Raw genomic sequence first — 132220 nt, forward strand, 5'->3', positions numbered from 1 at the left:
GCTGACCACAGGGCGATATTAGCTGACCACAGGGCGATATTAGCTGACCACAGGGCGATATTAGCAACATCTGTTGCTATTCTTTTCTGTAAATTTATAATTATTTATTTCTTGATGATTTACCCGGAGGTTCCCGGGGCTACCCAAGCTCGTGTGTTAGTATGTATCTTGTTAGTCGGCATATGAAATGTGTGTCAGTATGTATCATGTGTATCAGGACGTATCACTTATTAGTAGATGTCTAAGAATGTATAACGTGTGTCATTATGAATAACAAGTGAATATGTAACACTTGTTAGTATATATCACCTATCACTTTACATCCTCTATCATCGTATATCACAATTCAGTATGTGTCATATATCACGTGTGTGTATCATATATACAAGTCAAAATGTATCAAGTTAAATTATATAGCCCATCTCAGTTTTGTTATCATGTGTTCGCATGTGTCACATGTGTCAGTATGTCTCACGTGTTCGCATGCATCCTGTTTTTTCAGTACATATCATGAGTCTAAAGAGAAGCTACACGGTATAATTATGTAAATATACAACACATAAAACATCACAGTGAGCAATTTGCAGGATCTGCTCAGTCTGTGTGAAGGGAGGATGGTGGGTGAAGAATATTTAAGAATATTCAAGAATATTCAAGATTATTCAAGAATATTCAGAAGGGTAGGAGGGGGCTCGGGGTCCAGGAATCACGGCAGTCTTGATATCATCAAAAGTTACATTATGCAAATTGATTTTCGCTGCTATGGGCCGAGTATGATGAGCAGAAAATTTATGCTAATTTTCCCGAGATTAGTGCATGATGTTTTACAATATTTAAAGAATTAAAATACTTTCGAACTTTTGGATTTTATATTGTGGGGCTCGTTGCCAGCCAGAAGACATTGATCAATGTGTGGTTTAGTATGTGACCATGCCATGCTATTATTATTATTAATATCTTTATTCGTAAAATTAATTACTATTTTTGCCTAATCTGAGGATTTCAATTAAGACTTATTTAAGTGGGGATAATGCTGGTATTCACTGTCACGCAGGACAGAGGGTCATATACAAGACAATAGGTCTAAACTGTAGGCGGGAACAGACACACACACACACACATATATATATATATATATATATATATCATAATTACAATCATTTTTAATGTATGAATATGTAAAAACAACTTTCTATTGTGCACTGCCACACAAGGGCAGGGATGGGTTCATAAGTGATGCAGCTTAGAAGTAATATAAATAAAATTGTTCTTTATTCTTTAAAATGGACAAACAAATTTTGGATAAATTGTTAAGATGTCGTCCAGTACACCTGATTCAATGAAATAGTTACACAGTTGGTGGTAATAGGCCAGGAGGTCTAAAATACTTTACGATTCACATTCAACAATAGTGTTCTAATGAATGCCTGAAAGGTTTATCACTGAGTACTTTTGAATGGTGTAGACCCTAACCCAACCTCATTGGGTTAGGGTTGTTTCTGTTGAATTCCAGAAGTCACTCTCCCCCCCCCCCCCAAAAAAAAAAAAATCATATCATCATCACTGTCTTTCATCAACTTGTGTATCAGAGCAGCATGTCCCGTGGCAGTTAAGAGCAATTTGAACTATATCAGTCTTGCATAACAGACCTATTGAGGAGTAGGGTTGAACAGGAGTGGGTCCACCAATACTCCTGAACCACACTAAGACTAACAATGCTGTAATTTATTTATCAGCGTTGCATACCAAGACTGTAGCTCACGGTAACTTATAATTCTTTGAAATCTTTTCTCCACTTCAGCCTGGGAACCTTTCTGCCTATACTAAGTTGCATGGAGCCCTGAATGTCTGGAGTTCCAATCCAGCAGGGGTGAGGAGTTTATATATATATATGTATATATATATATATATATATATATATATATATATATATATATATATATATATATATATATATATATATATATATATATATATATATATATATATATTCACCTTTATCTTTGCACCTAGCTTTATCAGGCCACGCGTTGCTGTGGCTCAGCAATGCATGTGCGTTGCTGAGCAAGAGCAACCTTCCCCTTTCTCCCAGTCCTCCCTACTATTCCCCCCTCCTCCGTCCCCTCGTCATCCCAACCATTCGTCACTCCACCATTTCCTCGTCCTCCAAACCATTCCCCCTCTCCTCCGTCCCCTCGTCCTCCAACCCGGTCTCGCACTTGCCTTCAGTCAATTTTGGCTTATTTAAAAGTGCATATGTGACATACTGACTGAGTGTAAATATTTTAGTTTACCTTGAAAAGCTTCACAGAAAACACCGACCTTACCTAACCTTCTTAGTATGTTAAGATAAGCATCTTATTGCTTCTTAATTACAATTATTACTTATCCTATACCGTTGATTGGTTAAGTAATAATTGTAAATATGAAGCAATAAGATGCTTATCTTAACATACTAAGAAGGTTAGGTAAGGTCGGTGTTTTCTATGAAGATTTTCAAGGTAAACTAAAATATTCACAATCAATTAGTATGTCACATATGCACTTATTAAATAAGCCAATATTGACTGTAAGCAAGTGCGAGAACGGGTTGCGTCCTCCCCACCATTTGGCCCTTTCCTCGTCCTTTTGTCTTCTCCACCATGCCCCACTCCACCGTCCCCTCATCCTCCTAACCATTGCCCACTCCACCGTCCCCTTGTCCTCCCCACCTTCTCCCACTTCCCTGTCCCTTCGTCCTCCCTATCATTTCTCCCTCCCCCACCCCTTCTTCCACCCTACCATCCCCCACTTCCTTGTTTCCTTGTCCTCCCCACCATTCTTCATTCCTCTGTCCCCTCGTCCCCACCATCCCCATCTCCCCCGTCCCCTAATCCTCTCCACCATCACCCCATCCTCTGTCCCTTCGTCCTCCCCACCATCCCCCACTCACGTGCCCTCGTCCTCCCAACTATTCCGCACTCCATCATCTGATGCATTTCCAAATGATCTGATGTTCCCAATAAAAAATTGGGAACATCAAATGATCTGATGTTCCCAACAGAGAATTGGGAACATCAAATGATCTGATGTTCCCAACAGAAAATTGGGAACATCAAATGATCTGATGTTCCCATCACTGAAATATAGGACAAACACCTAAAAAACGAAATGAAAAAAAAATAAAAAATAAACTATACTCACAAAATGAATCGTATGGTAAACAACACAGCACAATTCCAATGCAATGTCACACAAAATAATTAAATCAAAATGAAAATAAATCGAAATCTATGAAAATTCAATTTATCAATGCAACCAGAAACATTGAAATGGAATCATAACATAATTAGTATAGCATTTGTTGCTATTACGTGCAACAGATGGCGCTGTTTAAAAAAAAAGTTTTTACCTGTTATAGGTGTGGCATCTATATTGCAGGTATATACGAACACGTGTGTATTTTAATGGATCGTTGATTCGAAATTTGAAAGCGATCGATAAAGAACTTTTTGAGATTACAGTGTGGGTTGCTCTTACGTCCAAATGATAATGTTTTTTTTTTAAATCATGTTTTTTTCCCATCACAGGTGAGGCATGTATATAGTAGGTACATGAAAACATGGCCTATTCGCATGGAACGTCGCGTCAAAATTTCAAAGAGGTTTCGAAATATTTCACTCACGTGAAATACACATGAAAAACACAGTTTTTCAAAGAAGCATATTTTTTTCCATCACAGACGTGACATCTATATAGTACGTATAAATCCCGCTCGGATGTGAATTGAACGTTGTGTGAAAAATTCAAAGCAATCGGTGAAGAGCTTTCGGAGATTAGCGATTTTGAACAAACGAACATTTACATTTATATATATATATATATATATATATATATATATATATATATATATATATATATATATATATATATATATATATATATATATATATATATAATACAGGTACAAGAGGAGTGTTGTCAACGCTTACATCGACCGTGCTCTCAGCCACAGCTCAGGATGGAAGCAAGTCGATGAAGAACTCTGTAGGGTAAGGCAGGTCCTAGTTATCAATGGCTTCTCTAATGGTTTTGTTGAAGACATCATAAAAAAATGGTAAAACGCGATGCAACCTCTGAAGAGTCAACTAACACAACACATGTACCCCCCTATTAGACTATTTTTCAGGAACTTCTTTTTGACAGCGCATAAAACAGAGGAAAGGGTCCTGAAAGATATTGTTGATAGGAACGTTATCCCTAAAGACAAAAAAACAGAAAATACAATTGACAATTTACTATAAAACCAAAAAAACGGCCAACCTACTCATGAAAATCTCTCCAGACACAAAGCAGAATACCTTGAAGGAAATCAGCGTTGTCTATGCCTTCAAATGCCCACTTGGGGACTGTAAGCCCCAAAGAACTCAGTACATAGGCAACACAGCAACGTCTCTTTCCAGGCGATTAACAATGCATTAACATCTGGGCTCCTTAAAGGAACATATAATCTCCTCTCACAACCAGACCATCCCCAGAGAAATCTTAACGAACAACACAGAAATCATCAATAGGTACAGCAATAGCAGGCGGCTCGATATCTGCGAGGCACTACACATCAAAAAATCAACACCAGCAATCAACAACCCATTAACACACAATTACATTCTACCCACCTCAAGATTCCGAACCAACACAGAAGCAGGAAGAGAAAATACGCAATATACCCATTGATTCGTGTTTTGACTATGTAAAATTATGCACAACTATATTCTACCCACTTCAAGACTCCGAACCAATATAGAAGCATCAAGAGGAAGTATGGGCCAATAGGCCCTCTTCAGTTACTTCCAATTAATGCTCTCATATGCAATTTCGTGTTCTGTCTTGTATTTGTCACAAGTTTGTTCACCTCATCCAAAACTGTTGCACCATATCACCTCATCCAAATGCGAGTATAAGTATGACGGATTAGCTGACTCTGTTTAGTGTTTTCAGGTTACAGTTGTGTGTGTAAACTAAAGTCTTTGAGAATGTAGTAAATTATTACAAGACGCGTTCAAGCTGCCCTTTCTAGATGTAACAATCATGGAAAAGAGCGGAGGTTTCCACACTGCAGTCTACACTAAGGAAACGAACATAGGAATGTGCCTAAATGCCAACAGCGACTGTCCAGACAGGTACAAGAGGAGTGTTGTTAACGCTTATGTCGACCGTGCTCTCGGCCACAGCTCAGAATGGAAGCAAGTCGACGAAGAACTCTGTAGAGTAAGGCAGGTCCTAGTCAACAACGGCTTCTCCAATGGTTTCGTTCAAGACATCATAAGAAGGAAAGTGAAACGCCATGCAACCTCTGAAGAGACAACCAACACAACACCTATACTCCCTATTAGACTATTTTACAGGAACTTCTTTTCAACAGCTCATAAAACGGAGGAAAGGGTCCTGAAAGATATTGTTAATAGAAACGTTATCCTTACAGACAAAAATCAGAGGATACAACTGATGATTTACTATAAAACCAGAAAAACGGCCAGCCTACTCATGAGAAACTCTCCAGACTCAAAACAGAACGCTTTAAAAGAGACCAACGTCGTCTATGCCTTCAAATGCCCTCTTGGGGACTGTAAGCTCCAAAAAAAAACAGTATATAGGCAAGACAACAACATCTCTTTCTAGGAGTTTAACGATGCATAAGCAACAAGGCTCCATTAAGGAACATATAATCTCTTCCCACAACCAAACCATCGCCAGAGAAATCCTAGTAAACAACACAGAAATCATCGATAGATACAGCGATAGCAGGCGGCTTGACGTCTGCGAGGCTCTACACATCAAGAAGTCAACACTAGCAATCAACAGCCAATTAATGCACAACTATATTCTACCCACCTCAAGACTCCGCTCCAATATAGAAGCATCAAGAAATATGGACCAATAGGCTTTCTACAAATCACTTCCATTCAATACCCATTGTTTCGTGTTCTGTCTTGTGTTTAGGAATTTAATACCCTATTAATACCACCTCACTAAAATGTAGATATAAACAAATCGAAGATGTGTAAGTTCTATTCAGTTGTGTATGTGTAAGGTAAAGTCTTTGAAAATGTAATAAGTTTTACGAAACGCACTCAAGTGTCGCGTCAGACTAGAAAAAAAAATGAATTTTGGAGAATTGATTTTTGAATTACCACCAACAGTGAAAAGAAACGTACGAAAGATCGAGAAAATTCGTGTTAGAATTATTAATCTTACTTTTTCGGTCATATTTAATAATATATGTCTACAGGAAAGACTGCTACCAAAATATACTAATATATATATATATATATATATATATATATATATATATATATATATATATATATATATATATATATATATATATATATATATATATATATGTCGTACCTAGTAGCCAGAACGCACTTCTCGGCCTACTATGCAAGGCCCGATTTGCCTAATAAGCCAAGTTTTCCTGAAATAATATATTTTCTGTAATTTTTTTCTTATGAAATGATAAAGCTACCCATTTCATTATGTATGAGGTCATTTTTTTTTATTGGAGTTAAAATTAAGGTAGATATATGACCGAACCTAACCAACCCTACCTAACCTAACCTATATATATATATATATATATATATATATATATATATATATATATATATATATATATATATATATATATATATATATATATATATATATAAAGGCAAGGTTCCAGAGCCTCACGCTGACAAAACTGCTTTAATTAGAGCCCCATTAACAAATATTTGTATCCTGTTCATCACGCTAAGATGCTTCCTATTAATTGGCACAGTCTTTCCATTCTGTCTTCTACGTTACTGAATACGACGACGCCTTTAAAGTCTAATATTATGTGTATTCCAAAGAATGAACAAAGCTCTATTACATTTCAGATTATGGATTTACATTGCTTCACAGCTAGTATTATGACATGAAATCTGGACGTGGGATTTACATGTAACTTGAACTGTAGCTGTCATAAGAAACTTAGAAACTAGTAAGTACTGGTTGAAGGTAAATAAATAAATAATATTAAAGCTAAATCGAACTTCCTTATCCAGGGGAATTAAGGTAACAATGCAGTAGGGAAATGCTCACAGTATCAATGCTTCTTAGCTGTCATCTTAGGATCTCGAAGATCACATTAACATTTAAAATTTCTTAGTATCTTATTCTCTTTTTAGAGTAGTTTAGATGTTTTAGTTTACCGAATATGTGAGTTTGGATGGATATATAAAGAAGCTGCCTCGGATAGGATTTGATGCCTTACGCCGTTTCCTTTGATTATTTGTTTTTAATGGCTGCAACCCATCCTCCTGTTTAGTTAGTACCTTAGTCAGAATTCATACGTTCTTAGCTTTTAAATAGTAGCATACTGACTAGTAAGGAAGTCTTTCAAAATATATGAAGCTATAACACAAACTAAAATATTCCAAGGCCTAGTATACCACATATATGTACTATATTAGGCCTCAGATATCGTGTATTAGGCCTAGGGAGGTTAGGATAGGTTTGGTTAGTTTGTCAAGGCAACACAAGTAAGAAAATTATTTTCCAGATTGTCCAACTCAATAGTTCATATTTCGAAGTTCTAATTTCGTTGTACGTCGGTATATATACTATGGTTCTCATCGTTACTATAAGTACTACCAAACGAAGAGGATGGACTGTTTTATCAGGACATAAACAGCATAAAACTTTAGAAAGCCTATTTTGCCAATGTTAAGCATATTTTGTTTATAATCAACAAAAATCTTTCATATTGATATGCTTATTAATCACTTGAACAACCAATACCTCTAATGCTACTCGATTATGGGTTCCATACACACACAACCCCATTCGTAAACCATTACTTACACTGGTCTTTCATGAATCTAACCTTATCTTAATCTCTCTTCATAGGGGAACTTTCTAATTCAAGAAATTTACTTTGTCATTTAATATTACAGTCATCAATCCTGGAATCCACACAGCAGACCGGAGACATTATTTAACGAAGATATACAACAAATATTGAATATGTTAACTCATCAGAATATTAACATGAGTCTGCTCTTGCGATATACCGCTATATTTATGTCCTTTTTGTCGCTCATAATCGTAAGACTCTGCAGTAGGATTCCTAACGAAGCGAGTCTCATTCTTATTAGTCATGATTAAAACACTTTTCCAGTGGTTATTCTTCCACTAAGTATATTTATTCAGAGATATATTATGTATTTAGACGAATTGTTCCATTGTCAGCATCAGTAATCTTTCTTATGAAGAGAGATCTAGAGCATGGAATTAAATTAATTTGGAAACGTAAACCTGGAAGGAATTTCAAAGATTCGAATTTTATATTGGAAGCAAGGAATAAGAATAGAGAAATGCTTTAATTAAACTATAATACATATTTAGATATAAATTTAATATTTAGATATGTAAATTCAATATACATGCATTTATTTTGCAACAATGTTGTAATCAAGTGGAAATTGATATAAGTATATGTGGAAGAAATCGATAAGGAGGGGTATTGAAGTAAATGCTTTGCAAATGTTAACGAATCTTATCTTAGTATGTGAGTCTATCTTATCTTAGAATAAGGTTAACACACATTCCAGTAAACCTCGGCTATAAGGATGACATTATTTCCAAAAAGAACAGGATTACTAAAAAAAAACATTAGTAATTACATTTGTGTGTATACCCAATATAAAGTGCCGTGAAATTATAAATTTACAGCACTAATAAGTCATTCCAGCTTCTCGTCAGCTCCATAGAGGATAATATGACCTGAGAATGCAGCCAATATATCTTTCTAGGACTGATGAGTAGGCCTGAAATACGGAGCACGAAACTTGCTTGCTTTATTTAACACCTGAAACCCAAGTCTTTAACATACTAATGAATACAGATTTTCGTGTATACTGAATTTATATATATATATATATATATATATATATATATATATATATATATATATATATATATATATATATATATATATATATATATATATATATTAGTATATATTGGTAGCAGTCTTTCCTGTAGACATATATTATTAAATATGACCGAAAAAGTAAGATTAATAATTCTAACACGAATTTTCTCAATCTTTCGTACATTTCTTTTCACTATTGGTGGTAATTCAAAAATCAATTCTCCAAAATTCATTTTTATTTCTAGTCTGACGCGACACTTGAGCGCGTTTCGTAAAACTTATTACATTTTCAAAGACTTTAGTTAACACATACACAACTGAATAGAACTTACACATCTCCGATTTTGTTTATATCTACATATGAATGAGGTGGATGGGGTGAGGTGGTATTTAATAAGGTATTAATTTCATCAACACAAGCCAGAAGATGAAACAATGGGTATTGAATAGAAGTGATTGTAGAAAGCCTATTGGTCCATATTTCTTGATGCTTCTATATTGGAGCGGAGTCTTGAGGAGGGTAGAATATAGTTGTGCATTAATTGGCTGTTGATTGCTGGTGTTGACTTCTTGATGTGTAATGCCTCGCAAACGTCAAGCCGCCTGCTATCGCTGTATCTATCGATGATTTCTGTGTTGTTTACTAGGATTTCTCTGGCGATGGTTTGGTTGTGGGAAGAGATTATATGTTCCTTAATGGAGCCCTGTTGCTTATGCATCGTTAAACGCCTAGAAAGAGATGTTGTTGTCTTGCCTATATACTGGGTTTTTTGGAGCTTACAGTCCCCAAGAGGGCATTTGAAGGCATAGACGACGTTAGTCTCTTTTAAAGCGTTCTGTTTTGTGTCTGGAGAGTTTCTCATGAGTAGGCTGGCCGTTTTTCTGGTTTTATAGTAAATCGTCAGTTGTATCCTCTGATTTTTGTCTGTAGGAATAACGTTTCTATTAACAATATCTTTCAGGACCCTTTCCTCCATTTTATGAGCTGTGGAAAAGAAATTCCTGTAAAATAGTCTAATAGGGGGTATAGGTGTTGTGTTGGTTGTCTCTTCAGAGGTTGCATGGCGTTTCACTTTCCTTCTTATGATGTCTTCGACGAAACCATTGGAGAAGCCGTTGTTGACTAGGACCTGCCTTACCCTACAGAGTTCTTCGTCGACTTGCTTCCATTCTGAGCTGTGGCTGAGAGCACGGTCGATATATGCGTTAACAACGCTCCTTTTGTACCTATCTGGGCAGTCGCTTTTGGCATTTAGGCACATTCCTATGTTCGTTTCCTTAGTGTAGACTGCAGTGTGGAAACCTCCGCTTTTTTCCATGAATGTTACATCTAGAAAGGGCAGCTTCCCATCCTTTTCCATCTCGTAAGTGAAACGCAGCACGGAACTCCGCTCAAATGCCTCCTTCAACTCCTGCAGATATCTGACATCAGGGACCTTTGTAAAAATATCGTCAACATACCTGCAGTATATGGCCGGTTTCATGTTCATGTCGACTAAGACTTTTTGCTCGATGGTACCCATGTAGAAGTTTGCAAACAGGACACCTAGGGGAGAACCCATGGCGACCCCATCCACTTGCTTATACATGTGCCCATCCGGGCTCAAGAAGGGTGCCTCTTTAGTACAAGCTTGGAGTAGTTTCCTTAGGATATTTTCTGGCATGTCAAGAGGAGTACAGGCTGGATCACGATACACTCTGTCGGCTATCATCCCGATTGTCTAGTCCACTGGTACGTTAGTGAACAGCGATTCTACGTCCAACGAGGCTCTTATTCCTGTGGCCCGTGTGCCCCGCAGTAAGTCAACAAATTCCTTCGGCGACTTCAGGCTGAAGGTGCAAGGGACATAAGGAGTCAGCAGGCCGTTGAGTCGCTTCGCTAGTCTGCACGTGGGTGTGGGTATCTGGCTAATGATTGGCCGAAGTGGGTTTCCAGGCTTGTGTACCTTGACATTTCCATACGCATATCCAGAAAAACCAGAAAAACGGCCATCCTACTCATGAGAAACTCTCCAGACACAAAACAGAACGCTTTAAAAGAGACTAACGTCGTCTATGCCTTCAAATGCCCTCTTGGGGACTGTAAGCTCCAAAAAACCCAGTATATAGGCAAGACAACAACATCTCTTTCTAGGCGTTTAACGATGCATAAGCAACAGGGCTCCATTAAGGAACATATAATCTCTTCCCACAACCAAACCATCGCCAGAGAAATCCTAGTAAACAACACAGAAATCATCGATAGATACAGCGATAGCAGGCGGCTTGACGTTTGCGAGGCATTACACATCAAGAAGTCAACACCAGCAATCAACAGCCAATTAATGCACAACTATATTCAACCCACCTCAAGACTCCGCTCCAATATAGAAGCATCAAGAAATATGGACCAATAGGCTTTCTGCAATCACTTCTATTCAATACCCATTGTTTCATGTTCTGGCTTGTGTTGATGAAATTAATACCTTATTAAATACTACCTCACCCCATCCACCTCACTCAAATGTAGATATAAACAAAATCGAAGATGTGTAAGTTCTATTCAGTTGTGTATGTGTTAACTAAAGTCTTTGAAAATGTAATAAGTTTTATGAAACGCGCTCAAGTGTCGCGTCAGACTAGAAATAAAAATTAATTTTGGAGAATTGATTTTTGAATTACCTCCAACAGTGAAAAGAAATGTACGAAAGATTGAGAAAATTCGTGTTAGAATTATTAATCTTACTTTTTCGGTCATATTTAATAATATATGTCTACAGGAAAGACTGCTACCAAAATATACTAATATTAAAACGCACGACCCAGCAGCAAGGAATCAAGCCTTCACGATAAAATATCGCCAGGATCTGATTCGCGATCAGATATACAAGGCAGAGAATGAAATCAAAGACAACAAAACACAACTACTTCATGCTACAAACGAGTGGAGAAATAGCAACGTCGACCATAGTATCCGTACCCGCATTGAACAACACCTCGACATCCTCACAGACCGACATCACCTCAGCACTGAAACAAGGATTATCAAGAAACTAACAACGTTATATGGAGGACCTATGGCAATTCCACGACCAAGAGATGGCTTCCTGAACCTTGCAGGAATTAACCTCACTGAGGACCAAGTCACTCTCGTAAATCTGGGCATAAACTGTCACGTTATGTCCAGACCGAGTGAGATGGCCCGGAAAGTGGAGTTGGAAATTCTGTTCGACGACATATTCGACCTCGAGACACAAAAGAAGGTCACTACCAAAGATACCTTACAAGCAGAACTTATTGCGGAAGGAGGAAAGAATCGAGGCAATTACAGAAGCACCATACTGTCCCCTGAGCTCAAAGCGGCAGCCAAAAGCCTTCGTGAGAACAAGGAGATAGTTGTCAGAAGAGGTGACAAGTCGCCAATATACGTCATTCTTAAAAAAGACGAATATCTGGCGAAAATGAACCTCATACTCTCTGACCAAACTAAATTCCAAAGGGTAACGAAGGACACTACAGCCGAATTGAAAGCAACGGTCAACAGACTAATCGAAACTGTGAACGCCAAGAAATTAGGACTCCACCTGCCAAAGATTATTGGGGAATATAAACCTGGATATGCGTATGGAAATGTCAAGACACACAAGCCTGGAAACCCACTTCGGCCAATCATTAGCCAGATACCCACAGCCACGTACAGACTAGCGAAGCGACTCAACGGCCTGCTGACTCCTTATGTCCCTTGCGCCTTCAGCCTGAAGTCGCCAAAGGAATTTGTTGACTTGCTGCGGGGCACACGGGCCACAGGAATAAGAGCCTCGTTGGACGTAGAATTGCTGTTCACTAATGTACCAGTGGACGAGACAATCGGGATGATAGCCGACAGAGTGTATCGTGATCCAGCCTGTACTCCTCTTGACATGCCAGAAAATATCCTAAGGAAACTACACCAAGCTTGTACTAAAGAGGCACCCTTCTTGAGCCCGGATGGGCACATGTATAAGCAAGTGGATGGGGTCGCCATGGGTTCTCCCCTAGGTGTCCTGTTTGCAAACTTCTACATGGGTACCATCGAGCAAAAAGTCTTAGTCGACATGAACATGAAACCGGCCATATACTGCAGGTATGTTGACGACATTTTTACACAGGTACCTGATGTCAGACATCTGCAGGAGTTGAAGGAGGCATTTGAGCGGAGTTCCGTGCTGCGTTTCACTTACGAGATGGAAAAGGATGGGAAGCTGCCCTTTCTAGATGTAACAATCATGGAAAAGAGCGGAGGTTTCCACACTGCAGTCTACACTAAGGAAACAAACATAGGAATGTGCCTAAATGCCAAAAGCGACTGCCCAGATAGGTACAAAAGGAGTGTTGTTAACGCATATGTCGACCGTGCTCTCAGCCACAGCTCAGAATGGAAGCAAGTCGACGAAGAACTCTGTAGGGTAAGGCAGGTCCTAGTCAACAACGGCTTCTCCAATGGTTTCGTCGAAGACATCATAAGAAGGAAAGTGAAACGCCATGCAACCTCTGAAGAGACAACCAACACAACACCTATACCCCCTATTAGACTATTTTACAGGAATTTCTTTTCCACAGCTCATAAAATGGAGGAAAGGGTCCTGAAAGATATTGTTAATAGAAACGTTATCCCTACAGACAAAAATCAGAGGATACAACTGACGATTTACTATAAAACCAGAAAAACGGCCAGCCTACTCATGAGAAACTCTCCAGACACAAAACAGAATGCTTTAAAAGAGACTAACGTCGTCTATTCTTTCAAATGCCCTCTTGGGGACTGTAAGCTCCAAAAAACCCAGTATATAGGCAAGACAACAACATCTCTTTCTAGGCGTCTAACGATGCATAAGCAACAGGGCTCCATTAAGGAACATATAATCTCTTCCCACAACCAAACCATCGCCAGAGAAATCCTAGTAAACAACACAGAAATCATCGATAGATACAGCGATAGCAGGCGGCTTGACGTTTGCGAGGCATTACACATCAAGAAGTTAACACCAGCAATCAACAGCCAATTAATGCACAACTATATTCTACCCACCTCAAGACTCCGCTCCAATATAGAAGCATCAAGAAATATGGACCAATAGGCTTTCTGCAATCACTTCTATTCAATACCCATTGTTTCATGTTCTGGCTTGTGTTGATGAAATTAATACCTTATTAAATACCACCTCACCACATCCACCTCACTCAAATGTAGATATAAACAAAATCGAAGATGTGTAAGTTCTATTCAGTTGTGTATGTCTTAACTAAAGTCTTTGAAAATGTAATAAGTTTTACGGAACGCGCTCAAGTGTCCTGTCAGACTAGAAATAAAAATGAATTTTGGAGAATTGATTTTTGAATTACCTCCAACAGTGAAAAGAAATGTACGAAAGTTTGAGAAAATTCGTGTTAGAATTATTAATCTTACTTTTTCGGTCATATTTAATAATATATGTCTACAGGAAAGACTGCTACCAAAATATACTAATATATATATATATATATATATATATATATATATATATATATATATATATATATATATATATATATATATATATATATATATATATATATATACCACCTCCGGTGCAATTATAGGGACCCACAGCCTCAGAGAAGGGAACACAACATTCAGGGCAAAACTTGACATTTAACTCTGAATACGTAAGAGTGTTCGCTTCTCCTACCACCCCCCTTTTTTATGGTGTACACTTTATTATGCAAGGTTATACAGTTAAATATCTGATTTTATACAAAAAATTAACATAAAGAGGACACAAAAAAAAGTTCGCTTCCTAGAGGCTGTAGATTTCCTCGAACTCCTCAGACGCCGGGCAGGAACCGAGGATGCAGCGAGCATTCCCCCTCTGGATCGCGACACTGAGGCGCTGAAAGAGAAAACTTGCCACTCTAGGGTCTCTTGTGGTGTCAGTAAGCTTGGAACCAAGATCCTTAAGAAACCTTTTTGCACTCTCTTTCCATTGGCCTAGTGTCTCAGACCCTATTGGAAGGAAATTGTACCGATGATCTAATTTCCTGTTCTTGGCTGACTTGTCTCTTTCTCTGTGTGTCGCCACGGTCCCTGCTGTGCCGGCAGAGAGGTTGATGTATGTGGTTGCCAGGGTGGATACACAAGTATAGTCCCATGCCAACTGTCTGCCACCCTTCCACGGTCGCAGTGTGATTCCGTCTGGTCGGCCGGCAAAGCTAACAGTCACGTTTCAGTAGGTTGCGGGGCTCTCTCTCCGCTGGACACTGAGCAGAGGCAAGGCTTCTTATAATGACGATGTATATATATATATATATATATATATATATATATATATATATATATATATATATATATATATATATATATATATATATATATATATATATATATATATATGCGAACAAGCCTGAATGGTCCCCAGGACAATATGCAACTGAATATACATTATATATATATATATAATGTTGTTCCAACGCAGGCTCTGAACTGCCTATCTGCCATCTCTAAGTTAATCGGCGCCCAACCGCTGTGGTGGGCATGATTAAGCTTACGCTCCTCATTGAGGCAATTGAATAGCAGACCTGAGGGTAATTACAGGTGAGCTGGCGGCCTCGTCCCGGGCGGGAGGGAGCCACCTGGGCCCATAGGTGGGAGGTCCTGATTCATTAAGGGTGAACAACCGATCCATTAACGGTTGGGATCAACTAATTCTACAGTAAACATTTTTGGTTATTTGCCATAGTTGTAATCGCTGCCATTGATCATAATGCGAGTTATACATTGTATTATTATGATTATTATTCAATCGACTTGAGAATGGTCCAGGACGGACCGAAACGTCGTCGTCCCTTCAATTTCTAGTGTGTGGTCTGGTCAACATACTTCAGCCACGTTATTGTGACTCATCGCCTGCATGATTATTATTCATTACTATTCTTAATGTCAATAATCATTAATATTATTACATTTATTATTCTTTAATATTCTTACAAATATTATTTATTTTAATATTTTGTTTAATATAATTCATTACTGTTTTTACAATATTTATTCTTTATTGTTCTTAATACCATTATTTGATGCTATTCATTAACGTTGTCTCATTATTCCCTAAGACCACAGCGTGTCACTGTTGTCGTTGTTGTTGTTTGTTGTTGTTTGTTGTTGTTTGTTGTTGCTGTTGTTTGTGGAGTGGAGTAAGGGGAGACATGATCACTACCTACAAAATTCTCAGAGGAATTAACTGGGGTAGATAAAGATAAACTATTTAATACGGGTGGTACGCGAACAAGGGGACACAGGTAGAAACTGCGTACCCAAATGTGCCACAGGGACGTTAGACAGAACTTTTTCAGTGTCAGAGTAGTTAACAGATGGTATGCAGCAGTGATGTGGTGGAGGCTGACTCCATACACAGTTTCAAATGTAGATATGATAGAACCCAGTAGGCTCAACCCCCGAAAGCACAGCTAGGTGAGTACAACTAGGTGAGTTCATCTCTAGGAAGCAGCCTGCAGCACCTGTCTATCTCCCAGGCACATATTTACTGCTAGGTGAACAGGTGCATCATGGATAAAGAAATTCTGCCCATTTGTTTGTGCTTCGGCTGGGAATAGAACCCTGGCTCTTAAGACTACGACCCCCCCCCCCCTAGCGCGGTCCGCTCAGCTGCGTGACCCTTGTACTCACCTAGTTTTGCTTGAGGTGCATTTCGTGCAGCCTTTCCTCGTAACTCATGCCTCTTAGTTCTGGGACTAGCCTAGTGGTATACTTCTGAACGTTTTCAAGCTTTGCCTTGTGCTTGACAAGGTACGGGCTCCATGTAGGACCATTCATTCAGTCTGTCTAGGTCATCTTGTAGCCTCACACTATCTTCCTCCGTCTTAATCCTCGTAATTTTTGCATCATTAGAAAACAATGAATGGAACGCTTCTATACCCTCTGGAAGATCATTTACATATATAAGAAACAGTATAGGTCCGAGGACTGAACCCTGCAGGACTCCACTGGTAACGCCTCGCCATTCTGAGGTCTCACCCCTCACAGTGACTCGCTGTATTCTGTTACTTAGGTACTCCCGTATCCAATGGAGTATCTGCCTTTTCAATCCAGCGTGCATCTCCAGCTTTCGCAATTGTGTCTTGTGTGATACTGTGTCAAAAGCTTTCTGGCAATCCAAAAATATGCACTCTGCCCACCCTTCTCTTTCTTGTCGGATTCTTGTTGCCTGATCGTAGAATTCAATTAATCCTGTGAGGCATGACTTGCCATCCCTGAAACCACGTTGGTGTTGTGTCACAAAGTTCCTTCGGTCCAGATGTTCCACTAGCTTTTTCGCACAATCTTCTCCATTAACTTGCATTGTATGTAAGTTAGGGACAATGGCCTGTAGTTCAGTGCCTCCTGTCTATCCCCTTCTTGTATAATGGGACTACGTTTGCTGTCTTCCAAATTTTTGGCAGTTCACCTGTTATCAGTGATTTGTTATTCACCATGGAAAGTAGCGGGCAAAGTGCTTCTGCTCCGTCCTTTAATATCCATGGTGATATTTTATCTGGGTCTATAGCCTTTGTCACATCCAACTCTAGCAAAAGCTAGCTTATATCTCCACTGGTAATCTCTAGCTCCTCTAGTGTGGCCTAGTTAATTATTCCTTCTCTTATCTCTGGAACTTCTCCTTGCTCTACTGTGAAGACTTCCTGGAATTTCTTATTGAGTTACTCGCACACATCTTTGTCGTTTGAAGTGAATCTGTCTGCCCCAATCCTCAGTTTCATTACCTGTTCCTTCACTGTTGACTTTCTCCTGATGTGGCTGTGCAGCAATTTAGGTTGAGTCTTTGTCTTACTTGCTATGTCATTTTCATATTGCCATTCTGCCTTTCTTCTTATCCTGACGTATTCAATCCAGGCTCTCTGGTACCCTTCTTTGCTCTCAAGTGTCCTGTTATTTCTAAAGTTTCTCCACGCTCTTTTACTTAGTTGCTTAGCTAGCTTAATTATCTGATTAAACCATAGGTTTCTCATCTGCATTTCCTTATTTTCCTTTTGGGCAGGGGTAAACTAATCTGCTGCCTCATCACCCTTCTGTGTGATGTATTCCCTCATGTCTTGAGCTGTCTTTTCCCTGAGCTCTGTTTCCCATGTTATATCCGTTAGAAATTTACTTATCTCTTCATAGTTTCCTTTTCGGAATGTTAGACTTTTGCTTTCTGTTCCCTTCCTCGAGTATTTTTAACCCTTCTTCTACGAGATTTTTAAACGTCAGTACACTGTGATCGCTCATTCCTACTGGGGTCTCGAAGTCAATTTACCTTATGTAGGAGTCATTCAGAGTGAAGACTAGGTCGAGTCTTGCTGGCTCATTGTTTCCCCTCATTCATGTGGGTTCCCTGACATGCTGGCTTAAAAAGTTTTTTTATTGCTATCTCTAGTAGTTTACCTCTCCATGTTTTCTCTCCTCCACGTGGTTCCTTATTCTCCCAGTCTATCCTTCCGTGATTGAAGTCCCCTATGATGAGCAGATGGGATAGAATTTTACAGGAAGCAGTGGCTGCTCTCTCAATTATACTGTTAACTGCCATGTTGTTTCTGTCAAAGTCTTGCCTGGGTCTTCTGTCGTTTGGTGGAGGGTTATATATCACTGCTACTACTACTCTTGGTCCTCCCATCGTCATGGTGCCAGTTAAGTAGTCTATAAACCCCTCACAGCCTTGGATAACCATCTCCTTGAAACTCCATTCCTTTTTCATGAGTAAGGTCACTCTGCCTCCTCCCCACCCTCCCTCTCTTTCCTTATTACAGTGTAGTCCAGGGGGAACACCGCATTTGTTATGATTCCTGAGAGTTTTGTTTCTGTGAGTCCAATTACATCCAGATTTACTTCCAGTGCTCTTTCCCTAAATTCACTTGCCTTGCTTGTAATCCCATCAATATTCGAGTACATCACCTTGAAGCTGACTATTTTCTGTCCATCCTCAGTTTCTGTTGATTCCACTGGAGTACGTAAACATGGAGGGTAAGGGATGAGGAGGGGAAAGGGGGGGATTTGTGTTGTGAGGGGGGGGAGGGGGGCTGGGAGGATCTGGTTTGGAGAGGGTAGGAGCGAAGGGAGGGCTTGGGGGGGGGAGGAGGGAGAGCTTGGGGAGGAAGAGGGGGGCTTGGGTGGAAAGAGTTGGCTTTGGGGGGGAGGGGAGAAGGGAGGGCTTGGGGAAGTAGGAATGGTTTGTGGGGAGGGGGTTGAGAGGGGAAGGCCTTGAGGAGAGGGAGGGGGGAGTGGGGGGAGGGGAGTCCAGGAGGCCACTTAGGGGGGCGCGGGCTTGTAGAGCCTGGGGCAGGTAGGGCTTCTATTGGATGGTAGGTGGGTGTTATCCTCCTCTCACTGGGGCTGTTGAACTGCTTGAGGAAGATTCCCCACTCCCTTCTGTGTTCGTAGGGTTCTCGGGTGTGGTTCCCGATTCCTGTCTCTCTCCCTGTGCTCCTTCCTTGTTGCTGCTGCCCTGAATCTATCCTCCCTGGTCATATCCCTCTGCAGGAGTACCTTTTTGAACTTCAGTACATTGAATAGGCTGCTTTTCTCTGCTAAAATTTCTTCTCTTGTGTCCTCGCTTTTGAAAACCTCATTTATCATTCGATCTCTGTCCTTGTTGTACTGGCCAGGCCTGAAAACCTTTTCTATATTCTGTTCATCCCTCTCCATCTGTACCCCTTCAATGATCTCTTTGACTGTGGTTTTGTCCATATCTCTCCTCTCCTCTTGACTGGCCACTATTTTCTCCCTAATACCTACTACGATTACTGCTCTTTTCTGCTCTATCAGTCGGCTAGGGAATCTTGCTGCTTCCAGAAAAGTAGCAACTTTCATGGCAATTTCCTGTACTGCAGAGACAGCAGTGTGTGTGCGCGTGTTTGCATGTGCTTGTGCATGTGTGTGTGTGTTTGTGTGTGTGAGTGTACTCACCTATTTGTGCTTGCGGGGGTTGAGCTCTGGCTCTTTGGTCCCGCCTCTCAACTGTTAATCAACTGGTGTACAGGTTCCTGAGCCTACTGGGCTCTTTCATATCTACACTTGAAACTGTGTATGGAGTCCGCCTCCACCACATCACTTCCTTACTGACACACACACACCCATTCACCCCCCAGACACCCCCCCCCCCCAGATTCCCCCAGACCCCCAGAGAAAGGGCGAACTCTGGTACAAGAGTTTCAATGAAGAATCTCAAGGTTTGGTATATCAATGCTGATGGGGTATCTAATAAAGCAGAAGAGATAAAAGAAAGAGTGAGTGAAGCAGATCCTGACATAGTTGCAATTGTGGAAACTAAAATTAATGACATGATCTCAGATGCAATCTTTCCAGAGGGCTACCAGGTGATAAGGAGAGAGAGGACACAGAGAGAGGGAGGGGGAATAGCACTCCTAATAAAGCAGAAATGAAAGTTTGAAGACCTGGGAAATCGGGTTACCAATGATAGCACAAGTTTCATACATGGAACTCTGACAGCAGATGGGAGGAAGATTGTCATCTTGGTAATCTACAATGCCCCTCCAAACAGTAGAAGCCCCAGGAGGAGTATAATGACAACAACAAGGCATGCATAGATGAACTGCAGAAGGCAGCAACACTAGCCCACAGAATGAGAGCGAAGCTGCTGGTCATGGGGGGACCTGAATCATGGAGAGATAAATTGGGAATCAAGGAATCATCATGGAAGGGACGAAACTTTGGGAGCAAAGTTAGTAGATGTTATAGACAGGAATTTCCAAACGCAACATGTGAAGGAAGACACAAGGGAAAGAGGAGGAGATGCACCGAGCCTATTAGACCTGATTTTCACCCAGAACGTAAAAGACAGCGATAATTTGGAGCATGAAATACCTCTAGGGGCCAGCGATCATTGTGTCCCAGTCTTTGACTACATGATGGAATTCAAACTTGTGACCATGGGACACGAGGTCTGGGAAAGAAGAGTTGACTACAGGAAAGGGGACTATAGGAGGATAATGGACTATCTGGGAGAAGTGCAGTGGGAGGAAGAAATTAGAGGAAAAACAGTCCAAGATTTGATGAACCTAGTTATACAGAAATGCCAGGAGGCCGAAGAGAGATTTATACCAACAGTAAACGGAAAAAAATAAGAGGGAATATAATAACCCATGGTTTAATAGACAGTGTCAGGAAGCAAAAATGGCCAGCTGGCGGGAGTGGAGGAAGTACAGAAGACAAAGGACAGAGAACAACAGGATCAGATGCAACAGAGCTAGGAACGATTACATTAACATAAGACGAACATCGGAAAGGGACTATGAGAACGATATTGCGATCTAAGCGAAAAAGCAACCTAAGTTACAACACAGCCATATAAGAAGAAAAATGTCGGTGAACGACCAAGTGACAAGACTAAGGAAGACAGAGGAGGCATATACTGAAAGTGACACGAAAATCTGCGAGGCACTGAATGCCAGGTTCCTATGAGTGTTCACTACCGAGCCTGAGCAGCTCCCATTGTTGGAAGAGATTACCCTAGATGAAAGATTGTCAGATATAGAGGTGACAGCAGAGGAGGTAATAAAACAGTTGACAACACTGGATGCAACGAAAGGCGGTTAGACCAGACAAAGTATCACCGTGGATACTAAAAAAAGCAGCGCAGGCCCTCAGCGTGCCTCTGGCAATGATCTTTAATGAGTCACTTATGTCGGGAGAATTGCCCAGTTGCTGGAAGAAGGCAAATGTCGTACCGATCTTCAAGAAAGGCGATAAGGAGGACGCACGTAACTATAGACCTGTATCACTGACAAGCATCCCCAGTAAAATACTTGAAAGAATAATTAGGCTACGACTGGTTGCACACCTGGAGAACATTAGGTTTGTAAACAAACATCAACATGGGTTCTGGAGAGGGAAATTGTGCCTAACAAACCTTTTGGAATTCTATGATAAAATAACGAGGATAAGACAGGACAGAGATGGTTGGGCAGAATGCATATTTCTGGACTGCCAAAAAGCCTTTGATACAGTACCGCACATGAGACTGCTGTTCAAGCTCGAGAGGCAGGCGGGGGTGGGAGGAAAGGTCCTAGCATGAATAAGGAACTACCTAACAGGAAGGAACCAAAGAGTTACGGTAAGGGGTGAGAAGTCGGACTGGCGAACAGTGACGAATGGAGTACCACAAGGATCGGTGCTGGGACCAATTCTATTTCTAATTTATGTTAACGACATGTTTACAGAAGTAGAGTCCTACATGTCGATGTTCGCGGATGACGCAAAGTTGATGAGAAGAGTTGTGACAGATGAGGATTGCAGGATCCTCCAAGAGGACCTGAACAGGTTGCAGAGATGGTCAGAGAAATGGCTGCTGGTGTTTTAACACGAGCATATGTAAAGTTATGAAATGGGACTAGGAGATAGGAGACCGAAGGGACAGTACACAATGAAGGGGAACAGCCTACCTGTGACGACGCGTGAAAGAGACCTGGGTGTGGACTTAACACCAAATCTATCTCCTGAGGCACATATAAATAGGATAACGGCAGCAGCGTACTCTACACTGACAAAAGTTAGAACAGCATTCAGAAACCTAAGTAATAAGGCATTTAGGGCGGTTTACACTGCCTACGTGAGGCCAGTCTTAGAGTATGCCACCTCACCATGGAGTCCCCATCTGAAAAAGCATATAATGAAACTGGAAAAGGTTCAGAGGTTTGCAACGAGACTCGTCCCAGAGTTACGAGGGCCTGAGGGAACTGTGCCTTACGACACTAGAAAGAAAAAGGGAGAGGGGGGGACATGATAGAAATGTTTAAAATACTCAGGGGGATTGACAGAGTGGACATAGACGAAATGTTCTCCACGGAATAGTAAGAGAACGCAGGGACATGGGTGGAAGCTGGAAACTCAGATGAGTCACAGGGATGTTAGGAAGTTTTCTTTTAGCGTGAGAGTAGTGGGAAAATGGAATGCACTTAAGGAACAGGTTGTGGAAGCAAATACTATTCATAATTTTAAAACCAGGTATGATAGGGAAATAGGACCATAGTTACACACACAGATCACACTAACGTGATGCATCAAATGAACAAATCCACAAGGGCCGTGACGAGGATTTGAACCTGCGTCCGGGAGCAACCCAGACACTGCCTTAATCGATTGAGCTACGATAGGGTAAAAGAGTTGAAACCGAAATTCTACTGGACTTACTGGATCCCGTAGCCTCTCCGAGGCACAAACCAGGATTTTACACAACTCCCCCTACTCCCGAACTATGTCAATAGGCTGTTCTCCCTCTTCGCCCTTACATCATTACCTGTCGTAGCTCAGTCGATTAAGGAAGTGTCTGGGATGCTCCCGGACGCAGGTTCGAATCCTCGTCAAAGCCCTTGTGGATTTGTTCATAGGACCATAGTCATTGCTGTAAACAACCGATGCTCGAAAAGCGGGATTTAAGAGTCAATCCTCGATCCTGCAGACACAATTAGGTAAGTACACACTCACTCACTCACTCACTCACAAACACACACACACAGGGACTGGGTGGCCGAGTAAGGGGCTGGGTGGCCGAGCGGACAGCGCTCTAGACTCGTGGACGTTGGGACCGGTGCTCGATCCCTTGCACACAGTAGACACAGATGGGCCGAGTTTCCTTAACCCTGATGTTCCTGTTACCTAGCAGTAAATAGGTATCTGGGTGTTAGACAGTTGTTACGGACTGCTTCCTGGGTGTGTGGGGGTAGAGGGAATTAGTAGTTAGTAACAGTTGTTTTACAGTTGAGAGGCTGGCTGAAAGAGCAGAGCTCAACCCCCTCAAGCATAATTAGGTGAATACAATTAGGTTAATACTTACACACACACACACACACACACACACACACACACACACACACACACACACACACACACACACACACACACACACACACACACACACACCATGGTCACTGAAGGTCAAGCGGTTAAGGTACCATATACCCGAGTTGTAATGTGTTCCTGGTGGTCTGGGTTCGAGTCACTTCTGAGGTGTGGAGTTTTCAGTCATCGGGTTGGAGGGGGGTGGTGGCCGAGAGTACAGCACGCTGGACATGTGATCCTGTGTTCCCGGGTTCGATCCCGGGCGCCGGCAAGAAACAATGGGCAGATTTTTTTGTCACCCTTTGCCCCTGTTACCTAGCAGTAAATAGGTACCTGGGAGTTAGTCAGCTGTCACGGGCTGCTTCCTGGGGTGTGTGTGTGATGTGGGAAAAAATATAAATAAAAATAGTAGTAGTAGTAGTTAGAAACAGTTGATTGACAGTTGAGAGGCGGGTCGAAAGAGCAGAGTTCAACCCCCACAATCACAATTAGGTGAATGCGACTAGGTGAATACACATACACACCCAACCACCAACCTCACCCCTCACTAGCAAGATTGACCCTTCTTCCCACCCTCCTGATAGCCCTCATTCCTTTCTCCTTCGCTCTCCTCTCTTCCTCTCTCTCTCCCTTTCCCTCGCTCACCCTCTATCTTCCTCTCTCCCATGCTCTCCCTCGCTCTTCCTCTCTCCATCGCTCTCCCTCTCTTCCTCGCTCTTTCTTGCTCCCACTCACTGCCTGGCTCCCCCCCCCCACTCCCTCCCTCTCCCTAACTCCCTCCCTTCATCCCTTTCCCTCACGCCATCCCTCTACTAGTTAACTCTTGCCCCACACACACACACACACACGCATGCACACAAGCACACGCACATACTCTCCACACACACTTGCACACGCGCACACACTTGTGTTAGTGTAGACTAACGCTAACCCTAGGGAACAAAAAAAAGGATCAAGCAGGATGGTAGGAAAACAGAACACAGGTGGAGGAGAGGAGCAGGACGAGTCATACATGGAGACGGCTTATCGTGCAACCCGTTCTCGCAAATTCGTAAAGTCAATATTGACTTATTAACTACGTGCATAGGTGATATACTAAACATAATAGATACCCTTAAAAAGATTCATAGAAAACACCGACCTTACCTAACCTTGTTAGTATCTTAAGATAAGCATCTTATTGCTTCGTAATTACAATTATTACTTAACCTATACCTATTATAGGTTAGGTAATAATTGTAATTACGAAGCAATAAGATGCTTATCTTAAGATACTAACAAGGTTAGGTAAGGTCGGTGTTTTCTATGAATCATTTTAAGGGTATCTATTATGTTAAGTATGTCACCTATGCACATATTTAATAAGTCAATATTGACTTATTAAATTTGCGAGAACGGGTTGTATCGTGCATGGAAGGAAATCATTGAGGAATTGAAGAACATAAGGGAAGACATAGGTAAACTGCAGAAGGAACAATGGCAGGGACCCCTACAATGGGTGCCACTTTTGCGGACGTGCTGAAGATAAGCCCAGATGCTATGTCCACAGTCAAGGAAGTTGTGATGAAAGCAGTAACCTCACAGGAGGCAGCTAGATGCACGAGCCAGCTAATGGAAAGGAAAAGAGCTGTAGTAGTGGTAGGTATTAAGAAACAAGAAAGTTCCACAAGGGAAGAATGGAGGAGTAAGAACAAAGCTGCAGTGTCATAGATACTAAAAGAGATAGGAATGGAAGGGGCTGAAAAAGAAAAGTTTCTCCGGATTAGCCAGTACAACAAAGACAAAGCTCGGTTGATCAAGGTGGTACTCAGAAACGAGTCCATCAAAGAGGGCATCCTAGTAAAAAGTGCAAACTGAAATATGTAAGAACTTATGGAAAGGAAACCTTAAGAGGGACTGGACCAGGGAAGAGATAATACAGAAAGAAGATGATAGGAACAGGCATAGGTTGAGGGAAGGGAGCCAGGGAACCTCAACCTCCAACCCAGCAATCCCAGAGGGGAGTGGGGAACCTTAATCCAGCAATTCGGGATCCCCAGATGGGACTGCAACATCCCAACACACTACCCCACTGGAGACCCCCCCCCCCACCCCAAACACAAATCCCTCCCTGCTCCTACATAATGCCACCATTCCACCCAAATCCACCCTCCATCCCTACCCCAACTACCCCCTGCCTTTCCATCCCCTGATCTTCTTCCTACCCCATGCAGGCCCAGGCAAGATCTAAGTCCTCCATTCCTCACCCCACCCCCTTCCAAACCCTTGTAAATTACACCACAGGAGGACGAGCCCTCACCCCGAGCACTCCCTGCCCCCCATCCCGGAGCACTTCCTGCCCCCTATCCCCGAGCACTCCCTGCCCCTCCTCCCCTAGTCCCCTAGGAATTCTTCCTGTCCCAAGCACCCTGGGCAATTTCTAGGCCCTGCCCCCCCCACTCAAACGGCCCCCCCCCCTAACCCATGGTAACTACCCCACAGGAGGATAAACCTACCCAAGTAGCTATGCCCATGGAGCAGATTCCTACACTTGTGCAGAGGGTGGGTGAAAATGGATATAGGAAAGTGAGCTTTAAGGTAATGTACTCAAACATCGATGGGATTACCAACAAAGCAAGTGAACTGGCAGAAAGGGCGCAGGAAGAAACCCGAGATGAAATAGGACTCACAGAAACAAAAATGTATGGAGGGTCTTAAAATGGTGTGTTTCCAAAGGACTACTATATAGTAAGGAAAGAGAGAGAAGGGGGAGAAGGAGGAGGAGGAGGAGTGGCCGTGCTGATAAGGAAGAACTGGAGCTATGAAGAGATGGAAATTCAGGGCTGTGACGGATTCAGAGACTTCATGACAGGAACTATGACAATGGGTGGACCTAAGACAATAGTGACAGTCATTTACAACCCTTCACTAAATGACAGAAGACCCAGACAGGAGTTCGACAGAAACAACATGGCAACCAATAATATTATAGAGAGAGCAGCATCATTTGCCTGCAGGAATGGATCCAAACTCTTAATCACGGGGAATTTCAATAGTGGAAAGATAGACTGGGAGAATAGGGACCAACATGGAGGTGAAGGTACATGGAGAGCTAATCTCTTGGAAGTGACCACAAGGATCTTTCAGAGCCAACATGTCAAGGGACCCAAAGGAATGAGTGGCAATGACGAATAAGCTAAACTCGACCTGATAATCACCTTGAATGAGTCAGAAATAAGGGAAGTCAGATTTGAAGCCTCCATTGGAGAAAGTTACCACAGTGTACTGACATTTGAGTATATGGAAGAGGTAGGGATAACCTATCCAAGGATGGAATTGGAAGGGAAAAGACTAAATTACCAAAGAGGAAAATATGATGAGAAACTTCCTAATGGGAATACTATGGGAAACATAACTCAGAGAAAAGACTGTACAGGATATGATGGATTATGTCACCCAGAAGTGCCAGGAAGCTGCAGACAGGTTCATCACGGCCCAAAAAGAGAAAAAAGGGACAGTATGAAAATGACATCGCGAGTAAAGCTAAGATCCATCTAAAACTGCTCTACAGCAAATCAGGAGGAAAACAGCAGTGAAAGAACAAGTGATGAAACTGAGAAAGGGGGAGAACAGATATACAGAGAATGTCAAGGAGGTGTGTAAAGAACGAGATTCCAGGAGGTCTTCACAATAGAACAAGGAGTCCCTGCACTAAATGAGGAGGCAAACCAAGCAGCCTTGGAGGAATTTTACCTCACCAGTGATGGGGTCAAAAGGAATCTGTTGGAGCTGAATATGACAAAGGTTGTTGGGCCTGAAAGAATCTCACCGTGGATACTAAAAGAAGGTGCAGAGGCACTAAGTGTGCCACTCTCTATGGTGTATAACAGGTCACTGGAAACGGGAGACCTACCAGAAAGCTGGAAGACAGATAATGTAGCCCCAATATACAAAAAGGGTGTCAGGCAAGAGGCGCTGAACTACAGGATAGTTTCCCCTAACTTGTATACCATGCAAGGTGATGGAGAAGATCGTGAGGAAAAGTCTCGTAGAGCAAGGAAATAGCTCTGTAACACAACACCAACATGGGTTCAGAGATGGTAAATCGTGCCTCACAGATTTAATAGAATTCTATGACCAACCAACAAAAATTAGGTAAGAAAGATTAGGATGGGCAGATTGCATTTTCTTGGACTGTCAGAAAGCCTTTGACGCAGTACCTCACAAAAGGCTGTTACAAAAGTTGGAGCAACAGGCAGGAGTAAAAGGTTAGGTGCTTCAGTGGATAAGGGAGTATCTAAGCAGCAGGAAACAACGAGTAATTGTGAGAGGGAGATTTCGGAGTGGCGAGATGTCACCAGCGGAGTCCCACAAGGCTCTGTACTTGGACCCATCCTGTTTCTAATATATGTAAACGACCTTCCACAGGGTATAGACTCATTCTTCTCAATGTTTGCTGATGATGCAAAAATTATGAGAAGAATCAAGACAGATGAAAATAGACAGACTACAGGACGACCTGAACAAACTGGTGAAATTGTCTAGAAAATGGCTACTAAAATTTAACTCAGGAAAGTGTTAAGTAATGAAATTCGGCGGAGGGAGTTGAAGGCTAAACACAAGGTACCATCTGGGAGGTGAAATCCTACAGGAGTCATATATAGAGAATGATCTGGGGGTTGATAACACACCGAATATGTCGCCAGAGGCCCACGTCAAAATGATATCATCAGCGGCATATGCTAGACTGGCCAACATAAGAACTGCCTTTATAAATTTGTGTAAGGAATCGTTCAGGACCTTGAATGCCACTTATGTAACACCAATCCTGGAGTATGCAGCTCCACCCTGGAGTCTATACCTAGTTAAACACAAAACAAAGTTAGATAAGATTTAGAGGTATGCCACCAGACTATTCCAAGAACTGAGAGGTATGAGCTGCGAGAAAAGGCTAAAGGAGCAGAACCTCACATCCTTGGAAAACAGAGGAGTAAGAGGTGACATGATAACCACCTACAAAATTCTCAGGGGCATTGACAGGGTGGACAATGACAAACTCTTTAGCACGGGTGGAACACGAACAAGGGGACACAGGTGGAAACTTAGTACCCAGATGAGCCACAGAGATATTAGAAAGAATTTTTTCAGTGTCAGAGTTGTTAGTAAATGGAATGTACTAGGAAGTGATGTGGTGGAGGCTGACTCCATACACAATTTGAAATGCAAATATGATAGAGCCCAGTAGGCTCATAAATCTGACACCAGTTGATTGACAGTTGAGAGGCGAGACCAAAGAGCCAGAGCTCAACCCCCGCAATGACAAGTAGGTAAGTACAACTAGGTAAGCAGAGAGCCATACTCCCTAAACTATGTTCCCCTCACAAAAATATTACAGACCCCGACCGTTACCCCTTGTTTTAACCTATTTTTATTGGAAATCAAAGGTTGAATTTTTATGTTAATTTACAAAACTATTTTGGCCCCAGAGAATTTCCAGAAACGAACACTCACATACTCATTAACAGACAAACTTATTAAGAGGCACACACTCATAAACAAACCAAACATTCCCACTCCTTACCAAGCAAGTATTCACACTCACAAACAGAAAAGCCTATTACCAAACTATCTTATAATCCAGTTAACTAGCAAACACGCACTTATTAGGTAACAAAAACCCACAATCATAAACAAACTCCTACATCCACTTTCTAACTCCCACATCTACTTCCAAACTCCCACATCCATTTCCAAACTCCCACATCCACTTCCAAACTCACACATCCATTTCCAAACTCCCACATCCACTTCCAAACTCACACATCCATTTCCAAACTCCCACATCCACTTCCAAACTCACACATCCATTTCCAAACTCCCACATCCACTTCCAAACTCACACATCCATTTCCAAACTCACACATCCACTTCCAAACTCACACATCCATTTCCAAACTCCCACATCCACTTCCAAACTCACACATCCATTTCCAAACTCCCACATCCACTTCCAAACTCACACATCCATTTCCAAACTCACATATCCATTTCCAAACTCACACATCTACTTCCAAACTCACACATCCATTTCCAAACTCACACATCCATTTCCAAACTCACACATCTACTTCCAAACTCACACATCCACTTTCAAACTCTCGCATCCACTTCCAAACTTTCAAATTCACTTCCAAACTCTCACATTCACTTCCAAACTCACACACTCATAAACAAACTACACACACTACCAAACTCACCCACTAATTAATTAACACACACCAACACAGTACGAAGAAACTCTCACTCTCAATTAATAACACTTGCACTCATTAACTAACTTAGAGACGCGCACCTCTCCCAAGGATCACTCACACTCGTCAACTCACACACAATCTCATAAACTAATAACCTGCCCAAAGCCACAAATGCTCTACTCGTGTTCAGATGCAGCACATTAAAATTATACCCCTGACGACAGTATTGAAACAAAGACATGTAGTATATATGATATAGGAAAATATATCTTATATAAAATTTCTCTTAAATATATCTTTAAGACACTTAATTTGGAATCTAGCTACTTTGTCCTTTATATAGTTATCTGTTATCTTGAGATGATTTCGGGGCTTAGTGTCCCCGCGGCCCGGTCCTCGACCAGGCCTCCTTTTTGTTACACACCCCCAGGAAGCAGCCCGTAGCAGCTGTCTAACTCCCAGGTACCTATTTACTGCTAGGTAACAGGGGCATCAGGGAAAATATGATGGCACAGGACACAGAGCGTATTAACAAAATCCTGAAAAGTTTTAGATTTAGAAACTATGAATTTGCTGAAAATCATTAGAATTCTGCTGGGGTGAACTGGTGTTAATTCGTAGAAAACTGTAATTTGTTTTAGAAAATTAATAATAGTCATTACACTTTATTTAGGATATTCTTCATTAATTTTTAACCAGTGTGGATATTTATTAATAAAATAAGGGTAAAGTAAATATCGGAATAGAACGCTAAGCCAGTTAGGCAACTCTGGTAAGGGATATGAGGACAAGGAGCAGGAATATGAAGATAAGGAGCTGGGATATGAGGACAATGAACTAGAATATGAAAATTTAGGAGCTGGGATATGAGGAAAAGGAACAGGAATTTGAAGATAAGGTGCTGGGATATGAGGACAAGGAGCTGGGATACGATGACAAGGAACCTGGAATATGAAGATAAGGAGCTGGGATATGAGGACAAGGAGCTGGGATATGAGGACAAGGAATTGGAATATGAAGATAAGGAGCTGGGATATAAGGACAAGGAGTTCGGATTTGAATGCAAGAAGGTAGGATTAAAGGTCAGAGCCAATGAACGGTTATAACCACTTGGATGATAGGGGATTGAACTCCGACCCTGCAGGAAACCAGGCCATCGCAGAACTGACTAGTCCTAGCGAAATAAAAGCAGTTAATATAATGGAAAAAATTATATTACTAAATTTAAACAAGATACAAAACTGTATTTTCGATGTAACAAAAAATACACATGAAATCAACTCTAATATTTTCGTATAATTAAGTTACCGTAATGATTAATTTTGTAATTATTATTATTATAATAGCCTTGTAGCCTGGTGGATAGCGCGCAGGACTCGTAATTCTGTGGCGCGGGTTCGATTCCCGCACGAGGCAGAAACAAATGCGCAAAGTTTCTTTCACCCTGAATGCCCCTGTTACCTTGCAGTAAATAGGTACCTGGGAGTTAGTCAGCTGTCACGGGCTGCTTCCTGGGAGTGGAGGCCTGGTCGAGGACCGGGCCGCGGGGACACTAAAAAGCCCCGAAATCATCTCAAGATAACCTCAAGATATTATTATTAGTAGTAGTAGTGGTAGTAGTAATAGTAGTAATATTGCTGTTGTTATTATTATTATTTTTATCATTAGAGATCAGAAATAATCCAGCTGAATTGCAGTCTGGGTAATTACCAGGAACATTTATCTGCGACATACGGCATTAGAGCCCAGCAGGCAACACTAGCCAAATGGTCGTGAAAATTAAGTATGCAGTTATGCATGGCGTGAGTGTCTGGTATCAACCAAACAGGAAAAAGAGATTAAATCATGAGACTCTTCCCCCGAGGAAATTAAATTAATAATTGTCATTGGAGTATTACTGAATTTTGTGTCGTTTATCATTACATAAATTGTGTCATTTATCATGAAATATATTGTGTCGTTTCTCGTTAAATAAATTGTGTCCCTTATCAGTAAATCATTATCTTATTAATTCATTAAATCATCATGTTTATCATTAAAACAAATCTTGTACCATATTCTATATAGTTTCGTCCTTATTAAGGCAAGTCCGTACCGCAAACTGTAGTAATAATGACAAGGTATCAACTAATTATCAACAAAAAATCGCAATAAACCTCATTTTAAGCTTTTCAATAAAGTTCTCAGTCTCATTTTCAACAAGAATTTCAATAATGTTCAGAGGCTGACTAACGTGTATATTCCCTTTGCTGGAAATTAAATTAGTCGTCAGTTGCCGGCATCAAACTAGTTGTCAACAAGTGTTTGTTTTCAGCTGTTAATAAGTGCTCGAGTGCTGTGTACTGCTGTTAGGCGGTGCTGGTGTGTTGGTGTTAGCAACACTGTTGTTAGGATGTACTAGTGTGCTGGTATTAGAAAGTGCTGGTGTACTGATGTTAGGAAGTGCTGGTGTACTGATGTTAGGAAGTGCTGGTGTACTGATGTTAGGAAGTGCTGGTGTACTGTTGTTAGGAAGTGCTGGTGTACTGGTGTTAGGAAGGAATTGTACATAGAAGTCATCAAGTGATCGTATGAATGAGAATATAAGTCCTCGTTTTCAGGTATTGTAAGGTACCAGTTTTAGAAGGTGTTAGTAAAATATCGTGTATTATAGTGGGTCTCTTCACTGCTGCTATGTCAACACTGTATATAAATGTATTTGTGGCGAGGCAGAAGATGAATAAAGTGTTGCAAGTTGTGCTCTGCAGAAAAGACAAGGAAAGGCACACAGGGCACTTCTAAGTCAACGACATCATTAAGAGGAACATCACTTCCACTCAGTGTCCAGTAGAGAGAGAGCCTCATTCTCTAATGTCCCGTAATTCTGCTCTGCTGGTCGATCAGAAAGAATTACACTGTACCTGGTAGGAATGACAGACAATTGCCACAGGTGATTACACCTTGGCAGTCATATGTATTATCCTCTCTGCACATCAACGAGGTGCCACTTCCATCCTCAAGGGAAAGTCAGATTAACAAAGGACTAGGAAATAGACCGGAGTTTTTTTTTTTGGTGACTATTAGATCTAAAGTTTGGTCCATGGCAAGAAAAAAACTTATTTTCACTAGAAAATGAGTTCCAAGCTCATTGAAATAACGTAAGACTCCAGAGCATCCAGTTACGTTTTCAAGGGCCTCAGTGAAGTGATCCAGCCGGAAAATGCCTATGGTTTCTTCGGTTCCTACACAGCATCTTCGACGTACATAAAAATATTCTGCTTATAGGAAATAATCTTTAGTTTTTTCTTAATATTTATATTTGAAACCAATCAATTTTGTAACAATATAACATTGTATAAGCTATGTCTATTATACAGACTTTCTGTATGTCTATCTGTCTGTTTACCTATCTAAAGAAGGGCTAGATGTTTTCCACTGTGAAACATGGGGGGTAAGGGAATGTCGTAGTCCTAGGTCGACCCAAGTGCTATGCATTAAAAAATAGCGGAATGTATAGTAATCCCACCCCCTTGAGATTTTCATCAAGGCTGAAATTAATTCATGGAGATGTCTCCTTCATTTTTGTATGCCAACTCCCGGTGTTTACCCGCGCATTATCTTAGATTACTCGAAAACGATGAACGTGAATTAATTCGGGGTTACGGTATTACACTTTCTGACAGAAAGAGACAAAGAGAGGGAAGATAAATTTAGATAAAGAGAGAGATAAAAAGAGAGACAAAAAAATGAGTGATATGTAGAGGGGAAGATGAGAGAAAAGAACGGGGAGGGAGAAAGGAGAGGGATATATGGAAGGAGACCGGGGGGGGGGGGGGGAAGAAGAGAAGGGGAATGAAAGGAGAGAAAGGGAGAATGAAAGAGAGGGGGGTGAGGACGATGGATCCCCTCAGCTCCGGAACGAATCTCGTTTTATGTTTTTGGACCTTTTCTAGTTTCTCCTTTTTCTTTTTAATTTATGGGTTCCATGCTAGTGACACATATTCAAGAATGGTTCTCACCGTCGCTGTATACACGGCCTAGAAAGCGCCTTTGTCCAAGATACTGAAGGATACACGGATGTTGGCCATTATGCCCTTTGCAGCGGATGTTATTCTGCTAATTTGGGTTTAGGATTACGTCCACTGGCAGGTCTTTCTATTTTTGTGATTGAAGAATTTGTCTTCCCTTCATCCTATCCCGCCAAACACACACCGAAACTACGACGTTGGTACAACGTTCGAACAAGTTTTAACACCTCCTAACTAGATATAACAACCAATATAGCCAGTTGTAACAACGTTCTAATACGTCATAAACACGTTAAGCCAAGATGTAACAACTTTATTACAAGTTGTAACAAGCGGAAAATAGAATCAGTTACGGTTTGTGTTTCCAGGGATACTACTGTACTGGTCTCTGCACTCTTGCTCCAATTCTCATAACTTTGCATTTGGCTGGGTTAAATTCGAGCAGCCATTTTTCAGACCACTTCTGGTGTCCAAATCCTCTTGCAATCCATCACAACTTGACCCTAACCTGACTCTTATCATTAGTTTTGCATCGTCTGCAAACATTGACATGTAAGAGCCAATTTCCTCTGCCAGGACATTGACATATGTTAGAAACAGGATGGGCTCTAGAACCGACCCTTGTGGTACTCCAGGCATAACCTCTCTCCACTCTGATGTCTCTGCTCTCACTGTAACCTGTCACGAACCAGGTATTTTCTTGATTTCTCACTATGTTAATGTATGCTTAATTATACATTCATCACACCTTATTTTGTTATAAATTACAAAATTATCATATACTGTCTTCAGAGCATAAATGCTGTATTATATTCATATTGTTGTGTGTGTTATAGTTATGACAGTGTATTGCAGTATTGTATTCTGCTGTATGAGTTGGTCAGTGGTGTCGAGTGGACACGTATTAGACGGGGGCTTGACATGAATGTTGGAGCGGGCGTCAATGTTACCTGTTATTCACTATCATTCATTAACTATGGTTTTCCTTGTGAGAAGCATAATTATGTTGCTCAAGAATGCTTTAAGTTAGTTTACTTGTGTTTAGAAGTGTTCAGGAGTGATTATCTCAGCATGGAAGTGTGGCTGTTGAGGTGTTTTGTCAGTCATGCTTGGCGATAGTGACCATGGCCGCTCCTGGGTGTCATGCGGGGCGAGCTGAGTGTCAGTTGCAGGCTGGGGGTCGAGGGTGTCAGGAGGTGTCAGGTAGAGTTTGGTTTGTTACTGTGAGTGTTGCTTTGTGTCTGGTAATACATGCTATTAAGTGCTAAGCCATTTAACTTTCTAAATTGTGTCAGTGGTCATCAGACCATACGTACCTTATAAGTGATTAAGTGTGTACTCTGTCATTTTGTCTTGTGATATATTATTTATGTTGCTGCCACAGAGTAAACTGGTTTTCCCATTTTATCCAGAGTTGGTTTACTTAATGATACCATTGTGCAATAATGATGCATTGTGCAGCCCTATGAGGCACCCTGATGACTCATCTGAATTTCCAGCTTCCACCCATGACCCCTTGTTATGTTGGTATCTCGTGTGAACATTTCTTCTATTTCCACTCTGTCAATCCCCTTAAGTATATTGTATGCTGCTATCATATATCTACACTCCCTCCATTTTTCTAACGTCGTCAGGTTCAGTTCCTTCAGTCGATCTTCATATCCCATCCCATGCAACTCCGGGACGAGCCTCGCCACAAATTTTTTATCCTTTTCCAGTTTCCTAATGTGTTTCTTTAGGTGGGGGCTCCATGATGGGGCTGCATACCTTAAGTCAAGTCTCGTCTCACGTAGGCAGTGTAAAACGCTCTGACTGTCTCCTTACTTAGGTTCCTGAATAATGTTCTAACTTTTGCTAGCGTAGAGTACGCTGCTGCAGATTTATCCGATTTATGTGCCACTGGACTAGAGTGTGTGTGTGAGTATTTACTATTGGTTTGTGCCTGAAGAATCGAGCTATTAGCTCTTGGACTCCGCCTTTCTAACCAATTTATTTTTCCTCTATTATCGCCACTACTTATATTTGACAAACTCACACACACACACACACACATTCCCAATAAGCAGCCTGTAGCAGGTGTCTAACATCCAGGTTCATATTTACTGCTAGGTGAACAGATCATCAGGGTGAAAGAAACTCTGACCATTTGTTTTTGCCTCGGAAGCAAGCCCGGGCCCTAAGGACTACGACCCCCCGAGCGCTGTCTACTCAGCTGCGAGCCCCCGCACCCCCCCCCCCCCCACTTCAGCAGCGAAGTGTGTGTGTGTGAGTATACTCAACCAATTTATACTCACCTATTTGTACCTGCAGGATCGAGCATTGACTCTTGGATCCCGCCTTTCAAGCCATCGGTTGTTTACAGCAATGACAATGGTCCTATTTCCCTATCATACCTAGTTTTAAAATTATGAATAGTATTTACTTCCACAACCTGCTCCTTAAGTGCATTCCATTTTCCCACTACTCTAACGCTAAAATAAAACTTCCTAACATCTCTGTGACTCATCTGAGTTTCCAGCTTCCACCCATGTCCCCTCGTCCTGTTAATATTCCGAATGAACATTTCATCTATGTCCACTCTGTCAATCCACCTGAGTATTTTAATCGTTCCTATCATATCCCCCCTCTCCCTTCTTTTTTTCTAGCGTCGTAAGGCTCAGTCCCTTCAAACGCTCCTCATACCCCATCCCTCGTAGCTCTGGGACGAGTCTCGTTGCATACCTCTGAACCTTTTCCAGTTTCATTATATGCTTCTTCAGATGGGGACTCCATGATGAAGTACCATACTCTAAGACTGGCCTCACGTAGGCAGTGTAAAGCATCCTAAATGCCTCCTTACTTAGGTTTCTGAATGATGTTCTAACTTTGGCCAGTGTAGAGTACGCTGCTGTCGTTATCCTACTTATATGTGCCTCAGGAGATAGATTAAGCGTTACGTCCACGTCCCAGGTCTTTCTCTTGCGTCGTCACAGGTAGGCAGTTCCCCTTCATTGTGTACTGTCCCTTCGGTCTCCTATCACGTAGTCCCATTTCCATAACTTTACATTTGCTTGTGTTGAACTCCAGTAGCCATTTCCCTGACCATCTCTGCAACCTGTTAAGTCCTCTTGGAGGATCCTACAATCCTCGTCTGTCACAACTCTTCTCATCAACTTTGCATCATCCGCGAACATCGAACTCTACTTCTGTAAACATGTTGTTAACATATATTAGAAATAGAATTGATCCCAGCACTGATCCTTGAGGTACTCCACTCGTTACTGTTCGCCAGTCCGACTTCTCGCCCCTTACCGTAATTCTCTGGCTCCTTCCTGTTAGGCAGTTCATTTTCCATGTTAGTGCCTTTCCTCCCACCCCAGCCTGCCTCTCGAGTTTGAATAGCAGTCTTATGTGCGGAACAGTATCAATGGCTTTTTGGCATTCCAGAAATATGCAGTCTACCCAACCTTTTCTGTCCTGCCTTATCCTCGTTATTTTATCATAGAATTCCGAAAGGTTTGTTAGGCACAATTTCCCTCTCCAGAACCCATGTTGATGTTTGTTTACAAACCTAACATTTTCCAGGTGTGCAACCAGTCTTAGCTTAATTATTCTTTCAAGTATTTTCCAGGGGATGCTTGTCAGTGATACAGGTCTATAATTAAGTGCCTCATCCCTATCACCTTTCTTGAAAATTGGTGCAACATTTGCCCTCTTCCAGCAATTGGGCAATTATCCCGACATAAGTGATTCATTAAAGATCCTTGCCAGAGGCACGCTGAGGGCTTGCACTGCTTCTTTTTGCATCCACGGTGATACTTTGTCTGGTCCAACCACTTTAGTTTCATCCATTGTTGTCAACTGTTTCATTACCTCCTCTGCTGTTACCTCTATATCTAATAGTCTTTCATCTAGGGCAATCTCTTCTAACAATGGGAGATGCTCAAGCTCGGCTGTGAACACTCCATGGAAACTGGCATTCAGTGCCTCGCAGAATTCCTTGTCACTTTCAGTATATGCCTCCTCTGTTTTCCTTGTGTTGTCACTTGGTCGTTCACCGACATTTTCCTTCTCATATGGCTGTGTAGTAATTTAGTTTTTTTCGCTTTGATCGCAATATCGTTCTCATAGTTTCTTTCCGATGATCTTCTTATGTTAATGTAATCGTTTCTAGTTCTGTTGCATCTGATCCTGTTGTCCTCTGTCCTTTGTCTTCTGTACTTCCTCCACTCACGCCTGCTGGCCATTTTTGCTTCCTGACACTGTCTATTAAACCATGGGTTATGATATTCCCTCTTACTTTTTTTACTTTACTGTTGGTATAAATCCCTCTTCGGCCTCCTGGCGTATGACTTGGTCCATCATATCTTGGACTGTTTTTCCTCTAATTTTTTCCTCCCACTGCACTTCTCCCAGATAGTCCCTTATCCTCCTATAGTCCCCTTTCCTGTAGTCAACTGTCCTTTCCCAGACCTCTTGTCCCATGGTCACAAGTTTGAATTTCATCATGTAGTCAAAGACTAGGACACAATGGTCACTGGCCCCTAGAGGTATTTCATGTTCCAAATTCTCGATGTCTTCTACGTTTTGGGTGAAAATCAGGTCTAATAGGCTCGGTGCATCTCCTCCTCTTTCCCTTGTGTCTTCCTTCACATGTTGTGTTAGGAAATTCCTGTCTATAGCACTTACTAACTTTGCTCCCCACGTTTCTTTCCCTCCATGGGAATTCGTTGATTCTCAATTTATCTCTCCATGATTTAGGTCGCCCATGACAAGCAGTTTCGCTCTGTGTGTGTGTGTGTGTGTGTGTGTGTGTGTGTGTGTGTGTGTGTGTGTGTGTGTGTGTGTGTATGTGTGTGTGTGTGTGTGTGTGTGTGTGTGTGTGTGTGTGTGTGTGTGTGTGTGTGTGTATTCACCTAGTTGTAACTAACTACGAACAATTTTTTTCCTCCACACACACACACACACACACACACACACACACACACACACACACACACACACACACACACACACAGACGTTAGAAGGAACTTTTTTAGTGTCAGAGTAGTTAACGGATGGAATGCATTAGGCAGTGATGTGGTGGAGGCTGACTCCATACACAGTTTTAAATGTAGATATGATAGAGCCCAGTAGGCTCATGAATCTGTACACCAGTTGATTGACAGTTGACAGGCGGGACCAAAGAGCCAAAGCTCAACCCCCGCAAGCACAAATAGGTGAGTACACACACACACACACACACACACACACACACACACACACACACACACACACACACACACACACACACACACACACATTCACACACACACACACACATACAAACACACACACACACACACACACACACACACACACACACAGGGGGCCTCGTAGCCTGGTGGATAGCGCGCAGGACTCGTAATTCTGTGGCGTGGGTTCGATTCCCGCACGAGGCAGAAAAAAATGGGCAAAGTTTCTTTCACTCTGAATGCCCCTGTTACCTAGCAGTAAATAGGTACCTGGGAATTAGTCAGCTGTTACGGGCTGCTTTCTGTGTGTGTGTGTGTGTGTGTGGTGTGGGGAAAAACAAACAAAAAAAAGTAGTTAGCAAATAGTTGATTGACAGTTGAGAGGCAGGCCGAAAGAGCAAAGCTCAACCCCCGCAAACACAACTAGGTGAATAAAACTAGGTGAATACACACACACACACACACACACACACACACACACACACACACACACACACACACACACACACACACGTAAAGGAACAGGTTATGAAATTAAGGATAGGGGAAAAAGGATTCATTACAAACGACAAGGAAGTGTGTGAGGAACCGAATAAGAAATTCCAGTAGGTCTTCACCTTAGAGCAAGGAGAAATTCCAGAGATAGAAGAGGGAATAGCTAACCAGGAACCACTGGAAGAATTTGAGATTAAAAGCGGGGAAGTAAGGAAGTGTTTACTAGAGTTGGATGTGACAAAGGCTATAGGCCCAGATGGAATCTCCCCTAGGATACTAAAAGGAAGGAGCAGAAGAACTGTGCCTACCACTCTCCATAGTGTATAACAAATCACTGGCAACAGGGGAACTGCCAGATATTTGGAAAGCAGCTAACGTAGTCCCGATATACAAGAAAGAGGATAGACAGGAGGCACTGAACTACAGGCCAGTGTCCCTAACCTGCATACCATGCAAGCTGATGGAGAAGATTGTGCGAAGAAAGCTAGTGGAACATCTGGAGTGAAAGAACTTTGTAACACAGCATCAACATGGGTTCAGGGATGGCAGGTCCTGCCTCACAGGATTACTTGAATTCTACGACCAGGCAACAAAAATAAGGCAAGAAAGAGAAGGGTGGGCAGACTGCATATTTTTGGATTGTCAAAAAGCCTTTGATATAGTACCACACAAGAGGCTAGTGAAAAAGCTGGAGATGCAGGCTGGTGTGAAAGGGAAGGTACTCCATTGGATACAGGAGTACCTAAGCAACAGGAGACAACGAGTCAGTGTGAGGGGTGAGGTCTCAGATTGGCGAGACGTTACGAGTGGAGTCCCGCAGGGGTCAGTCCTTGGACCTATACTGTTTCTGATATATGTAAATGATCTCCCAGAGGGTATTGAATCGATTCTCTCAATGTTTGCCGATGATGCAAAAATTATGAGGGAGGATTGAAACTGAGGACGATAGTAGGAGGCTACAAGATGACCTAGACAGACTGAGTGAATGGTCCAATAAATGGCTGTTGAAGTTCAACCCAAGTAAATGCAAAGTAATGAAACTAGGCAGTGAAAACAGGAGGCCAGACACAGGATACAGAATAGGAGATGAAGTACTTAATGAAATGGACAGAGAGAAAGATCTAGAAGTTGATATCACACCAAACTTGTCTCCTGAAGCCCACATAAAAAGAATAACGTCTGCGGCATATGCGAGGCTGACTAACATCAGAACGGCGTTCAGGAACCTGTGTAAGGAATCATTCAGAATCTTGTACATCACATATGTAAGACCAATCCTGGAGTATGCGGCCCCAGCATGGAGCCCGTACCCTGTCAAGCACAAGACGAAGCTGGAAAAAGTTCAAAGGTATGCCGTTAGTCTAGTCCCAGAACTAAGAGGCATGAGTTACGAGGAAAGGCTGCGGTAAATGCACCTTACAACACTGGAAGAAACAGGAGTAAGGGGAGATGTTACGGCCCTACTGGGGCGTAACCGGGTTCTTTTCTGGTGTTATTAGAATTTGGGAATCCGGCCCCAAGTTAGTAGAGGCTTTCAAGGGATGTGTTCCGTAACGCAAGTTAAAATAAAGGGGGAGGGATACAAATGTTCTGATTTATATATATATTCTCACCACCACCATATAAATAAATAACAATCACACGGGGTTTATAACTACACGAAAATATACAGCGTTGTCTTCCTCTGAAGACACAGGATGCTCCACGGTGCGCACTTTGAGTAGCCCGGGTTCCTTCCTCCGTGGCCCACGATGAATCCTCTTGGCTTCTCTCGGCGAATCTACCCTGGCCACAGGCCAGCCAAATCACAGTCCCACTGGGTGCTCCGTCGTGGAGGCCTTCAACCACAATCCAGCCTGTAGCTGGCAGGTTCCAATCAGCTCCGCTGTGTAGGCCACTCCTCGACCGATACTGGGATTAACTACCTACCTACCAGACTAACTACCTTTACCCCTTAATAGTACCAGTTCCCCATAGAAGCCCCACTCATATCAGTTGTAACAAGCCCTGGAACTTCTTCAGTCGATTTACATGTATGAGCATTACCTGGTTACGTTTGTCAGAGTGCCTCACTTTGTACGTGAGGTCCCCAGTCTTTTCTGTCACTATGAAGGGGCCTTCATACTTGTGGGACATAGTGTTCCCTAGTCGAGGCTTTAATACCAGGACAGGGTCGCCAGGCTGAAATACCCTTAACTTAGATTTAGCATCGTTACGTTCTTTCATCTTTTCTTGGGCCTTGCCAAGATACTTAAATGCAGCCGCCTTGCAGTCCTCGAGTCTCTGGTGGTGTTGCGCAAAGAAAGCCGAACCTTCGGATAACGTTACGTTCCCTAACAGATTCTCCTGTAACATTTGCAAGGGTCCACGAACTTTATGGCCAAAGACTAACTCAAAAGGAGAACAGCCCAATGAACTTTGTAATCCCTCTCTAGCCGCAAACAAAACATACGGTAAATTCTCATCCCAGAAGGTGTGGGAACTCTCGCACGATGTCTTCAACATCTGCTTCAGAGTTAGATGGAAACGTTCAATTACCCCCTGACTCTGTGGATGGTATGGGCTGGAAACCTTATGAGTTATTCCATGTTCCTTACAAAATTGCTCGAAAACATCAGTCTTAAAATTAGTACCATTGTCAGTTTGCACGACCCGAGGCAGTCCAAAAGTGGAAAAAAATTGCAACATACGAGCAACAACAGTTTTTGCTCGGATGTTCCTTACAGCAAAAGCCTCTGGGTAACGAGTAGTGATACACATCATCGTGATTAGGTAAATATTACCAGACTTAGTTCTAGGTAATGGTCCAACACAGTCCATTACCACCTGAGAAAATGGTTCCTCTGGCACGACAATAGGCCTTAGAGGAGCTTTAGGTGGAGTCTGGTTTGGTTTCCCAACCAGTTGACAAACAATACACGCATTACAAAATTTTGCCACATCGCTTTTCAGCTTGGGCCAGAAAAAATACTTTAAAATTTTGTGATACGTAATATTAATACCTTGATGTCCCCCCATAGGATCATCATGAGCAGCTGCCAAAACTCTTTCTCTATAGCAGGTCGGCAACATAACCTGGTGGACTACCTCCCACTCATTTGACAAGGGAGCACTCTGTGGTCTCCATTTTCTCATCAAAATCCGATCATTGTAGTAGTACCCAGTTGCTGCGTCTACAATTTCCTCCATAGAGACAGCTGTTTCATGACAATCTGCAAGAGTGGGGTCAGCTTTCTGTAACTCACTCAAGGAGGCATCTAGGCCTTGGTCAGATGCCATTGGCCGAGGCTCAACAGTGTTCTCCTCCACCTCCCCACTACTCTCTGTAGGTGGCGGTGGCAGGCTCTCCACAATGTCCTCGGCCACGTCATCGAGTCGGGCCATGAATGTGTCCGCGAGGTCCACTTGGTTTTCACCACTCGGAAAGCTCCTCGTGACCTCGGGATTTACCACCTTGGCAAGCACAGGGCTGCCCTTACATTTAAGTCCCATAGACCTGGTCACCGCACACGCAGGGTACACAACATTATCCTCTGCGGCGGGTGGATCCAGGCAAACCTTAGGGATAGGCAACATAATAGGCAGTCTGGAGTCCCCTACCTTATCCCCTGCTAAATCATTACCAACTATTACATCAACATTAGGGAAAGGTAGGTATGAAGTGACTCCGACTGTACAAACACCCTTGTGGAAATCAGATTCCAGGGTAACCTTATGGAGGGGTACTGCCCGAGTATCACTAGTGACACCCTCGACCAGTACCACCTCTCCAGTGTCGAGAGTGTTGTCACATTGCAATGCACTCTCTAAAATTAAAGTCTGGATGGCACCGGTGTCTCGGAAGATCACCACGTCCTTCCAGGAAGAACCCTCAGACAAAAGTAGTCTCCCTTTCGATAAGAATGGGGTAAGCAAGTCCAACCACTGTGGGTTGGAGGTCTTACTCCCTAACCCTTCTGAAAGCCTCAAGCCCTGTGTCACAACTAGAGCATTGGGTCTTTTTTCAGGGTGCAGTTGCCAACAACGGCTAATAGTGTGGTTTGGACGATTACAGTGACCACAAAAACGTCGGGGAGAAGAGACATTACTAACAGAATTACCCTTCGGTTCACCTTTAGGTGCCGTTGGGCTAGACACTTTAACAGGGTTAGTTATGTCTGAAACAGAAGGTGCATTAGGTAAAGGGTTAGAATGAGCTGGTCTGGACTGGCTGTGGGTATAAGGTTTGCTACTCTGTGGGGTATAATTATTTTTATTGGGCCTTTTGCCCGCCAATTGGTAGTTTTCTGCCAACTTGGCCAAATCCCCTATTTTAGAATTTAACTCTATCCTTCCTTTAATGTACTGTGATACGTTCTCTGGCATAACATCTATAAAATGCTCCATTAAAATTAAGTTCCTGAGAGCCTCGTATGTTTCGGCTTTCGCCGAGTGAATCCATCTATCAAATAATCGAATTTGATCATTCACAAATTCAGTGAGCGGTTGGTTGTGAGTAGGCCTAAGGTTACGATAAACTTGGCGGTGATCTTCAGGAGTAATTTCATATGCCCGCAAAATACATTCCCTGACTTTATCCTATTTCGAAACACTCGTCGTCAGGCATGTTTATAAAAATATCTTGTGTTTTACCCCTAAGTCTTCCCTGTAGGATTTTCACCCACTCTTCCTTTGGCCAGTTCATGGACGTGGCCACTCTCTGAAAATGGTTGAAAAACCTTTCAGGGTCAGACTCGGAAAATTCAGGCAAATTATGCTTTTTCTCATAATGCCTGGGGTTTGAATCCCCGGCAGGTGGAGTTCCAGTGGCATTCGCTCTAATTTTAGCCTCCTCGGTTTTGAGTCTTTGCTCCTCTAATTTTATTTTTGCTAACTCTAAAGCTAATTCACTTTCCCTATGAGTTGCACTTTCTGCTTGGCTAGGCTGGCATAAAGGTGTATCACTTGCCAATAGTTGTTCATCAATACAATGTTGTAATATTTCATTCACCAAAGTCCACTTTTTATCTGCGACATTTAATTCTAGGCCAAATTCCTGGCCTAACAATACTAAATTAGACTTTTTAAGTTTCTTTATCTCTACCACTGAAGGCTCCCTTGCCAGTTCCTGCATTTCAGAAGACATCACTAATAATTTAGCTCCCAGCCAAAGAAAAAATTAAAAAAATAAAAATTGGAAAAAAACAAAAATTTGCACGGCCCCTAACACAAGGCCACACTAACCTTAATCGTGAAGGGATCCAGCTGGGTGTCCAGTCAGTGCAAGAATGTCCTTTGCTAGATGAGCTGGACCCTAGGCTAGCACACAACCGTTCTGCGGAAATAAAAAATTTTAATTTTGGCACTCAAGAATCTAATTTTTTACACTTATAATGTTCCTCCCGGACTGGCCAACCACTTGTTACAACTGATATGAGTGGGGCTTCTATGGGGTACTGGTACTATTAAGGGGTAAAGGTAGTTAGAAGACAAGAGTATCAAATATGGGAGAGCTAAAAGGCCCGGCCCCCAAAATAAACTATCCACAGTAGTAATAACTTGCTACAAGACCATATATGTTAGTCTAAGGGTTGATCACTGCGCTCCCACCTTGGAAGAAGAGATACTCTGTAATTCATGTACTTATTTATTAACCCCTTAACAACCCCCATATACACTCACACCAATAACAATAATAATAATTTTACCACACTATCTTACGTTAAAAGCCTTGGTCCACATAGACAGGATACAAGGTTTACACTAATAACAAGCTAGGGTAAAGTACTACTGGATAAGCACTGAAGCTGGATGCAGCTTAGGGTAGTGAGACCATGTGGTACCCTAATACAAAACACAACTCTTAGGGTAAACAAAACACTGGCAAATACTAACCCCAGGTCTCACCAATAGTTACTACCAGAGTAGGTACACTTACTGATGCCCCGTACTTAGCTTAAGGATACAGGAACTTCAGGTAAGGGAAATAAGTAAGAGGAGAAGGGAGAAGAGTAGGGATACAGCCACAGAGTAGGTCTTATCCGCACGACACCAGCCAGAGAAGAACGAGCTAGCCACCAGCTGCCTCCCTCATGTCGTGGTGCCGGGAGGAGCCTAATTGATCGTGCAGCTAAGCACATTAAAGATCTTCCCCTATGCAACGTATTGTTACTTTATGAATGATTAGAAAGTATTAGTAAGCAAAGTTGGTGCCTATGTTATTATTTAATAATCAACCCCCAGCTCAGTCTTTAAATGCTCTTTGAGAAACAATAATAGTCTTACGTCTGGCAGGGAAGATACAAACAATTGCTATTCGAGATGCCCAACTGTACTACCAGGAAGTTTAATAGCTCAATTTTGACCTCTGGTTTCCACTGGAGAACCCAGGGTCGTAACAGCGAGCCCTAGGCAGGAGCCTTGTGTGATTCCGATGATCACTCTCCTCTCTCAGTACCACAGTGGCTAATCTCTTCCACCAGCCAGCCCCGGATAAGGCGATTCCTGATACTACCACGTCACAGGCAACCTAACACTCTCAACAGTGTTCGTCCGGGGGTGACTCACAGCTTCTTCAGAGAAAACTCGTGGAGACACTTTGGCTGCCTTGGGTAGACTGATCCATCGTCCAATACGGCAGTCCCAGGTCGACTCTGTAATCAGACACGTCATTAGTACTAGGGACGCTCTAGGGCACCTCACTTACAGGCTTAGACACAAACGTCCACCTATCCACTCCATAGATGGCGTTGCTGTCTAAGCGCCACCTCAACAGAGGTCAGCAGCGGCTATGTTACGAGCTGATTAAGACGGGAATCCAGCCCCTGTGGCCGGTATATCCCGTCCTCACTAGATGGCGTTGTCCATTTGGAGGGGGTTTCGGGAGCGGACTCACAGATGGCGTTGTCGTCATTGCTCCGTGCTACGACGCTGGACTCGGGTCCGTAACAGGAGACATGATCACAACCTTCAAAATCCTCAGGGTAATCGTACCCACATGAGCCACAGAGACATTAGAAGGAACTTTTTCAGTGTCAGAGTAGTTAACGGATGGAATGCATTAGGCAGTGATGTGGTAGAGGCTGACTCCATACACAGTTTCAAATGTAGATATGATAGAGCCCAGTAGGCTCAGGAATCTGTACAACAGTTGATTGACAGTTGAGAGGCGGGACCAAAGAGCCAAAGGTCAACCCCCGCAACACCGAGGAGGCAGCCCGTAACAGCTGTCTAACTGCTAGGTAACAGGTGCATCAGGTTAAAAGAAACTCTGCCCATCTGTTTCCGCCATCGCCGGGAATCGAACCCCGGTCCACAAGACTACGTAACCAGCGTGCTGTCCACTTAGCCACCCACCGCCCAGAGTGTGTTTGTGTGTGTGTGTGTGTGTGTGTGTGTGTGTGTGTGTGTGTGTGTGTGTGTGTGTGTGTGTGTGTGTGTGTGTGTGTGTGTGTGTGTGCGCCTGTCCGCGTGTGTGTAAGTTTCCACATTTTATCGCCGCATCCTTGCCTTCCACTATCACAGAGGAAGGGTTGGGAAGGGGACGTATCCCTTAATGCAGATAAGATAGGGGCCTCTATCTCCATAACCAAACGCCCGCCCCAACACCAATGTAGACTCGTCACCACTACCGCCCCTGAGTGTATCGACGCGGGGCCGCCACATCCCAACACCAATTTCAATTTCACAAAAGCATAATTTCCATCCCCCCGAAAAAACTCAGTTATCAGCAATCAATATCGAATTGGCGGGAGGCTATTAACGTCATGCAGTTTTGGAGACATCCATTGCTCACACACGGTAATAACTGCATTGTTGTGAGCAGAGTAGAGAGAGAACGTCGAACTCGTCAAATTATTGTCACCGATTATTATATAAAATCGATAATTACGGTTATCTCTCCTTTCTCAGATATTTTTCAATAAACAGTACGAAAAAACTTCTTATGTTTAATTCAGGTTCATCTTTGCTTTCGAGATAATCAATAATGATTAAAATCATTTTAATAAGACATGATTGCTCAAGCTGTCCTTTTTTGCAGTTCCATTAATCCCGTATCAGGTAACTGTACTAGGTAATCCAATCAAAACAACATACTCCAAACGGCACATTAATGCTGATTATTCTCTTTGAGAGCGTCGCAGTCTAGCAGTGCAGTGGGGATCCTGTTCATATACTTGCGAACAATGTAGCTGGGAGAGCATACGTGCATCCATATTAATAATGGGTAGCAGGGTCGCTGGGGAGGGCATGGTCAGGGTGGCACAACTACCATTACTCTAGCGCCTCTCACCCACCTCACAGGAGAAGGAAATTCGTAGTGTAACTTGTGATAACACCAGAAAAAAATACATACATACATATGTATGTATGTATGTATGTATGTATATATATATATATGTCGTACCTAGTAGCCAGAACGCACTTCTCAGCCTACTATGCAAGGCCCAATTTGCCTAATAAGCCAAGTTTTCATGAATTAATTGTTTTTCGACTACCTAACCTACCTAACCTAACCTAACCTAACTTTTTCGGCTACCTAACCTAACCTAATCTATAAAGATAGGTTAGGTTAGGTTAGGTAGGGTTGGTTGGGTTCGGTCATATATCTACGTTAATTTTACCTCCAATAAAAGAAAATTGACCTCATACATAATGAAATGGGTAGCTTTATCATTTCATAAGAATAAAATTAGAGAAAATATATTAATTCAGGAAAACTTGGCTTATTAGGCAAATCGGGCCTTGCATAGTAGGCCGAGAAGTGCATTCTGGCTACTAGGTACGACATATATATATATATATATATATATATATATATATATATATATATATATATATATATATGTCGTACCTAATAGCCAGAACGCACTTCTCAGCCTACTATTCAAGGCCCGATTTGCCTAATAAGCCAAGTTTTCACGAATTATTGTTTTTTCGTCTACCTAACCTACCTAACCTAACCTAACCTAGCTTTTTTTGGCTACCTAACCTAACCTTACCTATAAATATAGGTTAGGTTAGGTTAGGTAGGGTTGGTTAGGTTCGGTCATATATCTACGTTAATTTTAACTCCAATAAAAAAAAATTGACCTCATACATAGAAAAAAGGGTTGCTTTATCATTTCATAAGAAAAAAAATTATAGTAAATATATTAATTCAGGAAAACTTGGCTTATTAGGCAAATCGGGCCTTGAATAGTAGGCTGAGAAGTGAGTTCTGGCTACTAGGTACGACATATATATATATATATATATATATATATATATATATATATATATATATATATATATATATATGTCGTACCTAGTAGCCAGAACGCACTTATCAGCCTACTATGCAAGGCCCGATTTGCCTAATAAGCCAAGTTGTCCTGAATTAATAAATTTTCTCAAATTTTTTTCTTATGAAATGATAAAGCTATGCATTTCATTATGTATGAGGTCAATTTTTTTTTATTGGAGTTAAAATTAACGTAGATATATGACCAAACCTAACCAAACCTACCAAACCTAACCTAACCTATCTTTATAGGTTAGGTTAGGTTAGGTAGCCGAAAAAGTTAGGTTAGGTTAGGTTAGGTAGGTTAGGTAGTCGAAAAAACATTAATTCATGAAAACTTGGCTTATTAGGCAAATCGGGCCTTGCATAGTAGGCTGAGAAGTGCGTTCTGGCTACTAGGTACGACATATATATAAATATATACATATATATATAAATATATATATATATATATATATATATATATATATATATATATATATATATATATATATATATATATATATATATATATATATATATATATATTATTAAATATGACCGAAAAAGTAAGATTAATAATTCTAACACGAATTTTCTCAATCTTTCGTACATTACGCTTCACTGTTGGAGGTAAATCAAAAATCACTTCTCCAAAATTCATTTTTATTTCTAGTCTGACGCGACACGGGCGCGTTTCGTAAAACTTATTACATTTTCAAAGACTTCACAAATACACAACTGATTAGAACGTATCTCTGATTTTATATCTACATTTGAGTGAGGTGGTAAGGGTGATGTAGCATTAACACAAGACAGAACAGGAGGGGATATTAATAGGGTATTAAAAGTATCAACACAAGACAGAACAGAAACAATGGGTATTGAATAGAAGTGTTTGTAGAAAGCCTATTGGTCCATATTTCTTGATGCTTCTATATTGGAGCGGAGTCTTGAGGTGGGTAGAATATAGTTGTGCAATAATTGGCTGTTGATTGCTGGTGTTGTTTACTTCTTGATGTGTAGTGCCTCGCAAACGTCAAGCCGCCTGCTATCGCTGTATCTATCGATGATTTCTGTGTTGTTTACTAGGATTTCTCTGGCAATGGTTTGGTTATGGGAAGAGATTATATGTTCCTTAATGGAGCCCTGTTGCTTATGCATCGTTAAACGCCTAGAAAGATATGTTGTTGTCTTGCCTATATACTGGGTTTTTTGGAGCTTACAGTCCCCAAGTGGGCATTTGAAGGCATAGACGACATTAGTCTCTTTTAAAGCGTTCTGTTTTGTGTCTGGAGAGTTTCTCATGAGTAGGCTGGCCGTTTTTCTGGTTTTTATGGTAGGCTGGCCTCATGAGTAGGCCAGCCTACTCATGAGAAACTCTCCAGACACAAAACAGAACGCTTTAAAAGAGACTAATGTCGTCTATGCCTTCAAATGCCCACTTGGGGACTGTAAGCTCCAAAAAAACCAGTATATAGGCAAGACAACAACATCTCTTTCTAGGCGTTTAACGATGCATAAGCAACAGGGCTCCATTAAGGAACATATAATCTCTTCCCATAACCAAACCATCGCCAGAGAAATCCTAGTAAACAACACAGAAATCATCGATAGATACAGCGATAGCAGGCGGCTTGACGTTTGCGAGGCACTACACATCAAGAAGTCAACACCAGCAATCAACAGCCAATTATTGCACAACTATATTCTACCCACCTCAAGACTCCGCTCCAATATAGAAGCATCAAGAAATATGGACCAATAGGCTTTCTACAAACACTTCTATTCAATACCCATTGTTTCTGTTCTATCTTGTGTTGATACTTTTAATACCCTATTAATATCCCCTCCTGTTCTGTCTTGTGTTAATGCCACATCACCCTTACCACCTCACTCAAATGTAGATATAAAATCAGAGATACGTTCTAATCAGTTGTGTATTTGTGAAGTCTTTGAAAATGAAATAAGTTTTACGAAACGCGCCCGTGTCGCGTCAGACTAGAAATAAAAATGAATTTTGGAGAAGTGATTTTTGATTTACCTCCAACAGTGAAGCGTAATGTACGAAAGATTGAGAAAATTCGTGTTAGAATTATTAATCTTACTTTTTCGGTCATATTTAATAATATATGTCTACAGGAAAGACTGCTACCAAAATATACTAATATATATATATATATATATATATATATATATATATATATGTATATATATATATATATATATATATATATATATATATATATATATATATATATATATATATATATATACAAACAAGCCTGAATGGTCCCCAGGACTATATACAACTGAAAACTCACACCCCAGAAGTGACTCGAACCCATACTCCCAGGAGCAACACAACTGGTATGTACAGGGACGCCTTAATCCGCTTGACCATCACGACCAGACATAAGGAAGTGATAGCCGAGGCTATTTGAACCACTTCCCCGCCGGCACTCGGATGGTAATCTTGGGCATAGCATTTTATCAAATCACCTCATTCTTTGGGGCACACGTGAGGAATACAAATGCAAACAAGCCTGAATGGTCCCCAGGACTATATACAACTGAAAACTCACACCCCAGAAGTGACTCGAACCCATACTCCCAGGAGCAACACAACTGGTATGTACAGGGACGCCTTAATCCGCTTGACCATCACGACCGAACATAAGGAAGTGATAGCCGAGGCTATTTGAACCACTTCCCCGCTGGCACTCGGATGGTAATCTTGGGCATAGCATTTTATCAAATCACCTCATTCTTTGGGGCACACGTGAGGAACACAAATGCAAACAAGCCTGAATGGTCCCCAGGACTATATACAACTGAAAACTCACACCCCAGAAGTGACTCGAACCCATACTCCCAGGAGCAACACAACTGGTATGTACAGGGACGCCTTAATCCGCTTGACCATCACGACCGGACATAAGGAAGTGATAGCCGAGGCTATTTGAACCACTTCCCCGCCGGCACTCGGATGGTAATCTTGGGCATAGCATTTTATCAAATCACCTTATTCTTTGGGGCACATGTGAGGAACACAAATGCAAACAAGCCTGAATGGTCCCCAGGACTATATACAACTGAAAACTCACACCCCAGAAGTGACTCGAACCCATACTCCCAGGAGCAACACAACTGGTATGTACAGATACGCCTTAATCTGCTTGACCATCACGACCGGACATAAGGAAGTGATAGCCGAGGCTATTTGAACCACTTCCCCGCCGGCACTCGGATGGTAATCTTGGGCATAGCATTTTATCAAATCACCTCATTCTTTGGGGCACACGTGAAGAAAACAAATGCAAACAAGCCTGAATGGTCCCCAGGACTTTATACAACTGAAAACTCACACCCCAGAAGTGACTCGAACCCATACTCCCAGGAGCAACACAACTGGTATGTACAGGGACGCCTTAATCCGCTTGACCATCACGACCGGACATAAGGAAGTGATAGCCGAGGCTATTTGAACCACTTCCCCGCCGGCACTAGGATGGTAATCTTGGGCATAGCATTTTATCAAATCACCTCATTCTTTGGGGCACACGTGAGGAACACAAATGCAAACAAGCCTGAATGGTCCCCAGGACTATATACAACTGAAAACTCACACCCCAGAAGTGACTCGAACCCATACTCCCAGGAGCAACACAACTGGTATGTACAGGGACGCCTTAATACGCTTGACCATCACGACCGGACATAAGGAAGTGATAGCCGAGGCTATTTGAACCACTTCCCCGCCGGCACTAGGATGGTAATCTTGGGCATAGCATTTTATCAAATCACCTCATTCTTTGGGGCACACGTGAGGAACACAAATGCAAACAAGCCTGAATGGTCCCCAGGACTATATACAACTGAAAACTCACACCCCAGAAGTGACTCGAACCCATACTCCCAGGAGCAACACAACTGGTATGTACAGGGACGCCTTAATACGCTTGACCATCACGACCGGACATAAGGAAGTGATAGCCGAGGCTATTTGAACCACTTCCCCGCCGGCACTCGGATGGTAATCTTGGGCATAGCATTTTATCAAATCACCTCATTCTTTGGGGCACACGTGAGGAACACAAATGCAAACAAGCCTGAATGGTCCCCAGGACTATATACAACTGAAAACTCACACCCCAGAAGTGACTCGAACCCATACTCCCAGGAGCAACACAACTGGTATGTACAGGGACGCCTTAATCCGCTTGACCATCACGACCGGACATAAGGAAGTGATAGCCGAGGCTATTTGAACCACTTCCCCGCCGGCACTCGGATGGTAATCTTGGGCATAGCATTTTATCAAATCACCTCATTCTTTGGGGCACACGTGAGGAACACAAATGCAAACAAGCCTGAATGGTCCCCAGGACTATATACAACTGAAAACTCACACCCCAGAAGTGACTCGAACCTATACTCCCAGGAGCAACACAACTGGTATATACAGGGACGCCTTAATCCCTGTCCGGTCGTGATGGTCAAGCGGATTAAGGCGTCCCTGTACATACCAGTTGTGTTGCTCCTGGGAGTATGGGTTCGAGTCACTTCTGGGGTGTGAGTTTTCAGTTGTATATAGTCCTGGGGACCATTCAGGCTTGTTATTAGTATATTTTGGTAGCAGTCTTTCCTGTAGACATATATTATTAAATATGACCGAAAAAGTAAGATTAATAATTCTAACACGAATTTTCTCAATCTTTCGTACATTTCTTTTCACTGTTGGAGGTAAATCAAAAATCAATTCTCCAAAATTCATTTTTATTTCTAGTCTGACGCGACACGAGCGCGTTTCGTAAAACTTATTACATTTTCAAAGACTTTAGTTTACAAATACACAACTGAATAGAACTTACGCATCTCTGATTTTATATCTACATTTGAGTGAGGTGGATGGGATGAGGTGGCATTAATAGGGTATTAATTTCATCAACACAAGACAGAACAAGAGGTGGCATTAATAGGGTATTAATTTCATCAACACAAGACAGAACACGAAACAATGGGTATTGAATAGAAGTGTTTGTAGAAAGCCTATTGGTCCATATTTCTTGATGCTTCTATATTGGAGCGGAGTCTTGAGGTGGGTAGAATATAGTTGTGCATTAATTGGCTGTTGATTGCTGGTGTTGACTTCTTGATGTGTAGTGCCTCGCAAACGTCAAGCCGCTTGCTATCGCTGTATCTATCGATGATTTCTGTGTTGTTTACTAAGATTTCTCTGGCGATGGTTTGGTTGTGGGAAGAGATTATATGTTCCTTAATGGAGCCCTGTTGCTTATGCATCGTTAAACGCCTAGAAAGAGATGTTGTTGTCTTGCCTATATACTAGGTTTTTTGGAGCTTACAGTCCCCAAGAGGGCATTTGAAGGCATAGACGACGTTAGTCTCTTTTAAAGCGTTCTGTTTTGTGTCTGGAGAGTTTCTCATGAGTAGGCTGGCCGTTTTTCTGGTTTTATAGTAAATCGTCAGTTTATAGTTTTTTATATAAACTATAAAACCAGAAAAACGGCCAGCCTACTCATGAGAAACTCTCCAGACACAAAACAGAACGCTTTAAAAGAGACTAAAGTCGTATATATATATATATATATATATATATATATATATATATATATATATATATATATATATATATATATATATATATATATATATATATATATATATATATATATATATATATATATATATATATATACATTTATATGCAAGAATTATCACAAAAACACTGATCCAAGTATGCAGAATAACGACATGTAAAAAATAGAGAATGCTTAACGCGTTTTTGGCTAATTTGCCTTCATCAGAGCAATGTAGAACGAAGATAAGAAAACATTGCTGATCAGACCTTTATATCCGCCTGGGCCGATCACCTGACCACCAAGAATAAGTGAAGGAAAGGAATTATAAGAAAGAAGGCAACTGCAGAAGGCAGTTACTGCCTTCTGCAGTTACCTTACTAGTAGCTTAAACGAAGCTAGCGAAGTGGCTTAAACTTCGACTAGATGAAATCGTTTACCACATTGCCCGAATTAACTAGACAAAACCACATAACAGAAATTTTTCCAATATGAAAAGTCCACACACCAAAAAAAAACGTAATGTACCAGGAGAGGTTAGCAATCATTAAAGCTAAACTCGAAAACCTGAAACCTGTAAATGGCACCGTGTGGGCCCAAGTAGCCAATACCAACAATGTAGTGAAAAAAGATGGATGTTGTCTTTCAAATAACAAATTTACATAAGATGAAAAAGCAGACTAGGATAATTATTCAAATGGTGAGATCGAGAATCATTCAAGGACTACCTGACATAACAACAGCAGTAACCAAGGCAGACCAAATGCAATTAGAGAGAGAATCAGCCATGGAGCTCCTCAGAGGTCTACGCCTTCAAGAGGCTGAAAGAGATTTGTTAAAAATGCTCAGGCTGGAGTCATATACCATATCACGAGAAAACAGAAAAACTAAACCACTGAAATTAATATTTATGAACGAAGCAGCTCCAAGAAACTTGATGAACCGAGAACGAGATCTCAGAGCAATGAGAGGATTTGAAAGAGTCTACCTCGGAAATGACATGAACAAGGAGGAAATACAAGCAAAGATAGAACACAGAAAAAGTAGAGCAGAGAGAAGGCATAATGGGTGGAGAATAGGCAGCAGCCAGCAAGAGTAGAGAGTGAGACAAGAGATAGGAAACTATCATTTCCCAGGAAATACGAGACCAGCACCCACACAGTAGCAATAAAGTGCAAGAACATATATTACAGCAATAAAGAGCAGCCAGGGGGCCCCAGGTAGAAGGATTCAGCTTCCAAACTTGACAAGGAGCGAAAACCCAGAGCACCTTCAGATCCATACTTCCTCCCACATTTCCGGCCCATACCCAGCCTGTGAACTAGACAGTTAAAGAGCAATATAATACTAAATACTCCGAAGATCTTGTACACCAATGTTGATAGGTTAACAAATGGAGCAGATGAACTCAAAGAAAGGACTGAGGAAACAGACAGGAAAACAGACAGAAACGGAAACAGGGGCGATGCCCAACCAACTAGGCTTGACCTGGTCTTCACACAGAATGAGACGGAGATTGAAAACATATTGACTGAAACGCCATTAGGAACCAATAACCACTATGTTTTAATCTTTGAATGTAGAGCGACAATGAAGGCCATAATAAGATTAATCAAGGGAGCAGAATATACATCATACAGCATACAGGAATGGGGTATACCAGAAGGTCAGCTATTTCCCGAGGCGGATAGAATAGGAAAGAGAACTTAGAGGAAACTCAACACAGGACTTGATAGACTACGTAACGGACAAACTCAAACAAGCTGAAGAAAGATTTATACCACCACTAAGGGTTAAGGGAAGCATGTCGAGCAATAGCCCTCATAGTTCAACAGTGTCTGGAAGCAAAAAGAAGACGCAAAAGAGCATTGACGCAGTACAGATAATACAGAACAGAAGGAAACCACAATGTATACAAAGTGACCCGAAATGAGTAAATAGGTACCTGGGAGTTAGACAGCTGCTACGGGCTACTTCCTGAGTGTGTGTGTGTGTGTGTGTGTGTGTGTGTGTGTGTGTGTCAGAGAGGAATATATGTAGTAATGATAGAAGAAAAATAGATGGGTTAGATAGGCGTGGTCCAATAGCTATTACCCCGATTCTACAGGCACAAATAATTAATACAAATAGTAAATACACACACAAAATTAAAATTAAAAAAGTAGGAACTAAACTCAATATCTAGCAATGAATAACGTCTTTTAACCAAGGCAAGAGCTTGAAAAGAGGCAGTGAGGTATAGAATCCTTAACTGCTGGAAACAGGAATCTCTATTCAAAGACATAATACCCGCGCAAAAATAGGAAAAAACTATTTGTTGAACCTAACTAGAACTGATATTTAATCTTGCCCGTATGCAGAGGTAACCAACTCTGAACCCAACATGGTATTAAATGATTAGTCTATATTGACTTCTGGGAATCTTGAGTAATTAAGAGAGAAGTGTTTAGGGAAGAGAACAAAAGGTAGAAAGGATTAGGAACACAAAAGCAATAAGAGAATTTACGTCAAGAATTTCACAGAACGAAGAACTCAACATAGACTCCCTCCAGAAAACAATTGATTGTCTCATGCATAAATGGCCCAACCAATTGGGGTGGGCGGTCTCGCTTCATGCAGGTCGGCGTTCAATCCCCGAAGTCCAACTGTTTGGGCACCATTCCTTCCCCCTGTCCCATCCCAAATCCTTATCCTGAATCCTTTCCAGTGCTATATAATCGTAATGGGTTGACGCTTTCCCCTGAAAATTCCCTTCCCTTCACGCATATATGTTGTTGAAATTGAATTGAAATTGAAATAAGTTTATTGAGGTAAAATACACATAAAGGGATGAGGTAGCTCAAACTATTCTCATCCCGTTCAGTACATCGTGTTAATACATACATAGACACACATCATAAACAATAAACATATTACCGAACATTCTTAGAGATAAATATATACATTACCTTAAATGTTGTGGGATCGCTAATGTTTATTGTTTGTCAGATATAAAGGAACGAAAGATAACAGAATAAGCAATGGATTATCCTGGCGGTGCATGGAATAAAGGCAAGAAAGAAAGAATGCAACGGAGATAAAAAGAAAGAATGGAAGGCAGTAAGAAAGAAGGGAAGGGCTAGAAAGCAAGCAAGGTGCTTGCAACCAAGAAGGGCAGAAGAGAGCCAGGAAGGAACATCAATGCGATATAAGGAATAAAAAAGCCCCAAGGAAACAAGGAAATTATTTAGGAATTAGGTGCAAGGACCCAAGTACAGAAGAAGCGGAGAAATATATATCATGGAAGCAAAGAGGCAGAAACCTTGGAAAGTGCTCTAAGTTAGCCAGATTTCCATCTAACATGTGCTGAAATTTCACTTCCAATAGCCAAGAAGCACAAATTAAACCAACGACACTGTTTTGGAATACATTGAAACAGTGAGTACAAAAGACACACTCGGACGAGTCAGAAGCGCACTAGCATACAGAGGCATCAGGTGTAGAACCGGTAAAAACTGTAAAGGTTCTACGATGGAGAGAACCCGAGATTCCTGCTACAGAAAGAAGAAATCCCACATTGACATACCTCGCAATCGGCATGATTGAATTAGCAATGCGGTAGCGTTTATTGTTGTGACTCCCAGTACAAATCTAAATGTTTCGCAACATAAATCTAAGAACTGGAAATCTGGTTATTTCTGACCGTTAATAATGTCCCTATAGACCCTATAGTATTCTCCTTCCAAATAAGAAATACTTTCTTCAGATACACTAAATCACTGGTGTATTGAGATTCCAGAGAATGCCAAAAAAGAATGACCTTACCATCAGAAAGTAAGGGAACTATCAGGAGAATAGTGCCACTGTGCTTTGCCTTCCTTTCATATCTGAACTTAAAAATCTCACTAATAATAATAATAATAATAATAATAATAATTTTATAATAATAATTTTATTTAGGTAAGGTACATACATAAAGAGATTTTACAAAGTTTGTTGGCTTTATAGATAGAGCTAGTACATACAATGCCTAAAGCCACTATTACGCAAAGCGTTTCGGGCGTTAATGTCCTTCGTCCTCTTGACATAAAGCTCCCCTTTCGACAAACTAATACTCTCCGTAGTAATCTGGTTCACACTGCTCCACCTGCTTCTAATGCTGCGAGTGTCAATTCTATTTCCTGCTCGTCGAGTCCTCTCCAATGCTTTTGGAAAACTGGCCTTACACTAAATGATAAACTTAAGTAACGCAAAATAAGTGTTAATTTTGTAGACACTAATAAGGCTCTATTCTCTCATGTTAGGAACAGTAGTGGGAAGTATAAAGGAAGGGTGCTTTTTTTCACCCTCCAGTCATAGTAAAATTTTCGATCAACCTTCATGACTGCACCGTCCAGTCATGCCATATTTTTTCAGTGAGATGAATCTCAACTGCACACTGCAGTCATAAAAATTTCCATTAACCTCTGTGACTGGATCCTCCAGTCATACCATATTTTTGGGTGAATCTCAATGGCTCCCTTCACTTATATATATATATATTTTCCCAAGGAAATTAAACTGGCCCCCTCCGGTCATCCCTAATTTTGGTTACCTCGGCAAACCATGACTCCAGTCATCCCTAATGTTCAATGATGTCATTAACCAGTATTCATCCTTCTTTAATCAGTCCATTTTCCCTGATTACATATATAAACTCATTTTCATATATTTCATATATAATCCCATTTTCATATATATTTCCATTTTCTATGATTACATATTTAAATCCATTTTCAATTATTTCATATTTAATCCCATTTTCATATATATTCCCATTTCTAAAGATTTATTATTTCTAATTAAAAGATTGTATATTAAACATAAGAATGAAATTGCAGAAGGCCTTTTGGTGGACCATACAGTATCTCCTATTTAGTTACACCCATGTTGAACCAATCATTAACTACCACTTTGAAATAGAATAAAGCTGCAGAAGACCTATACATAAGAAGCAAGGAAAATAACACAATATTCTTACCCTTGTATTAACCTATGTCTCTCCTAAAATTATAAACTTTTCTATTGTTTTAAATAAATACCTTATTAATATCGCCTAAGATTCATCAACTTTAAGAATGTCACATATTTACAACTGTAGAAGACCCTAATAATACCTGTTTTTATACCTATTCATTCACTCTTTGCATATCTATAAAATAGCTTATTTATTCAAATTCTTTTAGTAGAGAACATTAAAATTGTAAGTAAGACTGTTAGTGCCCTCAGCCAAAGATTGTTTACTCGTAACTAATATTTTTTTTTTACTGTACAACCAATGATGGTTTATTGAGCAAAAGTATGAATGAAAACGCCGTCTTTCTATTCATATTAAACAAAAGAGATAACACAGAGTCTGGACCGACAAGTGTCTCACTCATTTAGCATTAAAATCTCCAAGCTCCCAACAAGATTATGACTCAATGCTCATTAAAATCTCGACACCATCAACAAAAGTTATGTCAAACATGTACCCAGCCACTTTGACGGGATGATAGAGCGACGGTCTCGCTTCATGCAGGTTGGTGATCAACCCCCGACTGTCCAAATGGTTGGCCCTTATTCCTTTCCCCCGTCCCATCCCAAATTCTTATCCTGATCCCTTCCAAGTGCTTTAAAGTCGAAATGGCTTGGCGCTTTTCTCTAATAATTACAAAAAATCAAACATACAATTCTAAATAAAATCCATTCTGTAACATTGTTCAATCGATTCATCTTATCCTAACTTTATAATAATCCCTCCACAGCTCATTAACTCCCAGAACATCATCCCCACACCGCATAGTAACATCAATTCATCTCTATCGTATCAAATATTTGTTCAATGTATATATATATTCTCCGTGGCGTAGTGGTAAGTCACTAGCCTGGCGTTTCGCGAGCGCTTTATCCTGGGTTCGAATCGTGGCCGGAGAGAATTTACTGGGCGCAAATCCTTAACTGTATCCTCTGTTTAACTCAACAGTAAAATGTGTACTTAGTTGTAACAACGATTCTTCGCGGGGGTCGTATTCCAGGGACCATAGGGTTAAGGAGGCGATGAGTCACAATAACGTGGCTAAAGTAAGTTGACCAGACCACGTACTAGAAGGTGAAGGGACGACGACGTTTCGGTCCGTCCTGGACCATTCTCAAGTCACAATCGACTTGAGAATGGTCCAGGACGGACTGAAACGTCGTCGTCCCTTCACCTTCTAGTGTATGTTCTAGTTAACATAGGATTAAGGACCTGCCCGAAACGCTACTCGTACTAGTGGCTGTACAAGAATGTAAGAACTCTTGTATATATAAATAAATAAAATAATAATAAGCAAATATTCTTAAACGTCCCATAATTTATGAAAACGATGTTCACCACAGTTCCTAATAGTAAGTAGCAGTATATAGCTTGTGCGGCATTGTCATTAGAACAAAGGTGTTTTGTGTCTCTAAGTGCAGCGTGATATCACTGGTGATATCACTGGTGATATCGCTGGTGATATCGCTGGTGATATCACTGGTGATATCACTGGTGATATCACTGGTGATATCACTGGTGATATCGCTGGTGATATCACTGGTGATATCACTGGTGATATCGCTGGTGATATCGCTGGTGATATCACTGGTGATATCACTGGTGATATCACTGGTGATATCACTGGTGATATCGCTGGTGATATCACTGGTGATATCACTGGTGATATCGCTGGTGATATCACTGGTGATATCACTGGTGATATCGCTGGTGATATCACTGGTGATATCACTGGTGATATCACTGGTGATATCACTGGTGATATCGCTGGTGATATCACTGGTGATATCGCTGGTGATATCGCTGGTGATATCACTGGTGATATCGCTGGTGATATCGCTGGTGATATCACTGGTGATATCGCTGGTGATATCACTGGTGATATCACTGGTGATATCGCTGGTGATATCACTGGTGATATCACTGGTGATATCACTGGTGATATCACTGGTGATATCGCTGGTGATATCACTGGTGATATCGTTGGTGGTAATGCTGTTGATATCACTGATAGTCCATATCACTGGTGTGATATCACTGCTGATCCAAACAAGGTCTTGTATCAACTAGTCATTAGCACCAAATGTGAAAGTGTCATCCAATGTAGCGTGACGTTATTGGACGGTATAAAACACCTTTGGTGTTAATGACAATGTGTTAATGGCCGTTGTTACTGTGTCAGTGACCTCGTTGTTATTGTGCCAGTAACCTCGTTGATACTGGGTCAATAACTTCGTTGTTACTGGGCCAATAACTTCGTTGTTACTGGGCCAATAACTTCGTTGTTACTGGGCCAATAACTTCGTTGTTACTGGGTCAATAACTTCGTTGTTACTGGGCCAATAACTTCGTTGTTACTGGGTCAATAACTTCGTTGTTACTGGGCCAATAACTTCGTTGTTACTGGGTCAATAACTTCGTTGTTACTGGGCCAATAACTTCGTTGTTACTGGGCCAATAACTTCGTTGTTACTGGGCCAATAACTTCGTTGTTACTGGGCCAATAACTTCGTTGTTACTGGGCCAATAACTTCGTTGTTACTGGGCCAATAACTTCGTTGTTACTGGGTCAATAACTTCGTTGTTACTGGGCCAATAACTTCGTTGTTACTGGGTCAATAACTTCGTTGTTACTGGGTCAATAACTTCGTTGTTACTGGGCCAATAACTTCGTTGTTACTGGGCCAATAACTTCGTTGTTATTGGGCCAATAACTTCGTTGTTACTGGGCCAATAACTTCGTTGTTACTGGGCCAATAACTTCGTTGTTACTGGGCCAATAACTTCGTTGTTACTGGGCCAATAACTTCGTTGTTACTGGGCCAATAACTTCGTTGTTACTGGGCCAATAACTTCGTTGTTACTGGGCCAATAACTTCGTTGTTACTGGGCCAATAACTTCGTTGTTACGGAGCGGCAGTGACCTCGTTGTTACGGTGAAAGTGCCCTCATTGTTACGGTGCCAAGAATATGATAACCATTGAGTCAGCCTGCACAAGTAACCCGGCTCCGTTTTCTGTTTTCCCCTTGAGCTTTCAGGCAAATATTCCCATCGTCACTTTATTCGTCACTATTACGCCCTGTAGAGCAACCATTGCAAATGTGCATGAATTCTGTCCTCAACATTGAGGACAGTGGCGAGAAACAATAGGCAGAGTTTCTTTCACCCTATGCCCCTGTTACCTAGCAGTAAAATAGGTACCTGGGTGTTAGTCAGCTGTCACGGGCTGCTTCCTGGGGGTGGAGGCCTGGTCGAGGACCGGGCCGCGGGGACACTAAAGCCCCGAAATTATCTCAAGATAACCTCAAGATAACATGCAATATTTTTCGGCTGTAAGACGCATTCTTCAAAATCGCCATTCTGGTAATCCTTCCAATATTCCGTCCTAAAAGTTTATTTCAGGAGTATTTTATCAGATCTTTGACAGCTGGTGACCGACAAAGCTCCTCATTCAGACGAGGATTGTCGCAGATATATATATATGTGTGTGTGTGTGTCTGTGTGTGTGTGTGTGTGTGTGTGTGTGTGTGTGTGTGTGTGTGTGTGTGTGTGTGTGTGTGTGTGTGTGTGTGTGTGTGTGTGTGTGTGCATGTGTGTGTGTGTGTGTTTGTGTGAGCGTGGGGGGGGGGAGAGGGAATTCGACCTTGGAAAAAGGATTGTACGTGTTTTTCGGTCTTTTTGCTGCCTTCGGAGAATCGGGGAAATTTGCCAATAGATGGTTCTGCTGCTTTACACTAGCTTTTCTTTTCAATGTTTTTATCTTGAGCTATTATTTTTTTTGCTATCACGTTATGGAACCAGGTTTATAGGACTTTTGGAGTCAGGTTTATAGGACGTTTGGAGCCAGGTTTATAGGACTTTTGGAGCCAGGTTTATAGGACTTTTGAAGTCAGGTTTATAGGACTTTTGGAGCCAGGTTTATAGGACTTTTGGAGTCAGGTTTATATGATTTTTCGAGTCAGATTTTTAGGACTTTAAGAACCAGGTTTATAGGACGTTTGGAGCCAAGTTTATAGGACGTTTAGAACCAAATGTATAGGACTTTTGGAGCCAGGTTTATAGGACTTTAGGAACAAGATTTATAGAACTTTTGGAACCAGGTTTATAGGACTTTTAGAACCAAATTAATAGGACTCTTGGAACCAGGTTTATAGGATTTTTGGAGCCAGGTTTATAGGACTTTAAGAACCAGATTTATAGGACTTAAAGAGCCAGATTTACAGGACTTTAGGAACCAGGTTAATAGGACTTTAGGAACCAGGTTTATAGGATTTTAGGAACCAGGTTTATAGGACTTTTGGAGCCAGGTTTATAGGACTTATAGAACCAGGTTTATAGGACTTTTAGAAGCAGGTTTATAGGACTTTTAGAACCAAATTTATAGGACTTTTAGAACCAAGTTTATAGGACTTTTAGAACCAAATTTGTAGGACTTTTAGAACCAGGTTTATAGGACTTTAGGAACCAGGTTTAAAGGACGTTTGGAACGTGATTTACAAGAGTTAGAAAATCAAGTTATTATGATTTAAGGCAGCAGGGTTAGATGACGCAGTTCAGTTTTGGTCGCCATACTATAGATTTAAATTCACTACAACGCGTTCAGCGTTAGGATGACAAAATTTATTCCGTAAATTAATAACTTCCATTTGAAGAGTGAGATTGAACATACATTTTCTATAAAGGCGAAGATTTAGGGGTGACGATTGTAATGAACAAGATGGGCATAACAAAGGGGATATTAAATAAGGAGTTAAATATATCAACAGAAAAAAGTGTGTGAGAAAAAGTGGATATGTTGGATAAGTTTCTATTTTTCGAGAGATTTGGTTAAATAATGTATAGAAATAGTGTTGATGATTGTTGACTAGATTTGTTGGTGAAAAACAGACCCAATTAATTATTCTTTAATACAATATACAACTAATTGCGTTGCTCTTCTTGTACTAATGAATTAACCAATACTAACGCAAATTAATTTAGTAACTCGTTCAAAGAAAATGAGATTCCAGTGGAAATTTCCTTTAAAAAAGGATACTATTGCCAGGCTATTAAAATATCTACATTCAATGTAAATTAATTACTTAAAACCTCCAGTCCAGCATTAGAATCAATAAAAAATTGTTCTCTTTAACTAGATCAAATAATATAATAAATAAAATCTTCACCTCACCAATGTCGTCCATAAATGGGCAGAAAATTGACCTGGGCCCAGATTCACGAAGCAGTTACGCAAGCACTTAGGAACATGTACATCTTTTCTAAATTTTTGGCGGCTTTCTTTACAATTATTAAACAGTAATGAGCTCCAAAGCACCTAGAAGCTGTTTATAACAATAACAACACTTGATTGGGAAGTTTTCAAACTTGTAAACTGTTTAATAAATGTAACCAAAGCCGTCAAAAATGGAGGAAAGATGTTCACGTTCGTAGGTACTTACTTAACTGCTTCGTGAATTTGGCCCCTGGCTACTAGAAGCGTCACTAAGTCTGTGGAAGGAGGGAGACGCCATTGTAAACAGAGTAAATTTCTCGTGACTAAGTACTCGAGGCAGCCACGTTAATACTCGTAACCCGACCCATGTTTTCCTGTTTCAGCTGCCGCTGTCTCAACATTACGGGAGCACCTTGTTTCCGGTTGTCAAATAATTTCCATTGTATTACAGAGCTTTCTGATATTATACCACACAACCCGTGATGGAGCGGGCGAACACACAAAATCGGGTGAGCCTCTCATAATCAATTAACAAACAATAATATGCCATATTTGTGATTAGGAAGTTATTTACAGTAGCTATTATAAGGAAGGTGGAGGTGGTTGGGAGAAGTCCCTTTGTACGTACAATGAAACTTGGTTATATGAACCAACCTACTATTTGCTTACCGTCGAACAGAGGTCCTAACCGCTCCCTGACAGGACAAAACAGCCGACCTCGGCTGCCACACTCCCGCTACCGGCGGTCGACCACTAATGGACACTGGAGTGCTTGCAGTTACTCAAGAGGTCACCCTGGTAAGCGTCTGATTCTGGGAGAGGGGTTCAGTGTCGCCTTTATTCATTGGTACGGCTCACACTGCCTAGCTGTCACGAGTACACACCCCCTCTTGAGCCGCCGTGACTCCCCGCACTCTCCTTACTGTGGAATGATCTCCCAATTCCCCTTAGTTAGTTATAGTCCACTATCAGCCAAGTTATAGCCGTGTCTTCCTCTTTCTCTCTCTCTAGCCAGGAAGCCTCACCAGGACTTTTACAATCACTACCACTAACTTATACAATCAGTGGTGTTTATAATTTTTTCAGTCATTCTCACTCATATTGGATGAGTGCATGAGTGAGAGCGGTTGGGCACCTTTCCTTTCCTCCGTCCTTTTTATATCTCTATCTTCATCTCCCTTGCAAGTGCTAGGTAGTCGCCATTGCTTAGTACTTTCTCCTGATAATTACTTTACCTTATCCAACACTCATACACATGTATTAACAACTCACACTCAGCTGTTAACCTCTCACACTCATGTTAACCTCTCACACTCATGTTAACCTCTCACACTCATATGTTAACCTCTCACACTCATATGTTAACCACTCACACTCATATGTTAACCTCTCACACTCATATATTAACCTCTCACACTCATATGTTAACCTCTCACACTCATATATTTACCTCTCACACTCATATGTTAACCTATCACACTCATATATTAACCTCTCACACTCATATGTTAACCTCTCACACTCATATATTTACCTCTCACACTCATATGTTAACCTATCACACTCATATGTTAACCACTCACACTCATATGTTAACCTCTCACACTCATATATTTACCTCTCACACTCATATGTTAACCTATCACACTCATATGTTAACCACTCACACTCATATATTAACTTCTCACACTCATATATTAACTTCTCACACTCATATGTTAACCTCTCACACTCATATATTAACCACTCACACTCATATATTAACCTCTCACACTCATATATTAACCTCTAACACTCATATATTAACCTCTCACACTCATATATTAACCACTCACACTCATATATTAACCACTCACACTCATATGTTAACCACTCACACTCATATGTTAACCTCTCACAACTATGTACTTAATAACTATACTAACAGCGAACTTGCTCCATCTCCCTTCAAAATACACCAACAACATTCTTGCTCCTTTCTTGCACAGCATTCCTTTTCTATCAACTTACAGCATATGCCAACATCACTTTTGCTTCTATGCAGCACAGCATTCTGCAGTCCATCAGCATTCTTGCTCTTGCAACTTACACCAACAGCATTCTTGTATTGCAACCTTCACCAACATCATTCTTGCTTCTGTGCAGCACAGTATACTACATTTCAACAGCATTCTTCCTCTAGCAATCTACGCATGCATCATTCTTGTGTCAACACTGCACAGCATAATACAGTCCAACAGCATACTTTCTCCTGCAACCTACACCAACATCATTCCTGCTTCTAGGCAGCACAGCATGTACCAATATCATTCCTGCTTCTAGGCAACACAGCATGCACCAATATCATTCCTGCTTCTAGGCAACACAGCATGCACCAATATCATTCCTGCTTCTACGGCCAACAGCATACACCAACAGCAGTTAAACTGTGGGGGGATGGAGGCGATAGTCACCTCACACAAGCAAAAAGACTCCCAAGAGTCACATTGGCCATTAGCCGCCTCAACGGGGAATATCGCCCTGCCTGCTCCTGTTTAAACGGTATCTACCTGTTTCACGAAAATATTATTTTAAAATTAAAATGAGTCTCAGATATACGAGTTAGTCCACAGGTAAAAGGAATGGTGTAAGGAGTCTTCTTCATGGTGGGGTCAGGAGAATAATTTTTTTTCGGTGTCAGGAGACTTCTTTTTGGTTGTGTCAGGAGACTTCTCTGTGACAATGTCGAGAGATTTCTCTGTGACAGTGTCGGGAGACTTCTCTCACTTCCAAGAACACACGACCATTCTCAGCGCCCACACACTGAACCAATAATGCCACCTTCGTGATCACAATGTTTTGGGGTCCTTTGCCCATGCCAACAGCCCTCACATTTTGACTCCACTTTACATAAAAAAATGAAAGCAAATTTCACACACACACACACACGCACACATTCAAAATATGTGAAAGAAACTTGTGTAAGGAATTCTTTAGGATCTTACATAACACATATGTCATACCATTCTTATAATATGCAGCTCCAGCGTCAAGTCTCATGTCAAGCACAACAATAAATTGGAGAGGGTTCGAAGGTATTACAACTGGTATCGCAGTTGAGGGGTGTGGGAAATTTTATCCACTATATCTATATGATTATCTAAGAAATGTATAATTTCTATATCATATCTAAATCATAACAAAACTTATATTAGAATCATATCAGAATCACTACAGATTCATTATGCATCTGGATCCTAGATGACAATGCCACTATGATCACGTTCACCAGAGGGCCCTATAAGTGCCTACATGACTTTGTGCATGATTACTCAAGTATCTAGTAGCTTCGAAAAGAATATCTTAATTAAAAAAACTATTAGAACAATCAATCGATTTCCGGTCAGGATTAAATCAAATCCTTAATAAGAATCAGTAGTGCCAGCAAGTACTACTTATAATCATTAAATCTTATATCTAATTATATTATAATTACATCTCAAACATATGTCTAAACAGTAGAAATAATCAATCAATATTCATTGTAAGCTACCGTCTCTAGGAAGAGGGTGGAGCCAAACTTGGGAGTGACGTGACCTACGGTGGCACCCCGAGGTAGAAAGTCTTTGTTTACGTACTGGGTGACAACATGTGATGGTGCCTTGCGAACTTTATTTTGTAAAGGACACCATAATATCATACCTTACCTTGAGGTTACCTTGAGGTGCTTCCGGGGCTTAGCTTCCCCGCGGCCCGGTCGTCGACCAGGCCTCCTGGTTGCCGGACTGATCAACCAGGCTGTTGGACGCGGCTGCTCGCAGCCTGACGTATGAGTCACTGCCTGGTTGATCAGGTATCTTTTGGAGGTGCTTATCCAGTTCTCTCTTGAACACTGTGAGGGGTCGGCCAGTTATGCCCCTTATGTGTGGTATCATATGTTAATCTTAAATCATATCATATCTTAAATCATATCATATCTTAAATCACCAGTGATTATGCTCTAGAACTGGGGAAATACCTGGACAATATCACCAAGGAAAAATTCCTAGTAATTTAACTAAATAAGAGTGTAGAGTGAAGCTCACCCACCTGTGGTGCCACCTCCACCTCCACCATCATCACTTATCTTAGCCAACTGCAAATGCAATTAAGAACATAATCACTTTGCAATGTTACTAGAATAATAAATAGCAAAGCTGTGAAACAAAATAAAGTGGCCAAACACTCTACAAAAGAGTTATCAGTCTGGCCACTTGTCAGATGGCAACCAGCACTCAGACATAAGTATATTTGAGTGTTAATTGTCCACTTGTATGCTTGTATAACCTTAATATATCCAATAAGTCTGTTTGTCATTATAGGGTGAGGCAATGCCTCATATCTCAGTAAGTTTTATTAATAGTGTAGCGACTGAATCTTTTTAAAGTAACCAGACACTTGTGAGGTTCACACCCTCATGAGTGTCCCTTGTCTAAGAAAAGTCAAGTCAAGCCTAACTGAATCTCTTCATATAAATTGAGAATATATCTATATATATATAATCGATCATATACATTGAGTTAACAATTTCTTACTTAGTTATCATTTAAGTTTATCATATTGAATATAATCTTTAGTACTTAGGAACCAGTACTTAGACCACATATTTTCATACGCCATAGGTCATATAATATCATACTGATACAATATAAATTGTTGTGTTTATTAATATATGAATATTGGCTGCTATAGTTATGGTGCTAGGTTAGACTGTGTACATGTTTAGATCCCTGATTTAAGCAGAACCAGTGTTCAGTTATAGAACTGAGTTATTAAATCTTATACTTGTATTAATAATACAAGCTGATGTGAGAAACTTGTCTGCAGGTGGATTGTGGATCTTCAATCAACTTCTCCATTCATTCTTAGGGACCCTACCTGCCCCTTAGAGCCCACAGTCTGTCATTAGGAAGAGCAGAGCTAGGATTTACGATCCTAGCTACGGATTTTAGTTGAATTAATTTTGCATACAGTAATTTTTAATTTAGTACAGTACAAGTAGTAGGAATAGTAGTAGGCATCCATCAGTCACAGGAGACTATGGAGTTGCGCTCTGATGTCGGCCAGGTCTGGAGTGGCCTCACCAGGGCGCAAAGCCTGGGTAGGTTGATTTGGGGCAGAAGCTGTTACCCAGGCAGCAAGGGGCAGGTGGGGTCCCTGAGGATGAATGGATAAGTTGATTGAAGATTCACAATCCACCTGCAGTCAAGTTTCTCAGATCAGCTTGATATATAAGGAGAACTACATGTAGTAGTTCTCCTTATATATCTATCCCGACCGTTTTTCCCACAAAAAAAAGAAGGTAGGTAGAGGAAGGAAGAGGGGGTTAGAGGAAGAAGAACAATGGAAAAAGGACAGAGGAAAACAGGAATAAATGCATCAGAGCAAGGAACGAATACACAAATATAGGGATAGTATCGGAAAGAAATTATGGGAACGATATTTCTATCAAAGCAAAAAAGCAACCCAAATTAGAGAGAGAGAGAGAGAGAGAGAGAGAGAGAGAGAGAGAGAGAGAGAGAGAGAAGAGGAAGAGGAACACAAACAGAAAGACAGATTGAGAGAGAGATCTGAAAATGCACTGAATTCGTTAAAAAAAAAAATGTATCCCTGGCTCATCACCAGATTTGCCCGGAGCGTATGTATATATATATATATATATATATAATTATATATATATATTTATATATATATATATATTTATATATATATATATATATATATATATATATATATAATTATATATAATTATATATATATATATATATATATATATATATATATATATAATTATATATAATTATATATATATTTATATATATATACATATATTTATATATATATATACATATATATATATATATATATATATATATATATATGTATATATGTATATATATATATATATATATATATATATATATATATATATATATATATATATATACATATATACATATATATATATATATATATATATATATGTATATATGTGTATATATTTATATATATATATATATATATATATATATATATATATATATATATATATATATATATATATATATATATATATATATATATATATATATATATATATATGTCGTACCTAGTAGCCAGAACTCACTTCTCAGCCTACTATTCAAGGCCTGATTTGCCTAATAAGCCAAGTTTTCCTGAATTAATATATTTACTATAATTTTTTTCTTATGAAATGATAAAGCAACCCTTTTCTCTATGTATGAGGTCAATTTTTTTTTATTGGAGTTAAAATTAACGTAGATATATGACCGAACCTAACCAACCCTACCTAACCTAACCTAACCTATATTTATAGGTAAGGCTAGGTTAGGTAGCCAAAAAAAGCTAGGTTAGGTTAGGTTAGGTAGGTTAGGTAGACGAAAAAACATTAATTCATGAATACTTGGCTTATTAGGCAAATTGGGCCTTGCATAGTAGGCTGAGAAGTGCGTTCTGGCTACTAGGTACGACATATATATATATATATATATATATGTATATATATATGTCGTACCTAGTAGCCAGAATGCACTTCTCGGCCTACTATGCAAGGACCGATTTGCCTAATAAGCCAAGTTTTCCTGAATTAATATAGTTTCTCTAATTTTTTTCTTATGAAATGATAAAGCTACCCATTTCATTATGTATGAGGTCAATTTTTTTTTATTAGTGGTAAAATTAACGTAGATATATGACCGAACCTAACCAACCCTACCTAACCTAACCTAACCTATCTTTATAGGTTAGGTTAGGTTAGGTAGCCGAAAGAGTTAGGTTAGGTTAGGTTAGGTAGGTTAGGTAGTCGAAAAACAATTAATTCGTGAAAACTTGGCTTATTAGGGAAATCGGGCCTTGCATAGTAGGCTGAGAAGAGCGTTCTGGCTACTAGGTACGACATATATATACATATATACATATATATATATATATATATATATATATATATATATATATATATATATATATATATATATATATATATATATATATATATATATATATATATATGTGTGTGTGTGTGTGTGTGTATATCACGAAAATAAACACGTGATTAAGAATGTGACAATGTCAGACCACGGAGGAAAAATGAAACAGGAAATTTCCTTAAGTACTTTCGTATATTAAATACATCTTCAGAAGGTCATTTTACAGATCGAGTGATGGGTATAAATAGGCAGGAAGGAGTGGTGAAGTACGATATATATAAATATATATATATATATATATGTCGTACCTTGTAGCCAGAGCGCACTTCTCAGCCTACTATGCAAGGCCCGATTTCCCTAATAAGCCAAGTTTTCCTGAATTAATAGTTTTTCGACTACCTAACCTACCTAACTTAACCTAACCTAACTTTTTCTGCTACCTAAACAAACCTAACCTATAAAGATAGGGTAGGTTAGGTTAGGTAGGGTTGGTTAGGTTCGGTCATATATCTACGTTAATTTTAACTCCAATAAAACAAAATTGACCTTATACATAATGAAATGGGTAGCTTTATCATTTCATAAGAAAAAAATTAGAGAAAATATATTAATTCAGAAAAACTTGGCTTATTAGGCAAATCGGGCCTTGCATAGTAGGCCGAGTACGACGTTCTGGCTACTAGGTACAACATATATATATATATATATGTCGTACCTAGTAGCCAGAACGCACTTCTCAGCCTACTATGCAAGGCCCGATTTGCCTAATAAGCCAAGTTTTCATGAATTAATTGTTTTTCGACTACCTAACCTACCTAACCTAGCCTAACCTAACTTTTTTGGCTACCTAACCTAACCTAACCTATAAAGATAGGTTAGGTTAGGTTAGGTAGGGTTGGTTAGGTTCTGTCATATATCTACGTTAATTTTAACTTCAATAAATAAAAATTGATCTCAAACATAATGAAATGGGTAGCTTTATCATTTCATAAGAAAAAATTTAGTGAAAATATATTAATTCAGGAAAACTTGGTTTATTAGGCAAATCGGGCCTTGCATAGTAGGCTGAGAAGGGCGTTCTGGCTACTAAGTACGACATATATATATATATATATATATATATATATATATATATATATATATATATATATATATATATATATATATATGTCGTACCTAGTAGCCAGAACTCACTTCTCAGCCTACTATGCAAGGCCCGATTTGCCTATTAAGCCAAGTTTTCATGAATTAATGTTTTTTCGACTACCTAACCTACCTAACCTAACCTAACCTAACTTTTTCGGCTACCTAACCTAACCTCACCTATAAAGATAGGTTAGGTTAGGTTAGGTAGGGTTGGATAGGTTCGGTCATATATCTACGTTAATTTTAACTCCAGTAAAACAAAATTGACCTCATACATAATGAAATGGGTAGCTTTATCATTTCATAAGAGAAAAATTAGAGAAAATATATTAATTCAGTAAAACTTGGCTTATTAGGCAAATCGGGCCTTGCATAGTAGGCTGAAAAGTGCGTTCTGGCTACTAGGTACGACATATATATATATATATATATATATATATATATATGTCGTACCTAGTAGCCAGAACTCACTTCTCAGCCAACTATGCAAGGCCCGATTTGCCTAATAAGCCAAGTTTTCATGAATTAATTGTTTTTCGACAACCTAACCTACCTAACCTAACCTAACCTAACTTTTTCGGCTACCTAACCTAACCTAACCTATAAAGATAGGTTAGGTTAGGTTAGGTAGGGTTGGTTAGGTTCGGTCATATATCTACGTTAATTTTAACTCCAATAAAAAAAAAATTACCTCATACATAATGAAAAGGGTAGCTTTATCATTTCCTAAGAAAAATATTAGAGAAAACATATTAATTCAGGAAAACTTGGCTTATTAGGCAAATCGGGCCTTGCATAGTAGGCCGAGAAGTGCGTTCTGGCTACTAGGTACGACATATATATATATATATATATATATATATATATATATATATATATATATATATATATATATATATATATATATATATATATATTGTGACGGTAACGCGTTGGTGTTCGGCTGTTCAAAAGCTAGGGGTATGGCCTCGTCACATATAGAAACAAAAAATAGAAAATCTGGAACTTCGTCTGTGGTAAGGTAATGAGAAGACACACAAAACACAAGTAAATTTAACAATGAAATTTTAATTACGTTAGAAAAGCAAAACATGAATAAGATGGACATACAAATTCGTATAATAAAATCAATCAATCAAAATAGTAAGAATAATCAAATGACAAAATGAAAAGTTACGTTAAGACAAGTGAGTAATAACAATAGAACAATATACAATCAAATAAGAGGTGCAGGAATATTGGCTTTAAGCTATCACCTCTCTTATTACACGTAAGCCACAGCTTAGTCTACCAACGAGACGTGTTAACCTGATGAAAGCACTGGATATTCTGAGGACTGAGGTCGTGGCGGCCCCAGACATCAAGTAGTGTGGTGGGTGGAGTGCAGTTGCAGCTGGACCCGCAGCCAATCAGTGATGAGCAGGCGACAAGACAGGTAGTTTGGTGGTTCGAGGTGGAGCAGGTGTTCCTGGCTGCATACGTTTTGCGCTTCTGGCAAAACTTGGTGTTGTTGTCGTTGTTGGATATTTCTTCCATATTAGTTATATAGGGACGTATGTATCGACGTATTTTGGAGGGAAGAGCAGGCTCAATCTCTTGAAGGAGATTATTGTCACAATATATATATATATATATATATATATATATATATATATATATATATATATATATATATATATATATATATATATATATATATATATATGTCGTACCTAGTAGCCAGAACGCACTTCTCAGCCTACTATGCAGGGCCCAATTTGCCTAATAAGCCAAGTTTTCATGAATTAATTATTTTTCGACTACCTAACCTACCTAACCTAACCTAACCTAACTTTTTCGGCTACCTAACCTAACCTAACCTATGAAGATAGGTTAGGTTAGGTTAGGTAGGGTTGGTTAGGTTCGGTCATATATCTACGTTAATTTTAACTCCAATAATAAAAAATTGACCTCATACATAATGAAATGGGTAGATTTATCATTTCATAAGAAAATAATTTGAGAAAATATATTAATTCAGGAAAACTTGGCTTATTAGGCAAATCGGGCCTTGCATAGTAAGCTGAGAAGTGCGTTCTGGCTACTAGCCAGAACGCACTTCTCAGCCTACTATGCAAGGCCCGATTTGCCTAATAAGCCAAGTTTTCATGAATCAATGTTTTTTCGACTACCTAACCTACCTATCCTAACCTAACCTAACTTTTTCAGCTACCTAACCTAACCTAACCTATAAAGATAGATTAGGTTAGGTAGGGTTGGTTAGGTTCGGCCATATATCTACGTTAATTTTAACTCCAATAAAAAATAAATTGACATCATACAAAATCAAATGGGTAGCTTTATCATTTCATAAGAAAAAAAATTGAGAAAATATATTAATTCATGAAAACTTGGCTTATTAGGCAAATCGGGCCTTGCATAGCAGGCTGAGAAGTGCGTTCTGGCTACTAGGTAAGACATATATATATATATATATATATATATATATATATATATATATATATATATATATATATGTCGTACCTAGTAGCCAGAACGCACTTCTCAGCCTACTATGCAAGGCCCGATTTGCCTAATTAGCCAAGTTTTCATGAAATAATTGTTTTTCGACTACCTAACCTACCTAACCTAACCTAACCTAACATTTTCGGCTACCCAACCTAACCTAACCTATAAAGATAGGTTAGGTTAGGTTAGGTCGGGTTGGTTAGGTTCGGTCATATATCTACGTTAATTTTAACTGCAATAAAAAAAAATTGACCTCATACATAATGAAATGGGTAGCTTTATCATTTCATAAAAAAAAAAAATAGGAAAAATATATTAATTTAGGAAAACTTGGCTTATTAGGCAAATCGGGCCTTGCATAGTAGGCCGAAAAGTGCGTTCTGGCTACTAGGTACGACATATATATATATATATATATATATATATATATATATGTCGTACCTAGTAGCCAGAACTCACTTCTCAGCCTACTATGCAAGGCCCGATTTGCCTAATAAGCCAAGTTTTCATGAATTAATGTTTTTTCGTCTACCTAACCTACCTAACCTAACCTAACCTAGCTTTTTTGGCTACCTAACCTAACCTTACCTATATATATAGGTTAGGTTAGGTTAGGTAGGGTTGGTTAGGTTCGGTCATATATCTACGTTAATTTTAACTCCAATAAAAAAAAATTGACCTCATACATAGTGAAAAGGGTTGCTTTATCATTTCATAAGAAAAAAATTATAGTAAATATATTAATTCAGGAAAACTTGGCTTATTAGGCAAATCGGGCCTTGAATAGTAGGCTGAGAAGTGAGTTCTGGCTATTAGGTACGACATATATATATATATATATATATATATATATATATATATATATATATATATATATATATATATATATATATATATATATATATATATATATATATATATATATATATATATATATATATATATATATATATATATATATATGCGGAAATTCCACAGAGAAATATGAAATGAGGTGAACGTTTCGGCTTGTTAAAGCCTTTGTCAACACCAGACTGACTAAAGGAGAAGGGAGTAGGGGGAGGATATATAGGCCGACACCTGACCAACCCATCCCTAGGGAAAGAATTAACCAGAAACAGGTATAGCTTAGCTTAGAATGGTCAAAGAGGATTAAGCGGTCAGAGAATAAGGATTAAAGATTAAAGAAAAGCCTCATGAAGACGCAATATATGAATATGAAATTATAATGAGACATTGTAAGCCTCTCTATCAGAGTTTTTTCTTAAACTGTTGTGCAATATTATAACTTAAAAATGGATCAAGTTTGTACATTCCAGTACTAACATTAAGAAGATTTGGACACTGACTGATTAGAGCAGACTCAATTAAATTCCGTTCCACGAAATCCCCCACAATTGGTAATGCTTTTTGCCCCATTCCAGTTAATATTGTGATCGCATAAACTCGTATGTAGATACAATGCATTAGACGTTTGGTCAGTTCTAATACTATAAGCATGTTGTGACAACCGCAATTGTAAGGACTTTCCTGTTTGTCCAAGGTACACAGAATCACAATCATTGCAGGGAATCGAATACACACAACCTGCTGTATCAGGGGAGTTTTTTATTAAATTGGATTTGATCATACTATTAGTGAACACCAAATTTATATTAAGTTTCTTAAAATCAGAGACAATTTTTCAAGTCCACTCGCATAAGGTACCACCAATGAGTTAATAATTTCTGGTTTCGCCTTAGGGACGTGATTATAAAACGTACGCTTGGCTTGTTCAAACGAGAAATCCAAAAACCTCTTAGGATATTGTAAACTCTTCCCAATTTCATATATTTTAGCAATCTCTTCATCAAAAAACTCAGGGCTGCATACCCTCAAAGCCCGTAGAAACATTCCTGAAAATACTGCCTGTTTAACTTTACTATGATGATTCCAATAAAAATAAACATACGACCCCACGTTGGTAGGTTTCCTATACACATTAAATTTGAACTTTCTAGTGACTCTATGAATCATTATGTCCAAAAACGGAAGAGTACCATATTCTCCTCAGTCTCACAAGCTAATTTGTTTGAAGGTACCAAAGAATTGAGTTCATTAAGAAAAACTATCTGGTCTTTGTCGCACGGCCATAAGCACAAAATATCATCAACATACCTAAACCAAACTACATTAGCCGGGATAATCCTGGATAAGATTTTTGTTTCGAAGAATTCCATATACAAATTGCTTAAAACTGGGGAAAGGGGATTGCCCATCGCCATACCAAATGTTTGTTTGAAAAAAAATCCATTAAAACTAAAATAATTGTCTTTTATACACAATTTGATAAGTTCCAATACTTTATTGGTCTGCAAGTTCAAATTATATTTAGGCAGTTCCTCACGTAGAAATTTTAACAGATCATCAACAGGAACTTTAGTGAACAAAGAGGTCACATCGAAACTTATTAGTTTAAAAGAATGGAACGGAATTAATTTCGTGGAACGGAATTAAATTGAGTCTGCTCTAATCAGTCAGTGTCCAAATCTTCTTAATGTTAGTACTGGAATGTACAAACTTGATCCATTTTTAAGTTATAATATTGCACAACAGTTTAAGAAAAAACTCTGATAGAGAGGCTTACAATGTCTCATTATAATTTCATATTCATATATTGCGTGTTCATGAGGCTTTTCTTTAATCTTTAATCCTTATTCTCTGACCCATTCTCTGTTCTCCCATATTAACAGGGACTTGATGAAAAAACGTAAAAATGACCCCTCACTTGCTCTAGTGCTCTTGGGAGGTGGTGATCTTTGGAGTGTATAAATACTCCGAAATTACCATCTCTTTTAAGGGTCTGAGCAGGTGGTGGAGTAGGTTAAGGCGTACCTGTTATGCCATTTGCTGGAAGGCTTCTGTGCTGGGTAGGGTTCGAGTCTCCTGGTGGGAAAGTGTTCTAAAGTTGTATATTTCACTCTCGTGTTTAGGAGAGTTGTGCCTTAAGCATAGACACAGTGTTCTCCCATATTAACAGGGACTTGATGAAAAAACGTAAAAATGACCCCTCACTTGCTCTAGTGCTCTTGGGAGGTGGTGATCGTTGGAGTGTATAAATACTCCGAAATTACCATCTCTTTTAAGGGTCTGAGCAGGTGGTGGAGTGGGTTAAGGCGTACCTGTTATGCCAGTTGCTGGAAGGCTTCTGTGCTGGCTAGGGTTCGAGTCTCCTGGTGGGAAAGTGTTCTAAAGTTGTATACTTCACTCTCGTGTTTAGGAGAGTTGTGCCTTATATATATATATATATATATATATATATATATATATATATATATATATATATATATATATATATATATATATATATATATATATATATATATAAGAGGAGCCTCACCACAGCTGGATGCCCAGCTGAAAGAGAGCCCCGTTACCTAACGCCCCGTAACTCTGATGCTCTTATTGGTCGCCTGGATGGTATCACAGTGAACCCCTGGAAGAATGGCAAGCAGTTGGTTTGGGACTACACGTGCGTATCAACCCTGGCTAATTCCTACATTAACCTCAGTGTTGCACAACCAGGTGGCGCTGCCACCCATGGGGAAGCAGCCAAATCCCGTAAGTATAGAGAACTGGATCACCACTACAATTTTGTCCCCATTGCTTCTGAGACACTCGGCGCCTGGGGTAAAAGTGCTATGAGTTTTTTGAAGGAACTGGGTTCTAGGCTCATTGAAACGACAAGGGACCCAAGAGCTGCAAGCTTTCTTTTCCAGCGCCTCAGTGTGGCGATACAGAGGGGAAATGTGCACTGCATCCAGGGTTCCTGCCCGCCATTTGAGGAGCTGGAGGAACTCGACAACCTATGATAACCATCATTGTAACCCATATGTAACTCCTTTTTTGTAACAAAGTTCAAATAAAGTAAATATATATGTGTACATACAAAAGAATGGGGGTGGTAGGAGAAGATAATATTAGTGTTCAGTGAGAAACCACAAGGTCTCCTCTGAATACTTTTATTTTCTTCTCCGAGGCTATGGGTCCCCACATTGGCACCAGAGGTGGTACCCTCACAAACTTTATATACATATATATATATATATATATATATATATATATATATATATATATATATATATATATATATATATATATATATATATATATATATATATATTATATATGACCGAAAAAGTAAGATTATTAATTCTAACACGAATTTTCTCAATATTTCTTATATTTCTTTTCACTGTTGATGGTAACTGAAAAACCAATTCTCTAAAATTCATTTTTATTTCTAGTCTGACGCGACACTTGAACGCGTTTCGTAATAACTTATTACATTTTCAAAGACTTTAGTTTACACACACACAACTATAACTAAACAGAGTTCAAACAGCTTCAATTTTATACCTGCATTTGGGTGAGGTGATATGTTACAACTGTTTTGGATGAGGTGAAAACAAACTTTCAACACAAGACAGAACCCGAAACAATGGGTATAATATATTGTAAGTTAAAGGGAAGAATGGAAGTAACTGCAAAGGGCCTATTGGCCCATATTTCTTGATGCTTCTATATTGGTGCGGAGTCTTGAAGTGGGTAGAATATAGTTGTGCATTAATTGGCTGTTGATTGCTGGTGTCGACTACTTAATGTGTATTGCCTCGCAGATATCAAGCCGCCTGCTATCACTGTATCTATCGATGATTTCCGTGTTTTTTATTAAGACTTCTCTGGTGATGACCTGGTTGTGGGAAGAGATTATATGTTCCTTAATGGAGCCACTGTTGCTTATGCATCATTAATCACCTGGAAAGAGATGTCGTTGTCTTGCCTATATACTGAATATACGTGTATTATATTGTGGGTTGGTGGTGTTGTCGTCGTTGATCCTTCTCTCTGGACAACCCAACCCACAACTCGGTAGAGTGCTTATACTTTACCAGGAGATCACCCTAGCCGCCTCTGGCTCTTGGAGAGGGGCTCAACGACATCACACGTTTAGGGGATGCGGCTCCAATCCTCAGCCTCGTTCTCACATGCACACACCCACTCGAGCCACTGTGACTCCCCACTCTCTCCTTATGTGATGTGATCTCCTCAATCCCTTTGACTTATCAGTATTACCTTCTTCCCTGTCCTCAGCAGTGGTTCTTGGTTCTTTCTCTCTCTCTCTCTCCTTCTTTACTACTTCCTGGGAAGCCTCACTGGGACAAGGGCAAACACCAGCAAATTTGAATACATTTACTGGACAAAGCACATACACAATACATACACACATATAATAATAACGAATCCTACACTCTATACTATTTCAGTCAGGTTGCACTCCAACACCATCAGAACTCTATCATCAGCTTATCAAGTGGTATCCTATCTCCTGATTCACCACCTGATACTATCAACCTCCTCAAGTATATCAAGTCTTATAATACAATGTTGCACTATCAGCAAGAGAACATACATCTGTACACATGGGCAAGGAAAATTGGCGTATGAATGCAATAACACATATATATCAGTATAAATGTTCCTTGATATATAACAATGATCAATCGATCACCCTATCAGTCCTAGAACACATACATCTGTAGGTAATCCAGCCTACGACTGTAACTCTATACTTCTGTATAAACACTCCTCGGCACAAGAATGGCTAACAATCACTCACCTTTCACTGCGTCTTGCACGCTAATGACAATCAAACACTCTATCACCTCCCTACAAGTAATCATTTAGAACTTCCCTTCTACATCTGGAAGTTCACTACCCTGATCTCTTCAGGTTCTTCATGGTTTAACTACCAGGATCCTCTGCAGCTCCTTCAGGCTGCTACCATGAAGTCTTCCTTGAGCCTCTATGGTGCTCCACCACCTCTACAGAAGAATGTGACACTCCTCTTCACTGCTTCTCCTCACAGCTCGAGGTCCTCCCCTCCACTACCTTTGAGTCTCATCAACTACTCCCTCTGTGCTGGCCTCGAATTTCTCAGAAACTTCTTCCCCAAAGACAAACCACAGATTGTCTAGTCGAGGGCGCTCCTCCCTCTGACGGAGTCTGGTCAGGGCACTCCCACGGCCCACGATAATGTCTATGGGCGGCTTAATAAACACTCCTTGCCGTCCAGGACTTGAGACCACAACGTTCCCAACTCGATTCCACAGCTGGCACGTTTGCACACTTCTCTTCTCTTGGAGATATATCACCAGGGATTCCTTTCTGACGGGAGCTCAAATAGAGCACGGCTTCCCCCTGCGATGTCCGGCACTCAAGTGAGGTCAAAGCCCTCCAGAAGCGAGCCTCACGCCTCCAGCAAACTATCTACATCTCCTAACTAGTCATTTATCTATTTTATTATTCACTGCCCATAATCTCAAATTGTCCATTAAATCGAACCAACTATTTTACATCTGTGTTATCACCTCTATATTTCCTAGACCTTCTAGTCAGGTCAGGTTTGATAGAATAATTCTCAAAGGGGAGACTCGTTTTTCGGCTACCTGGGATCATAACACGTGTCCAACATGCTGACCACTCAGCAACCGGTCCCCGATGTGTGTGTGTGTGTGTGTACTCACCTAGTTGTACTCACCTAGTTGTGTTTGCAGGGGTTGAGCTCTGGCTCTTTGGTCCCGCCTCTCAACCGGCAATCAACAGGTGTACAGATTCCTGAGCCTATCGGGCTCTATCATATCTACACTTGAAACTGTGTATGGAGTCAGCCTCCACCACATCACTTCCTAATGCATTCCATTTGTCAACCACTCTGACACTAAAAAAGTTCTTTCTGATATCTCTGTGGCTCATTTGGGCACTCATTTTCCACCTGCGTCCCCTTGTGCGTGTTCCCCTTGTGTTAAATAGACTGTCTTTATCTACCCTATCAATTCCCTTCAGAATCTTGAATGTGGTGATCATGTCCCCCCTAACTCTTCTGTCTTCCAGCGAAGTGAGGTTTAATTCCCGTAGTCTCTTTTCGTAGCTCATACCTCTCAGCTCGGGTACTAGTCTGGTGGCAAACCTTTGAACCTTTTCCAGTTTAGTCTTATCCTTGACTAGATATGGACTCCATGCAGGGGCTCCATACTCCAGGATTGGCCTGACATATGTGGTATACAAAGTTCTGAATGATTCTTTACACAAGTTTCTGAATGCCGTTCGTATGTTGGCCAGCCTGGCATATGCCGCTGATGTTATCCGCTTGATATGTGCTGCAGGAGACAGGTCTGGCGTGATATCAACCCCCAAGTCTTTTTCCTTCTCTGACTCCTGAAGAATTTCCTCTCCCAGATGATACCTTGTATCTGGCCTCCTGCTCCCTACACCTATCTCCATTACATTACATTTGGTTGGGTTAAACTCTAACAACCATTTGTTTGACCATTCCTTCAGTCGACCAGTCGATGAAGGAATGGTCGAATGGTCGATGAAGGAATTCCGATGAAGTCGGAATGGTCGACCAGTCGACCATTCCGACTTGTAAGTGTGTGTGTGTGTGTGTGTGCGTGTGTGTGTGTGTGTGTGTACTCACCTATATGTACTCACCTATATGTGCTTGCAGGATCGAGCATTGACTCTTGGATCCCGCCTTTCTAGCTATCGGTTGTTTACAGCAATGACTCCTGTCCCATTTACCTATCATACCTAGTTTTAAAAGTATGAATAGTATTTGCTTCCACAACCTGTTCCCCAAGTGCATTCCATTTTTCTACTACTCTCACGCTAAAAGAAAACTTCCTAACATCTCTGTGACTCATCTGAGTTTCCAGTTTCCACCCATGTCCCCTCGTTCTGTTATTATTACGTGTGAACATTTCATCTATTTTCACTTTGTCAATTCCCCTGAGTATTTTATATGTCCCTATCATATCTCCTCTCTCCCTTCTTTTCTCTAGTGTCGTAAGGTTCAGTTCCTTCAGCCGCTCTTCATATCCCATCCCTCGTAGCTCTGGGACAAGCCTCGTGGCAAACCTCTGAACCTTCTCCAGTTTCTTTATGTGTTTCTTCAGGTGGGGGCTCCATGATGGCGCGGCATACTCTAAGACGGGTCTCACGTAGGCAGTGTAAAGCGCCCTAAAAGCTTCCTCATTTAGGTTTCTGAATGAAGTTCTAATTTTCGCCAGTGTAGAGTACGCTGCTGTCGTTATCCTATTTATATGTGCCTCAGGAGTTAGATTAGGTGTCACATCCACTCCCAGGTCTCTTTCTCGAATCGTTACAGGTAGACTGTTCCCCTTCATTGTGTACTGTCCCTTTGGTCTCCTGTCCCTGATCCCATTTCCATAACTTTACATTTACTGGTGTTAAACTCCAGTAGCCATTTCCCTGACCATCTCTGCAGCCTGTTTAAGTCCTCTTGGAGGATCCTACAATCCTCGTCTGTCACAACTCTTCTCATTAATTTTGCGTCATCTGCAAACATTGACATGTATGATTCCACTCCTGTAAACATATCATTTACGTAAATTAGAAAGAGGATTGGTCCCAGCACCGATCCTTGAGGTACTCCACTTGTTACTGTTCGCCAGTCCGACTTTTCGCCCCTTACCATTACCCTCTGGCTCCTTCCTGTTAGGTAGTTCTTCACCCATACTAGGGCCTTTCCGCTTACTCCTGCCTGCCTCTCAAGTTTGTATAGCAGTCTCATGTGCGGTACCGTATCAAAGGCCTTTTGGCAGTCAAGAAATATGCAGTCTGCCCAGCCTTCTCTGTCCTGCCTTATCCTTGTTACTTTATCATAGAATTCTAAAAGGTTTGTTAGGCATGATTTCCCTGTCCAGAACCCATGTTGGTGCTTGTTTACAAACCCAATGCTCTCCAGGTGCTCAACAAGTCTTAGCCTAATTATTCTTTCAAGTATTTTGCAGGGGATGCTTGTCAGTGATACGGGTCTGTAGTTAAGTGCCTCCTCCCTATCACCCTTTTTGAAAATCGGTACGACATTTGCCTCCTTCCAGCAACTGGGCAATTCTCCCGACATAAGTGACTCATTAAAGATCATTGCCAGAGGCACGCTGAGAGCCTGCGCTGCCTCTTTGAGTATCCACGGGGATACTTTGTCTGGTCCAACAGCTTTATTTGCATCCAGTGTTGTCAACTGTTTCATTACATCCTCTGCTGTCACCTCTATATCCGATAGTCTTTCATCTTGGGTAATCTCTTCTAACAATGGGAGCTGCTCAGGCTCGGTTGTGAACACTCCATGGAATTTTGCATTCAGTACCTCGCAGATTTCCTTGTCGCTTTCTGTATATGCCCCTTCTGTTTTCCTCAGTCTTGTCACTTGGTCATTTACCGACATCTTCCTTCTTATATGTGTGTGTGTGTGTGTGTGTGTGTGTGTGTGTGTGTGTGTGTGTGTGTGTGTGTGTGTGTGTGTGTGTGTGTGTGTGTGTGTGTGTGTGTGTGTGTGTAATCACGTAATGAATAATATTAATTATTAATCACGTAATGAATAATATTAATTATTATAACTACGAAGGGAAAATTAAACATGAAACTAATTAAACACTTTTATGTTAATCAGCCCAACTTCAGATATATGAACAACACAGTAATTTTTAGTGTAATACATAGGCAAAAATCACTCAAATTGCAGACCCTTTGAGACATCATTAATGAAGGCATGAGTGTCTCAACTTAGATAAGATAAACCACTAGTTGCCAACAAAGGAAAGACAAACGATAGAGAGGCTATAACAACGCGCCTTTCCTGACAGTTCAGTAGTGTTGCGTAATACCATCAACGAAGATATATTACGACCCTTCCGTCGAGCGCGTACTTCAAGAGGGGATAAAAGACGCTCTATGTCTCGCCAACTAGGCTGTGGCCACCTGGGCCTCACGGATAATGTAAGCTGCCATTCATTACGCTCCTCCCTAAATTGAAAAGGTTAAGGCGCATCCTGTGTTCAGGGATCCTTTATATTCGTGAATAAAAGCCGCTTGGTGGTGCTTCTCCGGCGTGAATTATTTGTCTCATTACTTTTCATAGTTATATGTGGCAGGTGTTGCCTCAGCGTGTGCACTTGGAACAAAGTTTTTTGGCAACTCCAGCTGCTCAATACTTGTGTTAAGGTCTCATTTACAGCCATCCTGTATATACGTACAAAATGTTTACACAAAGAAAAGTTACATCAGGTATTATTGTTATCCTTTGATCAATAATTTATACAAATAGTATTAACACTCTTATATTGAAATTAATGAAAAAAAGGAATGGTATTTAATTTATCACGCCGCGAGGTTAGTAGTTATGGCCTTACTTAGTCGTGACTTTAATTGCGTGTAATGACGATAGTTTTCTTGCTCGATGAGTGTCCGTGAGTGATACAAAGATGTTTGATGACACTAGTTTCCCCCCTCGTTGCTGACACTACTCCACACCCCTCCGTCCCTTGGGGACACCACTCCACACTTCCGTTGTTGATGCTGCCCCTCAGCATCCCGCGCCTCTCTCCCATGCTGACAACACCCTACACCACTACTGCTGACACCATTGCAGAATGATGCTCAAAAATATTACACCATCATAGTTGAGAACTCATATAAAGCGACAGAATTTAAGCTATGGATAAACGAGGAGATTCCCGATGTAAACACACTGCGAGAAACAAGAGTATCAGAATTCCTAAGCAATTCAGTATTTCTTTAAAACTATGACGTTGTAAGAAAGGAGATGGAAGGATGGGAGATGATGGTGTTTAATCAAGAACAGCTGAACATTCGATAGCCGAAGATAACAGCTACGATATATATCCCACTTCTAGATGAAGGGCGACCTAGGCAGAGGTACGACAACAACAACAGGCCAGTCATTACTCCTGGAAAAAGCAGTTTTATTTCCAAACATGAATGGATCGCAGTTCCATTCCATGGGACTTTAACTGTTGTAAAATACATTAGGATGATTATTAACTCAATGGAAGCAAGGATACATGGACAGCTAAATTCATGGACACGTAAATGAGAAGGTTCAATGGCCAATCCATCAGTGAACCCACTATAATGAGTGGAAACGATGAATCTGCCAGACCCGGTATTCACTCTTAAAGACTCAGGATTTAGAAGTAGGAATGTACTATTACAGGATATGAACAATGTGGTAGAAATGAGGCCTAGTGGAGGGTAAACTCAACACAATGAGAGACTAGTCCATAACAATAGGGCACAGAGTGAAGACCCTCATAAGACTTTATATAGTTCTTCAACAAGAAATGGTGTAAAGGAGTTCAGAATTCATCGAAAATCACAGGGAGGACCGGGAAAAGCATAGGATTAACCATGGTTTAAAAAAAAACACACACAAAAATTATGGTTTAACTGTGACTGCAAAGAAGAAAGATAATACAAAAAATGAAGGCAAAAAAACTACAAAAATAAATTAACAACAGATGGTTAGGGGCATCACAAACCCTGAAGTACGACCCAATGCAGTTAAAACTAAGACAACTTTAAGTTCCTTCACAGCTATATAAATAGGTAAACAACAGTGATATAACCGTTGCTGAATCTGATTTCAGCAATGAACTCATTCACTGAAAACGATATTGAAATGTGTGAAGAACTAAACAGGAGGTATCAGGAGATCTTCACAGTAGAGCAGGCGGAAATTCCTGAAATTGAGGAAATGGAGTAAAACAAAGCAGGACTGGAGGGGTTAGAGATAACTAGGGTCAATACAAAACCCCTGGTGGAGCTGAACATTACTAGGATAGTGAGATCAGATAGGATCTCACTGCAGACGATAAGTCACAATAATGTGGCTTAAGATATGAAGACCAAACCACACACCAGAAAATGATGAGACGACGACCTTTGGGTCCGTCCTGGACCCTTTATTATCAAGTCGTAACGTCGTCGTCTCCTCATTTTCTGGTGTGTGGTTTAATATTCAGAATCTCACTATAGATACTAAGCGAAGAATCGGAAGCCTTACGCTGGTCACTATAATATATGCTGATGGGTATAGTGACATAGCGACAGAGACTTCAATTCATTCAACATTCTATCAACATACCAAAGAGGAAAGAGACAGGAGGTACCAAAATACAGTCCAATGTCACAAACGTTCCCCTCGTGCAAGGTGAAGGAAAAGATCATCATATGACACTGGAACATTTCAAAGAATTTTTGTTATATAAAACAGCTTCACGCGGGTTTAATGATAACAAATCTTGCCTCACAAATGTAGGAGTTCTATGATCTGAAGACCGAGATCAGACAAGATAGAGAACCGGTGATTGACCAGATATTTTTGGTCTGCCAGAAAGCCCTCGACATGGTACCAAAGAAGGAAAGTAGTTTACAAAATATATTAGCAGGTATAAATGATACAGAAGGTGCTCTGGCGCATCAAGCTATTCCTCTGAAACAGAACACAGAGCCACAGTGAGGGAAGAGAACTCAGATGTTACTAGTAGCCTTCCACTGAAGGCAGCAATTATTTTTTTACACGGTGGGTACAGGCGCAGTCGACTGCTGACTCCTGACAGCAGGATGTGAGCTTTCCTTTCCCATAGCTCATGGTAAGCCTTACCCACTAGCTTCCTTGGAACACGATTCGCCAATCCTTTAACTACTAGGTACCCAATCATTGCTGGGAGAACAGAAACGTACAGTTAAAGACTAACGGCTAATAGTCAGTCCTCCCGGGCCAGGTTACGAATCTAGGACAAATCGCTCGCGAATCGCGGGGCGAGTGTGTTATCACTGCGCCACCACCAGCTCTAATCCTTGTAAATGATTTACTAGAGAGAATAGACTCATTTCCCCCAGTGTTTGCTAAGGAGGCTAAAACTATGAGGAGAAAATGCAGCTGAATGACGCCAGAAAATATCTGATGACCTGTGTGTTTATTAACCCTTAAAAGGCGCATAGCTATGTACCATTTGACATCCACAGGCGCATACCAAAAAAAAAAAAATTTTTTTTTCTTCCTAACCTGTTAATTTGTGTTCACTGATCACGGGAAAAATAATACAAAAATCGTAAGAGGCATATATTGCCCATAGGGCGGGGAATTCTGGCAAAAAATAAGCACTGACTCAGCGTGCATCCCAGGCGGTCTGTTGATCGCCAGCTGTCAGGCCGGAGTTGCCACAAAGAGATAATTATCTAATTATTTCAGTGTCTCTGATTGATTTTTCGTAGTTTTTTGGCTGTAATATTATTCAATAGTGTGTAGTGTGATATATTTATATAATAAAATGAGTGAATCATCGCTGTACTCAAAAATATGGTGTGCATATTGTTGATTCAATTATGTTCATCAAACAGTGAACAAATACATTGTCGGTTATTGCACTATATACACAGGATATATATAAGTATCTGCATGTTTTGTTCACCATAACGAACCACTAAGTAGCTATTATGAGTCAAAAAGTAACGAGGAGTGACCGCCGTGTACCAGTCAGCCACTCACGCCCTCCCTCAAGTCACCTGACTCACCCACATTCTCCACCCACCATACTGTTTTTGCTTTTATATACAGACGTTATATATAAGTATTTGCATGTTTTGTTCACCATAACTGTACATCTAAGCTTGTATGGTGAGTAAAGGCACAAAGATGTAGGACCTCACACAGTCAGCTGGTGGCGGCCGCCCTCAAGGCCAGACGCACTAATATTTCTCCTACAACAATACTGTTTGTGGTGTTATTGCGCTATATACACATATTATGTATAAATAACTACCTGTTTTATTCACCATACTTGTACAAGTAAACTGGTATGGTGCCCAAAGACCATCGTGGTCATCAGTAAACAACATGGTAAGTCAGGCAGACGACGCTCCTGCCTCACCAAAATGGCAGCTCCCATCCTTCTCCTCTCGCTGTTTATACCCTCTATACACACGTTATATATAAGTATCTACATTTGTGTTCACCATAGCGAACCACTAAGCTGGTATAGTGAGTGCAGTCAATAAAAGGTGGCCACACACAGTCAGAAGATAAAGCCACTACCCTCCCCTCCCACAGCATTACTCCTCCCTCCATGGCACATAGGGCTAAATATCACCACAATCCTGCTATTATCAGAACCCTGGTCAGTTTTATCACAGTCAGGGTTCTTCTGTAATAATATCATCGCTACATAATAGTTCATGCTGCGTGCGTCAGGCTTGGTTTCTCACTCAATACTGAGGCCCCTAACACCCGGGAGTTTGGCCCACGATTTTTTTTTTAAATGGCGTCTGTTTACAAGAGCCCTGATGAAGGTGTGGTGAACCCCGTGTATCCGCGGGCCGTTTAAATCTTGCGTAGTACTCCAAAGCATCACATGATGCGATGCGCAATTTACTGCAAGTTGGTCAAAGCATCAAATGATGCCTTGCATAATTGAAGGGTTAATGAAACTTTCTGCTGGGAAGAGGTGGTCGACCACAAGGTACCATAAGCGATAGGAAACCCTTTTTGTAATTGGACAGCAAATGACCTAAATGCTGACATTATTTTATTTTTTAATTTTTTTATTTATATATACAAGAGTTGTTACATTCTTGTAATGCCACTAGCACGCATAGCGTTTCGGACAGGTCCTTAATCCTAATTTTCCCCGGAATACGACCCGCCAAATTGTTTAAATACTCGCGAAACGCCAGGCGAGTGTGTTACCACTTCACAACGGGGACTGCATATATATTGAACCCATCATCGGAAGCCTTCGTCAAGCGATTATCATCAGCGGCACATGCAAGGCTGCCCAATTTAAGAGCTCAATGTCAGAATCTAAACAGAGATTCGTTCAGTAACTTGTGGGCGACAAATTGCAGAACAGTTTTAGAATATACATCACCCACTTAGAACTCGTATATCGTTAAACATCAAATGTTTCGTTTTATGATTAACGATATAAGGATTCCAATCCATAGAAAATGCTATATGATTTGAGAAAATGATGCTATATGATGCTATATGATGCTATATGAAAAAGAAAGATTTGCTAACAGACTAGTCCCAGATATGAGGAGATTGAGTAACAAGGAAATAATACAACAGCTAAATATCACGCCACTGCTAGCTGTGGATGGAAAAATTATGAGGAGGATTGGGACAGAAAAAGATAGAATTAGGCTACAAGAGGACCTAGACAAACTGAATGAAACTGAAGAGGACCTAGACAAACTGGTCCAACACATTGCTACTAAAGTTCAACCCGAGTAAATGTAAGGTAATAAAACTAGGTGATAGAAACAGGAGGCCAGGCACAGGATACAGAATGGGAGATGAAGTACTTTTTGAAAGGGACAAAGAGAAAGATCTAGGAGTTGATATCACACCAAACTTGTCTCCTGAAGCCCACATAAAAAGAATAACATCTGCGGCGTATGCGAGCCTGGATGACATCAGAACTACCTTCAGAAACTTGTGTAAGGAATCATTTAGAACCTTGTATACCACATTTGTAAGACCAATCCTGGAGTATGCGGCCCCAGCATGGAGCGTGTACCTTGTCATGCACAAGACGAAGCTGGAAAAAGTTCAGAAGTATGCCACTAGACTAGTCCCAGAACTAAGAGGCATGAGTTACGAGGGAAGGTTGCGTGAAATGTACCTCACAACACTAGAAGACAGAAGAGTAAGGGGAAACATGATCACTACCTACAAAATTCTCTGAGGAACTGAAATGGGTGAAAGGGATAAACTGTTTAACATGGGGGTGGGGGCATGCGAACAAGGGGACACAGGTGGAAACGGAGTACCCAAATGAACCACAGGGACGTTAGACAGAACTTTTTCAGTGTTAGAGTAGTTGACAGATAGAATGCACGAGGAAGTGATGTGGTGGAGGCTGACTCCATACATTACGTGGTTGATGGGGTTCTGGGAGTTCTTCCACTCCCCAAGCCCGGCCCGAGGCCAGACTTGACTTGTGAGAGTTTGGTCCACCAGGCTGTTGCTTGGAGCGGCCCGCAGGCCCACATACCCACCACAGCCCGGGTGGTCCGGCACTCCTTGAAGGAAACACTCTAGTTTCCTCTTGAAGATGTCCCCGGTTGTTCCTGTAATATTTCTGATGCTCGCTGGTAGGACGTTGAACAACTGTGGACCTCTGATGTTCATACAGTGTTCTCTGATTGTGCCCATGGCACCTCTGCTCCTCACTGGTTCTATTCTGCATTTTCTTCCATATCGTTCACTCCAGTACGTTGTTATTTTACTGTGCAGATTTGGGACCTGTCCCTCCAGTATTTTCCATGTGTATATTATTTGGTATCTCTCTCGTCTCCTTTCTAGTGAGTACATTTGGAGAGCTTTGAGACGATCCCAATAATTTAGGTGCTTTATCTCGTCTATGCGTGCCGTATATGTTCTCTGTATCCCCTCAATTTCAGCAATCTCTCCTGCTCTAAAGGGGGAAGTGAGTACTGAGCAGTACTCAAGACGGGACAACACAAGTGATTTGAAGAGTACAACGATTGTGATGGGATCTCTGGACTTGAAGGTTCTCGTAATCCATCCTACCATTTTCCTGGCTGACGCAGTACTTGCTTGGTTATGCTCCCTAAACGTTAGGTCGTCGGACATCATTATTCCCAAATCCTTGACATGCTGTTTTCCTACTATGGGCAGATTCGATTGTGTTTTGTACCCTGTATTATGTTTAAGATCCTCATTTTTGCCGTATCTGAGTACCTGGAATTTATCACAGTTAAACATCATGTTATTTTCTGCTGCCCAATCGAAAACTTTGTTAATATCTGTTTGTAGTTTATCAATGTCTTCAGCAGAGGTAATTTTCATGCTGATTTTTGTATCTTCTGCAAAGGATGACACGAAGCTGTGACATGTGTTTTTGTCTATATCTGATATGAGAATAAGGAACAGCAGTGGTGCAAGGACTGTACCTTGAGGTACAGAGCTTTTAACTGCACTCGGACTCGATTTTACTTGATTGACTGTTACTCTTTGTGTTCTGGTCGACAGTAAATTGAGTATCCAGCGTCCTACTTTACCAGTTATACCCATTGACCCAATTTTGTGTGCAATCACTCCATGGTCACACATGTCGAATGTCTTTGCAAAATCTGTGTATACGACATCTGCATTATGTTTTTCGTCTAGTGCAACTGGTCTATAATTCTTTGCCAATGCTTTGCTACCACCCTTGTGTAGAGGGGTAATGTCTGCTGCTTTAAGCTCATCTGGTATCTCCCCTGTGTCCAAGCTCTTCCTCCACACTATACTGAGTGCCTGTGCTACTGGCACTTTGCATTTCTTTATAAATATTGAATTCCATGAGTCTGGACCCGGGGCTGAGTGCATGGGCATATTGTCAATTTCTCTTTCAAAATCTGCCATGCTCGTGTTGATATCAGTTATATTTACAGGTGTTTGAGTATCATTCATAAAGAAATTGTCCGAATCTTCCACTTTCATGCTGAGTATCGGAGTGCTAAACATGTCTTCATACTGCTTTTTTAGGATTTCACTAATTTCTTTGTCATCCTCAGTGTATGAGCCTTCACTAATACGAATAGGTCCAATACTGGCAGTGGTTTTCGCTTTTGATTTAGCATATGTGAAGAAATATTTTGGGTTTTTCTTTATTTCTTGAATTGCTTTCTGTTCTAGTTGCCTTTCTTCTGTCTGATAGGAATGCTTCAGTCTCTGTTTCGTTCTTCAATCTCTCTGTTTAAATTATTTCTTCTCTGTATGGAGAGTCGTGTCTGCTTAAGCATTTACGTTAATTTCTTCCTCCTTTTGTAATGTCGTCTGCGTTCTTTTTCTACATTGGACCTCTTTTTGGCTTTCCTCAAAGGAACATGTTTCAGACGGACTTTATATGCTTCAGAAGTCAGTTTTTCTATTCCCTGTGTAGGATTTTTATTTCTTAGAACATTTTCCCATTGAATGTTTGTAAGGTCCCTGTTTATTTTCTCCCAGTCTATCCTCTTATTATTAAAATTGAATTTATTGAATAGCCCTTCTCGCTTGTTGTTTCTCTTGGACCTATTACCGTTATTAACGTTAGTTTGCACTTCAATGAGCTTGTGGTCCGAGTACGTAGTGTCCGAGACAGTAATGTCTCTGATTAGCTCTTCATTGTTCGTGAATATCAGGTCCAGTGTGTTTTCGTTCCTAGTTGGTTCTGTAATCTGCTGACTGAGCGAGAATTTGTCACAGAATCTCAGTAGTTCTCTGACCTGTGGTTGGTTATTTCCAGGTTGACTTCCTGCTATGATGCTATTGTTTACTATTCTCCATTTTAAACTGGGTAGATTGAAGTCTCCAAGGAAGATGATATCTGGTATTGGGTTTGCTAGGTTATCAAGGATATTCTCTATTTTGTGGGTCTGTTCAGAAATTCCTCAACTGTTGCATCTGGCGGTTTGTATATCAAAATAATAAGTAGATTCATATTTTCTACCTTGATTCCAAGTACCTCTACCACCTCATTGGACGAGTTCAGGAGCTCTGTGCATGCCAGCTCCTCTTTAATATACAGACCTACTCCTCCACTTGACCTAATTACTCTGTCTCATCTATATAGATTATAATTCGGAATCCAGATTTCACTATCCATGTGATCTTTTGTGTGGGTTTCTGTAAATGCACCAAATATTGAGTTCGATTCTATTAGGAGGCCATTTATGAACTTTACTTTATTTCTTGATTTTGGTTTCAAGCCTTGTGTGTTTGTATATATGAATGATTTCCCACATTGTGTGTCACTTCTGGTGGGCTTTGGTAGTGCTCCCCCCCCCCCTACTCTGCACAGGCCCAGGGTGTGTTGTTTTGGAAGTGATTCGTCCAGTTTTGGTAGTAGGACGGGTGTTGAGTGGTGTAGTACCTGTGTGCTTGTTGATAGTTTGTATTCCAGTCTTGTGGGTATCTCCCTTCCCCTCTGTAATCCTGTAGTGGTTCCATCTGACTCTTCCTCTCTCTTATATTTTCTACTCTGTTTCTGCCTTCCTATAAAAAAATTCCAGTAGTGTCATATTGACCTTCCCGTCTATAACGCTGTGTACCTCTCACGTGGAATTCCGGACACTGAAGATTGTAGCATTTTTTGTCCCTAATTGAGAATTGACATAATTTAGGGTGGAAGTATCTACACCCTGTTCCAAAACGGCATATACCCCTCGCCATCATGTTCCTGCATTTTCGAGGATGCAGAAAATTGTATTTTGCTCCTAATTTTCCATATTTGCATATTCCTTTAGCGTAGAATTTGAAACAATGTTTCAAATGTAGATATGATAGAGCCCAGTAGGTCAGAAACCTATTCACGAGTTGATCGACATTTGAGAGGCCAGACCAAAGATCCAGTGATCAACCCCCGCAAGCACAACTAGGTAAGTACAACTAGGTGAGTACAACTAGGTGAGTACACACTCACACACACACACACACACTCCGAAAGAGCAGAGCTCAAACCCCACAAGGACAACTCGGTGAATACACACACACACACCCACATACATACAGCTCATATAAGACTTTTGTATAAACAGGTGTCTTTTGCCTTATCTGGCACACTCCGCTGCTTCGCTATCTCCACCCATCCTTCACCGTGAGCAAAGGACACATTTGCAAGTCCAATCTTCCGCAGATGTTGAGGTATATACGATCAAAGTTGTGGCCTGGGATGAGCAACGTGCACTGTGGACGGCCCCAACCAGCTATTACGTAAAAGATATACAGCTCACAGAGACGCGTGTGTGTGTGAGAGGCCGCGGAGGGAGGCAGCGGCGGCCGGGTCTTGTGTGATGGTCCGCCAAGAAGTGGAGGTAATGAAGACCACACAACATCTCGCTTGGCATCTTTAGGAAGAGGTTGAAATTAAGGTGCTTGTTTACATTACTCCTTGCACTGTGTTTTTGCTTTTTTTCTCGTAATTCCTCGTCTCTGTCGCTCTGTATTTTGTCTCCTTTCTTTCACCATTTTTTTTTATTCGTGGTCTTACGTATTATATATTTGCACTTCTATTCCTTTTTCGTTTTAGATGTTAGATATGCACCAGATAGGCACTTTAATCCCGGCCGATACACGACTTCTTAACAAATTCCACAAACCGACATTAAACAGCTGTGATATATCTGGTTGACTATGATCCAATTTAATACTATAAGTGACAGCTAAAGCCTTGTAAATTCCTCTGTTTTAGAAATTATTCAGTACCTCGACTGAGACACCTGCCAGAGGTTTATAGCATAATACTTATTGAACTTATGAACAGGTAAGAAGAAAGACAAGTCACCGAAAAAAACAAAAAAATTTAAGTGTTCACCTTCAAGGTATTACGCAACATGAGCAGATTAGAGGTGGGCATCTTCCTCAGTTCTCAGGAAACCCTCGATATCATCTAGCAGAAATATGTATCTGGATAAAGCTCTAAGCAGGGTTAGGATGAGGGAGTACCTGTCGGACACAAAACAGAGTGTCACAATGACACTATATATCAAAATGAAGATTCTGATATATTAGAATAAAATGGCTCATATACTTGATATAAGCTATTACCCATCCTGCTCCTACTACACATCAACTACGTGACAGAGTTAACAGCTTTCAAAGTATGTAAAGTGGATGATACGAAACTAAGGTGCAGATTCAGAACAAGGAAAACTAGTCTGCAATACATTATTACTAAAACTTCATATACTGTTAAAAAAAAGAAGAAAAGTAACATTATTGTAAAGACAAAATAACTTAGATAAGACTAAGGTGCTACATAGAGCCTCTCAAGGCTCTCCCATTCTTTGTTAGAGGCTCGGTGGCTCCTTTTCATAATTATTTACTTAGATAATAATGTTTCTGAGAAGATTACAGCCGCAGTGAAGACTGAAGGAAAGGCAACTTATGAATCTGAGGAGCAGATCGTTAAACCTAATGCCATAGATAAATGGCTGAATAACGTCAGAGATCTGAGCGAAATGAGCATATTTTTAGATAGTTCTCAGGAATTTAAACACACAATTCATCGGAATTCTTTGTTAGCGTTGGGAGACGTAGCAATGAGAAATAGTTGTCAAAACATAACACAATGTGATATCTATGAACTGAGAATTCTGAGCTACGACGACAGCTTGAGGGAATGGAACTATCTATCCTATACAATACATAACACAGCAAAACTCGTAAGATTAAAACTGTAAAAGATTATGTGGGCAAGGAAGCAATGTTTAAAGTGAGAAATAACAAAACAGAGAGACATAGATGGAAGCTAAATACACAATACTGTCATGGATCAGGAGCTGAAGGTGCTGACAGATAAGTACTTACCATCGACCTTGAAGACGCCGACAGATGAATACAGAAACATAATGTTTCAACAGTGTAAACAGCGCTCATAGTGAAGCTCCACGAAGATCCCAACTGCGTCACACCCACCTGCGCCACACCCACCTGCGCCACACCCACCTGCACCACACCCAAACCTGCGCCACATCAACCTGCACCACACCCACCTGCGCCACACCCACCTGCGCCACACCCCCACCTGCACCACACCCACCTGCACCACACCCACCTGCACCACACCCACCTGCACCACACCCACCTGCGCCACATCTACCTGCGCCACACCCACCTACGCCACATCCACCTGCACCACACCCACCTGCACCACACCCACCTGCGCCACACCCACCTGCGCCACACCCACCTGCACCATATCCACCTGCACCACACCCACCTGCGCCACATCCACCTGCACCACACTCACCTGCACCACACTCACCTGCACCATACTCACCTGCACCACACCCACCTGCACCACACTCACCTGCACCACACTCACCTGCACCACACCCACCTGCACCACACTCACCTGCACCACACCCCCACCTGCACCACACCCACCTGCACCACACCCACCTGCACCACACCCACCTGCACCACACCCACCTGCGCCACATCCACCTGCGCCACACCCACCTGCGCCACATCCACCTGCACCACACCCACCTGCGCCACACCCACCTGCACCACATCCACCTGCACCACACCCACCTGCGCCACATCCACCTGCACCATACTCACCTGCACCACACCCACCTGCACCACACTCACCTGCACCACACTCACCTGCACCACACTCACCTTCACCACACTCACCTGCACCACACTCACCTGCACCACACCCACCTGCACCACACTCACCTGCACCACACTCACCTGCACCACACTCACCTGCACCACACCCACCTGCACCACACCCACCTGCACCACACCCACCTGCACCACACTCACCTGCACCACACTCACCTGCACCACACTCACCTGCACCACACTCACCTGCACCACACTCACCTGCACCACACTCACCTGCACCATACTCACCTGCACCACACCCACCTGCACCACACCCACCTGCACCACACTCACCTGCACCACACCCACCTGCACCACACTCACCTGCACCACACTCACCTGCACCACACTCACCTGCACCACACTCACCTGCACCACACCCACCTGCACCACACCCACCTGCACCACACCCACCTGCGCCACACTCACCTGCACCACACCCACCTGCACCACACTCACCTGCACCACACTCACCTGCACCACACTCACCTGCACCACACTCACCTGCACCACACCCACCTGCACCACACCCACCTGCACCACACCCACCTGCACCACACTCACCTGCACCACACTCACCTGCACCACACCCACCTGCACCACACTCACCTGCACCACACTCACCTGCACCACACTCACCTGCACCACACCCACCTGCACCACACCCACCTGCACCACACTCACCTGCGCCACACCCACCTGCGCCACACCCACCTGCACCACACTCACCTGCACCACACTCACCTGCACCACACCCACCTGCACCACACTCACCTGCACCACACTCACCTTCACCACACTCACCTGCACCACACTCACCTGCACCACACTCACCTGCACCACACTCACCTGCACCACACTCACCTGCACCATACCCACCTGCACCACACCCACCTGCACCACACCCACCTGCGCCACACTCACCTGCACCACACCCACCTGCACCACACTCACCTGCACCACACTCACCTGCACCACACTCACCTGCACCACACTCACCTGCACCACACCCACCTGCACCACACCCACCTGCACCACACCCACCTGCACCACACTCACCTGCACCACACTCACCTGCACCACACCCACCTGCACCACACTCACCTGCACCACACTCACCTGCACCACACTCACCTGCACCACACCCACCTGCACCACACCCACCTGCACCACACTCACCTGCGTCACACCCACCTGCGCCACACCCACCTGCACCACACTCACCTGCACCACACTCACCTGCACCACACCCACCTGCACCACACTCACCTGCACCACACTCACCTTCACCACACTCACCTGCACCACACTCACCTGCACCACACTCACCTGCACCACACTCACCTGCACCACACTCACCTGCACCATACCCACCTGCACCACACCCACCTGCACCACACCCACCTGCGCCACACCCACCTGCACCACACCCACCTGCACCACACTCACCTGCACCACACTCACCTGCACCACACTCACCTGCACCACACCCACCTGCACCACACCCACCTGCGCCACATCCACCTGCGCCACATCCACCTGCGCCACACCCACCTGCGCCACATCCACCTACACCACACCCACCTGCACCACACCCACCTGCACCACATCCACCTGCACCACACCCACCTGCACCACACCCACCTGCACCACACTCACCTGCACCACACTCACCTGCACCACACTCACCTGCACCACACTCACCTGCACCATACTCACCTGCACCACACCCACCTGCACCACACCCACCTGCACCACACTCACCTGCACCACACCCACCTGCACCACACTCACCTGCACCACACTCACCTGCACCACACTCACCTGCACCACACTCACCTGCACCATACTCACCTGCACCACACCCACCTGCACCACACCCACCTGCGCCACACTCACCTGCACCACACCCACCTGCACCACACTCACCTGCACCACACTCACCTGCACCACACTCACCTGCACCACACTCACCTGCACCACACCCACCTGCACCACACCCACCTGCACCACACCCACCTGCACCACACTCACCTGCACCACACTCACCTGCACCACACCCACCTGCACCACACTCACCTGCACCACACTCACCTGCACCACACTCACCTGCACCACACTCACCTGCACCACACCCACCTGCACCACACCCACCTGCACCACACTCACCTGCGCCACACCCACCTGCACCACACCCACCTGCACCACACTCACCTGCACCACACTCACCTGCACCACACCCACCTGCACCACACTCACCTGCACCACACTCACCTGCACCACACTCACCTGCACCACACTCACCAGCACCACACTCACCTGCACCACACTCACCTGCACCACACTCACCTGCACCACACTCACCTGCACCATACTCACCTGCACCACACCCACCTGCACCACACCCACCTGCGCCACACCCACCTGCACCACACCCACCTGCACCACACTCACCTGCACCACACTCACCTGCACCACACCCACCTGCACCACACCCACCTGCGCCACATCCACCTGCGCCACATCCACCTGCGCCACACCCACCTGCGCCACATCCACCTACACCACACCCACCTGCACCACACCCACCTGCACCACATCCACCTGCACCACACCCACCTGCGCCACATCCACCTGCGCCACACCCACCTGCGCCACATCCACCTGCGCCACATCCACCTGCGCCACACCCACCTGCGCCACACCCACCTGCGCCACATCCACCTGCGCCACACCCACCTGCGCCACACCCACCTGCGCCACATCCACCTGCGCCACATCCACCTGCGCCACACCCACCTGCGCCACATCCACCTGCGCCACATCCACCTGCACCACACCTACCTGCGCCACACCCACCTGCGCCACACCCACCTGCGCCACACCCACCTGCACCACACCCACCTGCACCACACCCACCTGCGCCACACCCACCTGCGTCACACCCACCTGCACCACACCCACCTGCGCCACACTCACCTGCACCACACCCACCTGCGCCACACCCACTTGCGCCACACCCACTCATCCCCTCCCCCAGCGGACCCCCTCACTCATCCCCTACCCCACCGGACCCCTCACTCATCCCCTACCCCAGCGGACCCCCTCACTCATCCCCTACCCCACCGGACCCCTCACTCATCCCCTACCCCAGCGGACCCCCTCACTCATCCCCTACCCCACCGGACCCCCTCACTCATCCCCTACCCCAGTGGACCCCCTCACTCATCCCCTTCCCCAGTGGACCCCCTCACTCATCCCCTACCCCAGTGGACCCCCTCACTCATCCCCTACCCCAGTGGACCCCCTCACTCATCCCCTACCCCAGTGGACCCCCACACTCATCCCCTACCCCAGTGGACCCCCTCAACTCATCCCCTACCCCAGTGGACCCCCTCACTCATCCCCTACCCCACCGGACCCCCTCACCATCCCCTACCCCAGCGGACCCCCTCACTCATCACCTACCCCAGCGGAACCCCTCACCATCCCCTACCCCAGCGGACCCCCTCACTCATCCCCTACCCCACCGGACCCCCTCACTCATCCCCTACCCCACCGGACCCCCCTCACCATCCCCTACCCCAGCGGACCCCCTCAATCATCCCCTACCCCACCGGACCCCCTCACCATCCCCTACCCCAGCGGACCCCCTCACTCATCCCCTCCCCCAGCGGACCCCCTCACTCATCCCCTACCCCAGCGGACCCCCTCACTCATCACCTACCCCAGCGGACCCCCTCACCATCCCCTACCCCAGCGGACCCCCTCACTCATCCCCTACCCCACCGGACCCCCTCACCATCCCCAACCCCAGCGGACCCCCTCACTCATCACCTACCCCAGCGGACCCCCTCACTCATCCCCTACCCCACCGGACCCCCTCACCATCCCCTACCCCAGCGGACCCCCTCACTCATCCCCTACCCCAGTGGACCCCCTCACTCATCACCTACCCCAGCGGACCCCCCTCATTCATTCCCTACCCTAGCGGACCCTCTCACTCATCCCCTACCCCACCGGACCCCTCACTCATCCCCTACCCCAGTGGACCCCCTCACTCATCCCCTCCCCCAGTGGACCCCCTCACTCATCACCTACCCCAGCGGACCCCCTCACTCATCACCTACCCCAGCGGACCCCCCTCATTCATTCCCTACCCTAGCGGACCCCCTCACTCATCCCCTACCCCAGTGGACCCCCTCACTCATCCCCTACCCCAGTGGACCCCCTCATTCATTCCCTACCCCACCGGACCCCCTCACTCATCACCTACCCCAGCGGACCCCCTCACTCATCACCTACCCCAGCGGACCCACTCACTCATCCCCTACCCCAGCGGACCCCCTCACTCATCACCTACCCCAGCGGACCCCCTCACTCATCACCTACCCCAGCGGACCCCCTCACTCATCCCCTACCCCAGTGGACCCCCTCAACTCATCCCCTACCCCCAGCGGACCCCCTCACTCATCCCCTACCCCAGTGGACCCCCTCAACTCATCCCCTACCCCCAGCGGACCCCCTCACTCATCCTCTACCCCAGTGGACCCCCTCACTCATCCCCTACCCCAGCGGACCCCCTCACTCATCCCCTACCCCAGTGGACCCCCTCACTCATCCCCTACCCCAGTGGACCCCCTCAACTCATCCCCTACCCCAGTGGACCCCCTCACTCATCCCCTACCCCAGTGGACCCCCTCAACTCATCCCCTACCCCAGTGGACCCCCTCAACTCATCCCCTACCCCAGTGGACCCCCTCACTCTTCCTCTACCCCAGTGGACCCCCTCACTCATCCCCTACCCCAGTGGACCCCCTCAACTCATCCCCTACCCCAGTGGACCCCCTCAACTCATCCCCTACCCCCAGCGGACCCCCTCAACTCATCCCCAACCCCAGCGGACCCCCTCACTCATCCCCTACCCCAGTGGACCCCCTCACTCATCCCCTACCCCAGTGGACCCCCTCAACTCATCCCCTACCCCAGTGGACCCCCTCACTCATCCCCTACCCCAGTGGACCCCCTCACTCTTCCCCTACCCCAGTGGACCCCCTCAACTCATCCCCTACCCCCAGCGGGGTCTCTCACAACCTCACAGACAACACCACCTCACACAGGCTGACCGGGACGCCATATGAACAACATACACTCCTTAATATATTATTGTCCCATAAGCCTGCACAATAACATGTTAACGCTCCATTCTCACCAAAACTGCCTTTTATGCTCTCGGGTCAGTTGGGCCGCTGCGCCGCCCCCACTCGCTCCTCCGCCTCGTGTGTCTCACCTGAGCTGTGTCTCACTTGGGCGGTGAGGGAAAGACCTCTCCTTCAACCTGAAGAGGTCTTTACCTCAACGACTTTGTTCCTCGATAGGAGTGACTCGAAATCTTTGTCCGCCACACGAGACAGAGATCCAGAGATTCTATTCTCGTTTTCTAAGACTCGGAGTTACACCTCTTCAGGGGTTGATACCCTGGTGTTGGCGTCTCGAGCAGAAGATCTACTTCGACTTGGTTTGACCTCTTAGCGGGTGATATATTACACAGGATTATTTCTATGCCTAAGATGGGACCTGCGTAGCCTTACGTCTCTCAGAGCTATTACCCATCATAATATATAATATTATATAATATTATTATATTATATATATTAGGGGCATAAGGTTAAGGGACTGGTAAGTGCACACAGACGGAGGAAGGGTCATTTGGTGTGAAGGTGCCCATAACCTGCAGATGAGGGCTGGCTGTCTGTTCTGTTATGGTCCCCAAACACAGTGTGATGGGCAGCGTCTGGCCTCCAGCCCTCAACTATTTTTCAATCATCCTGCTATGATGTTCACCACTGCCCGGACCACCACGCACACTGCGGTCCTCTGACAGTGTTGTTGTTGTTTGAAATTTAGCTAATCAGAACAAATTGTCCATGTAGCACGGGCTATAGTGAGCCCATAATTGAGTGTCGCCAGAGTTCTGATCACCGGTCTTATCTCTGTATGCCGAGTTTATTGATCCATCACCTCACTTTTTTCTTTACTTCTTACTCTCGCTTTACTTTTCACTTTATTTTGTATGTAACTGACCTTCCAGGAGTATAAATCCTGTGTTACCTCCGGTCGTCCCCAGAGTAACAAGGTTATCGCGAATAACTGAACTCAATTACGGGCTCACCATAGCCCGTGCTACATGGACATTTCGTTCTGAGTAGCTTAATCTAAAACAACAACCACAACAACCCCTTACGGCAGGTTGTTATATTCATGCCCGTGCCACCTTTTGGGAGCCTTAATCTTCATCAATCAATCATCAATCTGTCGCTGCCCCCTCCCCAGCCCCCGCTCTGTGCCAGGTAAGTCCACTAAGGGCTCACCATAGCCCGTGCTACTTGGAACTCTTTGTTCCGAGTAGATGAATCTAAAACAACAACCTGTCGTCCAATGCAACCCGTTCTCGCAAATTCGTAAAGTCAATATTGACTTATTAACTACGTGCATAAGTGATATACTAAACATAATAGATACCCTTAAAAAGATTCATAGAAAACACCGACCTTACCTAACCTTGTTAGTATCTTAAGATAAGCATCTTATTCCTTCGTAATTACAATTATTACTTAACCTATACCTATTATTGGTTAGGTAATAATTGTAATTACGAAGCAATAAGATGCTTATCTTAAGATACTAACAAGGTTAGGTAAGGTCGGTGTTTTCTATGAATCTTTTTAAGGGTATCTATTATGTTGACCAGACCACACACTAGAAATTGAAGGGACGACGACGGTATCTATTATGTTAAGTATGTCACCTATGCACATATTTAATAAGTCAATATTGACTTATTAAATTTGCGAGAACGGGTTGGTCCAATGCCCGTGCCACCTTTTGAGTCGCTTAAGCACAATTAGACCTTCTGCAGGTGTCCACTTATTCTTATGTTCGTTAGCCAAAATTACAGAGAAATTGTTTTTTTCACCTTTATGCCTTTCACCTACATATCTTGTTTAAATATTCAAGTATTATATATCTATGATTATAATTTTAGAGATAAGTTGATTTTCACGTGAGCACTCAAATAATTTCTTGTTTCATTTTCGATCATCGTTGTACATAATAATTTTATTTACGTGTAAATTTTTTCATGAGCTACACACAGATACACACACACACACACACACACACACACACACACACACACACACACACACACACACACACACACACACACACACACACACACACACACACACACACATACACACACACACACACACACACACACACACACACACACACACATACACACACACACACACACACACACACACACACACACACACACACACACACACACATACACACACACACACACACACACACACACACACACACACACACACACACACACACACACACACACACACACACACACACACAATGTGTGTGTGTGTGTGAGAGAGAGAAAGACCTGGGGGTTGATATCACGCCAGATCTGTCCCCTGAAGCTCAAATCAAGAGGATAACATCAGCAGCATATGCCAGTTTGGCTAACATACGAACGGTCTTTAAAAACTTGTGTAGGGAATCTTTAAGAACATTATATACCACATATGTCAGAACAATCCTGGAGTATGCGGCTCCAGCATGGAGTCCATGTCTAGTCAAGCATAAGACTAAACTGGAAAAGGTTCAAAGGTTTGCTACCAGACTAGTACCCGAGCTGAGAGGTACTAGTCAGGGTTGATAAAGACAGGTTATTTAACACAAGGGGCACACGCACTAGGGGACACAGGTGGAAACTGAGTGCCCAAATGAGCCACAGAGATATTAGAAAGAACTTTTTTAGTGTCAGAGTGGTTGACAAATGGAATGCATTAGGAAGTGATGTGGTGGAGGCTGACTCCATACACAGTTTCAAGTGTAGATATGATAGAGCCCAATAGGCTCAGGAACCTGTACACAAGTTGATTGACGGTTGAGAGGCTGAGTAGACAGGCTGAGTTGATTGAGGGTCTCGGGCTGAGTAGACAGCGCTCGGGGGTCGTAGTCCGAATGGTCTGGTTTCGATTAACGGCGGAGGCGGAAACAAATTGGCAGTGTCTTTCATCCTGATGCCCTTGTTCACCTAGCAGTAAATAAGTACCACGTCAAATAGTTCTTAGTGATCTAAGGCTTCTGCGCTCATGCAGCTTTCTTATATATATTTACTAGCAGTACCCGGCCACACACTGCTATAGCTCAGCAACGCATATGCATTACTGAGCCACAGCAGCCTTCCCTGTCCCCGAGTCCTCCCAACCATTCCCCACTCCACCATCTCCTCTTCCTTCCCACCATGCCCCATTCCCTTGTCCCTTTGTCCTCCCCACCATTCTCCATTCCCCCATCTCGTCCCCACCATCCCAAACTCCACCGTCCCCTCGTCCTTCCCCACCATTACCCCCTCCCTTGTCCCCTCGTCCTCCCCACCATCTCTCACTTACATCCCCCTTGTCATCCCCACTATATCGTCCGATGCCTTCTCAAATGGTCTGATGTTCCCTTTACAAAATTGGGAACATTAAATGATCACTTGATGTTCCCATCACGGAAATATAAGGAAAAACAGTTAAAAAAATTAAATGAAAATATGAAAAAATAAAAAAATAACTATACTCATAAAATGAACGTTATGGTAAACAACACAGCTCAATTCCAACGCAATTCACGCAAAGTAATTAAAGCAAAATGAAAATAAATCAAAATCTATGAAAAATCCATTTATCAATGCAATCAGAAACATTGAAATGGAATTGTAACATATTTAGTATAGCATGTGTGTTGCTCTTACATGCAACAGATGGCGCTGTATTTCAAGAAAAGCATAGCTTTACCTGTCACAGGTGTGGCATCTATGCTTATATTTATGAAATGAACGGTATGGTAAACAACACAGCTCCATTCCAGTATAATGTCACACAAAATAATTAAATAAAAAGTAAAATAAATAGAAATCTATGAAAATATAATTTATCAATGCAATCGGAAACATTGAAAATGGAAATAGTGACATATTTAGTATAGTGTGCATGTTGCTATTATGTTCAACAGATGGCGCTGTTTTTCAAAAAAACTTGGTTTTACCTGTCACATGGGAGGCATCTATATAGTAGGTATATAAAAAAGCGCGCCTTTTTGAATGCAACGTTGTGTCAAAATTTCAAAGCTATTGGTAAAGAACTTTTGGAGATTACAGCGTGTGTTGCTCTTACGTCCAACGGATGGCGTTTTTTTTTTTAAAAAGCATGTTTTTCCTGTCACAGGTGAGGTATGTTTATAGTAGATATATAAAAAGACGCGTCAATTCGAATGCAACGTTTTCAAAATTTCAAAGCAATCGGTAAAGAGGTTTTGAAGATTTCCCTCGCATGAAAAACACGAGAAAAAAACAATTTTTCAGAAAAAGCATGTTTTTTTTACCGTCACAGACGTGACATCTATATAGTATGTATATTGAAAACTGCTCGGATGCGAATGGAACTTTGTGTGAAAATTTAAAAACAATCAGTGAAGAACTTCCGGAGATTTGCGGTTATGCACAATCGAACCTTTTTATTTTTATTGATATTCTAGCTGTACCCGGCCACGCGTTGTTGTGGCTCAGCAATCTTGCCCCTGTCCCCTTGTTCTTCACACCATTCTCCATTCCCGTCAGTCCAGTCGTGATGGTCAAGCGGATTAAGGCGTCCTGTAGTTACCATTTGCGTTGCTCCTGGGAGTATGGGTTCGAGTCACTTCTGGGGTGTGAGTTTTCAGTTGCATATAGTCCTGGGGACCATTCAGGCTTGTTTGCATTTGTGTTTCTCACGTGTGCCCCAAAGAATGAGGTGATTTGAAAAATGCTATGCCCAGGATTACATCTTAGTGCCGGTGGGGAAATGGTTCAAATAGCTTCGGCTATCACTTCCCTAGTCCGGTCGTGATGGTCAAGCAGATTAACATACGTCAGGCTGCGAGCAGCCGCGTCCAACAGCCTGGTTGATCAGTCCGACAACCAGGAGGCCTGGTCGACGACCGGGCCGCGGGGACGTTAAGCCCCGGAAGCACCTCAAGGTAACCTCAAGGTAACCCGTGTCACCTCATCCCCATCATCTCCAACTCCACCATCCCCTCGTCTTTCCTACCATATACTGAGGGAAAAGATGATTATACTGAGGGATGAAACGAGTATACTGAGGGAAGAGATGAATATACTGAGGGAAAATACGAATAAACTGAGGGAAGAGACGAGTATTTTGAGGTAAGAGACGTGAATATTGAGGTAAAAGACGTGAATATTGAGGTAGGAGACGTGAATATTGAGGTAAAAGACGTGAATATTGAGGTAGGAGACGTGAATATTGAGGTAAAAGACGTGAATATTGAGATAGGAGACGTGAATATTGAGGTAAAAGACGTGAATATTGAGGTAGGAGACGTGAATATTGAGGTAAAAGACGTGAATATTGAGGTAGGAGACGTGAATATTGAGGTAAAAGACGTGAATATTGAGATAGGAGACGTGAATATTGAGGTAAAAGACGTGAATATTGAGGTAGGAGACGTGAATATTGAGATAGGTGAAGTGAATATTAAGGGAGAGACCCCAGACAACGCCTCCAGGTGTTCCTTGTTATAAACTTTCGGAGCTGACAGCCAGAGAGATGCAGCAGCCTGAGAGAGAGAGAGAGAGAGAGAGAGAGAGAAATGCTGCGTCTTTGTAATAAAATAAATTATTCTCCCGATATTTCTTCAATATTTTTTCTCTTCCCGCCCACCTCGTTGGTGCACACTGACGATCGTACAACTAGCCCTTGGGGTAACTTCCAGAGCTAGTTTCCAGGGATGGGTAGCTCCCTAGTGCTAGTTTTCAGGGATTGCTAGCTGTATGCACTAGTTTCCAGTGATTGCTAGCTGTATGCACTAGTTTCCAGGGATTGCTAGCTCGAAGCGCTAGTTTCCAGGGATAACTAGCTACCACAGCGCTAGCTGTAATGTCTAGCTAGTTCCCAGTACTAGTTTTCAGGGCTTGCTAGCTCGCAGTACTAGCTCTCATTGCTAGCTTTAAGTGCAATAAATAAATAACAGTTTCAAGCTTTGGCTAATAATATTAACTTCAAAGACAATAGGAACAAAAATATGAAAGAAGCTGAAAAAGGCTTATTGGCGGATGAGAGCCAATTTCTATGTCTAACCATAGCTTGAAACAATTCAGCAGTCAAGCGTCAATTATATTTGCAAGTTACTTATACTATATATGAACCGTCCTAATTTGGAACCTCAGTTTATCCAGGTCTTCAACGAGTCTAAAAATGATTGCATTCATGTTCAATATCTTGTGTTAAATTTTTGGTTTACATGTTTGCAATCTGTTTAAAATTGCCTAGTTATTCCTTTTTATCCACTTGTTTACTTCAATATGTATACTAATATGTAATATTACTTCAATATGTAAACTAATATGTAATATTACTTCAATATGTAAACTAATATGTAATATTACTTCAATATGTAAACTAATATGTAATATTACTTCAATATGTAAACTAATATGTAATATTACTTCAATATGTAAACTGATATATAATATTACTTCAATATGTAAACTAATATGTAATATTACTTCAATATGTAAACTAATATGTAATATTACTTCAATATGTAAACTAATATGTAATATTACTTCAATATGTAAACTAATATATAATATTACTTCAATATGTAAACTAATATGTAATATTACTTCAATATGTAAACTTTACCCACAAAATGTAAATTAAGCTTTCTTAATCTCTCTCTCCGTACGGGAGGTTCCTCGTGGATGGGATGACTATTGTAAATTATTTATGTATACATTCAAGAAAATTTATGTCCGTTTAGTAATACTGAAGCCAAAAATGAGCAGCATTACGTAAAGGTCGCCCCTCTAAAAGTCATGATACAGCGAAAGTATTACAATATTATTATAATGTATTATTATATTAGATGTGGATTCGTTTATATTATATGTATTTGGTTTGTTAACCAACCATATCGAATACTTTAGTCTTCATCTTATTCTAGGATCAATGTCAGCTTCCAGTGTATGTACACTGGAAAGTGGGGTAGATATATCGGTGTGTATATATCCCTGTATTTACATTTCTTTTTGTTAACGTTTATAGAAATAAATCCCCAGATTCTACTGGCCTTGTTCTGCATATTTTTTTCCATTGGTTGACTTTCATTTTCAGGTCCCTACTCATCATGACAAACCTGATCTTTTTCACATTAAAATTTCGTAATCTAAGCATTGTCTACATAATATATGGAAATACTTGCCATTACCTTGGCTCAAAACCTTGTATTTTTAAACACTAAACTTAATTTGTTTATTTTTTGTCTATTTTAAAATCTGTTCTAGATCTACCTTTAAATCTTACTCATTTCGAAATTTATTTCCAGCTCTATTTTTTGTTGTATCATGTACAGATTTACAAATGTTGGTGTAAAATAAATGTTTATATACATGGCAAAAACTAGAGGTCCTACGATGGAATATAATCTAGAAACTTTATTCATAATAACTTACAAAAATCATTACACTAAAGGCTGGACTAAACAGGTGTACAACAGGCTGTAATAACCCTTTCTTCTCTTTTACCCTTTTTACTCCCTCTCAATACCCCAGCTGAACACTGCTTGCAGATCAATGTGACCCCCTATTGAACTACAGGCTAATTAGTTAACTCAGAAATATTAAATGATGGGGGAACAAGAAGAAGGGATTATTAATTTAATATTACTAAATAAAAACTCATTAAACACTGCCACCACCTCCCTGTTTAGAATCTGTATGTGTCTTTTATTGACCTCCCAGGAAGGAAAGAGATCAGTAATCATGAAACTCAAAGGGTATGAGGACCTGAGTAAAATGCTTGGGAGTAAAAAATGTAATCTTTACTGATTGAGGATTCAAGGACAGCTCTAATATCCATAAAATGGAGGGGAACACATGGGGATTTGTAGCACAGCAAATGAAAACCACAAATAAGAATGAATAACGCAACATTAATCAAAGGGAACAAATAACTAAACACAAATTAACCTTAATACACTTTATTTATTTAAACACTATAATTGAAATCAAAATTAAAAATATATCCTACTCTAATATAATCTCCTACGAGGCAATGGTATGACCAATGATGGACATTATACTCCAGCACACTTAACCTTAACTGCTGAGACCCGCCAATGATGTTGAATGGCTTGCCCTATAGATCAGGAGATCTGTACCCCCCCAGTTGAATCCCCAAAACACACTGACTTTAATATTTCCTTAAATTCTACCAGTGAACAACAAACTCCACCCACCTAGTTTCTAGGCCCAATAAGCCCCGCCTCTCTAGGCCTATACCCAATGGATTTAAACATAACTGGGTGCTATGGAAGCTTGGCCAATGGAATGGACAGGCCCTACCTTGGGAACTCCGCCCCTTCAGTCCTAAGGCAACAAGGGCCAAGAATCCAAGGCCTCCATGGCTGCAATCAATCAGAACCAGGCTTGACCATAAGGGTCAATTCCTCTGGACAGAAAACTCCTGTACTGGAAAAAGCAGAACAACCCCTCGTGGGACCAGCTGCTAACCAGCCATCCAACGAAATTTGAGACCTACGGTTTATGGCTCCTCAATTCGTCACTGGTAGAAGCAAGGCAGGGGAAGAGGGGAAACGAGTGGGGGAAATGAGTGGGAAAATGGAGTGGCAAATAGAGAAGGCCAAGAGAGGACCTCTTGACCCCAAGGATTATGACCAGTGAGGGGTGGACTGTGACAAATGGGAGGGATGACCAAAGGGAGGGGGAAGACGAACGACGGCAAGGGGAGAGAGGAGAAAGGGGAGGGGGGAAAAGGGGAGAGGGGGAGAGGGGAGTGGGGGATTGGGGAGAAGTCATTTACTGAGCACAAGGCTAAATCAAAAACCATCTCTTTGTGACTGTAGTTCCTTCATAATTACACATATCCAGCTGGGTATGTCCCTGCTCTCTCACCTGAATTGTATTATATCCTGTAGACTTGCTAAATCATTATTTACATCACTCATGTTGTATTTGTAGTAGTCAGATATTTCTGGAAAAGTTAAGAATGGCCAGTTGTAAGTGAGTTCCTGAAAAAAAGTGTTGATTGAGTTTGTCGGACGTAATGATTACTTTTAGACTAAAAATATATTTGTTTGCGAATTATTTTTTAATATGTTGGTGTGGAGAACAGGCAAGATAGGAGATTGCAACGAGTGTGAGAATGGATTCCCATGATATATCTTGAACATTTACGCAATAACAAATTAAGTAAACTTTCCACGGTCAGTATTGTGTAGATCTCATAGTTCCCATCCATAAAAGCTTTAACATTAACTGTTAAATGACTTTATTTTCGACCAGATATTATGATGACCAAATTAACTCACACTGTCATTTCTTCTGACTATCAGATTTCTAACAGGAAAATTGACAAGCGGGATTCCGAGTATATAATATATCCAAGATGATTTCCAGAATACGTTACTGAAATCTTTCAGCCTAATAATTTTCATTTTGAACATCGTAGAAACGTGTCCAGTGAGTTAAAAGTTATTATTCACATTTGACCTGATTGAGAATTATGGTGAGTTCTGCACTACATCTTTTATGTATTTCAGTCAAGTTTTCCATGGTCTTTTTTATCTTTGCGAGAAGAACTAGAGCATCAACATAACAAAAGACATTGGCTTTATTACTGCCTGCTGCAACAGCCAGTTAGACTGGCTATTAACTGTTTCAATAATGGATCGTGAGAGATAGCAAATATTATAGGGTTAAACACAGTGCCTTTTTGAGTTCATTTTTTGTGAAAATTTTCAGAGAGGGCATAATTTCATAGCTAGTTTCCATACCTGAGAAGAAATATGTAGGTATCTAGCAATGACGGAGCACGCTTCTCTTCTATGCAATTCTCTTAAAACCCAAGATTGAATATGTAATACATCTGTTTTACAATGTATTGGACCTATACAATATGTAATACATCTGGTATACAATACATGCATCTATAACTTGAATTTATTAAAGTATCTTAATCACTTTCAGTGGTTAGGTATTTAATATCACACTAGTTTCTATAGAGGCAATCTTACCCTGTCAAAGTAGGAGAGACATAGTTGTATGTATATATATGTGGATATGTGTAGGTATGTGTGGATATGTGTAGGTATGTGTGTATATATGTATATGTGTGTGTATTTGTATACAGGGTATGTGGAAGCTGGTCGGAATTGCATTTCTCCTTTGTAAACGCGCATTAATGGCACTATGTAAATAGACACCTCGAACACTGTGTATGTAGGACAGACGTAAATCTGTGTATTAAATTCAGAGGTTAGCTTAGCATTTTAAAAGCACTACAATCACCTGTGGTTGAATGTTCAATAAATCACTGAATTATATGCTTAACAGATCTCTAACCCTGTCCATGGAAGACAGAAGAAAATGTATATATTCTGGTTAGCAATGTAAATGTGTGGCCGCGTCTGTGGTAGGAAAAAAATCTCTAAAAAGTTTGCTGCGTTGAAGTTCGTCACAAAAACTTTGAAAGTATCAAGAAACAGAGAGAGATAGAAGAGAGGTACCTCGTGAGTTATAGTACTAAATAGATTCCTCCACAAGAGTATCACTGAATAATGTTGACCAGACCACACACTAGAAGGTGAAGGGATGACGACGTCCCTTCACCGATATAGAATCTTCGATATAGAATCGATATAGAAAAAGATATAGTCCCTTCGACGATATAGAATCGACTTGAGAATGGTCCAGGACGGACTGAAACGTCGTCGTCCCTTCACCTTCTAATGTGTGGTCTGGTCAACTTACTTTAGCCACGTTATTGTGACTCATCGCCTGCATCATTGAATAATCTTTTTCTGGGGGGGGGGATGAAAGGGGGCAAATTGAAAATTATAAGTGTCTTGTTCGTTGGCTGGAATGTCAATGAGAATATAACCAAACATTGTGTTTTATAGTGTGTTTAAGGCGACAGCTTCATAGTTATCAGAGGAGGACAAAAAGTTCAGCAATACTTGGGAATGGAATAAGCAATACAATACTTGGGAAGTTCGGCAATACTTGGGAACATACAGAAAGATGTTTATTTCATCTGGCAGAGTACCATGAGAGAGAAGTTCTGTAAGAGAGAAACTGAGCAACGTACAGTTTCGGTGTTCCGTGTTAGAGATTGTCGTAGCATTTGTTAAATAGACCATCATAACACTCATTTTAAGAGATTTGTCAATCAGTTACAGGAGTTACAATCATTTACAGGAGTTACAATCATTTACAGGAGTTACAATCATTTACAGGAGTTACAATCATTTACAGGAGTTGCAATCAGTTACAGAGGTTACAATCAGTTACAGGAGTTACAATCATTTACAGGAGTTACAATCATTTACAGGAGTTACAATCATTTACAGGAGTTACAATCATTTACAGAGGTTACAATCAGTTACAGGAGTTGCAATCAGTTACAGGAGTTATAATCAGGAGTTACAGTAAATGTACACTGTACACTTGAGTTACAGTGTGCATATTTGTAACATTAGTCACAGGGTGTACACATGTCTTACTGCTGTAGTTAGGTCAGTTTCAATCTCATCTGACCGAAACACATTGTACTGTTGTACACCGTTGAATATATCACTCAGAATATATTACATATATTATGGGTCCCATAGGAATCTTCAATAACGTTCGTTACCCCATTTGTATGATCTTTTTAGTTTTATATTTTCACTACAAAATGTATAAACATATTTTTATGGTCATCAGTGATTTTTGATGTCGCAATGTTGTCTTTCTCACTCTTAAATCTTTTTATGTACTGATGATATTAATTGGTAGTGCTACATGTGATATGTGTTAGCCAACCATGTCTGTGGTAGCCAATCATCTCTGGGGTAGCCAACCATCTCTGTGGTTGCCAATCATCTCTGTGGTAGCCAATCATCTCTGTGGTAGCCAACCATCTCTGTGGTTGCCAATCATCTCTGTGGTAGCCAACCATCTCTGGTAGCCAACCATCTCTGTGGTTGCCATTCATCTCTGTGGTAGCCAACCATCTCTGGTAGCCAACCATCTCTGTGGTAGCCAACCATCTCTGTGGTTGCCAATCATCTCTGTGGTAGCCAACCATCTCTGGTAGCCAACCATCTCTGTGGTTGCCAATCATCTCTGTGGTAGCCAACCATCTCTGGTAGCCAACCATCTCTGGTAGCCAACCATCTCTGGTAGCCAACCATCTCTGTGGTTGCCAATCATCTCTGTGGTAGCCAACCATCTCTGGTAGCCAACCATCTCTGGTAGCCAACCATCTCTGGTAGCCAACCATCTCTGTGGTTGCCAATCATCTCTGTGGTAGCCAACCATCTCTGGTAGCCAACCATCTCTGGTAGCCCACCATCTCTGTGGTTGCCAATCATCTCTGTGGTAGCCAACCATCTCTGGTAGCCAACCATCTCTGTGGTTGCCAATCATCTCTGTGGTAGCCAACCATCTATGTGGTAGCCAATCATCTCTGGGGTAGCCAACCATCTCTGTGGTAGCCAATCATCTCTGGGGTAGCCAACCATCTCTGTGGTAGCCAACCATCTCTGTGGTAGCCAACCATCTCTGTGGTAGCCAACCATCTCTGTGGTAGCCAACCATCTCTGTGGTAGCCAACCATCTCTGGGGTAGCCAATCATCTCTGGGGTAGCCAACCATCTCTGGGGTAGCCAACCATCTCTGTGGTAGCCAACCATCTCTGTGGTAGCCAACCATCTCTGGGGTAGCCAACCATCTCTGTGGTAGCCAACCATCTCTGGGGTAGCCAACCATCTCTGGGGTAGCCAACCATCTCTGGGGTAGCCAACCATCTCTGGGGTAGCCAACCATCTCTGGGGTAGCCAACCATCTCTGGGGAACCAGTCATTTCTCCGTTGGTTGTGCCAACGGAGAGATGACGGAGATACATATGTTTTGGAATTCCCTAAATTCATCATTCCAACCTTTTTATTTAGTTTTTTATTTTTTATATATACAAGAGTTCTTACATTCATGTACAGCCACTAGTACGCACAGCGTTTCCGGCAGGTCCTTAAACCGAATTTTCCCCGGAATATGACCCAACAAATGGTGTAACAACCAGATAACCATTCACTGCTGGGTGAACAGAGGCCACGATTAAGAATTGGCGCCCGGTCAATCATTCCCAGCCAGGATACGAACCCAGGCCAAAACGCTTACGAAGCGCTGGCTGAGTGACTTACCACTGCGCCACGGAAACCAAATATATCTGATATACCTTATCGTATATTTGTATTAAGGTGGATTCTTCCTTCATCCACCCAAACTAACAGTGACATGACAGAGGTAGGAAGGTCACTGAGGCAGTTCTGATGAAAATTACACTGATGATTATTGCATAAATCTGAATATTATCAAGTCTTCTATTAAGTAGTTACTTAAACTTATCCAGGGTCAGCAACATTTGTTTTCTGGCAGTTGAGATGTGAGTTCTTGAAGCATTCCGCTTGACACATGAAAATCAAAATTATACGTGAATGGCTCGAAAAGTTTAAGCATTTACTTTTAATGGTCCCGCTCACTAACTATTCATATCTCTGGCACAAGATCAAGTCTAGAATGCTTGAAATGTGGCTCGAAGTAAAAATATAATGTAAACATTCATTCAAAAAATCGTTGTGTGTGCGGGAGTAGAACAAGCAGTATAGAACGCAGTATTTCTGTTGATTAGAATGACTTGTTTGTGGAAAGTGTGCATTCTTCAATGGAGCTTTGATGTAGCTTTATTCTCTGGAGTCTTGAAATAGGTGTTATCTTGAGCATATATATATGTGTGTGTATATATATATGTCGTACCTAGTAGCCAGAACACACTTCTCAGCCTACTATGCAGGGCCCGATTTGCCTAATAAGCAAAGTTTTCCTGAAATAATATATTTTCTCTAATTTTATTCTTATGAAATGATAAAGTTTCCCATTTCATTATGTATGAGGTCAATTTTTTATTGGAGTTAAAATTAACGTAGATATATGACCGAACCTAACCAACCCTACCTAACCTAACCTATCTTTATTGGTTAGGTTAGAATAGGTACCCGAAAAAGTTAGGTTAGGTTAGGTTAGGTAGGTTAGGTAGTCGAAAAAACATTAATTCATGACAACTTCGCTTATTAGGCAAATCGGGCCTTGCATAATAGGCTGAGAAGTGCTTTCTGGCTACTAGGTACGACATATATATATATATATATATATATATATATATATATATATATATATATATATATAACATATAACAATAAATTTTGGACAAAATGAGCACTAATTTTATTTTCAGGGGGGATTGCTGGAATTAAGCCAGTCAATAATTAAATTATTGTGTCATAAACGAACACAGAAAAAAAAACTTTATTCAAACTCGGTCCTATCATTACATATGTGAGGGCTTACTGTTTACATAATAATTTGCTTTATTGCCCAACATGCACTTTATAATTTTTTTGACACTGGATACAATAAAACCATTATCTTTTGAATAGGACAATTCCTGACAAGGAAATACATAATTTATTTATTCCTAAATATGATATATATATATATATATATATATATATATATATATATATATATATATATATATATATATATATATATATATATATATATATATATATATATATATATATATATATATATATATATATATATATACTAACGAGTTGAAGATAATTTATTTAAAACCAGAGATTTTTGTTATAGGGGGGCGCTCTCAGCTGAAAGAGTCAAGCCACAAGACAATATAGCACTTGGAGAGGGTCAGGATAAAGATCTGGGATGGGTCGGGGGAAAGGATGGTGGCCAACCACTTGGACGGTCGGGGATTGAACGCCGACCTGCATGAAGCGTGACCGTCGCTCTACCGTCCATCCGTAGTGGTTGGAGCTTTATAGGTGGGGGGGGGAGTTGTCTTGGTCACACACCACTCATTTACCCACATGTAGAGGAGGTTTACAAACAGTAATTGCTTTATATATGTGTGTGTGTGTGTCTTCTGTAAACTGTAAGACAATGCAATACAATTTATGAAATAAATAAATCATATTGTTAATATAAGGATATTTTAATTTTCTTGGCAGTATAAAAGATGCACTTTTCTCTACTGAAAAATATCTCGACCCAATAGCATTAGAACATAAAAGTAAATGTAACTGGATATTTATTGCCACTTACTATTCAGTTTATATTAATATATACAGCCAAACTCATTCATATTCATGTCCACCCTACGCTTGAAACAATAATATTATCCCAAACCTATTATCATACACGCTACTTTGCTTCTTAAATCAGTTGTTTTATTTCTTAACAAATATTTACCCAAGTCTCTCCAGAATTGGTTACGCCCAATTCGTATCCTTTGTTTCATGTTTTATTTTTGGTTGACATTAAAACATATAATTTGGTGCCTATGGTTACATCCAAGAAAATTCATATAAGAGGTTTACTGGGTCCATCAATATAAAGATGTCTTAGAATTTTTTTAGATTCTAGACATTTTAATAGTAGATTGATGATTAGGAAAAGGTGTGAAGAATACATGGAAAATTTTTCATTATATATTTATAATAATATCCTTATATTTTTATAATATTGTTAGTTCTTCTTATTGTTACTGATTAAACGCCAGTTGTTGTCAATTTGCGTTTTTATTACTGCCAGTAGAAATAAAAACGCAATACATACTATGGACAACTAAAGATATACAACTCAAGAACATTATCCAAAAATTCAGCTTATATAACACAAAAGAAAAAATAATACAGTTTTATTATCTTATTCTTTTCTTTATTTCTCATTGAAGCAAATTAGGAACAAACTATCTCTCTCTCCGGAGGGAAAAATAGCAGCTGAAAAAAAATATCAGTATTTCCTGTGATTTTTGAGCGCCTCTGAAAGTTTGTACTTATTGTTAACTCAGTCGGGACTTGCTTCGTCATAATGTATTTTCCCAACACAAAACTCTCATCAAATAACGGAAATGTTTTCCAACAAAAATGTAAATGCCATCCACTGAGTTGAATTTAATCGAGTTTCCCCAAATCTATTCGCAGACAGGGAATTTCCAGCAGTGATGCTCTTCCTTCAAGGGTGAGTTGGGAGGCTGGATCCGTCTCCTCCCATGGTGACTGCTGTTTCCTGAGCAGCAGTGTGTGGGAGGGGGGTACCGTAGCAGGGAGGCGCTCTCCCTGTTGTGGGAGGAGAGCAGATGAGTGAGACTGAGGGCTAATTTGTGTGATAAAAGTAGTGTGTGTGTGTGTGTGGTTGGGGGCGGTGTGGGCTGTTTTATGATGCCGGTTGCTGCTGTGAGTACACGTTGATATTATGTTATAGGTTCAGAGACTAGTGGGATTGTTTTGTGTGTATATATATGGGTCTATTGTCTATGTGTGGGGGGGGGGGGTTCGTCTGTGTCATTGGGTCTATTGTCTATATCGGGGGCTGCTCTGTGTGAATAGATCTATTGTCTATATCAGGGGCTGCTATGTGTTTGTTTGGGGGCTGCTGGGTATCATTGGAGGGCTGCTAAGTGTGGGGCTCTACCTTGTGTTCGCAGGAGAAGGAGGGAAGACTGAGTGTAAGGGAAGTGTGTTCTTGGTAAGGAGGGATAAGTTATGTCTATACTGTGTTGCCTGCGATGGTCTCACTTCCAGCAGGTCGGCGTTCGGTCCCCGATCATCCGTGGGGTTTCTCACTATTCTTTCCCTCTGTTCTATATATATAGTCCACATAGACTACATTCATTAGTCAATATGTTTATGGCACTGTTAAATAATTAGTTTTGTCTTGTTTATTTGTCATGATCATTTACTTGACGTTCGTTTTTTCATGGGCCAGATTTGTCTAACTCTATGTTCGAAATAAATGATAGAAATCGTCCGCATTGAACTTTCCCTCACTCGCTGTCCACAGCTTATAATTTATGTTTCCTTTACCTGCTTATTATTAAACTATAATTATATTCATTTACTTGCAGATATTATTTTCGCACGTTTCTTTTGTTTCGTAAATTTAGCACGTTCTAATATATGTTGCTCGTGAGGATAGTCACTCATAGTGTATGTGTGTGTTCACAATATAAACATTGTCAACACACATATATTTAAAATACAACACGGCTCCTACTGATTTTCCTATTTATGCATCAGTGTAATGAGATTTCATTGTGGAGTGTAAACACACTCTCTGTTGATTTCACCAAGTCGAACAGAATCCAGTTTCTGTAAGATTTATTCATCCTTTGATGATTTACAGATGGAAGACACAGTTTGCCGCAGTCTCGAGTCCTCCCATTCTGTGTTACAATTCCTGACTTAGCGGAGTGCTGTCATCTATTGTCAAGGCGGCCGTCAGCCCCTGCAGCAGAGATGTTTAGGAACATGTTATCCAATGTTCCTCATTTCTGTCATAAGCATTAAACAGGAGCGCATGAAGCTGTTCATGGAGTTTATAATGGACTAACATGATGCTGAGGACACAGAGGAAACTCCAGCAGCGAAAACGTTCGTGTTCTGCCAGAACACTACGGTTACATGTGCCTATTAGGCAGGCGATGAGTCACAATAACGTGGCTAAATTATGATGACCAGACCACACACTAGAATGTGAAGGGACGACGACGTTTCGGTCCGTCCTGGACCATTCTCAAGTCGACTGTGAGAATTATAATCATTATACAATCGACTTGAGAATGGTCCAGGACGGACCGAAACGTCGTCGTCCTTTCACATTCTAGTGTGTGGTCTGGTGATCATGTGTCTATTAGGTTCCTTGAGTTTGTTAAGGAATCACTCGTTGCCACAGAAACTAAACCTGGTTAGTGGACGTAAGTGTGAAAGCAATTCGTCCTCCAACCTCTCCTTAGGCAAGGTTCATTCCATCCAGCGTCCGACCACAAAGAAATATGCATCAAATTTAACCCAAAATTTGCTGGTCTATTTTAAAGAATGAAGAACAATTTTATTTATATTATTTTTAAGCTGCATCTCTTATGAACCGACCCCTGCCCTTGTGTGGTAGCGCACAATAGAAAGTTATTTTTACATATTCGTTCATTAAAACATTGATTGTAACCATGATATATATATGTGTTCAGACCTATTGTCTTGTGAACAGAGCTACAGTTTAGACCTATTGTCTTGTGAACAGAGCTACAGTTTAGACCTATTGTCTTGTGTATGACTCTCTGTCCTGTGTGACAAAGAGTACCAGCATTATCCTCACTTTAATTTGACTAATTGAAATCCTCAGATTAGGCATATTTGTAATTAAATTTTGTCAATAAAGATGTTAATAATAATAATAATCAACTTTAACATTTTGTTCGCTTAAAATATAAATTTTATAAAAAAAAAAATTAATATTGTTATTAGTATTATTGTGTCTATATATGCGGAGGTTAGGCTAGAATAGGTGCTTAGGCTCTACTGGCAATTTTTTTGGATTTTAGTACGTGGGTACTACAATTGCATTTAACAGAGTTGTAATTCGAACAGAGGTCATCAGCGAATCATTCCTCGAGAAATGTTCGAACGCCATTGGCTGTAAGTTGTGTGTAACTGCCCGTCCTCATTAACAAAGGCTAAGTGCTCGTTATTCCAGCTGCCAAACCCCCTGTTTATGAATGAAAAAATCACAACTGATGACGTTCGAACATTTATCGAACAGTGATCCGTTGATGACCTCTGTTCGAATTACAACTCTGTAAAGGATTCTCCCACGTACTAAAAATTCACATAATTGTCAACAGTACTTTAATACCTAAGTTAAGCTACTTTAACCTATACCTAGAACTATATTATATAATATTAATTTATTATTAAAGGAGTACATCCTTTGGTTGATTTTGAAGGGACCCTAGAAGAAGGGCTACTTTTTAAAGGGCTACTTGTCACATATTGTAGAGTTCTTAAAGCTCCTCAGATGGCGGCAAGAACCATGGATGCAGTGTAGCATTTCCTCTCTGGATCGCCACACTAAGGCACTGAAAGAGGAAGCTGGCGGCTCTAGGATTAAGGAGCCGTTGTTTCAATTACTTGTTTTAATTAGCTTGGACCCCAGCTCCTTCAAAAAACTAGCAGCACTTTTTCCCAAACACCTAGTGTCTCTGAGGCAATGGGGACAAAATTGTAATGATCATCAAGATCTTTGTATTTATGTGACTTGGGTGCTTCCCGGTGATTGGCAGCACCGCCTGGCTGTGCAACACTGAAGTTAACATAGATTTTGGCTAAGGTTGAAACGCAAGTGTAGTTAGTCCAACACCATCTGTCTACTATTCTTCCAGGGGTTCACCGTGATCCCGTCTGGGCAACCAACAGTCTTATCGAAGTTGCGGGGCATTAGGTAACGGGGCTCTCTCTCTGCTGGACAACCGGCTGTGGTAGGACTCCTCTTAATGTCATTAACATCGATGTGTCTTGCATGCCATCCTCCTGTGCTTCGCCAGAGCAGGCCATGCCGGCCGTTCCTGTCGGTCTCCGCCTCTCCGCAAATACCTGCTTGATGGGGATCCGGGAGTTCTTCTACTTCCCAAGCCCGGCCCGAGGCCAGGCTTGACTTGTGAGAGCTTGGTCCACTAGCCTGTTGCTTGGAGCGGCCCGCAGGCCCACATATCCACCACAGCCCGGTTGGTCTGGCACTCCTTGGAGAAAATTATCTAGTTTTCTCTTGAAGATGTCCACAGTTGTTCCGGCAATATTTCTTATACTCGATGGAAGGATGTTGAACAACCGTGGACTCTGATGTTTACACATTGTTCTCTGATTGTGCCTATGGCACCTCTGCTCTTCACTGGTTCTATTCTGCTTTTTCTTCCATATCGTTCACTCCACTATGTTGTTATTTTACTGTGTAGATTTGGGACCTGGCCCTCCAGTATCTTCCAAGTGTATAATATTTAATACATTTGGAGAGCTTTGAGACGATCCAATAATTTAGGTGTTTTATCGCGTCTATGTATGCAGTATATGTTCTCTGTATTCCCTCTATTTCAGCAATCCTCTATTTCTTGAGTACTGAGTGGTACTCAAGACGGGACAGTACAAGTGATTTGGGAGTACAACCATTGTGATGGGATCCCTGGATTTGAAAGTTCTCGTAATCCATCATATCATTTTTCTGGCTGACGCAATATTTGCTTGGTTATGCTCCTTAAACGTTAGGTCGTCAGACATCATTATTCCCAAATCCTTTACATGCTGCTTTTCTACTATGGGCACATTTGATTGTGTTGTGTATCTTTTATTATGTTTAAGGCCCTCATTTTTACCGTACCTGAGTACCTGGAATTCATCACTGTTAAACATCAAGTTATTTTCTGTTGCCCAGTCGAAAAACTTAATTAATATCTGCTTGAAGTTTTCAAAGTCTTCAGCAGTGGTAATTATCATGCTAATTTTTGTGTCATCTGCAATGGATGATACGAAGCTGTGACTTGTATTCTTGTCTATATCTGATATGAGAATAAGGTAAAGCAGTGGTGCAAGGACTGTACCCAGAGGTACAAAGCTTTTAACTGAGCATGGACCTGCTTTTATTTGGTTGACTGTTACTTTTTGTGTTCTGTTCGACAGAAAACTGAGTATCCAGCATCCTACTTTACAGGTTATTCCCATTGACCTCATTTTGTGTGCTATCACTCCATGGTCACATTTATCAAATGCTTTTGCGAAGTCCGTGTATACCACATCTGCGTTTTATTTTTCTTCTAATGACTCAGTGACTTTGTCATAGTGGTCAAGTAGCTACGAGAAGTACGATCTTCCCGCTCGAAATCCATTTTGGCCTGGGTTGTGAAGGTCATTGGTCTCCATGAAACTGGTGACCTGACTCCTAATCACTCTCTCAATTACTTTTATTATTTGGGACGTTAGTGCAACTGGTCTATAATTCTTTGCCAATGCTTTGCTCCCTCCCTTGTGTAGAGAGGCTATGTCTGCTGCCTTAAGTGCATCTGGTATCTCCCCCGTGTCCAAGCTCTTCCTCCACACTATACTGAGTGCCTGTGCTACTGACACCATGAATTTCTATATAAATATTGAATTCCATGAATCTGGACCCGAAGCTGAGTGCATGGGCATGTTTTAAATTTCTCTTTCAAAATCTGCTTCACTCGTGTTGATATCAGTTATATTTACAGGTGTTTGGATATCATGCATAAAGAAGTTGTCTGGATCTTTTACTTTCATGTTGCTTATTTTAATGCTAAACATGTCCTCATACTGCCTCTTTAGGATTTCACTAATTTCCTAGTCATCCTCCGTGTATGAATCTTCACTCATACGAATATGTCCAATTACTAGCAGTGGTTTTTGCTTTTGATTTCACATATGTGTAGAAATATTTTGTGTTTTTCTTCAATTTCCATAATTGCTTTCTGTTCTAGCTTCCTTTCTTCAATCTGATATGAGTGTTTCAGTTTCTGCTCGATTTCTTCAATCTCCCTGTGCGTCTGGGTCCAAAAATGCAATAAATGAAAACTCGTTCGATTTCAATCAAACTTTTTTGACAAGTTCTATATGAAAGGTGTTTCATCTGGTCCACGTTTCAGCATCGTAGCATAAATAGGAAGGGAGAAAAAAATATTGAAGTAGTTGTGAAAATTATGCCAAAATGGTCAAAAACGATTATCAATCAAAAGTGTCAACTGAAATCATAGCTATGACTCTTTGCTATCACAATAGCATATATTAAACAAATATTATAATTAGTTTAATTGGAAAAAAATTTAAGAAAAAAAATGTATTTTTTTTTAATTTTTTTTTTATTTTTTTTTTCGGGCGATTTGCATCAAACTTACACACCTGACTGTACGTAAGCCTATCTGTAAGGATGCCAATTTTGGAAAAAATTGGTTGATGTCAACCTCAGCCACAGATTTTAGAACCTTACACTTTATTCATTTTTGTTTTTTTTCAATTGACTCAAACGTTTACACAACTGTTTCATTTTTTATTCAATTTACATGAAACTTACACAGTATATGTGGAGGGCATGTCTCTACATTTGCTAGAGAGCATTTTTCTCTAAGTTAATTTATTGATTTTATAATAGCAATAAACATGCCATATTTGCCTAATTTTGGGGGGGAACTTTGAACATTTAGATTAGGAAAACTAAAGATGTTTTGGAAATTCTCAATATAGCAATCCTTTATTATATGCTAATGTGTCAGAAAAGTATCACAGAATAATTATATCTGAAACGTGTGTTCTGAAGTGTAGACTTGAAAATGTGTAAAAAACGTTGAAAAAAAAATTCTCCCTTTCAATTTACGCTGCAGTACTGAAACTTTGGACAGTTTCAGCACTTTTCATATACAACTAGTCAAACAATATTGGTTGACATTGAACAACTTTTCCAAAACCACCCAGATGGCCCCTTTAGGATTTCACTAATTTCCTTGTTATCCTCCGTGTATGAACCTTCACTCATACGAATATGTCCAATTACTAGCAGTGGCTTCTGATTTTGATTTCACATATGTGTAGAAATATTTTGTGTTTTTCTTCAATTTCCATAATTGCTTTCTGTTCTAGCTTCCTTTCTTCAATCTGATATGAGTGTTTCAGTTTCTGCTCGATTTCTACAATCTCCCTGTTTAAATTATTCATTCTTTGTCAGGAAAGTCGCGTCTACATAAGCATTTCCTTTATTTTTTCCATCTTTTGATGTGACGTCTGCGTTTTCTTTCTACGTTGGATCTCTTTCAGGCTTTCTTCAAAGGAATATGTTTCAGACAGACTTGATATGCTTCCGAAGTCAGTTTTTCTATTCCGTCTGTAGGATTTTTATTACTTAGAACAGTTTCCCATGGAATGTTTGTTAGTTCCCTGTTTATTGTCTATCCTAGTCTATAGACTGGGAGACATTGTTACTGGGAGACAATAAATTATTATTGTTATTGGGAGACAATAAATTATTATTGTTATTGGGAGACAATAAAAATTGAATTTACTGAATAACTCCTCTCGCTTGATCATTGTTTTAGGTCTGTTCTGAGTATTGATGGTAGTTTGCACTTCATTGAGCTTGTGATCTGAGTATGTGGTATCTGATATCGTAATGTCCCTGATTATGTCATCATTGTTTGTAAAGACCAGATCTTGAATATTTTAATTTCTCGTTGGCTCTGATATCTGCTGGTTGAGTGAAAATTTGTCACAGAATCTAAGTCTATCTCTAATCTGTGGTTGGTTATGTCCCGAAAAAATTTCTGGTATGATATTATTGTTTGTTATTCTCTATTCTAGATTTGGCAAGTTGAGGTCACCTAGGAGGATAATATCAATTATTGGGTTCACCAAATTATCAAGGCCATTCTCTATTTTGTTTATCTGTTTTGCGAATTCCTCAGCCGTTGCATCTGGCGGTTTGTATATTAAAATAATAACTAAGCTTATTTTCTCTATTTTTACTCCCAATACCTCTACCACCTCATTTGTAGAGTTAAGGAGCTCTGAGTATACTAGGTCTTCCCTAATATACAGACACACTCCTCCGTGTAATCTAATCACCCTATCACACCTGTATAGATTATATCCTGGTATCTAGATCTCACTGTCCAAAAATTCCCCCTTGCATGGGTTTCTGTGAAAGCTATAAATACTGCATTTGCCTCAGTCAGGAGGCCATTTATGACTTGTACTATGTTTGTTTTCTTGTTTTTAGTCCCTGTATGTTGGCAAAGATGAAAGAGGTTACTCTATTTGGGATAGTTTGACTGGGAGACTTTTTTTGGCAGGTCCATTATGTGTGGACATATTGAGTTTGTTCTGACCAGTGCTGATTATTGTAGGGCAGTTGCCTGTCGTAGTTGTAGTTCTTTTTTGGTGTGTAATTGTATCTGTGATTCTGGTATGCAAGTGGGTCTGGCATCCCGTTCCATACATTCTTAATGTTCGGCTTTTGAAATCTCTTTCGGCTTGGTATAACAAATTAATTGAGTTTCCTCCAAATTCCTTTTCTTGCTTGCCACTCTTTACGTAGCCTTTCGCGTGAAAGTGTGGGCAATTGAGGTCATAGCACTTTCTGTCCTCGAATGAGGTTTGGCACATGTCAGGATGGAAAACCTACATCTTGATCCAAATCGACACTGTCCTTTCCTAAGCATATTTAAAAAAAAAAATGGGAAGGTGGTAACTGCATTCTAATCCTTTCTAATTACCAGCATATCTATGTCTGCATATCCCCTTTACATAAAATTTGCATATGTCTGTCCTTCTGGTCTCACTCGCTCGATCGGGGACCGTTGTAGTGTCTGTACCTATCGATCTGTCAGTGCTGTCTGTTACACCTTCTAGTTTCTGTCGTCTGCATCCGGGCCTACTGAGTCAGAGTTTACAACTTCCTGAGTTTCTGCTTCAGTTTCCTCCCTGATTATAGCCTCCGCCCCTGGTATATTAGAATTATTGTTGTTCGTTTCCCACTCTATCTGGATGGCTGGAAGGCTTTCAATGAACGATGTTTTCAAGGTCATGTGTCATGATATTTAGAAGGATATTTTTAGGATATTCCAAGATGGCAGGTCATTTTTACACACCCAGAGTAAATAGCCAGCTCTCAGTCCCGTGGTGTTACTCACTCCTGTACAAGCCGAATGAAATCTATTCTTACATATATAACATTCAATTCTCGTTGCCTTTGAGTTTAAAAGTTTTATTATAGTGGCCGCAAATTAGTTTGTTTACTGCCATTTTGCCTTGTTTTGCTGTGCACTTGGAATGGGGTTGCCAGTGTTCTATAGTTGCACAAATGCCAAGCTCTTGTACTTATCTAATCTTGCAAGTGTGTATTACAACATTCAATATGTAAGACCAATTTGTCTGTTCCCTTTACCTCAAACCCTTCCCAGCTGCATGTTGCAGGGTATACTGAAGATGACAACCTGGAGTTTAGTGGGAGGCTTTACTACCTGGCTGTTCTCTGCGTCACTATCACCACCAGTGTGGAGCTGCCAGTTTCCTTTTAGGAGTCGATAGTACAGTGTATTTAGTACACTGTCCTCAGTATTTTCCTATTTTCTAATATTACAGTTTATGTATATATTTAAATTTATATGCTTTACCCTTATGTGCAGGTACTTATCGTAGAGGAGTTACTCTCAAGTCAAGCAGGTACTTATCGTATGTAGAGGAGTACTCTCAAGGTACTGCTGTTGGCCGTAACCTTCATGCACCTATATTCGTGGATTTGGGCAGCGAGGCGGAGAGCTACAACAATTCGGAGGGCCTGCGGTGTGAGACACGTGCCGGTTGTTGACATTGGGGTTGCTAATAGGAAGTCACCTGCATGGGGAGCTGCTACAGCTTTAAGTCGGGCAGTGTCATGTGGTGTTGTCGCAGCTTCTAGGCCTGTTGTAGCTGCTTGGTCGACAATGGGGCCATCCTAGCTGAATTGCTTGTGAGCTTCAGAAGATGGTGGTTGGAGTGTTGGTCCTGCAAGAGAGACCCATTTGGTGGTGCAGTCTATAAAGCTGGGATCATGTCCCCCTGCCATGATCTAGCTAATCGGGTAGGATTCCCTTCACCAGGTTTTCAGAGATCACTGAAGAGAACAGGAACACTGGTACACCAATTTGTGTTGCTATGCGATACCCGTGGCAATATTAATTTATATATGCAACAAACCGATATTTAGTACTCAATACGTTAAAATTGTTGATTGCGTCTTGTTAGACGTCCGCTGGTGTCAGATCCCGAATGACCACAGCACACGAAGGCTCCTACGATCGTCGGTGTGTGTGTGTTGTTTGTTGTTGTTAAAGATTCGGTACCTGGAACAAAATGTTCCAAGTAACACGGGCTATGGTGAGCCCGTAGATAATGTGTGTGTGTGTGATTACTGTCGTATTGTCTTGGAAAGATAACGATTTGCTTAATAAGCCGAATTTTCCAATAGTTATATATTCTTCAACATTTTTCTTATGAAATTATTAAGGTTTCCATTATATTATATATGACTATTTTTTTTAATTTAAGTTAAAACTAACATAGAAATACGACTTACCTAACTTAATCTAAACTAACGTAACTAAGTCAGTATATCATATTCATAATATATTATGATAGTATTAATTCAAATAAACCAATTGGAAAATCTTTAAGAAAATAATAAAAATCGCTCTGCCTTTTAGGCAAATCATGCCTTGCATACTAGGCCAAGTAGTGCATTCTGGCTATTAGGTATGACATATGTTTATACATTTATATATATTTATAATTTGCTTCTCCGTACAGAATAATATTTACACAAGCTTTCTTCTGTAGTCATAATTCACAAGTTTTATAAATGAATTCGCAGACCATAAATTTTTAAAACTTTCCTCTGAAGAGCTGTGTTTCTCGTTTAGGCAAAAAGACTTAAATGTAATGCTCGCTTAATATCCCGAGCTTGAGTGCTCTCGTATCTAGGGCGTGAGGAAGAGAAGATATACATTGTTTTTTCTTTGTAATGAGATTTGATGCGTCTATTTTTTCTGCACGAAACTCTGCTGAAAAAAAAAAAAGTTCACAGTCACTGTGTGAATTGTATCCGGTGTTCTACTCTGTCAGTGTGGGACCCTCATCCGGAGGGCCTCCAGATTAGTGTGTTGCCGTTCAAGTATGTTTATTGAGATAAGCAAGAAATACATCTCAAAGAGATAGAGTAGCTTAGGCTATTTCAACCCCCCTGTCGCCGTTATCCGTTGGGAGCTACCTGTTCGCTATCCTTAACTCCGCCTTGGGCACCCGCCTGGACCATCGGACCCTAAGTATTGGTGTTGCTCTGCGCTTGCCGCCCCTATCTCCACCGAGCACCGGTGTATTTGCGGCCATGCACGGGCAGACCAATACGGCAGCCATGGTCTCATCTGTCGTAAGACACAGGGAAAGATTGCCAGACATGAAGCAGTCAATGACATCATCAAGAGAAGTTTGGCTTCAGCTGGGTGTCCAGTACAAAGGGAACCTCAGTTGTGCAGACCTGACAACAGCGAAAAACGCCCAGATGGAGTCACCCTGCAGCCGTGGAGGGAAGGTAAGCAGGTCGTATGGGACTACACTTGTGCATCTACATTGGCTGATACCTATCTACCTTACAGCACAGTTGAGGGAGGCGGGGCAGCCACCTTCAGGGAGACCCAGAAAATCCACAAGTACAGACACCTAGAACGTTGTTACAGGTTCGTGCCGATAGGCTCTGAGACTCTGGGCGCCTGGGGTGTGCTGTTTTCACCCATAAATAACATACAAGTGTATGTTATTTTGTAACATATCACCTCACTCAAATGCAGGCATATAAAATGAAAAGCCGTTTGAATTATAGCATAGCAAGAAATCTGTTTTAGTGTTTGCAGGTTATAGTTGTGTGTGTGTAAACTAAACTCTTTGAAAATGTAATAAGTTATTTCGAAACGCGTTCAAGTGTCGCGTCAGACTAGAAATAAAAATGAATTTTGGAGAACTGATTTTTCAATTACCATCGACAGTGAAAAAAAGCCATAAGAAATATTGAGAAAATTCGTATTAGAATTAATAATCTTACTTTTTCGGTCATATTTAATAATATATATATATATTTATATATACATACATATATATATATATATATATATATATATATATATATATATATATATATATATATATATATATATATATATATATATATATATATATATATATATATATATATATATATATATATATATATATTGCTTAAACATTGTTTCAAGACAACCATGAATTCGACCTACTCATATTCCTTCTCCTTTGCCGAAGCTCTGGTTCAAGTTGCTTCGTAACTTGCTAATGGAAGCTAAGACTTTTCATGTAACTGGAAGTTGCCTCTGGAGCAACTTGCGGCCGATATCCTAAGTTATTTAACTTTAAATTAGCTCTTATATTAAGCATAAACGGTGTCCCTTTGAAATAAAACAAATTTCAAGATAATTCTGAAAGGCATTTGAGACTTTCTTATCTATGTAATTATGGCGCAGTTTTATACAACAGAGACAGTAAAGAAAGTGTAAGCAGCTGGTAAGGGAGCCGGTCGGCCGAGCGGACAGCATGCTGGACCTGTGATCCTGTGGTCCTGGGTTCGATCCCAGGCGCCGTCGAGAAACAATGGGCAGTTTCTTTCACCCTATGCCTCTATTACCTAGCAGTAAAATAGGTACCTGGGTGTTAGTCAGCTGTCACGGGCTGCTTCCTGGGGGTGGAGGCCTGGTCGAGGACCGGGCCGCGGGGACACTAAAAAGCCCCGAAATCATCTCAAGATAAGCTGAAAATACATACTTATACAGGGCTTTATTTACCTAAGTAAACAAATTTAAAGCAACAAATATTGGTTCTCTTACCAGTTGAACAAAGAATTTATATATACCTATAAATGCAACTGACGATAAGAAAACATTAACTGTTGATTTGCGCAAATGAGAAAGGTAAATACACCTTTCTCATTTCTCTGTGATTTTTCCTATATATTATTAAATAAATAGGTATATGTATATGTATGTGTATATATATATATATATATACATATATATATATATATATATATATATATATATATATATATATATATATATATATATATATATATATATATATATATATATGTATATATATATGTCGTACCTAGTAGCCAGAACGCACTTCTATGCCTACTATGCAAGGCCCGATTTGCCTAATAAGCCAAGTTTTCATGAATTAATTGTTTTTCGACTACCTAACCTACCTAACCTAACCTAACCTAACTTTTTCGGCTACCTAACCTAACCTAGCCTATAAAGATAGGTTAGGTTAGGTTAGGTAGGGTTGGTTAGGTTCGGTCATATATCTACGTTAATTTTAACTCCAATAAAAAGAAATTGACCTCATACATAATGAAATGGGTAGCTTTATCATTTCATAAGAAAAAAATTAGAGAAAATATATTAATTCAGGAAAACTTGGCTTATTAGGCAAATCGGGCCTTGCATAGTAGGCTGAGAAGTGCGTTCTGGCTACTAGGTACGACATATATATATATATATATATATATATATATATATATATATATATATATATATATATATATATATGTATATATATATATATATATATATATATTTATATATATATATATATATATATATATATATATATATATATATATATATATATATATATATATATATATATATGCAAACAAGCCTGAATGGTCCCCAGGACTATATACAACTGAAAACTCACACCCCAGAAGTGACTCGAACCCATACTGCCAGGAGCAACGCAACTGGTATGTAATGGGACGCCTTAATCCGCTTGACCATCACGACCGGACATAAGGAAGTGATAGCCGAAGCTATTTGAACCACTTCCCCGCCGGCACTCGGATGGTAATCTTGGGCATAGCATTTTATCAAATCACCTCATTCTTTGGGGCACATTAAGGCATCCCTGTACATACCAGTTGCGTTGCTCCGGGCAGTATTGGTTCGAGTCACTTCTGGGGTGTGAGTTTTCAGTTTTATATAGTCCTGGGGACCATTCAGGCTTGTTTGCATTTGTGTTCCTCACGTGTGCCCCAAAGAATGAGGTGATTTGATAAAATGCTATGCCCAAGATT

General features: G+C 41.3%; 1 protein-coding gene across 1 annotated transcript; it reads right to left on the reverse strand.

Annotated features, from left to right (window-relative positions):
* Nucleotides 1-60954: 60954 nt before the first annotated feature.
* On the reverse strand, nt 60955-114896 carry LOC138371692 (glutamine-rich protein 2-like). The gene is made up of 8 exons (XM_069336704.1): nt 114570-114896; nt 100051-100470; nt 98926-99030; nt 98596-98745; nt 98101-98250; nt 97246-97470; nt 96978-97108; nt 60955-61648 (listed from the first exon to the last, which is right to left on the reverse strand). The coding sequence occupies exons 1-8, from the start codon at nt 114894-114896 to the stop codon at nt 60955-60957; spliced, it is 2202 nt and encodes a 733-aa protein (XP_069192805.1).
* Between the last annotated feature and the right edge of the window lie 17324 nt (nt 114897-132220).

The sequence above is a fragment of the Procambarus clarkii genome, chromosome 36 (genome assembly GCF_040958095.1).
Source record: "Procambarus clarkii isolate CNS0578487 chromosome 36, FALCON_Pclarkii_2.0, whole genome shotgun sequence".
NCBI lineage: Eukaryota > Metazoa > Arthropoda > Malacostraca > Decapoda > Cambaridae > Procambarus > Procambarus clarkii.

What these genes read in the sequence shown, in the direction of transcription:
- LOC138371692 (XM_069336704.1), bottom strand. Translation starts at nt 114,896, where the DNA reads ATGGTTGGCTACCAGAGATGGTTGGCTACCAGAGATGGTTGGCTACCA. An exon ending in TGCAGGTGGGTGTGGTGCAG is followed by an intron (nt 99,031 to 100,050) that starts GTGGGTGTGGTG and finishes GATGTGGCGCAG; the next exon opens with GTGGGTGTGGCGCAGGTGGA. An exon ending in TGCAGGTGAGTGTGGTGCAG is followed by an intron (nt 98,251 to 98,595) that starts GTGAGTGTGGTG and finishes AGTGTGGTGCAG; the next exon opens with GTGAGTGTGGTGCAGGTGGG.